Source organism: Mixophyes fleayi, chromosome 4 (genome assembly GCF_038048845.1).
Source record: "Mixophyes fleayi isolate aMixFle1 chromosome 4, aMixFle1.hap1, whole genome shotgun sequence".
Lineage (NCBI taxonomy): Eukaryota > Metazoa > Chordata > Amphibia > Anura > Limnodynastidae > Mixophyes > Mixophyes fleayi.
In genome coordinates, this window is record NC_134405.1 from 36,221,781 (window position 1) to 36,342,782 (window position 121,002).

Genomic DNA, 121,002 nt, shown 5'->3' on the forward strand with positions numbered 1-121,002 from the left:
TGGGGCTGAGCCGTGCACTGCTTCTCCCCTCTGCTCTGGTCGGCCACTTTGGCTGTGAAGCACAAGGCTATTGTCGGACGCATACTGCCAAAAATTAAAACACGCAATTATGTTTAAGTCACAATTTTTTTTTTGTGAACTTTTTTTTAAATTTGCTTTAAACTTTCCTGCTTGCGCTCGCTTCATTTTGCTGCGCTACCGTTCGCTTTGCATGCTATCCTGCTACATGCTCCCTTGAAGTTGCCACAGTTTTAAACAGTCATCATTTTCAATTCTCACTTTTGTTGATTTAATCAACCGTACCTTATCTCTAATATTATTAAACACCTCTGAATCAAAACTACCGATCTTTGGAAAAGGTCTCAAACAATCCTTGGTCATCTTGACCCATTTGTCGCAAAACGCCGTTGTGTATTGTTATGCACGTTTTGTCGCTATCCAATAACGATTGTCGAATCTCGATTTGTGTTTCCAACGCACAAATATTTATTCTCAAAAAGTAGCAGAATAATTCAGGCGAAATAATAATAAGCACAGCCGTTACTTAACGCAGGCGCTCTGGATCCAGTGAACAGTCATTCAGGTCTGAAGTCTGTGGTCAATGTGACTGAACACTAGATGAGAGCTACTGCTTATATGCAAACAGAAATACAGTGAAACAATGCAGATGTCACTCACCGGACTGTGAGTGCTGCTTCTCGTGTGTTTAGGAACCATGGCCGTCCGCCATCCTGAGGGTCTGCGCATGTGCAGCCCTTTCAAGCCTTCAGTACCTGTTCCTTTTCATTAATTGGCTGATCAGGCAACACTCCCTATTTAAAGCACCTGAGGTCAATACCTCGTTGCCTGATCTTGGAGTCTCATTCCTATGAGCCTCTGAAGGTGTTCCTGTGTTTCCTCGTGTATTCAGCTTCAGCTGATTCCTGTTATTCTTTTGTGGTTTCCAGACCACTTCAACTCTCCTGTGTTCCTCGTGTCTGCAGCAGCTGATTCCTATCCACTGCCTCCGTTGTGTCTACAGAGTTTCCAGACTCACTACAACTCTCCTGTGTTCATCGTATCTGCACCAGCTGATTCCTATCCGCTGCCTCCGTTGTGTCTACAGAGTTTCCAGACTCACTACAACTCCCCGGTGTTCATCGTGTCTGCAGCCAGCTGATTCCTATCCGCTGCCTCCATTGCCTCTACAGAGTTCCAGTTCATCTCAACTCTCCTGTGTTCATCGGGTCAGCGCTCCGCTGTTACCATCTCTGCTACTGGAGTTCAGACTGGGGATCAAGTCCTGTGTGCCCGTGTATACTCTGCATAGCATTCATCTCCTCGTGCTCTCCTCACATATATATTTCAGTGGTACAACTTGCTAGATGCAGACCATTGATTCCTGTTCCCTGTGACACCAGTTTCCAGTATCCTCTCACATAGCAGTGGTACAACTTGCTATCCGCAGACCACTGACTTCCCTGTTATCTACCTCCACCTGGATTCTATTCCTTCACCTAGACAGCGGTACAACTTGCTATACGCAGACCGCTGACTCTCACTGCCTCCTCGTTACCTCTGGACATTCCTCCTCACTATAGCAGTGGTACAACTTGCTATACGCAGACCACTGACTACCCTCACGTTTCCTTGTCCATCTGGTTCCTCGTGTACAGTTATATACTCATTACCAGTGCTGCTAGTCATAGACTTTTCCTGAGCATTCTCTCACCATCTGCTGTTCTTCCTGTTCCGTTGTCACCCTGCTACCAGAGTACCTATTACCACCTATATTACTCTGGTAAGCCACCATCTGGTGATTTCCTGGGTAAAGACTCCTAGTGCCCGTGACAGCAGATGGTATGGCTTGCTTCTATTGATCCAGGCTTCAGGAAGGTCCATGGGGTTGCAGATCATAGGTTAGTTTAAACTAAAGAATCCAAAAGGGGGGTTATCTCTCCAGGGGATGTGCTCCTTTCTTCCCGCCCAGACTCCAATTACAACTAGTCTATTAGCATTTTATAGTCAGCATCATATTAAAGGTTTATTCCCTAACATCAATAACTAGAGTATGCAATGTGCGATCTCTTCGCCGAATGCACCAGACAGCTGTTGATGTCTGGTCATGGGGATTAATATGATATCAGACATGACACATTTCCTTTAACCTGAACCATATGTATCACTAATATGCATAAAACTCATAATATTACACATAAATACTACTATATTTCGACATAAATAACTATGTGTTGCATCTACGATTAATGTGTACTATTTACAAATGTGTGTGTTTGTGCGAATGTATACAAAAGGTGTAAAAGCTGTTATTGCCACGTGTTGCGGCTGGATACGCCCTTGCACGCCGTAGCGTGCTCTACGCATAATTTCAGACAATGACAATCAAGTTTGCTCGATATTAATTGAAATGACTTTATCCAATTTGCTGACTTTGACAGTATGCACCATACTTCTTAAACATAAGAAACCTCGCCGAACCAATCGGTCCTTCTTTAGGCAGCACACCATCAACCATCTCTAGCATTTGCTTAGCACCCATTGTGAAAATAACCTATTTCTCAACGCTACGCAACACAGGCCTCATTAACTGTTCTCCTTTCAAACAGAGCCTACTAGAGACTTTACCCGTAAACGACTTCACAGGCTACGTCCACTCACCTCCTAACACAGAAATATCAACGTGAACCACAGGAATATCAGCTCCTCGATACCCTGCCTCTTCAACAAATCTGCTGAGTATATTACTGAACTGGTAGCATCAGCGTTTACCCGCCTTGCCAGCGTAATTCCTCCCACAGCTCCACCCAAGTCACAATCACGGTTACACAATAAACCATGCGGTCCGATCACACCGCTTAGAGATACTAGCTATCGCTAAGCTTTGCGATTACTATTGGGGAGTGTGTCTCAAAAGCCTCTTTAACTGTTCTCCTTTCAAACAGAGCTCTTGCTGCCACTATACCTGCCGGCAGCAACCATTATCCCTGTCTTTTTCAACAGTAAATCAACTTTCACTTCAGAATCATACAGTTTACAAACACATAGACCTTAGTTTTCTGCGCAGAAAATACATTTCCCAAACAATAGTAATATCTTTTCAGAAGCTTTACCAAGTGATTATACTATGCATATATAACAGACTATGAACACAACTGTTTAAACACGTGGCATCAATACTGGAAGTACACATACACAATGCAGGAAGTACATATGCGCTATGCAATGCAATACATACTAATGCTGTGTACAGCAATCACATTAGGACTATTTAAACCAATATTACCGCTGTCCCTTTAGGTACACTCAGGCACCACCGATAGACTCTCAAATCAGGAATTTGGTTTATCAATATTAGATTTAATAAAAGTATAGAAAGATATGTTCCTACCTTATCCACTCTCTGTGGATAAATCGAATTCCCCAGGTCCCCACAGTAGGGCGGTTAAAAATAAATTTCACTCAACCATATAGATCAAACCCCAGTGGAGCTGTTAGAGTGCCCCTATACACCACAGAAGGTTAATACAACATTCTTAACTCCCAATTTAATTATAAGCCAAAGGTTCTGTCATTATCAAACATTTATAATTATTTAATATTTTTATAAGCAGGTTCATTCTAAAATATATCCGGAACTTACTCAAGGGAAAGGAAAGAGAACAGATGAAGAAAACTAAAAATAAACATAATTTGGACATTTTCTGTGATATTCAATTGGTTTGCACCATCTTACTATACCTGTTTTTTTCATAAAATAGCAATATATATATATATATATATATATTGATAAAATACTAATTGAACATATATATATATATATATATTCAATTAGTATTTTCCTTTTAATCATTAACACACTCATATGCTTTGTTCAGATAATAGTTCTATCAATATATCTCTAAAATCACACTAGTATACTGCATTCATACATCTCATATATTTATATGTATCAGGCATATCACAAACACTGTATCTCTGCACAATTTGTAATTTCTTAAATCTGTGTGCTCAAACCTTAAAATTAACTAAGTGATAGTCCTTAAATCCTGTTGGTGTATCCTAAATGAAGTGAGAGAAAAAACATTAATAAAATATAATCAGTATATTATAACAATTTGAACTATATGTTTCAAACTAGTATCTAAATTACTTGTTTTAAAACCAAATAAATCAACAGCTTGTCTCCTGTAAAAAAAATAAACATTTGGCATTGGATCCCACCCTGTTTGGCTCTCTTGGGAACAAAGAATGAATAGGTTAATGTTTATTAAGTTAGCAAACAAAAACAAAAGATACCTTGTAACTTAATCTATATGCACAGCCTTTTGTTGAATCCACAAACATATGTTAAATACTTTGGTGTGGAAGGAAATTTTCCCATGAGAAAATACACTTGATTAACATTGAAATAGACAGTAGACTAAAATCTTAATAATAAGATAAGTTTTAAGTAAAACAATTTAAAATCTTGGAAAATGCTTTTATCAGATATGTTAGTAAAAGCTTGTTAATTTAAGACTAAACATGACTTTATAATATTATTCTCTCACTGTATGTCTATATCTATAATTTCACACTTGCACACACGTGACTATTTGTTCATTTGTTGGATATAATCTACCAAAAACATTATATAATTGTTCATTAATATTTTAGTATCATTCTAAACGCATTTATATTTATAGTCACTAGTATGCTTGCAAAATCATAGTTATATAACTTACAACACGAACCTATGACCATATGTACTGTAACTACTTAAAGTGTATTTAATAAACTAATTCATAGCTGGAATCCTTGGCCTCTGTAACAACAAAAGAATACATTTTTAGTTATACAAGAGTATTTCTAATCAGATGTTAAACACATACAGTATTCAAGATATCTGTTCACTCATAAACAGTCCATTGTGAATTTCTGAAACTATTGGTCTGCCGGGTGGTCTACTCTCATTTTTATGTACTTTCGGAAGTACATAAAACGTACCGCTGCTTCTCACACTAATGCAGCTGTATTTATAGTTCTCTGGAAGCAGTGAGGTGATATTACTGAGCAGATCGGACACTTGCACAGGTTCCGTCAAAATTCGCTGAACAAAGCTGTAACTATTCTATTTTGCCCTCAGTTCCTTTTCCTTGGGAGCCTCCAATTTTATTACTTACCCCCTTTGTCATCCACCTTAAAAACTTACTTTGAATCTCTAAAACCCTCCACTTCCTTATAAGTCCAGGACCCAACCAACCTCAGTGTATCCACCAGTATGATCTTACCCTGCTACTTTCTTGATCTTCATACTAATGTATACAAAGCGGAGGAAAGTGCTGTTTATTATATGTAGAGGCCCACTCTTATACTGGGAAATATAAAAATATAAAACTTATATAATTCTTTTGGTAATATTAAAATGTTCAATCCCCCCACTGAACATTAATTAGTCTAAAAGCAGCAACATAATTTACAATTGATAGTCAAGAAGGTGTATCAGAAAGAAGAATAGTGAACCATATAAAAATGCCAAAGGGAAGAATTGATTTGATCTGATTTCATATTTTTTGTGTCTATTGAATATATAATACTTAGGACTATTTCCCTATATCATATAATCAATTCCTGAATCTCTTCTTCAATATTCACATGTTTCTAAATCATTCAGATTGTTATAACCTATTTTTATAGGTTATTCGTTCAAACAATATATGGCCATATTTATTTTAACGTATTTCGCCATTGTCTTAAACATAAATGCATGTATGATTCTTTGTTTATTCAGTTCAGCTAGTACAGGGTTATTGTATGAAATATATAGAATATGATTGCTACTTCTTCACATCTTGGCAGCACTCGTTCCGAATGTTCAGAGACTAGATACTGACACTGGTCTCCTCTAACCAATAAATTGGCTGCTGTCTCCGGGAGGTAAACACCTGAGTGACTTATTAATAAATGTATGTCCTATATCCTAATTACCAAGTATTCTTATATATTAATATATTTCACAATAATATTACTTCTTATGTTTCTTAAACATTATTGTTTCCATGAGATGTATTTCTCATTTGTGCGGAGTCAGTAATCACCTCAAACTAGCTAAATCTGAACAAAAGAAAAGATTGTGGCTCTCTCTGCCTAGACAATAGGAGAATCTTAAACAAAAGGTCCATTTGCTGACATAACAGGATGTCAGAGACTGCTGTGATCTAATTAGAAAGCAAAATGTTACACCTGCCAAGGTTTAATTACAGTTTTCCTTTGTAGTAAGTGACCATAGCAATGTTTATACCTCATTTACAAGTCAAGGAGGTATACACCAGAAACTGAAGCTGCTCTGATCAAATAATTTAATTTTATGAGAGACTGATTTAAATTTCACCTGAAGACAATTGGTGTAAGAATAAGTTTTGGTCAGCCCGGGAACTATTGAAGAGAGATGGGGAGGAATGACTATAAATAGGCTGTATCAGGCTTGTATTAGTTAATTGGTGGCTGAAGAGCTAGAAGGATGGAACAGTAAGAATGAGCATGAGGAAAAGAGAGTGAAGGAGAAATCTACGGAATAAGGTAACTATATTATGCATTAGAATGTACTGATCCATACACAAGTGATTGCAGATTTTTTAATTTATAATTGTTTGTATTCTTGTCTTAGTAATATGAATATAGCTAGTATTGAAATCTAACAATCATACATGTAATTATAAGAGTACACTACTGTGAATTATTCTTCTATCATTATTATGGTGTCATGTGTGCAAGTTTTCTCTATCAGTGCTGTGGTATCAAAAGTATAATATATATTGATATATTCACTATTTGTACTATGGATTATAGAGGATATCGTCACGAACACTTTGGTAAACTAATTCAGCACTAAAACTTTTATGTTCATTTAAATATCAAAGAGGGGAACAATGATTCATTGAGTGAATGTTCAGCTATTAATACAAATATTATCTCATTTTAACTGTTTTATTCCCCATTTCATCTTTTATAAATCAGATACACAGGATTTGTTTTTTCCATTGTTTGTGTATCACTTCTATCTTATGATTACAGTTATCCAGAACATATTACACTATTTGTATTCCTTTTCTATTTGAATGTATAACTTTTGGTCTGGAGTCCACCTTAGGAAGGAGCTTTGGAATCTCTCCAGAGATAATCAGATAATCCTGATTCATGTTATGCACATTGGTGTGAGGCTGATTCACATTGTGTTGTTGAAAATATTTTGGGATGTTGTCAGTTTTGATTTGGAAATTACTACACTAATGGGCGCCTTTTTGTTTTGATCTTTCCTTTTTACTATATATATGTCTGAAATCAGAATGTACTCCAAGCTAAAATAATCACAATTTCTTAATTATGTACAATCCATTGTTAACAGCTTACAAACAAGGGGAAAATGTTACATTCATATAATTTTTGTATAAAATATATATATATTTTTTTTAACAGGTGGATTAATGAGCAGGATTCCCTCTAGCAGCAGAAGAGGACACCCATAGATCAACATTCTATACTGAATATCTGGGTCACTCACAAGTCATATCGACTACAGGAGTCAACTCTTATAAAACTTGAGGATTCACACAAGTTATTTTCATTTTCTGAATAGAAGCAGCCTTCTATAGCTTGTTACTCATTAAACACACAATGAGTCTCACAGGGGAGAGAACATATCAATGCTCTGAGTGTGATAAAATGTTTAGATGGAAGTCACAGCTGATCATACACCTGCGGATTCACACAGGCGAGAAGCCATTTTCATGTTCTGAATGTAGTAAATGTTTTAATACCAATTCAACATTAATCCTACACCAGAGAAGTCACACAGGAGAAAAAATGTTTAGTTGTTCTGAATGTAACAAGTGTTTTACTTCCAAGTCACTTCTTGTTGAACATCAGAGGATCCACACAGGAGAAAACCCATTTCCATGTTCTGAATGTAGTAAATGTTTTAAACGGAAGTCACACCTTATTAGACACCAGAGGATTCACACTGGAGAAAAACCATATTCATGCACTGAGTGTAAGAAATGTTTTAAAGAGAAGTCATACCTTATTAGTCACCAGAGGATTCACACTGGAGAAAAACCATATTCATGCTCTGAGTGTAACAAATGTTTTAAAGAGAAGTCATTACTTGTTAGTCACCAGAGGATTCACACTGGAGAGAAGTCATTTTCATGCTCCGAATGTAGTAAACGTTTTGGGTCCAATTCAAACTTAATCCTACATCAGATGTTTCATACAGGAGAAAAACCATATTCATGCTCTGAATGTAACAAACATTTTCGTACCAATTCACATTTAATCATGCGCCAGAGGATTCACACAGGAGAAAAACCATTTTCATGCTCTGAATGTAACAAATGTTTTAACCAGAAGTCAAGCCTTGTTAGACACCACGTGATTCACACCAAAGAGAAGCCCTTTTCATGTTCTAAATGTAGCAAGTGTTTTAAGACTGATTCACACCTTGTTAGGCATCAGAGAACCCACACAGGTAAGAACCCATTTATGTGCTCTGAATGTAACAAATGTTTTAAACAAGAGATAACACTTCTTACTCACCAGAGAAGTCACACAAGGAAGTCACTTGTTTCCGAATAGAGCATGTATTTCATAGACAAGTTAACTTGTTTAATCATTATAATATTCACAAAGGAGAGAATCAATTTTAATTTACTGGATGTGGCAAATGTATGTAAAATCAAATATTTTTTAGACTGGAACGTCTAACATTGAGACTTAGGAGTTTTTCCCCTGGGATGGTCTCCCTGTAATTGAGAGCAACTGTATACCAACCATCAATAACAAAGAAGTCCCAAGGTGTCATGTGGTTTATTAAGATACTAATGAAGTTGAATGTTTTTTGTTATGTTCTTATTTTAAACCAGTAGCACATTTAAAGTTTCCATGTCACTTACAAACAGTGGAGGTAATTTACAAAGTGCATTCAATTCACTCTGCAAACCGATTAAATAATCATGAGAGGGACTGGTAATAGGGGCTACAACCATTTCTCTATCTTCGTTTACTCCCATTCCCTTTCTTGATCCTCTTCAATCTGGTTTTTATCCCCTCCACTCCAATGAAGCCACCCTCACTAAGGTCACATCTAAGTGTTTTTTCATCCTGCTTATCTTTCTAGACCTCTGCACAACTAGACACCATTGACCACCCTCTCCTCCAGCAAACTCTCCTCTTCATCAGCTTCCGTGAAAACTGCCCTTATATGGTTCAACTGCTACTTCACCAACCACTAATTTTGGGTCTCTATTTCTGTCTCTATTTTCCCTCCTCTGCCACTACCTATCACCATCCCCCATGGATCTGTTCTCGTCCCCTGCTCTTCTACCCTCTACACTTCTTCCCTCTGTGATAGTATCAGCTCCTTTGGCCTCCATTACCATCTCTATGCTGCTGACACCCACGTAAGGCCCTCCTTCCAAGTATTTTCTTTATGTTATATTACAGGGTATAATTGTGTAAGCTTGCTGCCTGTACGTATACAATTTTATTGCTCACGTACATATAATTTTATTTTGTTGGTTGTCAAACTTGTTCTGGTGCCTTAGAAATAAAGGATTTTTTGAATATTCCATGTGACGATTATTTGTCTGTCAACCTTTTTATTACATTATTTGGCGTTCAATATGGAGGTTTTAAATGTATCCAATTTAATGTATAGGATGAGACGTAATCTCTTCCAGCTCTGAGCTGGTGCAAAACTCAGGTCCTTATGCAGACTGGAAATGGTCGTGCACCTTCCACACAGCAAACAACAGCGAGAGTGTGCCGATGGCCATCTTGAACCGCAAAATGAAATTTCGTCTCTGCAAAACAATGTGCACTGTATGCTTACTCTGTACTGTGTACAGAACACCCTCACTCCTCCCAGGTCCTCTCCTTGCCATGTACAATCTTCAACAAAGTTGAAAGGAAATAAATAGGTGCACATTGGTTCTCAATATTAAAGGATATTAACTTTTAAAACTTAACTTTTATTGTTTAGATTAAATCAGCGATATAAAAAAGTATATCTTCAATAAAATCACTGTGTGTAATTAAAAGTGACTGGGTGCGCCAGGCAACGTGTCTTAATATAATGGGGAGTATAATATATAATAGAGGTAGAGTAATACCCGCTTTTCATATCTCCAAATACATTGGCTGTGAATAATCTCATTAAATGCATATATGATAATGACACCAGTGTTACTCACTATTCTCTTGATCAGCTTTAGTAATACACGAAGATGATTTGCTATCTACCTAGAGAGGCTCTACACTAACTAGGATTTGTTGAAGCAAGTCATAGTTTCTATATTACACATCTGATGTGGATGGTCTCGTGATTATATATAGCAGTAACATTAATATTACTCGCTAGTCTCTCAATTAGCTCCCATTCTTCTTAGATCCATATACCCCATCAGGTAAAAGATAGTCTCATTTGTTAGATATGTTGTGGTAGTGCCAGTATTGTTTGTTATACTCTCAATCAGTTTCCAGTTATGTAGTGGTAGTGGCGCCAGTATTATAAATTATACTCTCAAACAGCTTTCAAGTATACAGCGGCGGCTAACTATCTGCCTACAAAAAGCTCCAGAATATCTCTGGTTTTGCTGGAGCAATTTCTCATTTCTTATTTCCCCTTTAGTCAAGTATAATCTAGTGCATCCAGCGATACGCTGACGCGCGTTTCGCTGTGTGCTTATTCAAGGCAAGCCGAGAGACTGTTCTGACGGTTATTAAATACTGTCAGTGTGGGGCTTAACCTCATGACGTGATATACAGCCAATCTCTGATGGTTATAATACGAACTCCTCCCATTCGGATTTCTATTGGTCCAAATGCATTGCATTGCCGATAATAAGGAAGGGAACTATAAATATACTTAATAATACGGCTTAATAAAATGGGATTTACTATAGTTGCTACTAGGTCTAGCAGATTTTAATCATATGTGATCAAGTTAACCATAATTAATCAAGATCACTAAAGATCTATATGTTGTTTACGGTGATATAGAATTCAGATATGTACCATAATGAAATTCTGAATCAAATTAAAACAAAAAAGAAAATAAAGTGATAATAATGTATAAATAAAGTGCTTGATGCCAAAAAGTGTTGAAGATAAGGGATTAAAGTATCCAAATTAAACTATAATAAGGGATTGTTATATCCAAAGTGAGGTAAGTGATGGTGTGACTAATATTAATAGTTTGTTATTTTGTTATAACATATTCATTAAATTTTGCAATAATTGTTAATATTTTTGACTATTTTTTATTTTTAATTTTTTAAAATTGTTAATTATTTTTATTTTTTTTTAATATTAATTAATATTTATTTTATATTTTGTATTTGTATTTCATTTTTTATTTTTTAAATATTTAGTTTTAATTTATATTATTTATTGTATTACTTTTCATTTTTGTGTTCTTTATGTTAGTTTTATGTGATTCTAAGTGACAAAAACTATATTATAATAATAATGAAATTTTTATTTTTTTAAACAACTGCATTAGTTCAAATTAAGTATACTCTTATATATATCTCCCTATAAGACACTAACAATTGTAGATTATATATAATTGTAACTAAATCATTAAGATTTTATTGAATCTTAATATATATAACCCATTATGTAACTATAGTTCCACCCCAATATATTAATATTGGCAGTTAAAGTCAAATAAAAATTCTCTATAATGGTCCCTTGCATAATTTATTATGGCTGTGGTTCCACCCAAATGTATCAGTATTAGCAAATGAAATACAGTGAGGGTCCATATGATAATCCCTTTGGATCTTATTGTATCACTCCATCAATCAGAGAAAAGCTGTATAATTATTGTTATCATTTAATCCCTTAGGATAAATTGTCCCCTTTAAGAAGATTATTTTCACTTCATGTTTCAACAACGTCTGTTTAATATCGCCACCTCTAGTTCCAAGATTTATTTTTTCCATTCCATAAGCTACTAAGTATTTGGCGTTGTTGTTATGTGCCTTTAAGAAATGTCTGGCTAATGAAGTTAAAGTTTTAATTATCTTGGCATCTTGTTCGGCATTCAGAATGTTGCCTACATGTTCTAGCAGTCAATGTTTAAAAGGTCTGCTAGTCATCCCAATATAGCTTAACGCACAAGGACAGGTGAGACAATATATGACACCTTGTGTGTCACAATTAAAAAGCTTTCAATGGTGTGGCGATTAGCAAATTTGTCCACAAATTGGTGGGTCTTCTTTGTATATTTGCAGACTTTACATTTCCCACAAGGGTAAAATCCAGTTATTGTTTTTCTAATTATCATCTGTTTTGAATTGTCCTGAAAATGACTATGTACAAATAAGTCATGTAGATTCTTCGATCTCCTCCAGCTGGTAAGTATTCTGTTTCTCATTATCTCTTGAAGATCTGGATCTAATTTCAAGATGTGATTATGTTTTTGTAGGATAGATTGAATTTGCTGCCACTGATTGTTGAAGGTACTAACAAATCTAATGATTGTATTTTCTGATTTATGTTGTCTTTGTGGAAAGACTAAAGAATCTTTTTTAATAGTTCTAGTTTCTCTATATGCTTTTTTGATCTAATTATGGCTATACCCTCTTTTCAGGAGTCTTTCACGTAACTCCTTAGCTCTTTTCTCAATAGTAGCTAAATCACCACAGTTTCTTCTCATACAGAGAGATTCTCCTTTAGGGATACAACGAATTGTAGAAGGGAGATCAGAGCTAGATGTGTGGAGAATACTGTTTGTTGCTGTTTTCTTTTTTTATCAGGACAAATTCTAATAGGTTTAGAACAAAGCTATTAAGTTCATTTCTCACTTTGGTCTCTAAAAATTGTCTGGCAGCTTCTAAACCTTTTTGATGCTCAATACTAGTGTGTAGAGCCTCCACATCACATGTACATAACCAAGTGTTCTCATGTACCGTGATATGTTGTATTTTACTAAGGACATATAAGGTGTCTTGTACATATAAAGGCAAGAAGAATTCAAATTCTCTCAAATAGGTGTAAACATATATACTAGCTTTCTCCGTTAGGTTGTCTAGACCTGAAACTATTGGTCTGCCGGGTGGTCTTCTCTCATTTATAGCTACTTTCGGAAGTACATAAAACGTACCGCTGCTTCTCACACTAATGCAGCTGTATTTATAGTTCTCTGGAAGCAGTGAGGTGATATTACTGAGCAGATCGGACACTTGCACAGGCTCCGTCAAAATTCGCTGAACAAAGCTGTAACTATCCTATTTTGCCCTCAGTTCCTTTTCCTTGGGAACCTCCTATTTTATTACTTACCCCCTTTGTCATCCACCTTAAAAACTTACTTTGAATCCCTAAAACCCTCCACTTCCTTATAAGTCCAGGACCCAACCAACCTCAGTGTATCCTCCAGTATGATCTTACCCTGCTACTTTCTTGATCTTCATACTAATGTATACAAAGCAGAGGAAAGTGGTGTTTATTATATGTAGAGGTCCACTCTTATACTGGGAAATATAAAAATATAAAACGTATATAATTCTTTTGGTAATGTTAAAATGTTCAATCCCCCCACTGAACACTAATTAGTCTAAAAGCAGTAACATAATTTACAATTGATAGTCAAGAAGGTGTATCAGAAAGAAGAATAGTGAACCATATAAAAATGCCAAAGGGAAGAATTGATTTTGATCTGATTTAATATTTTTTTGTGTCTATTGAAAATATAATAATTAGGACTATTTCCCTATATCATATAATCAATTCCTGAAGCTCTTCTTCGATATTCACATGTTTCTAAATCATTCAAATTGTTATAACCTATTGTTATAGATTATTCGTTCAAACAATATATGGCCATATTTATTTTAACGTATTCCGCCATTGTCTTAAACATAAATGCATGTATGATTCTTTGTTTATTCTGTTCAGCTAGTACAGGGTAAATGTATGAAATATGTAGAATATGATTGATACTTCTTCAAATCCTGGCAGCACTCATTCCAAATGTTCAGAGATTAGATACTGACACTGGTCTCCTCTAACCAATAAATTGGCTACTGTCACAAGTTTTTCTGAGAGGTAAACACCTGAGTGACTTATTAGTAAATTTATGTCCTGTATCCTAATTTCACAGTATTCTTATATATTATTATACTTCACAATAATATTAGTTCTTATGTTTCTAAAACATTATAGACTACATGAGATGAGTCAGTAATCACCTCAAACTAGCTAAAACTGAACAAAAGAGAAGATTGTGGCTCTCTCTGCCTAGACAATAGGAGAATCTTAAACAAAAGTTCCATTTGTTGACATAACAGGATGTCAGAGACTGCAGTGATCTAATTAGAAAGCAAGATGTTACCACCTGCCAAGATCTAATTATAATTCTCCTTTGTAGTAAGTGACCTTAGGAATGTGTATACCTCATTTACATGTCAAGGAGGTTTACACCAGAAACTGAAGCTTCGCTGATTAAATAATTTAATTTTATGAGAGTTTAATTTAAATTTCACCAGAAAACAAATAGTGTGAGAATAAGCTTTGGTCATCCCGGGAACTATTGAAGAGAGATGGGGAGAAATGCATATAAATAGGCTGTATCAGGCTGGTGTTAGTTAGTTGGTGGCTGGAGAGCTGGAAGGATGGAACAGTAAGAATGAGCATGAGGAAAAGAGAATGAAGGAGAAATCTACAGAGTAAGGTAACTATGCTATGCATTAGAATGTATTGATCCTTAGACAAGTGATTGCTGATTTTGTGATTTATAATTGTTTGTATTCTTGTGTTAGTAATATTTATATAGCTATGATTGCAATCTAACAATCATAAATATAATATTAAGAGTACACTACTGTGAATTATTTTTCTATCAGTACTGTGGTGTCATGTGTGCAAGTTTTCTATATCAGTGCTGTGGTATCAAATGTATAATATATATTGATATATTCAATATTAGTACTATGGGATTATAGAGGATATTTTCACGGGCACTTTGGTAAACTAATTCAGCACTAACACTTTAATGTTCATTTAAATATCAAAGAGGGGAACAATGATTCATTGAGTGAATGTTCAGTTATTTATACAAATACAATCTAATTTTTACTGTTTGATTACCCATATAATCTTTTATAAATTAGATACACAGGATTTGTTTTTTCTATTGTATATGTATTACTTAAAACTTATGATTACATTAATCCAGAACATATTACACTATTTGTATTCCTTTTCTTTTTGAATGTATAAAATTTTGATCTGGAGTCTACCTTAGCAAAGAGCTTTGGAATCTCTCCAGAGATAATCAGATAAACCTGGTTCATGTTATGCACATTGGTATGAGGCTAATTCACATTTTGAGCATATTTTGGGACGTTGTCAGTTATGATTTGGAAATTACTGCACTACTAGGCGCCTTTTTGTTCTGATATTTCCTTTTTACTATATATGTGTCTGAAATCAGAATGTACTCCAAGATGAGATAATCAAAATTTCTTAATTATGTACAATCCATTGTCAACAGCTTACAAACAACGTGTAAAATGTACATTCATATAATTTTGGTATAAAATATATTTATTTTTTCAACAAGTGGATTAATGAGCAGGACTCCCTCTAGCAACAGAACAGGACACCCATAGATCAACATTCTATACTGAATATCTGAGTAACCCATAAGTTAGATCGACTACAGAAGTCAGCGCTTATAAAACTTGCGGATTCAGAGAAGCTATTTTCATTTTCTGAATAGAAGCAGCCTTCTATAGCTTGTAACTTAATAAACACACAATGAGTCTCACAGGACAGAGGCTATATCAATGCTCTGAGTGTGATAAAATGTTTAGATGGAAGTCAAACCTGATCATACACCAGAGGATTCACACAGGCGAGAAGCCATTTTCATGTTCTGAATGTAGTAAATGTTTTAGTGCCAATTCAAAATTAATCCTCCACCAGAGGAGTCACACAGGAGAAAAAATGTTTAGTTGCTCTGAATGTAACAAGTGTTTTTCTCATAAGTCAGATCTTGTTACACATCAGAGGATCCACACAGGAGAAAACCCATTTTCATGTTCTGAATGTAGTAAATGTTTTAAACAGAAATCACACCTTATTAGTCACCAGAGGATTCACACTGGAGAGAAATCATTTTCATGCTCCGAATGTAGTAAATGTTTTAAACAGAAATCACACCTTATTAGTCACCAGAGGAGTCACACTGGAGAGAAGTCATTTTCATGCTCCGAATGTAGTAAATGTTTTGGGAGCAATTCACACCTAATCCTGCACCAGAGGTTTTACACAGGAGAAAAACCATATTCATGCTCTGAATGTAACAAACATTTTCGTACCAATTCAAAATTAATCATGCACCAGAGGATTCACACTGGAGAAAAACCATTTTCATGCTCTGAATGTAACAAATGTTTTAAGACTGATTCACACCTTGTTAGTCATCAGAGAAGCCACACAGGAGAGAAACCATTTATATGCTCTGAATGTAACAAATGTTTTAAACAAAAGATAACACTTCTTACGCACCAGAGAAGTCACACAAGGATGTCACTTGTTTCCGAATAGAGCATGTATTTCATAGACAAGTTAACTTGTTTAATCATTATAATATTCACAAAGGAGAGAATCAATTTTTATTTACTGGATGTGGCAATTGTTGTATGTAAAATCAAATATTTTTTGGAGTGGAACGTCTAACATTGAGACTTAGGAATTCTTCCCCTGGGATGGTCTCCCTGTAATTGAGAGCAACTGTATACCAACCATCAATGACAAAGAAGTCCCAAGGTATCATGTGGTTAATTAAGATACTAATGAAGTTGAATGTTTTTTATTATGTTCTTATTTTAAACCAGTAGCACATTTAAAGTGTCCATGTCACTTACACACAGTGGAGGTAATTTCCAAAGTGCATTCGATTCACTCTGCAAACCAATTAAATAATCATGAGAGGGACTGGTAATAGGGGCTACAACCATATCTCTATCTTCGTTTCCTCCCACTCCCCTTTTTGATCCTCTTCAATCTGTTTTTTATCCCCTCAACTCCAATGAAGCCACCCTCACTAAGGTCCCATCTAAGTGTTTTTTCATCCTGCTTATCTTTCTAGACCTCTGCACAACTAGACACCATTGACCACCCTCTCCTCCAGCAATCCCTTCTCTTCATTAGCTTCTGTGAAACTGCCCTTATATGGTTCAACTGCTACTCACCATCTACTCCTTATGGGTCTCTAGTTCTGTCTCTATTTTCCCTCCTCTGCCACTACCTGTCACCATCCCCCAGTAATCTGTTCTCGTCCCCCTGCTCCTCTCCCTCTATAATTCTTCCCTCTGTGATGGTATCAGCTCCTTTGGCCTCCATTACCATCTCTATGCTGCTGTCACCCACGCAAGTCCCTCTTTCCAAGTGTTTTCTTTATGTTATTTTACAGGGTATAATAGTGTAAGCTTGCTGCTTGTACGTATACAATTTTATTGCTCACATACATCTTATTTTATTTTGCTGGTTGTCAAACTCGTTCTAGTGCCTTAGAAATAAAGGATTTTTTGAAAATTCCATGTGACGATTATTTGTCTGTCAACCTTTTTATTACATTGTTTGGAGTTCAATATGGAGGTTTTAAATGAATCCAATTTAAAGTATAGGATGAGACGTAATCTCTTCCAGCTCTGAGCTGGGGCAAAACTCAGGTCCTTATGTAGTCTGGAAATGATTGTGCACCTTCCACACAGCAAACAAGAGCGAGAGTGTGCCGATGGCCATCTTGAACCGCAAAATGAAATTTCGTCTCTGCAAAACAATGTGCACTGTATGCTTACTCTGTACTGTGTGCGGAACACCCTCACTCATCCCAGGTCCTCTCCTTGCCATGTATAATCTTCAACGAAGTTAAAAGAAAATAAATAGGTGCACATTGGTTCTCAATATTAAAGGATATTAACTTTTAAAACGTAACTTTTATTGTTTAGATTAAATCAGTGATATATAATAGTATATCTTCAATAAAATCACTGTGTGTAATTAAAAGTGCCTGGGTGCACCAGGTAACTTGTCTTAATATAATGGGGAGTATAATATATAATAGAGTTAGAGTAATACCCACATATCATATCTCCAAATACATTAGCTGTGAATAATCTCATTAAATGCATATATGATAATGACACCAGTGTTATTCACTATTCTCTTGATCAGCTTTAGTAATACACGGAGATGATTTGCTATCTACCTAGAGACGCTCCACACTAACTAGGATTTGTTGGAGCGAGTCATAGTTTCTATATTACACATCTGATGTGGATGGTCTCGTGATTATATATAGCAGTAACATTAATATAACTCACTAATCTCTCAATTAGCTCCCATTCATCTTAGATCCATATACCACATCAGGTTAAAGACAGTCTCATTTGTTAGATATGTAGTGGTAGTGCCAGTATTGTTTGTTATACTCTCAATCAGCTTCCAGTTATGTAGTGGTAGTGGCGCCAGTATTATTAATTATACTCTCAAACAGCTTTCAATTATACAGCGGCGGCTAACTATCTGCCTACAAAAAGCTCCAGAATATCTCTGGTTTTGCTGGAGCAATTCCTCGTTTCTTTATTTCCCCTAAGGTCAAGTATAATCTAGTGCACCCAGCGATACAACGACGCGCGTTTCACTGTGTGCTTATTCAAGGCAAGCCGAGAGACTATTCTGACAGTTTATAAATACTGTCAGTGTGGGGCTAACCTCATGACGTGAGGGTGTCTCCACCTATAAGAAAGAATGTTTATCAAAGTGATTGGCATAATATACAGCCAATCTCTGATGGTTACAATCCAAAATCCTCCCATTCGGATTTCTTTTGGTCCAAATGCATTGCATTGCCGATAATAAGGAAGGGAATAATAAATAAACTTAATAATACGGCTTAATAATACGGGATTTACTATAGTTGCTACCAAGTCTAGCAGATCTTAATCATACATGATCAAGTAAGCCATAATTAATCACGATCACTAAAGATCGGTGAGTTAGATCTATATATTGTTTTTGGTGATATAGAATTCAGATATGTACCATAATGAAATTATGAATCAAGTTAAAACAAAAAAGAAAATAAAGTGCTATGATGCCAAAAAAGTGTTGAAGATAAGGGATTAAAGTATCCAAATTAAATTATAATAAGGGATTGTTATATCCAAAGTGAGGTAAGTGAATATTAATAGTGTGTTATTTTGTTATAACATATTCATTAATTTCTACAATAATTGTTAATATTTTTGACTATTTTTTATATTTAATTTTTTTAAATGGTTAATTATTCATTTTTTTTTATTTTTATTATTAATTAATATTTATTTTATATATTATTATTTTATTTTTTATTTTTTTTTAAATTTTTAGTTTTTATTTATATTATTTAATTTATTACTTTTCTTTTTTTTGTTCTTTATGTTAGTTTTATGTGATATTAAGTGACAAAAACTATATTATAATAATAATGACATTTTTCTTATTTTAACAATTACATAAATTCAAATTAAGTATACTCTTATATATGTCTCCCTATAAGACACTAAAAAGTGTAGATTATATATAATTGTAACTAAATCAGTAAGAGTTTATTGTATCTTAATAGATATAACTCATTATGTAACTATAGTTCCACCCAGATATATTAATATTGGCAGTTAAAGTCAAATAAAAATTCTGTATAATGGTCCCTTGCATAATTTATTATGGCTGTGGTTCCACCCAAATGTATCAGTATTAGCAAATGAAATACAGTGAGGGTCCATATGATAATCCCTTTGGATCTTATTGTATAACTCCATCAATCAGAGAAAAGCTGTATAATTATTGTTATCATTTAATCCCTTAGGATAAATTGTCCCCATTAAGATTATTTTCGCTTCATGTTTCAACAATGTTTGTTTAATATCGCCACCTCTAGTTCCAAGATTTATTTTTTCCATTCCATAAGCTACTAAGTATTTGGGGTTGTTGTTATGTGCCTTTAAGAAATGTCTGGCTAATGAAGTTAAAGTTTTAATTATCTTGGCATCTTGTTCGGCATTCAGAATGTTGCCTACATGTTCTAGCAGTCGATGTTTAAAAGGTCTGCTAGTCATCCCGATATAGCTTAACTCACAAGGACAGGTGAGACAATATATGACACCTTGTTTGTCACAATTAAAAAGCTTTCAATGGTGTGGCGATTAGCAAATTTTTCCACAAATTGGTGGGTCTTCTTTGTATACTTGCAGACTTTACATTTCCCACAAGGGTAAAATCCAGTTATTGTTTTTCTAATTATCATCTGTTTTGAATTGTCCTGAAAATGACTATGTACAAATAAGTCATGTAGATTCTTCGATCTCCTCCAGCTGGTAAGTATTCTGTTTCCCATTATCTCTTGAAGATCTGGATCTAATTTCAAGATGTGATTATGTTTTTGTAGGATAGATTGAATTTGCTGCCACTGATTGTTGAAGGTACTAACAAATCTAATGATTGTATTTTCTGATTTATGTTGTCTTTGTGGAAAGACTAAAGAATCTCTTTTAATAGTTCTAGTTTCTCTATATGCTTTTTTGATCGAATTATGGCTATACCCTATTTTCAGGAGTCTTTCACGTAACTCCTTAGCTCTTTTGTCAATAGTAGCTAAATCACCACAGTTTCTTCTCATACAGAGAGATTCTCCTTTAGGGATACAACGAATTGTAGAAGGGAGATGAGAGCTAGATGCATGGAGAATACTGTTTGTTGCTGTTTTCTTCCTAAAAATGTCACTAGAAAGTTCTTTCTGACCTGTAACAAATATCGTAAGGTCTAGAAAGGTTATCTTGTCAGAATTGATATCAAAAGTGAGTTTAAGATTCATTTGATTGACATTCAGATGGTTAATAAATCTTATGAGAATCTCCTTATCTCCTTCCCAAATGAGTAATATGTCATCTATGAACCCCATGTAGAGATTTGCATAGGTTGGGGCACAAGTTGTCCCCATCACCGTGCCCCTCACCTGTAAGAAGAACTTGTCATCAAATGTAAAAAAGTTTTTTGTCAGGACAAATTCTAATAGGTTTAGAACAAAGCTATTAAGTTCATTTCTCACTTTGGTCTCTAAAAATTGTCTGGCAGCTTCTAAACCTTTTTGATGCTCAATACTAGTGTATTGAGCCTCCACATCACATGTACATAACCAAGTGTTCTCATGTACCGTGATATGTTGTATTTTACTAAGGACATATAAGGTGTCTTGTACATATGAAGGCAAGGAGAATTTAAATTCTCTCAAATAGGTGTAAACATATATACTAGCTTTCTCCGTTAGGTTGTCTAGACCTGAAACTTTTGGTCTGCCGGGTGGTCTTCTCTCATTTATAGCTACTTTCGGAAGTACATAAAATGTACCTCTGCTTCTCACACTAATGCAGCTGTATTTATAGTTCTCTGGATGCAGTGCGGTGATATTCCTGAGCCTATCGGACACTTTCACAGGTTCCTTCAAAATTCGCTGAGCAAAGCTGTAACTGTCCTGGGGGTAAATGTATCAATCTGCGCATTCTGTAAATCGCCGATATTTGGCGACTTTGCAGGGCAGATTTAAAATGGCAATATCAGTACAGGAAAAACTTGCCTTTAAAGACATTGCCATTTTAAATCCTGCCGCAAAGTCGTAGAATATTGCTGATTTGCAGAATGCACAGATTGAAACATTTACCCCTTGGAGTGGATCTGCAAGCATTCAGATTCTCTGATAATTAGTTCATCTGTCTCTCTTCCACCCAACATCGACTATTTTGCCCTCCTGTGCTCAGTTCCTTCTCCTTGGGAACCTCTAATTTTATTACTTACCCCCTTTGTCATTCACCTTTAAAACGTGCTTTGAATTAATAAAATCCTCCACTTCACTATAGGTCCAGGACCCAACCAACCTCAGTGTATCCTTGATAAAGACCCTCGTTTTAAGGGTTGAAACGCGTTGGTACAGTGATGATATCCGGAGGATCATCCAAGGTGACATATGGTGTGGTTTTGCTACATGTATCCTGTATAAAGAACTTGCTATGTGATTATCAAGGATGATTCAGTACGAGTTTTATCTTAAAGTACAACTCCTCTCAAGGGGATTAGTACTTTTTCATTATTGTTGTTGCAATAAATTTTTAAATGGTATCACACAAGGTTTTCTCCTTGGTTTTACTTTTTCATATATGTGCTGAGAGGAACATTCAGTTTGTCTGATATCCGTGGCAAAAGACCCCTGACACAAGAATTATTATTATAAGGCGCATGATATACTATGTTCTCGTAAGCACATACCCTAAGGGGGTTTTTTCCTTGAAGAAATATCACGGTTGTGGATTCCCATTAGGACATTTGTGACACTATTCTGTAATACATATATGTATCAGTGGTGGTGGAATATCCCTGTTGTTATTTAAACAAATTACACTATGTTGCATTTATTATTTTGTTTCATGGTACACAAGTAACATTGGAGATTGAATGTACAAAGCAAGAAAATTTCTTTTCCATCTGAAACCTTTCAGATGAATACCCTATGAGTAGGAAAAGTGAGCGCAAATGTATGTAACCTCTGTTTTTATACATATGTTTTATATGAATACCAGTGGGGTTCATTGTTACATACTTAGCTGCACATCTTAGTGGAGTGCTTAGGCAATTTTATAACCCATTTGCATCAACCTTGGTGTATCCACCAGTAGGATCTCACCCTGCTACTTTCTTGATCTTCATACTAATGTATACAAAGCAGGGGAAAGTTATGTTTATTATATGTAGGGGCCCACTCTTATACAGGCAAATATAAAAATATAAACTTATATAACTTTTTTGGTAATGTTAAAATGTTCAATCCCCCAACTGAATATTAATTAGTCTAAAAACTGCAAAATATTTTACAATTGATATTCAAGAAGGTGTATCATAAAGAAGAATAGTGAATCATATAAAAATGCCGAAGGGAAGAATTGATTTGATATGATTTATTATTTTTTGTGTCTATTGAAGATATAATAATTAGGACTATTTCCCTATATCATATAATCAATTCCTGAAACTCTTCTACAATATTCACATGTTTCTAAATCATTCAGATTATAACCTATTATAACCTATTGTTATAGGTTATTCGTTCAACCAAAATATGGCCATATTTATTTTAACGTATTCCGTCATTGTCAAATACATAAATGCAAGTATGATTCTTTGTTTATTCAGTTCAGCCAGTACAGGATTAATGTATGAAATATATAGAACATGATTGATACATCTTCCAATCTTGGCAGCACTCGTTGCGAATGTTCAGAGATTAGATACTGACACTGGTCTCCCTCTAACCAATAAATTGGCTGCTGTCACAAGTATTTCAGGGTGGTAAACACCTGAGTGACTTTTTAGTAAATTTCTGTCCTATATCCTAATTCCCCAGTATTCTTATATATTAATATACTTTGCAATAATATTACTTCTTATGTTTCTAAAACATTATTGACTCCATGAGATGTGTTTCTCATTTGTGTGGAGTCAGTAATCACCTCAAAATAGCTAAATCTGAACAAAAGAGAATATTGTGGCTCTCTCTGCCTCGACAATAGGAGAATCTTAAACAAAAGTTCCATTTGTTGACATAACAGGATGTCAGAGACTGCTGTGATCTAATTAGAAAGGAAGATGTTACCACCTGCCAAAATCTAATTACAATTCTCGTTTGTTGTAAGTGACCTTAAGAATGTTTATACCTCATTTACATATCAAGGAGGTTTACATGAGAAACTGAAGCTGCTCTGGTGAAATAATTTAATTTTATGAGAGACTAATTTAAATGTCAACTGAAGACAATTAGTGTGAGAATAAGTTTTGGTCATCCCGGGAACTATTGAAGAGAGATGGGAAGTAATGACTATAAATAGGCTGTATCAGGCTGGTGTTAGTTAGTTGGTGGCTGGAGAGCTGGAAGGATGGAACAGTAAGAATGAGCATGAGGAAAAGAGACTGAAGGATAAATATACAGAATAAGGTAACTATATTATGCATTAGAATGTATTGATCCATACACAAGTGATTGCTGATTTTGTGATTTATTACTGTTTGTATTCTTGTCTTAGTAATACTTATATAGCTAATATTGCAATCTAACAATCATAAATATAATATTAAGAGCACACTATCGTGAATTCTTTTTCTATCAGTACTGTGGTGTCATGTGTGCAAGTTTTCTCTATCAGTGCTGTGGTATCAAATGTATAATATATATTGATATATTCACTATTAGTACTATGGGATTATAGAGGATATTTTCACGAGCACTTTGGTAAAGTAATTCAGCACTAAAACTTTCATGTTCATTTAAATATCAAAGAGGGGAACAATGATTCATTGAGTGATTCCACATTTAATCTTTTATAAATCTGATACACAGGATTTGTTTTTTCCATTGTGTGTGTATCACTTCTATCTCATGATTACAGTTATCCAGAACATATTACACTATTTGTATTCCTTTTCTATTTGAATGTATAACTTTTGATCTGGAGTCCACACCAGGAAGGAGCTTTGGAATCTCTCCAGAGATAATCAGATAAACCTGATTCATGTTATGCACATTGGTGTGAGGCTGATTCACATTGTGTTTTTTGCATACTTTGGGATGTTGTCAGTTTTGATTTGGAAATTACTGCACTACTAGGCGCCTTTTTGTTTTGATCTTTCCTTTTTACTATATATATGTCTGAAATAAGAATGTACTCCAAGATAAAAAAAAATCAAAATTTCTTAATTATGTACAATCCATTCTCAACACCTTATAAACAAGAGGGAAATATTACATTCGTATGATTTTGGTATAAAATATATATATTTTTTGTAACAGGTGGATTGATGAGCAGGATTCCCTCTAGCAACAGAAGAGGACACCCATAGATCAACATTCTATACTAAATATCTGAGTCACCCACAAGTCATATCGACTACAGGAGTCAACTCTTATAAAACTTGAGGATTCCCACAAGCTATTTTCATTTTCTGAATAGAAGCAGCCTTCTATAGCTTGTTACTCATTAAACACACAATGAGTCTCACAGGAGAGAGACCATATCAATGCTCTGAGTGTGATAAAATGTTTAGATGGAAGTCACAGCTGATTATACACCTGCGGATTCACACAGGCGAGCAGCCATTTTCATGTTCTGAATATAGTAAATGTTTTAGTACCAATTTAAAATTAATCATACACCAGAGGAGTCACACAGGAGAAAAAATGTTTAGTTGTTCTGAATGTAACAAGTGTTTTACTTCCAAGTCACTTCTTGTTGAACATCAGAGGATCCACACAGGAGAAACCCCATTTTCATGTTCTGAATGTAGTAAATGTTTTAAACGGAAGTCACACCTTTTTAGACACCAGAGGATTCACACTGGAGAAAAACCATATTCATGCTCCGAATTTAGTAAATGTTTTGGGTCCAATTCAAACTTAATCCTACATCAGAGGTTTCATACAGGAGAAAAACCATATTCATGCTCTGAATGTAACAAACATTTTCGTACCAATTCACATTTAATCATGCACCAGAGGATTCACACAGGAGAAAAACCATTTTCATGCTCTGAATGTAACAAATGTTTTAACCAGAAGTCAAACCTTGTTAGACACCACATGATTCACACTGGAGAGAAGCCCTTTTCATGTTCTAAATGTAGCAAGTGTTTTAAGACTGATTCACACCTTGTTAGTCATCAGAGAACCCACACAGGATAGAAACCATTTATGTGCTCTGAATGTAACAAATGTTTTAAACAAGAGATAACACTTCTTACTCACCAGAGAAGTCACACAAGAAAGTCACTTGTTTCCGAATAGAGCATGTATTTCATAGACAAGTTAACTTGTTTAATGATTATAATATTCACAAAGGAGAGAATCAATTTTCATTTACTGGATGTGGCAAATGTATGTAAAATCAAATATTTTTTAGACTGGAACGACTAACATTGAGACTTAGGAATTTTTCCACTGGGATGGTCTCCCTGTAATCAAGAGCAACTGTATACCAATCATGAATGACAAAGAAGTCCCAAGGTGTCATGTGGTTTATTAAGATACTAATGAAGTTGAATGTTTTTTTATTATGTTCTTATTTTAAACCAGTAGCACATTTAAAGTGTCCATGTCACTTACATACAGTGGAGGTAATTTACAAAGTGCATTCAATTCACTCTGCAAACCGATTAAATAATCATGAGAGGGACTGGTAATAGGGGCTACAACCATTTCTCTATCTTCGTTTCCTCCCACTCCCTTTCTTGATCCTCTTCAATCTGGTTTTTATCTCATCCACTCCAATAAAGCCACCATCACTAAGGTCACATCTAAGTGTTTTTTCATCCTGCTTATCTTTCTAGACCTCTGCACAACTAGACACCATTGACCACCCTCTCCTCTAGCAAACTCTCCTCTTCATCATCTTCCGTGAAAACTGCCCTTATATGGTTTAACTGCTACTTCACCAACCACTAATTTTGGGTCTCTATTTCTGTCTATATTTTCCCTCCTCTGCCACTACCTGTCACCATCCCCCATGGATCTGTTCTCGTCCCCCTCCTCTCCCTCTATAATTCTTTCCTCTGTAATGGTATCAGCTCCTTTGGCCTCCATTACCATCTCTATGCTGCTGACACCCACGTAAGGCCCTCCTTCCAAGTGTTTTCTTTATGTTATATTACAGGGTATAATAGTGTAAGCTTGCTGCCTGTACGTATACAATTTTATTGTTCACGTACATATAATTTTATTTTTTTGGTTGTCAAACTTGTTCTGGTGCCTTAGAAATAAAGAATTTTTTGAATATTCCATGTGACGATTATTTGTCTGTCAACCTTTTTATTACATTGTTTGGAGTTCAATATGGAGGTTATAAATGTATCCAATTTAAAGTATAGGATGAGACGTAATCTCTTCCAGCTCTGAGCTGGTGCAAAACTCAGGTCCTTATGCAGACTGGAAATAATCGTGCACCTTCCACACAGCAAACAACAGCGAGAGTGTGCCGATGGCCATCTTGAACTACAAAATGAAATTTCGTCTCTGCAAAACAATGTGCACTGTATGCTTACTCTGTACTGTGTGCGGAACACCCTCACTCCTCCCAGGTCCTCTCCTTGCCATGTACAATCTTCAACAAAGTTGAAAGGAAAAAATAGGTGCACATTGGTTCTCAATATTAAAGGATATTAACTTTTAAAACGTAACTTTTATTGTTTAGATTAAATCAGAGATATATAAAACTATATCTTCAATAAAATCACTGTGTGTAATCAAAAGTGACTGGGTGCACCAGGTAACTTGCCTTAATATAATGGGGAGTATAATATATAATAGAGGTAGAGCAATACCCACATTTCATATCTCCAAATACATTGGCTGTGAATAATCTCATTAAATGCATATATGATAATGACACCAGTGTTACTCACTATTCTCTTGATCAGCTTTAGTAATACACGGAGATGATTTGCTATTTACCTAGAGACGTTCTACACTAACTAGGATTTGTTGGAGCGAGTCACAGTTTTTTATATTACACATCTGATGTGGATGGTCTCGTGATTATATATAGCAGTAACATTATTATTACTCGCTAGTCTCTCAATTAGCTCCCATTCATCTTAGATCCATATACCACATCAGGTAAAAGATAGTCTCATTTGTTAGATATGTAGTGGTAGTGCCAGTATTGTTTGTTATATCAGCTTCCAGTTATGTAGTGGTAGTGGCGCCAGTATTATTAATTATACTCTCAAACAGCTTTCAATTATACAGCGGCGGCTAACTATCTGCCTAAAAAAAGCTCCAGAATATCTCTTGTTTTGTTGGAGCAATTCCTCGTTTCTTCTTTCCCCTAAGGTCAGGTATAATCTAGTGCACCCAGCGATACAACGACACGCGTTTCGCTGTGTGCTTATTCAAGGCAAGCCGAGAAACTGTTCTGACAGTTAATAAATACTGTCAGTGTGGGGCTAACCTCATGACGTGAGGGTGTCTCCGCCTATCAGAAAGAGTGTTTATCAAAGTGATTGCCAAAATGATAGCCAATATCTGATGGTTACATTCTAAACTCCTCCCATTCGGATTTCTATTGGTCCAAATGCATTGCATTGCCGATAATAAGGAAGGGAATAATAAATAAACTTAATAATATGGTTTAATAATACGGGATTTACTATAGTTGCTACCAGGTCTAGCAGATCTTAATCATACATAATCAAGTAAGCCATAATTAATCACGATCACTAAAGATCGGTGAGTTAGATCTATATATTGTTTTTGGTGATATAGAATTCAGATATGTACCATAATGAATTTATGAATCAAATTAAAATAAAAAAGAAAATAAAGTGCTATGATGCTAAAACGTGTTGAAGATTAGGGATTAAAGTATCTAAATTAAACTATAATAAGGGATTGTTATATCCAAAGTGAGGTAAGTGATGATGTGACTAATATTAATAGTGTGTTATTTTGTTATAACATATTCATTAATTTGTGCAATAATTGTTAATATTTTTGAATATTTTTTATATTTAATTTTTTTAAATTTTTAATTATTCATTTTTTTTTTATTAATTAATATTTATTTTATATATTATTATTTTATTTTATTTATATTATTTAATTTATTACTTTTCATTTTTTTGTTCTTTATATTAGTTTTTTGTGATATTAAGTGACAAAAACTATATTATAATAATAATGAAATTTTTCTTATTTTAACAATTACATAAATCTAAATTAAGTATACTCTTATATATGCCTCCCTATAAGACACTAAAAAGTGTAGATTATATATAATTGTAACTAAATCAGTAAGAGTTTATTGTATCTTAATATATATAACTCATTATGTAACTATAGTTCCACCCCAATATATTAATATTAGCAGTTAAAGTCAAATAAAAATCCTGTATAATAATCCCTTGCATAATTTATTATGGCTGTGGTTTCACCTAAATGTATCAGTATTAGCAAATGAAATACAATGAGGGTCAGTATGATAATCCCATTAGATCTAATTATATCACTCCATCAATCAGAGTAAAGCTGTATAATTATTGTTGTCATTTAATCCCTTAGGATAAATTGTCCCCATTAAGAAGATCATTTTCGCTTCATGCTTCAACGTCTGTTTAATATCGCCACCTCTAGTTCCAAGATTTAATTTTTCCATTCCATAAGCTACTAAGTATTTTGGGTTGTTGTTATGTGCCTTTAAAAAATGTCTGGCTACAGAAGTTCAAGTTTTCATTCTCTTGGCATCTTGTTCGTCATTACAAATGTTGCCTTCATGTTCTAGCAGTCGATGTTTAAATGGTCTGCTAGTCATCCCGATATAGCTTAACTCACAAGGACAGGTGAAACATTATATGACACCTTTTGTGTCACAATTAATAAAGCTTTTAATGGTGTGGCGATTAGTAAATTTGTCCACAAATTGGTGGGTCTTCTTCGTATACTTGCAGGCTTTACATTTCCCACAAGGGTAAAATCCAGTTATTGTTTTTCTAATTGTCATCTGTTTTGAATTGTGATGAAAATGACTATGTAGAAATAAGTCAAGTAGATTCTTCGATCTCCTCCAGCTGGTAAGTATTCTGTTTCCCATTATCTCTTGCAGATCTGGATCTAATTTCAAGATGTGACTATGTTTTTGTAGGATAGATTGAATTTGCTGCCACTGATTGTTGAAGGTACTAACAAATCTAATGATTGTATTTTCTAATTTATGTTGTTTTTGTGGAAAGACTAAAGAATCTCTTTTAATAGTTCTAGTTTCTCTATATGCTTTTTTGATCGAATTATGGCTGTACCCTATTTTCAGGAGTCTTTCACGTAACTCCATTGCTCTTTTGTCAATAGTAGCTAAATCACCACAGTTTCTTCTCATACGGAGAGATTCTCCTTTAGGGATACTACGAATTGTAGAAGGGAGATCAGAGCTAGATGCGTGGAGAATACCGTTTGTTGCTCTTTTCTTCCTAAAAATGTCACAAGAAAGTTCTTTCTGATCTGTAACAAAAATCGTAAGGTCTAGAAAGATTATCTTCTCAGAATTTAGATCAAAAGTGAGTTTAAGATTAATTTGATTGACATTCAGATGGTGAATAATTTTATGAGAATCTCCTTATCTCCTTCCCAAATGAGGAATATGTCATCTATGAATCTTAGCCATAAAAAAACATAGCATGTGTAGATCTCATTTTCGGTGGTGAACACTATCTCTCTTTCCCACCACACAATGTAGAGATTGGCATAGCTTGGGGCACAAGTCATCCTCATCGCCGTGCCCCTCACCTGTAAGAAGAACTTGTCATCAAATGTAACAAAAGTTCTTTGTCAGGACAAATTCTAATAGGTTTAGAACAAAGCTATTACGTTCATTTCTCACTTTGGTCTCAAAAAATTGTCTGGCAGCTTCTAAATATTTTTGATGCTCAATACTAGTGTATAGCGCCTCCACATCACATGTACATAACCAAGTGTTCTCATGTACCGTGATATGTTGTATTTTACCAAGGATATCTAAGGTGTCTCGTACATATGAAGGCAAGGAGAATACAAATTCTCTCAAATAGATGTCAACATTTATACTAGCTTTCTCCGTTAGGTTGTCTAGACCTGAAACTATTAGTCTGCCGGGTGGTCTTCTCTCATTTTTATGTACTTTCGGAAGCAAAAAAAATGTACCGCTGCTTCTCACACTAATGCAGCTGTATTTAAAGTTCTCTGTAAGCAGTGAGGTGATATTACTGAGCAGATTGGACACTTGCACAGGTTCTGTCAACATTCACTGAGCAAAGCGGTAACTATCCTGGGGGTAAATGTATCAATCTGCGCATTCTGTAAATCGCCAATATTCGGCGATTTTGCAGGGCTGAATTAAAATGGCAATGTCATTACAGTCAAAACTTGCCTTTAAAGACATTGTCATTTTACATTCCACTGGAAAGTTGCCGAATATCGCTGATTTGCAGAATGCACAGATTGATACATTTACCCCTTGGCCGTGGATCTGCAAGCATTCAGCTTCTCTGGTAATTAGTTCATCTGTCTCTCTTCCTCCCACCATCAACTCTTTTGCCCACTTGTGCTCAGTTTCTTCTCCTTGGGAACCTCCAATTTAATTACTTACCCCTTTCACATCCACCTTAAAAAACTGACTTTGAATCTCTAAAACCCTCCATTTCCTTATAAGTCCAGGACCCAACCAACCTCAGTGTATCCTCCAGTACGATCTTACCCTGCTACTTTCTTGATCTTCATACTAATGTATACAAAGCAGAGGAAAGTGGTGTTTATTATATGTAGAGGTCCACTCAGATACTGGGAAATATAAATATATAATACGTATATAAGTTTATTGGTAGTGTTAAGATGTTCAATCCCCCCACTGAACATTAATTAGTCTAAAAACTGCAACATATTTTACAATTGATAGTCAAGAAGGTGTATTAGAAAGAAGAATAGTGCCATATATAAATATGGCAAAAGGAAGAATTGATTTGATATGATTTAATATTTTTGTGTCTATTGAAGATTTAAGAATTAGGACTATTTCCCTATATCATATAATCAATTCCTGAACCTCTTCTTCAATATTCACATGTTTCTAAATCATTCAAATTGTTATAACCTATTTTTATAGGTTATTCATTCAAACAATATATATCCATATTTATTTTAACGTATTCCGCCATTGTCTTAAACATAAATGCATGTATGATTCTTTGTTTATTCAGTTTAACTAGCACAAGGTAAATGTATGAAATATATAGAACATGATTGATACTTCTTCAAATCTTGGCAGCACTCGTTGCGAATGTTCATAGATTAGATACTGACACTGGTCTCCCTCTAATCAATAAATTGGCTGCTGTCCCAAGTATTTCCGGGGTGTAAACACCTGAGTGACTTAATAGTAAATTTATGTCCTATATGCTAATTCCCCAGTAACCCTATATATTAATATACTTCACAATAATATTACTTCCTATGTTTCTAAAACATTAATGACTCCATGAGATGTGTTTCTCATTTGTGCAGTCTGTAATCACCTTAAACTAGCTAAATCTGAACAAAAGAGAAGATTGTGGCTCTCTCTGCCTCGACAATAGGAGAATCTTAAACAAAAGGTCCATTTGTTGACATAACAGGATGTCAGAGACTGCTGTGATCTAATTAGAAAGGAAGATGTTATCAACAGCCGAGATCTAATTACAATTCTCTTTTGTTGTAAGTGACCTTAGGAATGTTTATACCTCATTTACATGTCAAGGAGGTTTACACCAGAAACTGAAGCTGCTCTGATGAAATAATTTGATTTTATGAGAGACTAACTTAAATTTCACCTGATGACAAATAGTTTGAGAATAAGTTTTGGTCATCCCGGGAACTATTGAAGAGAGATGGGGAGGAATGACTATAAATAGGCTGTATCAGGCTGGTGTTAGTTAGTTAAGTGGCTGGAGAGCTGGAAGGATGGAACAGTAAGAATGAGCATGAGGAAAACAGACTGAAGGAGAAACCTACAGAGTAAGGTAACTATATTATGCATTAGAATGTATTGATCCATACACAAGTGATTGCAGATTTTGTGATTTATTACTGTTTGTATTCTTGTCTTAGTAATATTTATATAGCTAGTATTGTAATCTAACAATCATACATATAATTATAGGAGTACACTACTGTGAATTATTTTTCTATCAGTACTGTGGTGTCATGTGTGCAATTTATCTCTATCAGTACTGTGGTATCAAATGAAAAATATATATTGGTATATTGACTAATAGTACTATGGGATTATTTAGGATATTTTCATGAGCACTTTGGTAAACTAATTCAGCACTAAAACTTTCATGTTCATTTAAATATCAAAGAGGGGAACAATGATTCATTGAGTGAATGTTCAGTTATTTGTACAAATATGATCTCATTGTCACTGTTTGATTCCCCATTTAATCTTTTGTAAATCAGATACACAGGATTTGTTTTATCCATTATATATGTATTACAACTTATGATTACATTTATCCAGAACATATTACACTATTTGTATTCCTTTCCTTTTGGAATATATGTCTTTGTATCTGGAGACCACAACAGGAAGGCGCTTTGGAATATCTCTAGAGGTAATCAGATAAACCTGATTCATGTTGTGCACATTGGTATGAGGCCGATTCACATTGTGTTCATGAGCATATTTTGGGACGTTGTCAGTTTTGATTTGGAAATTACTGCACTACTAGGCGCCTTTATGTTCTGATCTTTCCTTTTTATTATATATAAGTCTGAAATCAGAATGTATTCCAAGATGATTTAATCAAAATATCTTAATTATGTACAATCCATTCCCAACAGCTTGCAAAGTAGGTGTACAATTTACATTCATATAACTTTGGTATCAAATATATATATATATATTTTTTAACAGGTGGATTAATGAGCAGGATTCCCTCTAGCAGCAGAAGAGGACACCCATAGAACGACATTCTATACTGAATATCTGAGTCACCCACAAGTCATATCAACTACAGAAGTCAGCTCTTATAAAACTTGAGGATTCACAAAAGCTATTTTAATTTTCTGAATAGAAGCAGCCTTCTATAGCTTGTTACTCATTAAACACACAATGAGTCTCACAGGACAGAGGCTATATCAATGCTCTGAGTGTGATAAAATGTTTACATGTAAGTCAAAGCTGATCATACACCTGAGGGTTCACACCGGCGAGAAGCCATTTTCATGTTCTGAATGTAGTAAATGTTTTAGTACCAATTCAAACTTAATCCTACACCAGAGGAGTCACACAGGAGAAAAAATGTTTAGTTGCTCTGAATGTAACAAGTGTTTTACTCATAAGTCAGATCTTGTTAGACATCAGAGGATCCACACAGGAGAAACCCCATTTTCATGTTCTGAATGTAGTAAATGTTTTAAACAGAAATCACAACTTATTTGTCACCAGAGGATTCACACTGGAGAAAAACCATATTCATGTTCTGAATGTAACAAATGTTTTAAACAGAAGTCATTACTTGTTAGTCACCAGAGAACTCACACGGGAGAGAAATCATTTTCATGCTCCGAATGTAGTAAATGTTTTAAACAGAAATCACACCTTATTAGTCACCAGAGGACTCACACTAGAGAGAAATCATTTCTAGCTCCGAATGTAGTAAATGTTTTGGGTCCAATTCACAGTTAATCCTGCACCAGAGGTTTCACACAGGAGAAAAAACATTTTCATGCTCTGAATGTAACAAATGTTTTAAACAGAAGTCACACCTTGTTACACACCACATGATTCACACCGGGGAGAAGCCCTATTCATGTTCTAAATGTAGCAAGTGTTTTAACACTAATTCACACCTTGTTAGGCATCAGAGTAGCCACACAGGAGAAAAACCATTTATGTGCTCTGAATGTAACAAATGTTTTAAACAAGAGATAACACTTCTTATGCACCAGAGAAGTCACACAAGGAAGTAATTTGTTTCCGAATAGAGCATGTATTTCATAGACAAGTTAACTTGTTTAATCATTATAATATTCACAAAGGAGAGAATCAATTTTAATTAACTGGATGTGGCAAATGTTGTAAAATCAAATCTTTTTTAGACTTGAATGACTAACATTGAGACTTAGGAAATTTTCCCTTGGGATGGTCTCCCTGTAATCGAGAGCAACTGTATATCAACCAACAAAGAAGTCCCAAGGTGTCTTGTGGTTTATTAAGATACTTATGAAGTTGAATGTTTATTATTATGTTCTTATTTTAAACCAGTGGCACATTTAAAGTGTCCATGTCACTTACACACAGTGGAGGTCATTTACAAAGTACATTCGATTCACTCTGCAAACCGATTAAATAATCATAAGAGGGACTGGTAATAGGGGCTACAACCATATCACTATCTTCCTTTCCTCCCACTCCCTTTCTTGATCCGCTTCAATCTGTTTTTTATTCCCTCCACTCCAATGAAGCCACCCTCACTAAGGTCACATCTAAGTGTTTTTTCATCCTGCTTATCTTTCGAGACCTCTGCACAACTAGACACCATTGACCACCCTCTCCTCCAGAAAACTCTCCTCTTCATCAGCTTCCGTGAAACAGCGCTTATCTGGTTCAACTTCTCCTTCACCAACCACTAATTTTGGGTCTCTATTTCTGTCTCTATTTTCCCACCTCTCCCACTACCTATCAGAATCCCCCATGGATCTGTTCTTGCCCCCCTGCTCTTCTCCCTCTACACTTCTTCCCTCTGTGATGGTATCAGCTCCTTTGGCTTCCATTACCATCTCTATGCTGCTGACACCCACACAAGGCCCTCTTTCCAAGTGTTTTCTTTATGTTATTTTACAGGGTATAATTATGTAAGTTTGCTGCCTGTACGTATACAATTTAATTGCTCACATACATATTATTTTATTTTGCTGGTTGTCAAACTTGTTCTGGTGCCTTAGAAATAAAGGATTTTTTGAAAATTCCATGTGATGATTATTTGTCTGTCAACCTTTTTATTACATTGTTTGGAGTTCAATATGGAGGTATTAAATGGATCCAATTTAATGTATATGATGAGACGTAATCTCTTCCAGTTCTGAGCTGGTGCAAAACTCATGTCCTTATGCAGACTGGAAATAATCGTGCACCTTCCACACATCAAACAACAGCGAGAGTGTGCCGATGGCCATCTTGAACCGCAAAATGAAATATCGTCTCTGCAAAACAATGTGCACTGTATGCTTACTCTGTACTGTGTGCGGAACACCCTCACTCCTCCCAGGTCCTCTCCTTGCCATGTACAATCTTCAACAAAGTTGAAAGGAAATAAATAGGTGCACATTGGTTCTCAATATTAAAGGATATTAACTTTTAAAACTTAACTTTTATTGTTTAGATTAAATCAGCGATATATATAAAAGTATATCTTCAATAAAATCAATGTGTGTAATTAAAAGTGCACCAGGTAACTTGCCTTAATATAATGGGGAGCATAATATATAATAGAGGTAGAGTAATACCCACATTTCATAACTCCAAATACATTGGCTGTGAATAATCTCATTAAATGCATATATGATAATGACACCAGTGTTACTCACTATTCTCTTGATCAGCTTTAGTAATACACGGAGATGATTTGCTATCTACCTAGAGACGCTCTACACTAACTAGGATTTGTTGGAGCGAGTCATAGTTTCTATATTACACATCTGATGTGGATGGTCTCGTGATTATATAGCAGTAACATTAATATTACTCGCTAGTCTCTCAATTAGCTCCCATTCATCTTAGATCCATATACCTCATCAGGTAAAAGATAGTCTCATTTGTTAGATATGTAGTGGTAGTGCCAGTATTGTTTGTTATACTCTCAATCAGCTTCCAGTTATGTAGTGGTAGTGACGCCAGTAATATTAATTATACTCTCAAACAGCTTTCAATTATACAACAGCGGCTTACTATCTGCCTACAAAAAGCTCCAGAATATCTCTGGTTTTGCTGGAGCAATTCCTCGTTTCTTCTTTCCCCTAAGGTCAAGTATAATCTAGTGCACCCAGCGATACAATGACGCGCGTTTCGCTGTGTGCTTATTCAAGGCAAGCCGAGAGACTGTTCTGATGGTTAATAAATACTGTCAGTGTGGGGCTAACCTCATGACATGAGGGTGTCTCCACCTATCAGAAAGAGTGTTTATCAAAGTGATTGGCATAATATACAGCCAATTTCTGATGGTTACAATCCAAACTCCTCCCATTCGGATTTCTATTGGTCCAAATGCATTGTATTGCCGATAATAAGGAACGGAATAATAAATAAACTTAATAATATGGCTTAATAATACGGGATTTACTATAGTTGCTACTAGGTCTAGCAGATCTTAATCATAGATGATCAAGTAAGCCATAATTAATCACGATCACTAAAGATCGGTGAGTTAGATCTATATATTGTTTTTGGTGATATAGAATTCAGATATGTACCATAATAAAATTATGAATCAAATTAAAACAAAAAAGAAAATAAAGTGAAAATAAAGTATAAATAAAGTGCTATGATGCCAAAAAGTGTTGAAGATAAGGGATTAAAGTATCCAAATTAAACTATAATAAGGGATTGTTATATCCAAAGTGAGGTAAGTGATGATGTGACTAATATTAATAGTGTGTTATTTTGTTATAACATATTCATTATTTGTGCACTAATTGTTAATACTTTTGACTATTTTTATATTTAATTTTTTAAAATTAATTATTCATTGTTTTTTATTTTTATTATTAATTAATATTTATTTTATATATTATTATTTTACATTTTGTACATTTTTAGTTTTTATTTATATTATTTAATTTATTACTTTTCATTTTTTTGTTCTTTATATTAGTTTTATGTGATATTAAGTGACAAAAACTATATTATAATAATAATGACATTTTTCTTATTTTAACAATTACATAAATTCAAATTAAGTATACTCTTATATATGTCTCCCTACAAGACACTAAATAGTGTAGATTATATATAATTGTAACTAAATCATTAAGAGTTTATTGAATTTTTATATATATAACTCATTATGTAACTATAGTTCCACCCAGATATATTAATATTGGCAGTTAAAGTCAAATAAAAATTCTGTATAATGGTCCCTTGCATAATTTATTATGGCTGTGGTTCCAACCAAATGTATCAGTATTAGCAAATGAAATACAGTGAGGGTCCATATGCTAATCCATTTAGATCTAATTATATCACTCCATCAATCAGAGAAAAGCTGTATAATTATTGTTGTCATTTAATCCCTTAGGATAAATTGTCCCCATTAGGAAGATCATTTTCGCGTCATATTTCAACAACGTCTGTTTAATATTGCCACCTCTAGTTCCAAGATATATTTTTCCATTCCATAAGCTACTAAGTATTTTGGGTTGTTGTTATGTGCCTTTAAGAAATGTCTGGCTAATGAAGTAAAAGTTTTAATTATCTTGGCATCTTGTTCGGCATTCAGAATGTTGCCTACATGTTCTAGCAGTCGATGTTTAAAAGGTCTGCTAGTCATCCCGATATAGCTTAACTCACAAGGACAGGTGAGACAATATATGACACCTTGTGTGTCACAATTAATAAATCTTTTAATGGTGTGGCGATTAGCAAATTTTTCCACAAATTGGTGGGTATTCTTTGTATACTTGCAGAATTTACATTTCCCACAAGGGTAAAATCCAGTTATTGTTTTTCTAATTGTCATCTGTTTTGAATTGTCCTGAAAATGACTATGTATAAATAAGTCATGTAGATTCTTCGATCTCCTCCAGCTGGTAAGTATTCTGTTTCCCATTATCTCTTGAAGATCTGGATTTAATTTCAAGATGTGATTATGTTTTTGTAGGATAGATTGAATTTGCTGCCACTGATTGTTGAAGGTACTAACAAATCTAATGATTGTATTTTCTGATTTATGTGGTCTTTGTGGAAGGATTAAATAATCTCTTTTAATAGTTCTAGTTTCTCTATATGCTTTTTTGATTGAATTATGGCTATACCCTCTTTTCAGGAGTCTTTCACGTAACTCCTTAGCTCTTTTGTCAATAGTAGCTAAATCACCACAGTTTCTTCTCATACAGAGAGATTCTCCTTTAGGGATACTACGAATTGTAGAAGGGAGATCAGAGCTAGATGCGTGGAGAATACTGTTGCTCTTTTCTTACTAAAAATGTCACTAGAAAGTTCTTTCTGACCTGTAACAAAAATTGTAAGGTCTAAAAAGGTTATCTTGTCAGAATTGATATCAAAAGTGAGTTTAAGATTAATTTGATTGACATTCAGATGGTTAATAAATTTTATGAGAATCTCCTCATCTCCTTTTTATGAATCTTAAAAATAAAACAACATGCCGTGTGTACATCTCATTTTTGGTGGTGAACACTATCTCTTTTTCCCACCACACAATGAAGAGATTGGCATCGCTTGGGGCACAAGTTGTACCCATCGCCGTGCCCCTCACCTGTAAGAAGAACTTGTCATCAAATGTAAAAAAGTTCTTTGTCCGCACAAATTCTAATAGTTTTAGAACAAAGCTATTATGTTCATTTCTCACTTTGGTCTCAAAAAATTGTCTGGCAGATTCTAAATCTTTTTGATGCTCAATACTAGTGTATAGAGCCTCCACATCACATGTACATAACCAAGTGTTCTCATTTACCGTGATATGTTGTATTTTACCAAGGATATCTAAGGTGTCTCATACATATGAAGGCAAGTAGAATATAAATTCTCTCAAATAAGTGTCAACATATATACCAGCTTTCTTCGTTAGGTTGTCTAGACCTGAAACTATTGGTCTGCCGTGTGGTCTTCTCTCATTTTTATGTACTTTCGGAAGCACATAAAACGTACCGCTGCTTCTCACACTAATGCAGCTGTATTTATAGTTCTCTGTAAGCAGTGAGGTGATATTACTGAGCAGATCGAACACTTGCACAGGTTCCGTCAAAATTCGCTGAGCAAAGCTGTAACTATCCTGGGGGTAAATGTATTAATATTATGCGCATTCTGTAAATCACCAATATTTGGCGATTTTGCAGGGCTGAATTAAAATGGCAATGTCATTACAGGCAAAACTTGCCTTTAAAGACATTGTCATTTTACATTCCACCGAAAAGTTGCTGAATATCGCTGATTTGCAGAATGCACAGATTGATACATTTACCCCTTGGCCGTGGATCTGCAAGCATTCAGCTTCTCTGGTAATTAGTTCATCTGTCTCTCTTCCTCCCAGCATCAACTATTTTGCCCACTTGTGCTCAGTTCCTTCTCCTTGGGAACCTCTAATTTAATTACTTACCCCCTTTCTCATTCACCTTAAAAAAACTTACTTTGAATCTCTAAAACCCTCCACTTCTGTTACGGTGCTGGTAGTTACAAGGTCTGATAGTCAGAGCAGGCCTGTACACGACCAGATGCTGAGTCTACTAGGTTCAGAATAAGGAGGCAAGACACGAAGTAGTTCTTCAAAACTTCAATGAAAAACATATATATACAGGTATTCCTCACTTAACAACCTACCCATTTAATGACCACTCGGAGTTACGACCAGGTTCTCCCTGGGTCCTCATTGTTATAATTGCTGCTGTTTGTAGAGCTTTACTGTACACATGTTTATTTTCTGTTATGCAGTGTTATGTAATGTAAAGCAAACTAACAAAATACAGTTTTCTTTAGTTTATTTCTTCATTCAGAATCAATAAAAATGATTACAATACATGTAGGTGCATATAACAGTACTGTACTCACTTAGCGACCAATTCGCTTAACGACCTAGTCATAGGAACAGAACTCAGTCGTTAAGTGAGGAGTACCTGTATATAAATATGCAGATGATGATATGCAGATGTCAATTAGCCACGGCGGAGCGTGACAAGGTGGTAAACACAATAGCAGTCTATTCACAGCACAGATGATAATATGCAGGTGTCCAATAGCCACGGCGGAGCGTGACAAGGATAAACACAATAACAGTCTTGTTATATGCACATGAACAGACTTGCAGCAGGCTGTGAATCAATAGAGGCACAATAGAGAGAAAACAAAGTCTTGGTAATAAGCACAAGATGATACTTGCAGCAGGGAAATCCCAGTAGAAGTGCTCCAGCACTAGGTAGATAACTGAAACTCATACACAGGAAGGCACAGGATACACAGGAGTCCAAGGAATCAGGCTAGCAACAAGTTGCACTGACAGTGAGCAGATGTCAGTGCTGAGTTTAAATAGAGCAGGTAAAGTGACCACGCCCTGAGTGTGAGTCATGTGATGCACAGAAAAACAGAGCAGACAGGGAAAGTAACAAAACTTGGTCAGGATTGTTACAGTACCCCCCTCCCTAGGGGTGGACTCCGGACACCTACGATATTTTTTTAGGGAATCTTTTCCGAAACTGTTTGAGTAAACGAGGAGCATGAATGTCTGAAGCTTTAACCCAAGAACGTTCCTCAGGTCCATAGCCTTTCCAATCGACCAGGAATTGCAGTGATCCTCTGGATCTACGAGAGTCCAATAGTTGTTTAATATCATATTCAGTTTGATCTTGAGAAGTAGCCGGAGGCGGAGAAGCTGTGACTCTTGAAAATTGATTTTGTACCACAGGTTTTAACAGAGAGACATGAAACACATTGGGAATCCGTAGTGAGGATGGAAGTTCCAATCTGAAAGCTGCTGGATTAATTATCTCAGAGATTCGGTAGGGACCGATAAACTTGGGTGCTAGTTTCATACTAGGAACTTTTAAACAGATATTTTTTGTGGATAACCAGACTTTATCCCCTGGTAGAAGTGGAGGTGCAGGACACCTTTTTCTATTGAAAATTTTTTTGGCCCGTGCAGCAGAATTCTCCAGATTACTTTTGGTTTGAGTCCAAATGAGAGAAAACTTGCGTAGCAGGGAATTTACTGCAGGAACTGAGGAGATAGGAGTTTGAGAAAAGGTAGGTGGTCTGGGATGACATCCATACATGACAAAAAAGGGTGAATTACCAACAGCTTCATGGAAATGATTGTAATTCAGCCCATGGGAGGAGTTCCAGCCAATCCGCTTGGTGAGCAGACACATACATTCGTAGGAATTTTTCGAGCTCTTGGTTAGTCCGTTCGGTCAGGCCATTAGACTGAGGATAAACACAATAACAGTCTTGTTATATGCACATGAACAGACTTGCAGCAGGCTGTGAATCAGTAGAGGCACAATAGAGAGAAAACAAAGTCTTGGTAATATGCACAAGATGATACTTGCAGCAGGGAAATCCCAGTAGAAGTGCTCCAGCACTAGGTAGAGAACTGAAACTCATACACAGGAAGGCACAGGATACACAGGAGTCCAACGAATCAGGCTAGCAACAAGTTGCACTGACAGTGAGCAGATGTCAGTGCTGAGTTTAAATAGAGCAGGTAAAGTGACCACGCCCTGAGGGTGTGTCATGTAATGCACAGAAAAACAGAGCAGACAGGGAAAGTAACAAAACCTGATCAGGATTGTTACAACTTCCTTATAAGTCCAGGACCCAACCAACCTCAGTGTATCCTCCAGTACGATCTTACCCTGCTACTTTTTTTTATCTTCATACTAATGTATACAAAGCAGTGGAAAGTGGTGTTTATTATATGTAGAGGTCCACTCATATACTGGGAAATATAAAAATATAAAATGTATATAAGTTTATTGGTAGTGTTAAGATGTTCAATCCCCGCACTGAACATTAATTAGTCTAAAAACTGCAACATATTTTACAATTGATAGTCAAGAAGGTATATTATAAAGAAGAATTGTGCCATATATAAAAATGGCAAAAGGAAGAATTGATTTGATCTGATTTAATATTTTTGTGTCTATTGAAGATATAATAATTAGGACTATTTCCCTATATCATATAATCAATTCCTGAACCTCTTCTTCAATATTCACATGTTTCTAAATCATTCAAATTGTTATAACCTATTTTTTTTAACTCAAAATTTTTATTGTATAAAAAAGTATGAATGACATAGACTTTAGACAACAAGCATATTGATTGGAATAATCATAAAGCATAGTAGATATCCAGCAATGTCACTCATAAAACAGTAAAGTATATTGCAATATAACAGAATGGTAATGGGTGAGGGGCGGGAGGGAGAGGGAATGGGCATTGGAGGAGGAGGAGGAGGTGTAGGGTAGGTAAGGGGGGGGGGTAGATGGTCAAATCATAGGATATACTTGAGAAGAGCATGTTCACCTTCAGAAGGGGGTGCTGTCATATCTGCATGGGAGTGTTTTAAAGGAGTAAAGGGGTCAATGTTATCTGGAGTTGTGAAGGGAGAAACTATTTGGAGGAAGAGAAAGCTACGGGGATCTTAGGCATAAAGCCAGGGGGCCCAGATTTGATGAAATTTGTCTTCTTTGTCTCGCAGCAGCGACGTGATTTTTTCCATGTTGGCAATAAACCATATATAAGATTTAAGAGAAGAGATGCGGGGGGGGGGTTCGCCTGCTTCCAGAACTTAGCAATCAGACATCTGGCGGCTGCCAGAACATGCGAGGCAAGTTTTGCGGAGTGGGTGTCTAGGTCTTGTATAGGATAACAGAGGAGGAAGGACCATGGATCCTTTCTGATAGGGCATTGGAGGAGGGAGGAAAGAAGTCTCGATACCCTGTCCCAGAAGGAGGAGATAACCGGGCATGACCACCAAATATGCACGAAGGTGCCTCGATGGCCACAATTTCTCCAGCAATCGGGAGAGGCTGACTGGTACATTTTTGCGAGCCTGTCAGGTGTGAGATACCACCTGTAGTAGACTTTGTACGCATTTTCCTTAATTAATGTGGAGATGGAACTAGAAGCCACATTCAGCCTGATGGTCTCCCAGCAGTCCTCCTCCGGGGGAGGGCCCAGATCCCTCTCCCACTCCCTCTCATGTGCGTTCCCGGAGGGAATCAGTTTTCCTAGTAGTAGACTATACAAGGACGAGATCATACCCCTTCGCAGAGGGGAAGAGAGGCAGAGAGATTCAAATTGGGAGGGGGAGTGAGGTGAATTGTCCGACAGGAGTGACAGGAGGAAGTGCCGAACCTGCAGGTATTGGTAGAACGGCGGGTGAAAGTTAGGGACTCTGGAGCAGAGGGCGTCATAGGATATGGGCCTTCCTCGCTCAAGAAGGCTCCCGGCAAAACGGAAACCTGCCCTAGTCCATAGCCGAGAGAAAGATCGGGACTTTCCCGGAGGGAAGGTGGGGTTATGCCACAGGGGTATAATGTGCAGAGGGTTAGGAAAGATAGCGAGATGACCCTTGCAGGTCTCCCAGATCCGAGCTGCAAATTCCAGAGTTGGAAAACGTTTGGTTAGGACCTTCCGAATATCAGAAGGGACTCCCCAAAGGCCTGACAAGTCGGGTATGGAAAGGTAGGCAGCCTCCAGGTCTGCCCATGCATGAGATGCCGGTGGAGCAAATGAGGAAGCTATTGAACTAAGCTGAGCTGCCCAGTAGTAGGCCTTGAGGTCGGGGAAGCCCCTGCCTCCACAGCCCTTAGGTTTTTTAAGTAGTGCCAATCGGAGCCTGGGAGACCTGCCTCGCCAAACAAATTTAGAAAGGTGTTGTTGCATAGAGTAAATTTCAGTTAAGGGTATTCTCACAGGCAGTGTCTGGAAAAGGTAAAGAAGTTGAGGGAGAACAGTCATTTTAACCGCAATGATACTGCCCAGCCACGAGATGATTAGGGTTCGCCAGGAGAAAATGTCTGATTTGAGTTTGTGGAAGAGGGCTGGATAGTTCTCCTGATACAGGAATTCATATGAGGTGGTTATATATACTCCCAGGTATTTTAATTTTTTCTTCTGCCATCTAAAGTGAAAATGGGAGGTGAGATCATAGCAGTCCTGTGAGGGCACATTAAGAAATAGGGCTTCGGATTTTGTTATGTTGATTTTATACCCGGACAGGTCGCCATATCTCGAGAGGAGGCAGAACAGGTTGGGCAGAGATATTCTTGGTTGCTGGAGCGTGAGGAGTATATCGTCAGCAAATAGTGAGAGCTTACTCTCCAGGGACCCTGTCTCCACTCCTCTGATATCTGGGGAGGCTCGGATAGTGGCTGCCAGAGGCTCAATGACCAGGGCAAAAATTAAAGGGGAGAGTGGGCATCCTTGGCGGGTGCCATTACTTATTGGGACAGGATCAGAAGGAGAACCATTGACCATAACCTTAGCAGAGGGGTGAGAATACAAGGCCTGGACCCCCGACAAGAAATCCCCAGACAGACCGAAATGCTTGAGGTTATGAGTCATGAACTGCCAGGAGATCCTGTCGAAGGCCTTTTCGGCATCCAAGGATAAAATGATGGAGGGAGTTTTCCTAGTGTTAATTATATGAATGAGGTCGATAGTTCTCCTTGTGTTATCCCTGGCCTGCCTACCAGGGACAAACCCCACCTGATCATAGTGAACTAGCCCGGGGAGTACAGTGTTTAGGCGATTGGCCAGGATCTTAGCGTAAAGTTTCAAGTCATTATTAAGGAGGGATATTGGGCGATAACTAGCACAATTATGGACTTCTTTGCCTTCCTTGTGGATCAGGGTTATCCGAGCCTCCAGAGATTCTTTAGGCCAGGGTTTGCCCTTTAGGATAGAGTTAAAAAGAGTGGAGAGTTGAGGGGCCAGAAGAGCAGCGAATTTCTTATAGTAGGCTGCTGAAAACCCATCAGGACCAGGTGCCTTTCCTGTTTTCTGAGCCTTAATAACCTGCACTACCTCCTCCAAGGAGATGGGTTCACTAAGGCGGTCTGCAGCCTGGGGAGTAAGCTTCGGAAGGCGAGCGTCCTCCAGGAACTTATCTATACGCTCTGACTGTTCCCGGTGGGCCGAAGTGTTGGGGGGTTGAGGGAGGTTGTACAATTTTAAATAGTAATTCTGGAATTCTGAGCGGATTAATTTTGGGTCATAGACCAGAGTTCCGGAGGGATCCCTAATAGCCATTAGATTACGGGCCGAGACTTTGGTCCGCAGCCGAGTGGCCAAGAGCTTGTCCGCCTTATCACCTTTTTCGTAAAAGCGCTGGTTCAGCCATTTCAGCTTGTTGGCCACTCGGTGGGAGAGAAGTAGGTTAAGTTCACCCCTCACAGAGGCCATTTGTTCAAATAAAGCAGAGTCAGGGTTAGATTTATGTTGTTCCTCCAACTGGTGGAGGGTCGTGGAGAGACGCATGGTCTCGGCCACCCTAGCCCTCTTAGCATTTGCTGCCAAAGCCATTAGATGGCCTCTAATGACCGCCTTATGAGCATTCCAGAGAGTAGAGGGGGAGATATCAGGAGATTCATTTGTTTCAAAATATTCGGATATTAGGGATTTAATATGAGCTACTGTATTTTTGTCGTGGAGAAGGGACTCGTTGAGTCTCCAGGGGAAAGTGGAGGAGCGAGATACTAGGGAGGAGAGGTCCGCCGAAATTGGGGCATGGTCAGACCATGTAATTGAATGGATAGTGGAATTAGTGAGTTTGAGGGTCAGGTCGTGGCTGAGCAGGATCATATCGATTCGGGAATAGGTGTTATGGACTGAGGAGTAGAAAGAATAATCCCGGGCCAAGGGGTCAGAGATTCTCCAAGTATCGTACAGATTGTGCAGTTTCATGAAATCTTGCAAGGCCCTAGAGTTCCTCCTGTCCCTCCCGTCGGAAGGAGCAGTTGAAGGGGCAGACCTATCCAAATGGGGGGTGAGGACCGCGTTAAAGTCTCCTCCCACTATCAATTCTCCCTTGCGAACCTGAGAGAGTGTAGCTCCCAGGCGCCTAAAGAATTTGTGCTGGTCTTGGTTTGGGGCATAGATATTCACTAGTGTGCACGGGAGGTTGTTCAATTTACCTACTAGGATAATGTATCTACCTTCTTTATCTCTGTGTGAGTCTGCGAGATCAAAGACAAGATTACGTGAGAAGAGGATTGCCACCCCGCATCTCTTCTTGGCAGAGTCACAAGCATGATAAGAAAGGGGGAATCTCTTGGATTTAAGTTCCGGGTGCAAGTGTTTGATAAAATGGGTCTCCTGTAGGAATACTAGGTCGCCCTTAAGGGCCTGTAAAGAAGCGTAGAGTTTGCCTCTTTTTTGGGGAGAGTTAACATTGAAAGAAATCAGACGGAGTGTCATGAGAAAGTCAAAGTGGGAGAGTCAAGAGGTGAAAATATATGTAGTGAATTGTAGTTTTGACTTGCTGAAGGGATAGATGCCAGAGACGACCATGGTTGGGGAGACATTGTAGGTGTGGTGGGAGAGTGGGGAAAGGAGGACGGAAGTGGTGCAGGGAACCCGTCCAGGATGCTGGTGGGGCAGAAGGAACGGTACTCTAGGTACCCGGGGACCAGCTGAGAGCAGCCAAGCTCTATGGGGGAGGTGGCTAGGGCTTACCAATCGGGAGGGCGAAAGGTAGATGGCTGACAGGGGTGGGGGGGGAGGCGGGAGGTGGGTATCTGCTACCCAGTGGGCCCATGTGTGTGGGTGTGGGGGAGGAGGGGATGACAGAGAGGGCTGTATCAGTAAGGTGGGGCCACATCATGTAAACATATAAACATATGGATTAACTATGTAACATTGTCGAACCAGAGGGTACAGAGATAACAAACGAATGCTTACAAATGCCAATTTGAACCACTGTGAGCGTATAGAGAATTTCAACAATTAAACAAAAAACAATTACATAACGAGTCCAAATGGGCCCCAAAAAACAGATAAACATGCCTGCCGATGGTCATGGGGGAGATGCAGCCTTTCCGAGGGGGGTCCATAGCGGCATTCCGCTGTAACTCCTAGAAGGCCATGGGTATGGAAATCCACCTGTATACGGAGAAAGCAAAAAACAAGGCAGGGCAAACAGAAACCCCAGACCTCAGGCATGTGAACAATATATTGAGAAATTAGGTAACATATGGACATTTCGGAGGGCTCGTCTCCGGGTAAGTATAGTTCCTCAAATGTCCTTCGGTAGAAATGGCCATTAGGCGGTCAGGAACGGCTTACAATAGCCCTGGATCGGATCAGATTGACCTTCCCTGGGTGGGGAGTTTCTGATCCCTAAAAGACAGTCAGGGATATAAATTACTAGGTCTTGCGAGGAGTGGAGGACTTTTGTACTGTAGACCATTCACCTCGCGGATCTCTTTGGGGCCGCGGGTTTATATCCTGGTTGCTCGAGGTAGATGAATGAGAGGCGCCCGTAGGGGGCTCAGGAGCAAGGCCTAAGCGGTGTAGGAGGGCCTGAGCCTCCGGTAGTGTGCAGGCGGAAATCTGTCTCTCCTGGTGCCAGAGGAACAGGCGGAAGGGGAAGCCCCAGCGATAACGGACATTATGATCTCGTAGAACTTGCGTTACCGGGGCAAGCTCCCGACGTCTGGCCAGAGTGGTTGGTGACAAGTCCTGGAAGATCTGTATGTTGTGACCCTCGAATGTTAAGGTATGTAATTTTCTGGCTCCGCGCAAGACCATCTCTTTGGTAGTATAGAAGTGAAGTCGTAAGATGACATCTCTAGGCTGGTTCTGGTCGGTAGATCTGGGCTTTAGGGCCCTATGGGCTCTGTCCAGTAATAAGTGGTCCTCCGGGACCTCAGGGGCCAATTGGGAGAAAAGCTTCTTCAAGTATTGGTCCAGATGCGCAGGTTCGACCGTTTCTGGAATGCCTTTTAGGCGCAGATTGTTCCGCCTCGCCCGATTGTCCATATCCTCTTGATGTTCCTGGACAGATGTCAAGTCCCTTCGTAGGCGTACAATGTCTTCCTCCATGCCTGTCTGAGAGGACACCACCGTTTCTAATCTTTGTTCAACTTGGTCAGTGCGGGTTCCTATTGAAGCCACCTCTGTCCGCAGTGAGTGGAGGGCAGCTTGTACTTCTGAGTGCACGGAAGATTTCATTTCTTTCATTTCTTTAATTAACGTTAGGAAGTCCCGTCTGGTTATCGGGGACGTATCATCTTCCTCTGAGTCAGATTCAGCAGAAGTGTGACGGGAACCCGTCCTCGACCGGTGCGGGGTTGAGGTTGATTGCTTCGAGAAATATTGAGGGAGGCTTTTGGGGTGGGATTTCTTACTGCCCTAAGGGCATTGTGGAGGATCCTCAAAGGCAGGGCTGTCAGGCAGTAAGAGGGGCTGTGTGAGCAAACCGGATAGTAGAGTAAATTACAATGGGAGGGCCCACATAGGGAAGAGAATTCACATGGGTCTGAGTGTAAATAGCATGGAAAAGACTTCCCGCCCCTGTCAGCACTTTAGGGGGTTACAGGGTCATTGCGCACCCCTGGAACTCTGGGGTCGGCTCCAATAATAGGTAAAATACAATATGGGTTAGAACTATAGTGATTCAGGAGGTGTGAAGCCTGGAGTCTTAGAAGAATCTCAGAATACTTGAAGGAGGCAAGCAGAATGGGCAGAGGTAGTGTAGTTGCCCCGTGTGTAGCAGGTTTTTTTTCACACTAACCTGGCTCCTGTGGTTGGGCGCTGGCAGTGGGTGGTTTCTCCAGTCTCCTCGCCAGTCCGGGTGTTTTTTCTTCGGGGATCTTCAGCTGCAAGCTTGACCCGTGTCCTCTGGTCCAGCACCGCTGGGGGATATACCTGCGCCTCTGATTGTCAGGCCGGAAGTGCGCCTGGTGGTTAGCTGCTGGCAGACCCCTGATGGTAGGAACCTCCGAGCTCTAGCCCAGTCATAAGCTCTAAGCTAAGCTGAAGGCCCAGCGCAGGAAGCCCTGGGACGAATCGCCCGACCGGAAGTCCCCGCGGTAGAACCGGAAGTGGAGATGTCAGCCGGGTAGGTCTGAAATTGAGCCCCAGGCCTTCTCCGGAAGTAGGCCTCCGGGTCCCGCTCACCCAATCCTGTCAGATGGCGGCGTCTGTGGCTCCGAGTGCCGTGGGGGCTCGATGGGAAGCGGAGCTCCGCTTAAAGAAGCCCCAGGGAGTTGTCCTTTGTATGGGCGGTCAGGAGCTGAGAGGCCCAGCGCGGCGGGAACCAGTTGCGGTACCGTCAGGAGGGGGAGGTGAGTGACCAGCTGCAGCTGGGATATCCAGGGTAGTGCCCCAATCCTCTGGTGCCAGATTCAGGGAGAATGAACCGAGAATTTACAGGTAATTCCCCAAATACCTGATTTAAGTGCAGGAGCTGATGTGGAAAGCGACCACCTGAAATGGCTGCCTAGCCACCCCCCCCCCCCGTTATAACCTATTTTTATAGGTTATTCATTTAAACAATATATGGCCATATTTATTTTAACGTATTCCGCCATTGTCAAATACATAAATGCATGTATGATTCTTTGTTTATTCAGTTCAGCTAGTACAGGGTAAATGTATGAAATATATAGAACATGATTGATACTTCTTCCAATCTTGGCAGCACTCGTTGTGAATGTTCAGAAATTTGATACTGACACTGGTCTCCTTCTAACCAATAAATTGGCTGCTGTCACAAGTATTTCCGGGAGGTAAACACCTGAGTGACTTATTAGTAAATTTATGTCCTATATCCTAATTCCCCAGTAACCCTATATATTAATATACTTTGCAATAATATTACTTCTTATGTTTCTAAAACATTAATGACTCCATGAGATGTGTTTCTCATTTGTGCAGAGGCAGTAATCACCTTAAACTAGCTAAATCTGAACAAAAAAGAAGATTATGGCTCTCTCTGCCTAGACAATAGGAGAATCTTAAACAAAAGGTCCATTTGTTGACATAACAGGATGTCAGTGACTGCTGTGATCTAATTAGAAAGGAAGATGTTACCAACAGCCGAGATCTAATTACAATTCTCTTTTGTTGTATGTGACCTTAGGAATGTTTATACCTCATTTACATATCAAGGAGGTTTACACCAGAAACTGAAGCTGCTCTGATGAAATAATTTGATTTTATGAGAGGCTAATTTAAATTTCACCTGAAGACAAATAGTGTGAGAATAAGCTTTGGTCATCCCGGGAACTATTGAAGAGAGATGGGGAGGAATGACTATAAATAGGCTGTATCAGGCTGGTGTTAGTCAGTTGGTTGCTGGAGAGCTGGAAGGATGGAACAGTAAGAATGAGCATGAGGAAAAGAGACTGAAGGAGAAATCTACAAAGTAAGGTAACTATATTATGCATTAGAATGTACTGATCCATACACAAGTGATTGCAGATTTTGTGATTTATAATTGTTTGTATTCTTGTCTTAGTAATACTTATATCGCTAATATTGCAATCTAACAATCATAAATATAATAAGAGTACACTACTGTGAATTCTTTTTCTATCAGTACTGTGGTGTCATGTGTGCAAGTTTTCTCTATCAGTGCTGTGGTATCAAATGTATAATCTATATTGATATATTCACTATTAGTACTATGGGATTATAGAGGATATTTTCACAAGCACTTTAGTAAACTAATTCAGCACTAAAACTTTCATGTTCATTTAAATATTAAAGAGGGGAACAATGATTCATTGAGTGATTCCCCATTTAATCTTTTATAAATCAGATACACAGGATTTGTTTTTTCCATTGTGTGTGTATCACTTCTATCTTATGATTACAGTTATCCAGAACATATTACACTATTTGTATTCCTTTTCTATTTGAATGTATAACATTTGATCTGGAGTCCACACCAGGAAAGAGCTTTTTAATCTCTCCAGAGATAATCAGATAAACCTGATTCATGTTGTGCACATTGGTATGAGGCTGATTCACATTGTGTTTTTTAGCATACTTTGGGATGTTGTCAGTTTTGATTTGGAAATTACTGCACTACTAGGCGCCTTTTTGTTTGATCTTTCCTTTTTACTATATATGTCTGAAATTAGAATGTACTCCATGATGAAAAAATCAAAATTTCTTAATTATGTACAATCCATTCTCAACAGCTTATAAACGAGAGGGACATATTACATTCGTATGATTTTGGTATAAAATATATATATTTTTTTTAACAGGTGGATTAATGAGCAAGATTCCCTCTAGCAACAGAAGAGGACACCCATAGATCAACATTCTATACTGAATATCTGGGTCACCCACAAGTCATATCGACTACAGAAGTCAGCTCTTATAAAGCTTGCGGATTCACACAAGCTATTTTCATTTTCTGAATAGAAGCAGCCTACTATAGCTTGTTACTCATTAAACACACAATGAGTCTCACAGGAGAGAGACCATATCAATGCTCTGAGTGTGATAACATGTTTAGATGGAAGTCACAGCTGATTATACACCTGTGGATTCACACAGGCGAGAAGCCATTTTCATGTTCTGAATGTAGTAAATGTTTTAGCACCAATTTAAAATTAATCATTCACCAGAGGAGTCACACAGGAGAAAAAATGTTTTGTTGTTCTGAATGTAACAAGTGTTTTACTTCCAAGTCACTTCTTGTTGAACATCAGAGGATCCACACAGGAGAAAACCCATTTTCATGTTCTGAATGTAGTAAATGTTTTAAACTGAAGTCACACCTTATTAGACACCAGAGGATTCACACTGGAGAAAAACCATATTCATGCTCTGAGTGTAACAAATGTTTTAAAGAGAAATCATACCTTATTAGTCACCAGAGGCTTCACACTGGAGAGAAGTCATTTTCATGCTCCGAATGTAGTAAATGTTTTGGGTCCAATTCAAACTTAATCCTACATCAGAGGTTTCATACAGGAGAAAAACCATATTCATGCTCTGTATGTAACAAACATTTTCGTACCAATTCACATTTAATCATGCACCAGAGGATTCACACAGGAGAAAAACCATTTTCATGCTCTGAATGTAACAAATGTTTTAACCAGAAGTCAAACCTTGTTAGACACCACATGATTCACACCGGAGAGAAGCCCTTTTCATGTTCTAAATGTAGCAAGTGTTTTAAGACTGATTCACACCTTGTTAGGCATCAGAGAAGCCACACAGGTAAGAACCCATTTATGTGCTCTGAATGTAACAAATGTTTTAAACAAGAGATAACACTTCTTACTCACCAGAGAAGTCACACAAGAAAGTCACTTGTTTCCGAATAGAGCATGTATTTCATAGACAAGTTAACTTGTTTAATCATTATAATATTCACAAAGGAGAGAATCAATTTTCATTAACTGGATGTGGCAAATGTATGGAAAATCAAATATTTTTTAGACTGGAACGACTAACATTGAGACTTGAGGATTTTTTCCCCTGGGATGGTCTCCCTGTAATCGAGAGCAACTGTATACCAACCAACAATGACATAGAAGTCCCAAGGTGTCATGTGGTTAATTAAGATACTAATGAAGTTAAATGTTTTTTATTATGTTCTTATTTTAAACCAGTAGCATATTTAAAGTGTCCATGTCACTTACACACAGTGGAGGTAATTTACAAAGTGCATTCGATTCACTCTGCAAACCGATTAAATAATCATGTGAGGGACTGGTAATAGGGGCTACAACCATATCTCTATCTTCGTTTCCTCCCACTCCCCTTTTTGATCCTCTTCAATCTGGTTTTTATCCCCTCCACTCCAATGAAGCCACCCTCACTAAGGTCCCATCTAAGTGTTTTTTTATCCTGCTTATCTTTCTAGACCTCTGCACAACTAGACACCATTGACCATCCTCTCCTCCAGTAAACTCTCCTCTTCATCAGCTTCTGTGAAACTGCCCTTATATGGTTCAAGTGCTACTCACCATCCACTCCTTATGGGTCTCTAGTTCTGTCTCTATTTTCCCCTTCTCTGCCACTACCTGTCACCGTCCCCCAATAATCTGTTCTCGTCCCCCTCCTCTCCCTCTATAATTCTTCCCTCTGTGATGGTATCAGCTCCTTTGGCCTCCATTACCATCTCTATGCTGCTGACACCCACGCAAGTCCCTCTTTCCAAGTGTTTTCTTTATGTTATTTTACAGGGTATAATAGTGTAAGCTTGCTGCCTGTACATATACAATTTTATTGCTCATGTACATATTATTTTATTTTGCTGGTTGTCCAATCTGTTCTGGTGCCTTAGAAATAAAGGATTTTTTTTTAATATTTCAAGTGACGAGTTTTTGTCAATCAACCTTATTATTACATTGTTTAAGTTCAATATGGAGGTTTAAAATGTATCCAATTTAAAGTACAGCATGAGACGTAATCTCTTCCAGCTCTCAGCTGGTGCAAAACTCAGGTCTTTATTTAGACTGTAAATGGTCGTGCACCTTCCACACATAAAACAACAGCGAGAGTGTGCCGATGGCCATCTTGAACTGAAAGATGAAATATCCTCTCTGCAAAACATGTACAACAGCTGCCTCCATAACACTTGATGATGCATAAAGATTGAGATGTGGATGAATGTGCAGATTATTTTTTATTTTTGGAATTAATATATTTTTTCATTGTTAGTAAATATTTTACATTCTTATGCATTTTAGAAGCTGGAAACAGAGTTGATATTTGATGCAGGGCTGACAATCTGGCACCCAACAACAAAAATACCCACAAACACCAGTTATCCATATTAATATACAGCAAATGTATTAACTATGAATTGTTCAATCTGTACTGAAATGTAAACATTTGGCATTATTATTATTATTTATTTTTATTTATAAGGCGCCACAAGGTGTCCGTAGCGTCAAACAGGGACAAACAAATTACAATACAATGGGAGACAGCACAGTACAGTTAAGAGTAAGCACAGTAACTCAATAAGCTCAATGCACAGCTAGAGAGGTCGGGGAAGGGGGAAGCAGGATCCGCCCAAGAAGAGGGCCCAAGAAGGAGGGCTCAGAAGACAGGGAGACCCCCAGGGGGAGGAGGGAGGGAGAGTGGACATGGGGTGGAGGACCCTCAAGGAGGAGGGGAACTAAGTAGCTGGATACCAGAGTTAGAAGTGGTGGAAACAAGAGGAGAGAAGGCCCTGCTCAGAGGAGCGTACAATCTAAGTGGAGGGGTGGACAGACAGAGATGCAGGGGAGAGAGGGAGAGTAGGGGGACAAAGGCAGAAGATAAGGTAGGAAGTTAAGTGAGAGACAGAAAGGCTTTAAGAAAAAGATGAGTTTTTAGGGCCCGTTTGAAACTGGACAGATTAGGGGAAATTCTGATGGAGGGAGGGAGCTTGTTCCAGTGGAGGGGGGCAGCGCGGGCGAAGTCTTGGATACGCGCCTGGGAGGAGGTTATAAGGGGGGAAGAGAGGCGACGGTCAGAGGCAGAATGGAGAGGGCGGGATGGAGCATGAATAGAGAGGAGGGTGGAGATGTATGGCGCAGTGGAGTTGGTGAGGGCCTTGTAGGTGAGTGTGAGGAGCTTAAAGAGGATTCTGAAGGGGAATGGGAGCCAGTGAAGGGCTAGGTAGAGGGGGGAGACAGAAGAGGAGCAGCGAGAAAGGAAAATAAGCCTAGCGGCAGCGTTAAGAACTAATCGAAGGGGATCGAGATGAGAGTGGGGGAGGCCATTGAGGAGGAGGTTGCAGTAGTCCAGGCGGGAGATGATCAGTGAGTGGATAAGGCATTTGGTGGCATCTTGGGAGAGGAAGGGCAGGATGCGAGCGATGTTACACAGCTGGAAGCGGCAGGATTTAGCAAGAGAGAGGATGTGGGGGCCAAAGGAGAGAGAGGAGTCGAGGATGACACCAAGGCAGCGAAGTTGGGGGACAGGGGAGATAGAGGTGTTGTCGACAGTGATGGAGAGGTCAGAAGGGGATGAGGTATCAGAGGGAGGAATAACTATGAGCTCAGTTTTGGCAAGGTTAAGTTTGAGGAATCGAGAGGACATCCAGGAGGAGATGGCAGAGAGGCAGGCGGACATCCTAGAGAGGAGGGAGGGAGAGAGATCAGGAGAGGAGAGGTATAGTTGAGTGTCATCAGCGTAAAGGTGGTAGCTGAAGCCAAAGGAGCTGATGAGTTCACCCAGGGAGGAGGTGTATATAGAGAAGAGTAAGGGTCCTGAGGGACCCCAACTGGAAGGGTGGACTGGGGGGAGAGAGACCCAGAGGTGGTGACAGAGAAGGATCGGTGAGTAAGGTAAGAGGTGAACCAGGACAGGACTGGGCCGGAGAGGCCGAAAGACTGGAGAGTGTGAAGGAGGAGGGGGTGGTCAACGGTGTCAAAGGCTGCAGAGAGGTCAAGGAGGATGAGAAGGGAGAAGTGGCCTCTGGCTTTAGCAGAGAGGAGGTCATTGGTGACTTTAGCCAGGGCAGTTTCAGTGGGGGCGGAAACCAGACTGGAGATGATTAAGGAGGGAGTGTTCAGAAAGGTAGGAGGTGAGACGGCTGAAGACGAGCCTCTCGAGAATTTTGGAGGCAAAGGGGAGAAGAGATATGGGGCGATAGTTCGAGAGAGAAGTGGGGTCAAGATTAGGTTTCTTAAGAATGGGGGATACAAGAGCATGTTTGAAAGAGGAGGGGAAGATGCCAGTGGAGAGGGAGAGATTAAAGAGGTGAGCGAGGTGGGAGCAGGTGGTGGGGGAAAGGGACCGAAGAAGGTGGGAGGGAATGGGATTCAGGGGACAGGTAGTGGGGGGGGATGAAATAAGAGAATGAACTTCCTCGCCGATGGTGGGGCGGAAGGAGTGGAGGAAAAGGTGGTTGGGGGAGGACAGAAGAGTGGGAGGGGTGGAAGAGAGAGTGGAAGAGGAGATTTCAAGTCGGATGGCCTTGATTTTAGAGAAGAAGGAGGCGAAATCGGAGGCAGTCAGGGAGGAGGGAGGGGGGGAGGGGGCCAGGAGAGTGCTGAAGGTGGCGATGAGGTGGCGGGGGTTAGAGGACTGGGAAGAGATGCGAGATTTAAAGAAAGATTGTTTAGCGAGTGAGAGGGCAGAGCTGTAGGATGAAAGAATAAATTTAAAGTGGAGGAAGTCAGCCAGGGAGCGGGATTTTCTCCAATGACGTTCGGCGGTACGGGAGCATTTTTGGAGGAAGCGGGTAAATTTGGAGTGCCAGGGTTGGGGTTTGGAGCAGCGGGGGTGGACGGAGTGGGCAGGGGTGACCGCGTCCAGAGCGGAGGTGAGGGTGTGATTCTAGAGGGAGACCGCCTGGTTGGGGCAGGCCTGGGAGGAAAGGGGAGAAAGGAGGTTATCGAGAGAGGAGAACAGAGAGGCAGGGTCAAGAGTGTCGAGGTTGCGTTTGGACAGAGTAGGTTTGGGCAGGGGGAGGGGAGCAGGAGAAGAGGAGAGAGAGAAGGAGAGGAGATGGTGGTCGGATAGAGGAAAGAGAGAGATGGAGAAGTCGGAGAGACTACATAGGTAGGAGAAGACAAGATCAAGGGAGTGACCAAGGCAGTGGGTAGAGGTGGAGGTCCATTGGGTTAGACCAAGGGAGGAAGAGAGGGTGAGCAGTTTGCTGGAAGCAGGGTAGGTGGGGTTGTTGATGGGGATGTTAAAGTCACCGAGAATGATTGAGGGGAGATCGGAGGAGAGGTGGTGAGGAAGCCAGCTAGCAAAGTTGTCAAGGAAGAGGGAGGTGGGGCCAGGGGGGCGGTAGATGACATTGACGCGGAGGTGGATGGGGTAGAAGAGGCGGATAGAGTGAGCTTCAAAGGAGGAGAAGGAGAGGGAGGGTTCAGGGGGAATGACACGAAAAGTACAGGTGGAGGAGAGGAGGAGGCCCACTCCACCGCCTGGGCGGGCACCAGGCCTGGCGGAGTGGGTGAAGGAGAGGCCACCATAGGAGAGGGCAGCGGGGGAAGTAGTATCAGAATCGGAGAGCCAGGTTTCAGTAACGGCAAGAAGGTTAAAGGAGTTGGATCGAAAGAGGTTGTGGATAGTAGTTAGCTTGTTGCGGACGGATCTGGCATTCCAGAGGGCACAGAAGAAAGGGGGAGAAGAGAGGGGGGAAATGGGGATGAGGTTAGCAAGATGAGCAGCGCACGGGGGAGGGCGGGGAGGAACGGGAGAGGTAGGGCGGGGGGAGAGTATGGGTATGGAGTGAGAGCGGGGAGGCATAGTAGGGAGAGAGAGTAACAGAACAGTGAGATAGTGGGGACAGTGAAAAACAGGTAAGAACAATGGCAGGAAGACAATGACAAGGTGGAAGACAATAACGAATTAGGGCATGGAGGGCTTGGAACAACAGTACAGTGAGATAATAAGAACAATGAAAACAGGTAAGAATGATAGCAGAACAGTAAGATAATAAGGACAGCGGATAACAGGTAAGAATAAGCAGGGAGACAATAGCAAGATGGAGGACAACAACCAATTAGGGCGTGGAAGACAAGGAATAACAGAAGGAGAGGTAATAAGGACAATGGAAATAGGCAAGAAAAATAACAGGTAAAAGTAGTTGCTGGTAAATATAAAATCAGGAAAAACAAGATAAATGCATATAAATAGTAGAATAATAACAGGAGGGAGGGGGAGGACGGAAGAGTGGGAGGGGTGGAAGAGAGAGTGGAGGAGGAGATTTCAAGTCGGATGGCCTTGATTTTAGAGGAGAAGAAGGAGGCGAAATCGGAGGCAGTCAGGGAGGAGGGAGGGGGGGGAGGGGGCCAGGAGAGTGCTGAAGGTGGCGAAGAGGCGGCGGTAGTTAGAGGGTTAGGGGTTAGTTACATATGTTACTTTACAGACAATTGTTAATAGAAACTTTGATTTATACAGCATTAACATATTCCACAGCACTTTATATAATGATAAGTGTATCAGAGTGTATATTGAATCTAACAGATTAAAATAGAAAAAGTTATTAGTGGAACTAAATGTGTTCACAATGTAGTTTGGTTTGTGGGTCAGAGGGTTGTTAGAGAATAAATGTAAGTTTAGCCCAGAAATAGTCGGATGGACTTGATAAGTACTTGCTCCAACGGATCTTTCTGTATTGTCTTTAAGGAGAAGAGTCCCCGGAGAGTTTGTATAGCTCTGACCGACTATTTTCATTATCAGAGGAAGAATGTGTACTTGGGTCTCAGTCCAAATAAGAAAGAGCTCAAACCGAACTAGGGAGTTCCTCCCGAGACGGAGATTCTCTACTGAGTTTATGATATGTAGCACGTTGTGTCTGTAGATTAATGGTTTCACTGGGAACCCCCATCTGTAGGAAATATCATTACTTCTTAGAGCTCTAGTGACTGATTGGAAAGCTCTTCGCTTCGCCACCGTGTGTTGGGAAAAATCTGGGAACACTTGAATGTCCTGTAGGAGATCTGTGCCCTCTGCTTCCCTGGCTGCCCGCAGGATACGTTCCTGAATATGGAAGAAGTGGATGTATAATAAGGTATCTCTGGGAACGGTGTCTGGAACTCTCTTATTTTTAGGGAGCCAGTGTATGCGGTCAATGTTTAAGTCTAATATGGAAGCAGAAGGGAGAAGTTTCTGAAACAGATTTGTGGCAAAGGATGGTAAATCTGCATTTGAGATCTGCTCTGGTATTCCCCGAATTTTGAGGTTGTTGCGACGCGATCTATCCTCCATATCCTCCATCTTATCCCTCATGGTGGCAACCTCTGCCCCCAGTTGTTCATGAGATGTAATTAGCTCATTATGTGAGGAGACCACCTCTTCTGACTTGTTCTCTAGCTGGACCATCCTGGAACCTAATGCAGCCACCTCTGCTTGAATGGCTTTCATGGAGGCTCTCAGTTCCGATGATAAGTCGGCTTTCAAAGAAGGTAATAAGGATTGCATTGACTTAAGCAAAATCGGTGCCTTAGGATCGGTCATACGAATAGGGGACTCAGAAGGTGGGGTAGATGTCAAGGTAATATCCAGCTGTTCAGAGTGATCACCCCGTCCACTCCCCGCTTCCCAAAGGGGGGACATAGATCGCTGTTTGTTTTGTCTAAAGAAGGGAAGCTGCGCAGTTGTGCTAGGCGGGTTAAGCTTTTTGATCCTTCTTGGAGCCATCTGGGTACATTGTCAGGGCACTTAGTTTAATGGGAGTGTCAATCAGATATGCAGACTCAACTTTGCAGAAGCTCTGGAGGGAGGTAACCAGACGGAGCTCTATATTGTTATAGATAAGGAGGTCAGTTAATTACCGGGTGATCCTTCCACGTTACACTATTGACACAACATGAGGTTTGATCCTATGATTTAGTCGTGCTCAATCTCGTATAGTAGGACACATGCGGGCGGTGGTCAGAACATCTGGTAATTTACATGCGAATATTAGCTAAAACTGGATTCACTGTCATCTGGCAGCTGTCACCCAGTCAATACATTGCAATAAAACATATGACCACTAGATGGCGGCAACCCGCAGCAAATAGGACTGATAGTGGGTCTATAGATAAATTACAGCCTGGGTACTGAAAGTGTTGGAGCAACTGAGTAAAGCAGATGATTTTGATTTTAGCTGATCAGGATCTGCAGCAGGTAGATAATAGAGGCTGGGGTGGATAATTTTACTCTCAGCTTGGCATAAGCTACACAGGCAACACAGGCATTCAGTAAACTTTTCAACTGTGGGGATCCTTGGTATCAAGTTGAATGTAGATCCCTCTCTGAAAGCCCCAGACTGACCTGTAGCGCAGCGCTGTCAGGATGATCAGCCAATCCTGGTCACAGTTCCCACTCTGAATACGTTTCACTGAAGAGAGCAGTGAACAGCCTCGGTGGCTCCAAGGGGATGTCAGGAGCAGCGCTGGGCGATCAGCAACTCTCTTGGGGAGTATCTCAGGAGTCCTCCTCAATCCCTCACTTCACTTCTAGAGTCAAAAAGCCGTGCCCCTTTCTCTTTCGGTTATATACACTTGACAGTCATGATATTGTGTTCTATATTTATTGTAAATCCTAACTGAATATATCAGATGGTTTGACGATGTATGTTACACATTATAGACTGCATTACAACATTAAGCTCTGGTATTGATACGCCACTTTTGGTGATCTGAGTTCTACAGTGCATAAAGTCATGAAATTATGTTTTATGTTTTATATTTAATGTATATTTCTACCCAATATGTCAGATGTATTAGCGATATATATCATGCACTGTGGATTATATTGATATCAGTGAGGGCTAGTAGCGATACGTCACATCCGAATTTTGACATTTGGAGCCCTGTATGAAGTGTGAACTACATTTCCCAAGATTCCCACTGATATTGATACGCCATATCCGGTTTAGTTACGATGGATTTATTATTTTTAAGAGATGTAGATATCTGAATTGTATTTTATGTCTCATTTTATGCCCATCGGAACATATTGCATTATTTAGCACATCGAATATACAATTTCATTTATATTTAACATAGCGTGACATATTGATATCATAACTATTCCGGATTGGCTACATCCGGTTTAAGTAGCTATGGGTTTTAGGATCAGTCATATCTCCTTGACAAATACCGCAAGACGGTTGAAACACGTCGGAGCGGTATGACTGATTTATGAAGACATTTTAACAGCTTGCTAGATATTGACTGTATGGCATAAAAGTGAAGAAAAATAGCCCGGGATCAATAACATCTGATTTCTTCCCTATATGCGATAAAGACCATATCTCTGGTAGGAGTATTCACTTATTATTGTGATTTTATGTGTAGTTTTAATACATTTTGGAAAATTTAAACGATATCACGCCAGATTCTGTTTATTTCCCTTTTGTGAATTGGAACTGATGTCATCCATGTTGGAGAGGAGATGAACAGCGAGATATTTGTTATACAGGAATTCTAAGTTGGGAGAAGTCCTCTAAATACTTACAAGCTCACATTATTCTACAATCTGGTAGGAGTCCATCTTATATTATTACCACGAAGGTGATGGGGAGGTGCTTATTTCTTTGAAATAAACTACTTATGATGTGAAAAGATCATCATTAACATCTCTGCAAGATAGAGACGAATATATGAACTGTTCTACAATACTTGTTAATGAAGGGCTGAACAAGTTTGCATTGTGATTAAGGTGGAGTTTATCTGCACCTATTCTTGTGTTTCGTGAGAACCAGATAGCGCTGAATGTCTTAGCATATTACAGTTGTTACCTGAGGCCCAGGCTTCTGAACCGGAATTAGGCCCCCGCACTAACTAAGGCGACCAGCGATGTCCTGACCCCGGCGGAGGCTCGTTTGCCGGTAAGTTGTACAGCAGGAGAGGGGCTATTTACAGGGAAGATGCAACCCGGCCGGGTTCCGATGTCCACAGCGTACTATCTTTCCGTCCGACGGGTCCAGCAGTCACACTTGAGCCCAAGTGCACTCTAACGCCTCCCAGTTCCACCAGGACCCGATTTGGCCAGCCAGAATACGGGTATTTTAAGGGAAAGAGGGTTTTTCCTAGAGTGGATCGAGGAGCTCTTAGAAAATGCTGCCAGCTACTATGGCGTCCAGGCCACGCCCCTTACGGTGCATTTTCTATGAATCATCAAACAAAATTCTCTGAGCAAGGCTGTAATTGCCCTGGGGGTAAATGTATCAATCCACACATTCTGAAAATCGCCAATTCTTGCAGACTTTACAGGGCAGATTTAAAATGGCAATGTCATTACCGGCTGTCATGACTCTGAATGAATTAATAGATCCCTTGTCTCTGCCGAGATGGACCTCGCCCATTAGTGTGGAGTCTAATGGGTAGGAGGTCTTTGCCAGTGATCCCCACAAGGGAATATGGACTTCACTGCTCCTGTCCCGCAGGTCGCGGTCTCCCAAACGAGTGCTGGCAGATGGTAGTGGAGTTTTAGACACGATGGATAAACAAGAGAATTCAAATACAAGAGTTAAAAGTTCATAGCTCACTGGTAACACAGGTAGCAGTAGTACTGAGAAATAGTAGCTACAGACTAGGGGGTGCTGCCAAGTAATAGTAATGGATACTGGTATAATTGAATGATAGGATAACTTGAGATAACGGCAAAGACTGAACACACAGCAACTTGGTCAGGGTGAAGTGATGAGTCACAACACGCTACTTCATAGTTGGTAACCCTTGACAACTGCAGGGAGTGAGCAGAGCAACAGTTCAACGCTGAAGATGACGGAGGGAGAATAGCTAGATCCAATATTAATAACTCACAGCATAGAAGGCGAATCACTAATACAGAGACAGTTCGAACAGAATGATAGTTTAGAACTAGCTGATCCGTAAACGAAGATAATTCAACGTAGCAGGGGAGTTACTGGCATAGTGGTAATTCCTGTTGTAGAAAAGGCAAAAGCGTTGAACCCGTTGATTCACAGATAACAATCCCAAGCAGCAGAGATGAATACAGGGATATCAGGTATATCAAACAGTTCGTTACCTAGGAGTAGCGAAGAAGGGAATTGTAGCTGAGCAGTTCGTGGAACTACAAGTGGTAAGCAATTTGGTAGTAGTCCTGATAGTGAGGCAATAACAGTGTTAAAACAGCTGGACCGAACAAGGTGCTACAAGACGAGTTGTTCAACCGCTATTATGAGTCCAGGTGAAACAAACAGTAGCAGTGAAGAGTACAGCTGATTCCAGACGTTCAACGGATAATAGGTAAGTCAGATCTATGGAAGTCAAATCTTCATACTGAGTGGATAACACGAAGAACAGACAAAGAACAGAGAACCATGGGAGGTTTAAATAGTGCTCCAAAATACCAGAACCAATGAGAATAGGGAGGAGGCCCAAAACAAATTAACAAGGAGCACATGTGTTAAAGTCAAGTCTCAGAACAAAGAAGTAGGTTCAATCACCACTTACAAGAGGAAAGTAACATAGTGGGTACCTGTTTATGGGACTGGCGTGTGACAAAACTTGCCTTTGAAGACATTGCCATTTTAAATCCTGCCACAAAGTCACTGAATATCGTCGACTTCAATATTTCGCAGATTGATATGTTTACTCCTTTTCGTGAATCTGCAAACATTCAGCTTCTCTGGTAATTAGCCCATCTGTCTCCCTTCCACCCAACATTGACTATTTTGCCCTCCTGTGCTCAGTTCCTTCTCTTTGGGAACCTCTAATTTTATTACTTATCCCCTTTGTCATCCATATTAAAAAGCTTACTTTGAATACCTAAAATGCTCCACTTTCCTATAGGTCCAGGACCCATCCAAACTTAGTGTATCCTCCAGTACGATCTTACCCTGCTACTTTCTTGATCTTCATACTAATGTATACAAAGCAGAGGAAAGTGCTGTTTATTATATGTAGAGCCCCACTCTTATACCGGGAAATATAAAAATATAAAACTTATAGAATTCTTTTGGTAATGTTAAAATGTTCAATCCCCCACTGAACATTAATTAGTCTAAAAGCAGTAACATAATTTACAATTGATAGTCAAGAAGGTGTATCAGAAAGAAGAATAGTGAACCATATAAAAATGCCAAAGGGAAGAATTGATTTGATCTGATTTAATATTTTTTTGTGTCAATTAAAAATATAATAATTAGGACTATTTCCCTATATCATATAATCAATTCCTGAAGCTCTTCTTCAATATTCACATGTTTCTAAATCATTCAAATTGTTATAAACTATTTTTATAGATTATTCGTTCAAACAATATATGGCCATATTTATTTTAACGTATTCCGCCATTGTCTTAAACATAAATGCATGTATGATTCTTTGTTTATTCTGTTCAGCTAGTACAGGGTAAATGTATGAAATATATAGAATATGATTGATACTTCTTCAAATCCTGGCAGCACTCGTTCCAAATGTTCAGAGATTAGATACTGACACTGGTCTCCCTCTAACCAATAAATTGGCTGCTGTCACAAGTTTTTCCGAGAGGTAAACACCTGAGTATCTTATTAGTAAATTTATGTCCTGTATCCTAATTTCACAGTATTCTTATATATTATTATACTTCACAATAATATTAGTTCTTATGTTTCTAAAACATTATAGACTACATAAGATGTGTGGAGTCAGTAATCACCTCAAACTAGCTAAAACTGAACAAAAGAGAAGATTATGGCTCTCTCTGCCTAAACAATAGGAGAATCTTAAACAAAAGTTCCATTTGTTGACATAACAGGATGTCAGAGACTGCTGTGATCTAATTAGAAAGCAAGATGTTATCACCTGCCAAGATCTAATTACAATTCTCCTTTTAGTAAGTGACCTTAGGAATGTTTATATCTCATTTACATGTCAAGGAGGTATACACCAGAAACTGAAGCTGCTCTGATTAAATAATTTAATTTTATGAGAGACTAATTTAAATTTCACCAGAAGACAAATAGTGTGAGAATAAGTTTTGGTCATCCCGGGAACTATTTAAGACAGAGATGGGGAGTAATGCATATAAATAGGTTGTATCAGGCTGGTGTTAGTTAGTTGGTGGCTGAAGACCTGGAAGGATGGAACAGTAAGAATGAGCACGAGGAAAAGAGACTGAAGGAGAAATCTACAGAGTAAGGTAACTATATTATGCATTAGAATGTACTGATCCTTACACAAGTGCTTGCTGATTTTGTGATTTATAATTGTTTGTATTCTTGTCTTAGTAATATTTATATAGCTATTATTGCAATCTAACAATCATAAACATAATATTAAGAGTACACTACTGTGAATTATTTTTCTATCAGTGCTGTGGTGTCATGTGTGCAAGTTTTCTCTATCAGTGCTGTGGTATCAAATGTATAATATATATTGATATATTCACTATTAGTACTATGGGATTATATAGGATATTTTCATGAGCACTTTGGTAAACTAATTCAGCACTAAAACTTTTTATGTTCATTTAAATATCAAAGAGGGAAACAATGATTCATTGAGTGAATGTTCAGTTATTTATACAAATATGATCTCATTTTCACTGTTTGATTCCCCATATAATCTTTTATAAATTAGATACACAGGATTTGTTTTTTCCATTGTGTATGTATCACTTCTATTTTATGATTACATTAATCCAGAACATATTACACTATTTGTATTCCTTTTCTTTTTGAATGTATAACTTTTGATCTGGAGTCCACCTTAGCAAGGAGCTTTGGAATCTCTCCAGAGATAATCAGATAAACCTGGTTCATGTTATGCACATTGGTATGAGGCTAATTCACATTTTGAGCATATTTTGGGACGTTGTCAGTTATGATTTAGAAATTACTGCACTACTAGGCGCCTTTTTGTTCTGATATTTCCTTTTTACTATATATGTGTCTGAAATCAGAATGTATTCCAAGATGAAATAATCAAAATTTCTTAATTATGTACAATCCATTGTCAACAGCTTACAAACAACGTGTAAAATGTACATTCATATAATTTTGGTATAAAATATATTTATTTTTTCAACAGGTGGATTAATGAGCAGGATTCCCTCTAGCAGCAGAAGAGGACACCCATAGAACGACATTCTATACTGAATATCTGAGTCACCCACAAGTCATATCCACTACAGAAGTCAGCTCTTATAAAACTTGAGGATTCACAAAAGCTATTTTCATTTTCTGAATAGAAGCAGCCTTCTATAGCTTGTAACTTAATAAACACACAATGAGTCTCACAGGACAGAGGCCATATTAATGCTCTGAGTGTGATAAAATGTTTACACGGAAGTCAAACCTGATCATACACCAGAGGATTCACACAGACGAAAAGCCATTTTCATGTTCTGAATGTAGTAAATGTTTTAGTGCCAATTCAAAATTAATCCTACACCAGAGGAGTCACACAGGAGAAAAAATGTTTAGTTGCTCTGAATGTAACAAGTGTTTTACTCATAAGTCAGATCTTGTTACACATCAGAGGATCCACACAGGAGAAAACCCATTTTCATGTTCTGAATGTAGTAAATGTTTTAAACAGAAATCACACCTTATTAGTCACCAGAGGATTCACACTGGAGAGAAATCATTTTCATGCTCCGAGTGTAGTAAATGTTTTAAACAGAAATCACACCTTATTAGTCACCAGAGGAGTCACACTGGAGAGAAGTCATTTTCATGCTCCGAATGTAGTAAATGTTTTGGGACCAATTCACACTTAATCCTGCACCAGAGGTTTCACACAGGAGAAAAACCATATTCATGCTCTGAATGTAACAAACATTTTCGTACCAATTCAAAATTAATCATGCACCAGAGGATTCACACAGGAGAAAAACCATTTTCATGCTCTGAATGTAACAAATGTTTTAAACAGAAGTCACACCTTGTTAGACACCACATGATTCACACTGGAGAGAAGCCCTTTTCATGTTCTAAATGTAGCAAGTGTTTTAACACTGATTCACACCTTGTTAGTCATCAGAGAAGCCACACAGGAGAGAAACCATTTATATGCTCTGAATGTAACAAATGTTTTAAACAAAAGATAACACTTCTTACGCACCAGAGAAGTCACACAAGGAAGTCACTTGTTTCCGAATAGAGCATGTATTTCATAGACAAGTTAACTTGTTTAATCATTATAATATTCACAAAGGAGAGAATCAATTTTTATTTACTGGATGTGGCAAATGTATGTAAAATCAAATATTTTTTAGACTGGAACGTCTAACATTGAGACTTAGGAATTTTTCCCCTGGGATGGTCTCCCTGTAATTGAGAGCAACTGTATACCAACCATCAATGACAAAGAAGTCCCAAGGTGTCATGTGGTTTATTAAGATACTAATGAAGTTGAATGTTTTTTATTATGTTCTTATTTTAAACCAGTAGCACATTTAAAGTGTCCATGTCACTTACACACAGTGGAGGTAATTTACAAAGTGCATTCGATTCACTCTGCAAACCGATTAAATAATCATGAGAGGGACTGGTAATAGGGGCTACAACCATATCTCTATCTTCGTTTCCTCCCACTCCCCTTTTTGATCCTCTTCAATCTGGTTTTTATCCCCTCAACTCCAATGAAGCCACCCTCACTAAGGTCCCATCTAAGTGTTTTTTCATCCTGCTTATCTTTCTAGACCTCTGCACAACTAGACACCATTGACCACCCTCTCCTCCAGCAATCCCTTCTCTTCATTAGCTTCTGTGAAACTGCCCTTATATGGTTCAACTGCTACTCACCATCTACTCCTTATGGGTCTCTAGTTCTGTCTCTATTTTCCCTCCTCTGCCACTACCTGTCACCATCCCCCAGTAATCTGTTCTCGTCCCCCTGCTCCTCTCCCTCTATAATTCTTCCCTCTGTGATGGTATCAGCTCCTTTGGCCTCCATTACCATCTCTATACTGCTGTCACCCACGCAAGTCCCTCTTTCCAAGTGTTTTCTTTATGTTATTTTACAGGGTATAATAGTGTAAGCTTGCTGCTTGTACGTATACAATTTTATTGCTCACGTACATTTTATTTTATTTTGCTGGTTGTCAAACTCGTTCTAGTGCCTTAGAAATAAAGGATTTTTTGAAAATTCCATGTGACGATTATTTGTCTGTCAACCTTTTTATTACATTGTTTGGAGTTCAATATGGAGGTTTTAAATGTATCCAATTTAAAGTATAGGATGAGACGTAATCTCTTCCAGCTCTGAGCTGGTGCAAAACTCAGGTCCTTATGCAGACTGGAAATGGTCGTGCACCTTCCACACAGCAAACAACAGCGAGAGTGCGCCGATGGCCATCTTGAACCGCAAAATGAAATTTCGTCTCTGCAAAACAATGTGCACTGTATGCTTACTCTGTACTGTGTACAGAACACCCTCACTCCTCCCAGGTCCTCTCCTTGCCATGTATAATCTTCAACAAAGTTGAATGGAAATAAATAGGTGCACATTGGTTCTCAATATTAAAGGATATTAACTTTTAAAACGTTACTTTTATTGTTTAGATTAAATCAGCGATATATAAAAGTATATATTCAATAAAATCAATGTGTGTAATTAAAAGTGACTGGGTGCACCAGGTAACTTGCCTTAATATAATGGGGAGTATAATATATAATAGAGTTAGAGTAATACCCACATTTCATATCTCCAAATACATTGGCTGTGAATAATCTCATTAAATGCATATATGATAATGACACCAGTGTTATTCACTATTCTCTTGATCAGCTTTAGTAATACACGGAGATGATTTGCTATCTACCTAGAAAGGCTCTACACTAACTAGGATTTGTTGGAGCGAGTCATAGTTTCTATTTTACACATCTGATGTGGATGGTCTCGTGATTATATATAGCAGTAACATTAATATTACTCGCTAGTCTCTCAATTAGCTCCCATTCATCTTAGATACATTTACCCCATCAGGTAAAAGATAGTCTCATTTGTTAGATATGTAGTGGTAGTGCCAGTATTGTTTGTTATACTCTCAATCAGCTTCCAGTTATGTAGTGGTAGTGGCGCCAGTATTATTAATTATACTCTCAAACAGCTTTCAATTATACAGCGGCGGCTAACTATCTGCCTACAAAAAGCTCCAGAATATCTCTGGTTTTGCTGGAGCAATTTCTCGTTTCTTCTTTCCCCTAAGGTCAAGTATAATCTAGTGCATCCAGCGATAGAACGACTCGCGTTTCGCTGTGTGCTTATTCAAGGCAAGCCGAGAGACTGTTCTTACAGTTAATAAATACTGTCAGTGTGGGGCTAACCTCATGACGTGAGGGTGTCTCCACCTATCAGAAAGAGTGTTATCAAAGTGATTGGCATAATATACAGCCAATCTCTGATGGTTACAATCCCAACTCCTCCCATTCGGATTTCTATTGGTCCAAATGCATTGCATTGCCGATAATAAGGAACGGAATAATAAATAAACTTAATAATACGGCTTAATAATACGGGATTTACTATAGTTGCTACTAGGTCTAGCAGATCTTAATCATAGATGATCAAGTAAGCCATAATTAATCACGATCACTAAAGATCAGTGGGTTAGATCTATATATTGTTTTTGGTGATATAGAATTCAGATATGTACCATAATAAAATTATGAATCAAATTAAAACAAAAAAGAAAATAAAGTGAAAATAATGTGCTATGATGCCAAAAAGTGTTGAAGATAAGGTATTAAAGTATCCAAATGAAACTATAATAAGGGATTGTTAGATCCAAAGTGAGGTAAGTGATGATGTGACTAATATTAATAGTGTGTTATTTTGTTATAACATATTCATTAATTTGTGCAATAATTGTTAATATTTTTGAATATTTTTATATTTAATTTTTTTAAATTAATTATTCATTGTTTTTTATTTTTATTATTAATTAATATTTAATTTATATATTATTATTTTATTTTTTTTACATTTTTTACATTTTTAGTTTTTATTTATATTATTTAATTTATTACTTTTCATTTTTTTGTTCTTTATATTAGTTTTATGTGATATTAAGTGACAAAAACTATATTATAATAATAATGACATTTTTCTTATTTTAACAATTACATAAATTCAAATTAAGTATACTCTTATATATGTTTCCCTACAAGACACTAAATAGTGTAGATTATATATAATTGTAACTAAATCATTAAGAGTTTATTGAATTTTTATATATATAACTCATTATGTAACTATAGTTCCACCCAGATATATTAATATTGACAGTTAAAGTCAAATAAAAATTCTGTATAATGGTCCCTTGCATAATTAATTATGGCTGCGGTTCCACCCAAATGTATCAGTATTAGCAAATGAAATACAGTGAGGGTCCATATGATAATCCATTTGGATCTAATTATATCACTCCATCAATCAGAGAAAAGATGTATAATTATTGTTGTCATTTAATCCCTTAGGATTAATTGTCCGCATTAAAAAGATTATTTTCGCGTCATGTTTCAACAACATCTGTTTAATATCGCCACCTCTAGTTCCAAGATTTATTTTTTCCATTCCATAAGCTACTAAGTATTTTGCGTTGTTGTTATGTGCCTTTAAGAAATGTCTGGCTACTAAAGTTAAAGTTTTCATTCTCTTGGTATCTTGTTCGGCATTCCAAATGTTGCCTACATGTTCTAGCAGTCGATGTTTAAAAGGTCTGCTAGTCATCCCGATATAGCTTAACTCACAAGGACAGGTGAGACAATATATGACACCTTGTGTGTCACAATTAATAAAGCTTTTAATGGTGTGGCGATTAGCAAATTTGTCCACAAATTCGTAGGTCTTCTTTGTATACTTGCAGGCTTTACATTTCCCACAAGGGTAAAATGCAGTTATTGTTTTCTAATTGTCATCTGTTTTGAATTGTCCTGAAAATGACTATGTACAAATAAGTCACGTAGATTCTTCGATCTCCTCCAGCTGGTAAGTATTCTGTTTCCCATTATCTCTTGAAGATCTGGATCTAATTTCAAGATGTGATTATGTTTTTGTAGGATAGATTGAATTTGCTGCCACTGATTGTTGAAGGTACTAACAAATCTAATGATTGTATTTTCTGATTTATGTTGTCTTTGTGGAAGGATTAAAGAATCTCTTTTAATAGTTCTAGTTTCTCTATATGCTTTTTTGATCGAATTATGGCTATACCCTCTTTTCAGGAGTCTTTCACGTAACTCCTTAGCTCTTTTCTCAATAGTAGCTAAATCACCACAGTTTCTTCTCATACGGAGAGATTCTCCTTTAGGGATACTACGAATTGTAGAAGGGAAATCAGAGCTAGATGCGTGGAGAATACTGTTTGTTGCTGTTTTCTTCCTAAAAATGTCACTAGAAAGTTCTTTCTGATCTGTAACGGAAATTGTAAGGTCTAGAAAGGTTATCTTGTCAGAATTGATGTCAAAAGTGAGTTTAAGATTAATTTGATTGACATTTAGATGGTTAATAAATCTTATGAGAATCTCCTCATCTCCTTCCCAAATGAGGAATATGTCATCTATGAATCTTAACCATAAAACAACATGCTGTGTGTAGATCTCATTTTCAGTGGTGAACACTATCTCTCTTTCCCACCCTCCAATGAAGAGATTGGCATAGCTTGGGGCACAAGTCGTCCCTATTGCCGTGCCCCTCACCTGTAAGAAGAATTTGTCATCAAATGTAAAAAAAGTTCTTTGTCAGGACAAATCCTAATAGGTTTAGAACAAAGCTATTATGTTCATTTCTCACTTTGGACTTAAACAATTGTCTGGCAGCTTCTAAATCTTTTTGATGGTCAATACTAGTGTATAGAGCCTCCATATCACATGTACATAACCAAGTGTTCTCATGTACCGTGATATGTTGCATTTTACTAAGGACATCTAAGGTGTTTTGTACAGATGAAGGCAAGAAGAATTAAAATTCTCTCAAATAGGTGTAAACATATATACTAGCTTTCTCTGTTAGGTTGTCTAGACCTGAAACTATTGGTCTGCCGGGTGGTCTTCTCTTATTTTTATGTACTTTTGTAAGTACATAAAAAGTACTGCTGCTTCTCACACTAATGCAGCTGTATTTATAGTTCTGTAGAAGCAGTGAGGTGATATTACTGAGCAGATCGGACACTTGCACAGGTTCCGTCAAAATTCGCTGAACAAAGCTGTAACTATCCTATTTTGCCCTCTTGTGCTCAGTTACTTCTCCTTGGGAACCTCCAATTTTATTACTTACCTCCTTTGTCATCCACCTTAAAAAACTTACTTTGAATCTCTAAAACCTTCCACTTCCTTATTGTCACAGATCTCAAACAGAAGTACAGCTAGGAGTCACGAATTTGGTGAAAACACTCAGTGTTTATTTGCAGAGAGGTATTAACAACAGGTAATAAGGAGCAGTGATAAATACCAGGTTCCAGCTGATGCAGAAAGTAGCATGAATGTCCAGCAACAATCAGGTAAGGACAACAGGAAATTACATCAGGATTGGACAACAGGAAAGGACATCACAGGATTGGACAACAATAACCAGCCCTGTGTGCTGGGAGTGACAGGTATATAAAGGGAAAACCACACCCAGGTGCATGGGATAATTGGTGAACAAGTTAACCCCTAAGGCAAACAAGAAAGGCATAATAGCAGCACCTCTGGTAATCAGAGGTACTGCTGCAATACAATTCAATAATAGGACACAAAGGGCAGGAGCTGCCATGCAAAGCAGCATGTAATACATAAGCTGAGGGCAGATCGTGACACTTATAAGTCCAGGACCCAACCAACCTCAGTGTATCCTCCAGTACGATCTTACCCTGCTACTTTCTTGATTTTCATACTAATGTATACAAAGCAGAGGAAAGTGGTGTTTATTATATGTAGAGGTCCACTCAGATACTGGGAAATATAAATATATAATACGTATATAATTCTTTTGGTAATGTTAAAATGTTCAATCCCCCCACTGAACACTAATTAGTCTAAAAGCAGTAACATAATTTACAATTGATAGTCAAGAAGGTGTATCAGAAAGAAGAATAGTGAACCATATAAAAATGCCAAAGGGAAGAGTTGATTTGATCTGATTTCATATTTTTTTGTGTCTATTGAAAATATAATAATTAGGACTATTTCCCTATATCATATAATCAATTCCTGAAGCTCTTCTTCAATATTCACATGTTTCTAAATCATTCAAATTGATATAACCTATTGTTATAGATTATTCGTTCAAACAATATATGGCCATATTTATTTTAACGTATTCCGCCATTGTCTTAAACATAAATGCATGTATGATTCTTTGTTTATTATGTTCAGCTAGTACTGGGTAAATGTATGAAATATATAGAACATGATTGATACTTCTTCAAATCCTGGCAGCACTCATTGCGAATGTTCAGAGATTAGATACTGACACTGGTCTCCCTCTAACCAATAAATTGGCTGCTGTCACAAGTTTTTCCGAGAAGTAAACACCTGAGTATCTTATTAGTAAATGTATGACCTGTATCCTAATTTCACAGTATTCTTATATATTATCAGCGTCGGACTGGCCCAGCGGGGTCCCGGGAAAATCACCGGTAGGCCCCGCTGTTCGATGGCCCCGCCCCCTTTTGCTAGGGGGCGGGGTCAGAATTCAATCGATACGGAGGACATGTGTAAAGGGCTCTGACTTGTTTGAGGGCTTTCTGTTCCTCTACTATCCTGACAGCGACCCAAACTGCTACTATTCCTGGCGAAGTGCATTGAAACAGGTACACAGTAGTGATCTATTTTGACCCTAACAGGCATCCTTATCAGGCAACACAGTGCGTTCCACAGTGGAACGCATAGGAGAGCTATGAAATGAGAAGCCGTAACCCCGTTCGGATTGTCTGTTTTTCCTCCAGGAGGCCATTCTCCCTAGGCATCCCGCAGACTGAGTACATTTATGGCTTGATGACAGCAGGTCACGAAGATAAGAACTATATAATATGTGTGGAAGGTACAGAGCTTGTCAAAAACTTGTGATAGATTTAGCTCTCCTGCAAGTCAGAGTGTTTAACTTCTCTCATTTTCTTAAGTCTTGTCCTCCCTTATGTATGCTGAATGATTAAAGTCTCACTGCATTTAACCACAGTACATTTTATCTGTTCAATACACAAAGTCATATGTGGCACTTTTTGAGAGTAAAAGAGAAAACGCCATATAGAAACAGAAATTAATGAAATTTAAATGTATGGATTCCTGTAGAATTATAGATATAATACTTGTTTATCATGTTTATTATTATTACAAGACTTTACTGCTTATTTTTTTTTCTTTCTGTTCATTTGTTGTAAATATTATTTTCCATATCCCTTTCACACAAACTGATATAAGATCCCTCTCCTCTGGTGTGTTTCCTAATTGTGGCCATACATGTAGAAATTCCATAGATAACCCAGGGAGAACCAGGCACATTCTAGTTTTAACGGATTCTCTACCAGCATTGGAAAACTGTTTATATGTTGTAGAATGTTAACAGAAAAAATGATAAATAATCATGATCACATTTTTAAAAGAAAAGTAATGAATGAACTGGAATGTAAATAACAATTTGGCATACATAAGCAGGGATAATATGAATTAGTTAATACAGTGCACTCTCTTTACATTACTCCCCTACGCCAACCACATTAACCACTAGTTAAAGTCTCTGTAAAAAAGTATATCTAAATTTATTCGTTTCATTATATGTTCACCACTTAATAACACTGATCTCAGCATAATACCAGTTTTAAGCTGGTATTTTAATAAGTGGAGAAATAATTATATCTAGAGATTTCTTTGGAAGGGGGTTTAATCTGACCACTATCTAAGAAGTTGTGCTCCAGCCCTCTGTTCACATATTTGTTTTGTTCACTTACCAAATACTAGTGTTTGGGTAATTTGTATACATTGCATTCTCATATGCTACAATATGGCACTAGCCATGTGCTCCGTGGGCTGACCATGCCCCCTCAAGTCATACATACAGGTGGGTGGCCACGCCCCCTCTGGTGGGCCCCTACCATGATATCCCCCGGTGGGCCCTTCATGCCCCAGTCCGACACTGTATATTATTATACTTCACAATAATATTAGTTATTATGTTTCTAAAACATTATAGACTACATGAGATGTGTGGAGTCAGTAATCACCTCAAACTAGCTAAAACTGAGCAAAAGAGAAGATTGTGGCTCTCTCTGGCTAAACAATAGGAGAATCTTAAACAAAAGTTCCATATGTTGACATAACAGGATGTCAGAGACTGCTGTGATCTAATTAGAAAGCAAGATGTTACCACCAGCCAAGATCTAATTACAATTCTCCTCTGTTGTAAGTGACCTTAGGAATGTTTATACCTCATTTACAAGTCAAGGAGGTTTACACCAGAAACTGAAGCTGCTGTGATTAAATAATTTAATTTTTGGAGAGACTAATTTAAATTTCATCTGTGGACAAATAGTGTGAGAATACATTTTGGTAATCCAAGAAACTATTGAAGAGAATTGGGGAGGAATGAATATAAATAGGCTGTATCAGGCTGGTGTTAGTTAGTTGGTGGCTGGAGACCTGGAAGGATGGAACAGTAAGAATGAGCATGAGGAAAAGAGACTGAAGGAGAAATCTACAGAGTAAGGTAACTATATTATGCATTAGAATATATTGATCCATACAGAAGTGATTGCAGATTTTGTGATTTATAATTGTTTGTATTCTTGTCTTAGTAATATTTATATAGCTAGTATTGCAATCCAACAATCATACATATAATTATAAGAGTACACTACTGTGAATTATTTTTCTATCAGTACTGTGGTGTCATGTGTGCAATTTTTCTCTATCAGTGCTGTGGTATCAAATGTTTAATATATATTAATATATTCACTATTAGTACTATGGGATTATAGAGGATATTTACACGAGCACTTTGGTAAACTAATTCAGCACTAAAACTTTCATGTTCATTTAAATATCAAAGAGGGGAACAATAATTCATTGAGTGAATGTTCAGTTAATTATATAAATATGATCTCATTTTCACTGTTTGATTTGTTTTTCCCATTATATATGTATTACTACTATCTTATGATTACATTTATCCAGAACATATTACACTATTTGTATTCCTTTTCTATTTGAATGTATAACTTTTGATCACAGGAACTAAAAGTCAAGTTTATAGAAAAAGGGTACAATAGGAAAGAACTAGAACGAATGAATGAACAAGTTGAGAAGATTAATAGAGATCAATTGCTTATCCCTAAAACAAAAGATAAGAATCCCAAATATAAAGACTTGGGAATCCCATTCATCTCCCAACATTGCTCACACTCAAAGGAGTTCAAAAAAATCATAAAAGGCCATTGGCCTATCCTCATGAGAGACCCGATGCTAAATGGGGTCATTCAACAATATCCCAAGTTTATATACAGAAGAGCTCCCACCATCAAAACCCATGTAGTAAAAAGTTGTTTGAAACAAAAACAGAAAATGACCATTAAATCACAAGGTTTTTTTAGGTGTGGAATGTGCCTATCCTGTCGTACAGTTAAGGGGAATGGGAAAAAATGTGAAGAAGTAAGATCCTCTGTTGCAGATTACGTGCATAATATAAAAGATTTTATTACGTGTAATACTACAAACTGTATTTACGTGGTGGAATGCACTTGTAATAGACAGTATGTTGGGAGAACATCTAGAAAACTTAGAGAACGATGGAGCGAGCATATTAGAAACATTAAAAAAGGTTATGAACAACACTCACTATCGTTACATTTTAAGGAACATCATAATTGTGACACAAAAGGAATAAAAATTTTCTGTGGGATACAGAAGATATGGGGAGATTGGAGAAAAAAAGACTCAGCAGTACAGCTAGCACAAGCAGAAATGAGAATTATATACCATATGGATTCTCTTATCCCTAGGGGTCTTAATAAAGATTTTGAGACTAAATGGTTTTTAATGTTATTCTAATATACAGATTTTCCCCCACTATATGTGTGTTATTTAACAGATTCTGCACATTTTCTATATATTTGTTTTAATATCTGTTTTTTATTCTGTTCATTATGCCTAACATATATGGAGGCTTGGCATAATATATTGCCGTTGGTTTGCATATTTTAAATAGGGTGTGTATTCTATTGATTATATTAAGGATATGTCCATATAGATATATTGCATCATGGATTGTTATGGGTACTGATTATACACCACACCCGTGGATAAGCTCAGTTCCTTCCTTTTTAAGCTTTTGAGACCATTGGGATATGTGTATTTTATTGATTATATTAAGGATATGTCCATATAGATATATTGCATCATGGATTTTTATGGGTACTGATTATACACCACACCCGTGGATAAACTCAGTTCCTTCCTTTTTAAGCTTTTGAGACCATTGGGAATTATAGAATATGTCTTTTTATATATGATTTCATACATATGTGCTGTTTAGACTATTTAAGGTGATTGATATTATTACCTTTCCATGTAGCGTATATCGGATGAACCGCCTTAATTCACGGGCTCTACGAGAATTACTTTTATGCAGGTCATACACAACACCTGCAGATAAGATTACCCATTAGTATAAATAGTAACTAAGAACCCACCCTCCATAAGCCTTGAGAAAGATCCATACTGAATCGAAATGCGTTGGCTGGAGGTTCACTGTGCATATCCCTTACCTTATATAGCTGTTCCCGTGAGTTGCCGGTGATTCTGAGGACATATATATATTGCATATATACCATCTTATGTTGGTAAGGGTACATCGGATGAGAGGAGCATTTATTGTATTTTATGTATGTCTATTTTTTATTAAATAAACTGTTTTATATAAGAAGATAATGCACTATTAGCATTTCCTTATATCCCCCGTTTCATATCATATGCGGTGGATCTATACTATGGAGGATTCGCTATACCTGAACCGAGGCAAGTGATTGCGGGATACATACATATATTTCATCTACTGAGGTCATTCAAGGAAAAGAGTGATTTAAATACAGAGGATCGTGGATCGATGAAAGAACGGGAGACGCGACCACTCCCCCTTCTGTCCGTGCCTGATGATTGGGTTTGCAATAGAGGGCGTCATCCTGATCGCAGCTCGTGGAGGAGTTCACGGCATAAACGGAATGTCCGTAGGAGAGTGATACATGCTGATGTACTACCTATTTCTGGTGAGTACATCTCCCTGAGGGGGATTTCTTTTCATAAGGATCCGGATGAAATGTATCATCATAAAGAAGAGTCATACACTGTGAATTAAACGGCTTTCAAGAGCTGATTTTGTTTAAGACTATTTACTAACTGTTATTTCCGTGAATAGCTTGTATGTTACGATATTAGGCGCTGTTAGTTGTGACACGATATCTGACAGAATGTTTGTATGTCGGCTGATTGGAGGTTTTTTTATGCAATCATCAGGCCAGTGTGCAGCTTAAATATATGGTAATTCTTTACAGACAGAGCTAAATATACTCTTATTTTAAAGAAAACAACATTTGAATTGCATTTTCAAATAGAACAGTAAACATTTAGTGAATAATTTAATGATTACAAAAGATAGGAACAGCTTCTGTTGATTAAAGACAGAACATCAAATGGATACATATAAAGCACAGAAGATAATCTGACTTCAGAAAACATTATGCATTGTAGCGCTACGTGGGAGAAACTTAATTGTCCTTAAACATAAATCTAAAAATAGAGTAAAAGCAAGTTCTTGTGCACAAGACCACAGAGAGAAGGGGGTGAGATAAATGTATGGGTCACATTAAGAATGAACCATTGTAAACCTGTGACTTAATGGTGTGGCGGAGAGGGAGAAAAATAGTGTAGTACAGAGTATATACCAGGAAGATAGGGACATGGGGCCTGATTCAATAAGGATCTTAACTTGAGAAACTTCTTATTTCAGTCTCCTGGACAAAACCATGTTACAATGCACGTCTTCCAACTCCCTCTTTCAGGTTCCCCGTGGGCCAAAGATGCCAGCACAGGACACGTAGTGTGGTTGGTGGCTGGCCCCTTTCCCAAGACCAGACTCCTTTCTTTTTAGTGGCCGTGGTCACCTCCTTCTCCCTATGTGTGGCCACAGAGGTCACATAGCTGTCTGCCTCTGGACGGAGAGCCTTCAGGACAGATCAATAATATTTTGGTGCGACAACATGTGGGTGGTCCAGGCTATTAACAATATGCCTCATCCTCCCCGACTATTTGGTTGTTGCTTCATTTCGTGCTGCGATGTTTGCATTTTAATATTGTTTTCCGTGCTGTTTGTTTTGGGGGTTGAGAATTCTATAGCTGACTCCCTGTCCAGGTTTTAGTGGGATAGGTGTAGAGGGCTGGCGCCCCATGCCACAGTTACCAGTGTGCCATGTCCCCCTTATGTTTGGCAGATGGTCTGTCTGGCTTAGCATATCAGAAAAATCCCTGGCTCTAACCACGCACAGGATGTATGGTGCAGTTTGGAGAGACTGGTTGGCTTTCAAGGACAGCGAGGTAAAGGGCTGCAGCACTGTAGGTCTGCCATTATCTGGGACTGTTTCCAGTGGGGTATGTTTAAGGTAGCCATGTCCACAGCCTTAGTGGGAATCTCCATTTACTCTAACTTACAGGGTCAGTGTGATGTTACTAAGGGTTTCTGGTTTGGAAAACGTTAAAGGGAGGGGCTAGGGAACAGCTGGTAGCGGAGGATAGTCAGAGGCCCATTGATGAGTCCATGCTAGCTGATATGAGGGCATGTTTGGAGGGTGTCACCACTGGCTACTTTAAACTGGCACTGAGCCAAAGGAGGGGGTGAAGAGGAGGCACTGGAGGCACAGATAGGCACTGCTTTATTTATTTGTAGTGTTTTACCAGATCGGTGCTCTGTTATTTTCACGCCACCAATTATTTTCACGTTTTGGAGGGAAAAAGACCGAAAGTTAATGTAAGGAAGAACTTTTTTTTTTTTTTACCAAACGAGCGATAGATGCATGTAGTAATCTTTCAACATGGTGGCTTAGTGGTTAGCACTTCTGCCTCACAGCACTGGGATCATGAGTTCGATTCCCGACCATGGCCTTATCTGTGTGGAGTTTGTATGTTCCCCCCATGTTTGCGTGGGTTTCCTCCGGGTGCTCTGGTTTCCTCCTACACGCCAAAAACATACTAGTAGGTCAATTGGCTACTATTACATTGACCCTAGTCTGAGTGCGTGTGTGTATGTGTGTTAGGGAATTTAGACTGAAATCTCTATTTGAGCAGAGACGGATGTGAGTTCTCTGTACAGCGCTGCGGAATTAGTGGTGCTATAAAAATAGCTGATGATGATACAGTAAAATAATTTAAGAGATACAACAGATAAATAGAATGCTGTTTACCTTTTTATTAGAATATTAAATTAATAGCACAATGAGAATTATAAACGGACAGCAAATCATAACAGCTGTCTCTGATTGATTGGTATTTGGGAAAACAGCTGATTGGAAGTAAAATCTAAAATAGACATTATTAGGTGTCTACGGTTTGTGCTAATGGTATTGGGCAGTAGAACTATTTCTTAGTAATTACAGAGAAGTGTCCCCAGGTTAAAGTATGTTGAGGCCTTTGGGGGTGAGTATGCCTAGGTTGTGTGTCTAATTTCCTTTTTCTCTTGAGAACTAGGCCATGTAGTGCCCCCCCCCCCCTCCCAGATTGTATTACTTTATTTCTACCTATGAAGGATGATACAAGGTCATCATGGCTTTGATATTTTTAAGGTTAATCTTAAAATGTTGGTAAATAAAATGCAACTGCTATAAAAATGATCCACCACATTTATCTCCCTGTAATGGCGGGTCTCGTATCTCTTTGACAACTTCTTCAGACCAGGAATGTGATTAATATGTAAAACATCAATCCCTCTGGTATTGTCTGGCCCAGAGAACACAGTCTTACCTGTCATCCATACTGTTTCAATCACACGTGCAGGTTGAATTAGCACATGGGTATCCTCCATGTGAGCATTAACGCCACGCCAAGGCGTCAACCATTGTTACTGAACATTTACACACCTTTCATGTCTCCTGTCACTGACTGAGTCACACACTGCTCCCACTGCATTCTCCACTACACCCTTGTCACTCCCCCAGTTCATATACATAAACAATTTTGGGCAAAAAGCTAAGACACGACAATGGAAGTGTTCTAATCTGCTGTGTTTGTGCTTTCTTTGCTAGGTATCTGATGTGCTCTGCAGTTCTCGTCTCCAGATTATTGTTTGGCCCACGTACGAAAGGCCACATGGTCACTGTTGGAGGCATACAACTATAGTTCTGGATGTTATTTTTTCCTTAATGTTGTGTTTTTAGTGGTAGAAGTGAATTCTGTTATATATTGAGTGCTTTTGTTCTTTGCTGTTTTGCAGGCAATGCATAGTTGCCTACATCTGAGTCTGTCCTGAATCTAGTGACTATTCGTTGCTGCGTGAGCCAGCTCTGGGTACAAGTGAACCATATTGATGTTCCAGACACACATACAGATTGAATTAGCACATGGATAGCCTCCAGGTGAGCCATAACACCACGCCAAGGCTTCAACCATTGTTAGACCCGATCATAATGTATCCAGTTCTAATATATGGATGTTATTCTGTCATTGCTAATGTAGAGGTACGTGAGAAACATGTCATTGTATTTGTATAGGCTCCCATCCCTCTTCTGTATAGATGAATCATATTGTAAGCCCTAACCGGCAATATTCATCTCATTAGATTGTGATCTCCTACGAGCAGGGCTCCCTCCCCTCTTCTGTATAGATGAATGAAATTGTAAGCGTTAGTGAGTAAGATTGATCTCATCAGAATGTATGCTCTGGAAGGTGAAGAAAACCCCGGGAGACATTTCATTTTTCTCAAAGAGGGAACAATAATTCCTCACTGACTCCACGTAGAGGAATTATTTTTCCCTCTTTGAGAAAAATTAAATGTATCCGGGGGTTTTCTTCACCTGCCACTGGATCTATAGAGCAGTAATCCCAAAACAAGATCCCAGGAAGCCCCAAACATAACCAGAACAATGGCTATTATTACAGATATATTTGGAGAATTGGTTAAAATGACTGCACCTAGATATTTGTGGTTCCCTGGGTGCTAGCAGTTTTTGTTAATAAATAAAATTTTAGCAATATTTCATTTGCATCACTGCATATTGTTAAAAAATTTTTTTTTAAATAAACTTTGTCTGATTCTTGTTTAAAGTAAGCTACACACACACTTAAATACAATTATCAAATTAGGTATAGCTAGGTAACTAGTTGGTTATCAATGGGTTTCCATCAGGGGAGGTAATGATTGTGTAAGGATGCATAGGGCTCTGGCCACACCTCCGGTCCCATCAAAGCCTGATTCTGGGGAGAGTGACTGTGAAAACTAATAGTTTCTTACTGGTCTGAATGGTCACCACCATAAGCCAAGACTAAGGGGTGCCCATAAGAAGCACATGCACAGTGGCCCTGGAGTCAGGTTGGGTATGGGTTATCGGTGTTGAATATTCTGAAACCGAGGACTACTCCAATAAAAATCCAAATCTGTAAAAAAATGATTTAAAGAAAAGCAGACTTACCTGCATCTCAATGTTGAAGATGTCCGATGGGCGAAGGATGCTGACCGCAAGTGACTCCGACTACTGAGGTGTCCGTCAGGAGACTTTAACATCATTGCGACTTCTATCCCTTTTAATTTAAAGCGGCAATGTTGGTTAAATGTTTAAACACTTAAACAATGTCAAAGCGCTTTAAATTAAAAGGGATAGAAGTCGCACTGACGTTAAAGTTAATTGGAGGAGTCCTCGGTGTCGTTATGGTGGTAATCGTAAAAATGATTACCACCGCTGGAGTCCTATTAGAGGCCCTGAGTACTACGGATACAGACTGCCAGCTGATATATATACGAAGGAGGCTTGTTGCTGACCAAATCACTGGGTCAGCAGGACATGAGCTGTCCCCATGTCGCAATACACTTTGGTGCTATCTCATGTGAGGAATTCTGGGAAAGTGGTTTACTCTGCAAAAATACCAGAAGGAAATAAGAATGGAAGGAAGGATCACATGAGTACAAGTTAATAATTATGAATACAGGTACAGTTATGGGTTCTTTTACCTGGAAAACCATTAAACAGATAATAATAAAAAAAATCAGAAAGGAAGACTGTAAATAATTATTGCTATTTGGTGATAAGGTCATGCACACAGACATGATCAGAAAGTGTCTCCTTCAGTTAATGTGAGGAGCTCTGCTTGACAACTCTCATGAGAAGAGGAATGTCAGGGGTAGTAACTGGAAAGACTGGGGTCATTTCTATTTATAATATATAGTATATTTAAGGAAAAATGCTCCAAAATATAGAGAGAAACCTTCTTCAGAAAGCATAGTCCCTGTATTTTGGATAATAGATCGGTGATAAATGATTTCTCAACCACTTGGTCACAGTGAATTGACCACACTATGGGTGTGTGTGTGTTAGGGAATTTAGATTGTAAGCTTCAATGGGGCAGGGACTGATGTGAGTGAGTTCTCTGTACAGCGCTGCGGAATTAGTGGCGCTATATAAATAGCTGCTGATGATGATGATGGTGACACAAGTGTTGTTTTCTGGTGGTGCAATGCAATACATTTTTTCTATTCTTCTCCCCTGTCCCTCTCCCCTGTCTCCCTGCACATTCTTCTCCCTGTCCCTCTCACATTTCTCCTCGCACCATCTTCTCCCCTGTCCCTCTCCCCTGTCTCCCTGCACCTTCTCCCCTGTCCCTCTCCCCTGTCTCCCTGCACCTTCTTCTCCCCTGTCCCTCCCACATATCCCCCTGCACCTTCTTCTCCCATGTCTCCCTGCACCATCTACTCCCCTTTCCCTCTCACATATCCCCCTGCACCTTCTTCTTCCCTGTCCCTCTCACATGTCTTCCTGCACCATCTTCTCCCATGTCCCTCTCACATATCTCCCTGCACCTTCTTCTCCCCTGTCCCTCTCACATGTCTACCTGCACCTTTTTCTCCACTGTCCTCACATGTCTCCCTGCACCATCTACTCCCCTGTCCCTCCCATATATACCACTGCACCTTCTTCTCCCCTGCCCTCTCACATGTCTTCCTGCACCATCTTCTCCCCTGTCCCTCTCACATATCTCCCTGCACCATCTACTCCTCTGTCCCTCTCACATATCCCTCTGCACCTTCTTCTCCCCTGTCCCACTCACATGTCTCCCTGCACCTTCTTCTCCCCTGTCCCACTCACATGTCTCCCTGCACCTTCTTCTCCCCTGTCCCTCTCACATGTCTCCCTGCACCATCTACTCCCCTGTCCCTCTCACATGTCTCCCTGCACCATATTCTCCCCTGTCCCTCTCACATGTCTCAGTGCACCATCTTCTCCCTGTCTCCCTGCACCTTCTTCTCCCCTGTCCCTCTCACATGTCTCCCTGCACCTTCTTCTCCCCTGTCCCTCTCACTTGAGAACATGCCACAAAACCTGCTGCTTTGGAGATGCTCTGACTCAGTCGTATAGTCATCACAATTTGACCCTCGTCAAAGTCGCTTAGATCCTTACGCTTGCCCAATTTTCCTGCTTCCGAGACTTGAACTTCAAGAACTGGCTGTTCACTTGCTGCCTAATATATCCCACCCCTTGACAGCTGTAATTGTAGCAAGATACTCAAAGTTATTCACTTGTCAGTGGTTTTAATGTTGTGACTGATTTGTTTATGAAGCATTCAGCACTTACATGACCTGTATGGCCCGCCCCCATCAGTCAGCCAGCGACTCAAAGCTTTCAGTCTATAGCTGACCTTCTCCTCTGCATCAGAAACTTGAAATTGCTCATCATGCTAATCTGTTTAAAGTATAAGATGATGCAGCAGTAGGGATCAACCTGAAATAGAGTACCCAACACGGCCAGCCAACCAAAGATGTCTGGAGCTGCAGGAGAGACAAGCATAACATACACTATACTAGAGACTGTATATAGCAAAAAGGTTGAGATGGGATAGGGGTTATAGAGCGATTGGGTCTCATTTATAGTTGAATGCAATGTTGCAGGCCAAATGTAAAAATAGGATACACCTGCGCATTTGCCTTCCTACTTGTGTATTTTGAATTGCACATATCTTAAAATAAGATAAATTTATTTAGTTGAACATTATCTCCAGACAACACAGAGCCACAACTAGCAAAAGTTCTCAGGCATAGAATAAATGTCATATCAGCCCCACAAGATTAGTGGCACCAATCAGGCATTGAAAAAAAGCTGGTTACCCTCCTTGTACCCTTCTCTGCCAGCATATGAACCAGAGAGGGATTTAATAGATCACACTTGAAGTCCCAAGAGTGTGTTGAATTAATTTTCAGAATAAATCAATATTGTCCAGTCCAATTGTAGATTTTGCAATAAAAAGAGATTTTACTTCATTTTAGATCTTAAGTTACATAGTTACCAAAGAGAGAGTTCAATTCCCATACAGCCTGCAGACCCATGATTTCTTGGTAGAGAGTGTGTTTCCTCTGTTGGCTGCAGAACAGCTTAAAAACTTTTATAATGGTGGGTGTGTTTACAAAATGATGTCATCACAGAGGTCACATGGATGGTTTACAATGAATCAGCATTAACTTCACGGATCTACTTTCTTAAAAGAGATATTTGCACAAGATGTACTTCCTAGCTTTTTCACAGTATTTTACCAGCAATTCCTCAAAATAGTAATATGTATTATAACAATAATATATAATAATATTGCAAATCAGGTTGCTGACAATAAATGTTATTTTTATCATTTATACAACTTTAACAGTCCACTCTCTTGTAGTACCCAAAACTACAATAATTTTAAAAAGTGTATTAAAAATAATAATAAAAACATTCTTCCCTTGATTTTACCATGTAGTGCTTAACCCAATTTGTCCTAACCTAAGTATGACCCTTTCCCTGTACCAGATGTTTCTACTAGTATGTATTTCACCATTGATTATTCTATGAATTTCCGTTTTTGTCTTTTTTATATATATTACTACATATTTCAGGAACAGATCAGTTAGAACCACTAATAAAAGTTTCCCCAATGCAGACATATTTTCTTTTTGATCAATTTCTTATTTTGGTCATCTGTTCAACCAGTGAGATATGCTCAATATATCATCCCAAATCTAATCTCTAAACTAATGAATTTCATTTAAATTTGTGGACAGAACAAAAGAAATTAACTGGACTTCACTTGTTACCTTTTTAAAACCTTAACAGCATTTTCAGAATCACTATCAAAACCACTTTCTGTGTTGAAAATAGATGATGCTGGAACATATAGAAATCAATGAGGAGGAAAACAAACACGTGGTGGCCACCATGTACGGCTAATGCTTCTTCACTGATTCGCTTTTCTTGCACCAATCAATCTTTCACTTCCTGGAACACATTCTCAAGCTGTGGAAGTATTTCTCCCTCTTCTGCTTGGTCTTTTGGTGGCTTGGTGTTCTTCTTACAAATTGTAGAGTGTCTCTTTTCACAACGTTCAGTAATGTGGTAGCAGTCTTTAACACCTGGTAATATCCTTCCCATTGCTTTATTACACAACCAAAACAGAGTACATTTCTACTTGTAATAGTCAGTGGTTCACAAGTCTGGGGAGAGGATCTTCAAAATCCCTTTTTTTTCTTTCAGTTGTTTGACTTATGGTAATCAAATATTTGACAGTCACTTCATTGTTACAGTTCAAATGTCATTACATGTGGCTGCTTCCCCAAACAAAAATGTTTTAAAAAAAAAATGAAAAGTTAGATAGAGGTCTGAAAGTGATTATGATGCTGTGCAAAACCAAAAGATAACCCTCTGGCCACAGCTTGGCTCAGTCATTACTTTGCTCAATTCTAACAGCAGTACCTAATATATATAGTCAATAATTGATCATAATTCCCTTGTCCTTCATTAAACTAAGGTGCATGCTATCTTTCTTAAAACAATTAAATCAATACATTTTTCTTAAGGTATTAAAACAAAAAACTAACTTTAACCCTTCTAAACAATCTTACTTTTATCCCTCGCCTAATTTACACTGTTCACAATATATATCCAGTACTATGTTATATAAATCCGGATGTAATCACATGTAAAGACATAATGATAACCTTCTGAACTAAATTGTAATAGAACATCAAGATATGACAACCTACTTAACATTTTCTAAATCTATTATACAGCAAAACATTTTACTGATCAGGTCTACATAATGAATCCTTTACTTTATATATATATATATATATACCACTAGACTATAAAAATATACTGTACTATATACATACGTTTTCACAAATCCCACACCCTACATAAATGATGAGAAATTCTAAGGCAGTAATCTGTGCGGGCAATATCACAAGTGACAAAGATGCAATCAGATATCTACTCAATAATTTCGAATACAAATATAGATCGTCCAGAATGTGTCTGTGTGCATTTTGTTGACTATTGTTGACTCAAAGATATACATATAATACAATTTTGAATTTAGTTGTGGTAATACAGATACATTTTTACGATTCACAGTAATATTTGATTATAGAAGAAGAGACAAAATGTCTTCAAACTCATTCCACTATGCAGAGATAAAACAAACACGTCTGCCTTATTTTGCTTCTGACACCAGGCAGATTTGAACAACTCCTAATTAAGCTATATCTTATCCCTGTCAAAAACGTCTAAGAGAATATTTTCTTTCATTGTTGTGACATCATGATGTCAAACTTTGGCAAGGTAAGCTGGAGTCTTGTCATTCGTCCAAAAATCGCAGATTTTAGCATCTTCTTATTACAACTTTTCAAACCCCCCCATTTTTCTCCTAATATCTATTGGGGAGGAGAAAAACAAACAACAAAACAAGAATTTCAAATTTATATATAATAGAGAAAAAATATGAGAATTCATAATACACGTTATTCCTTTACACATTACACTAATATCATTTTCCCAGGACACGCATACTATATATGTGGATTTTCATTTAGAACATTTGATAATGACAGTTCCCCTACAATCTGTTTTATAAACAGTTTAACTTGTAAATAATCCTTACGCACTAAACACTGGCGCAACTATATTTTGTTTCGATTTCAAGATGTGGCCATATTTCTAAACAATAATTTACCTCTAATTACAACTCGCATGAGTTGATTCTACATATTTTAGCATTTACAATTTTTGTACTATTCACTATTGTAATTACTGTTAACCTCTTTACTTGTAGCCATGCTTTGTGTACTTAACTCAGATGTCCCAACTTCCTGATGGTCAACCATAGTTTTGGGGCTGAGCCGTGCACTGCTTCTCCCCTCTGCTCTGGTCGGCCACTTTGGCTGTGAAGCACAAGGCTATTGTCGGACGCATACTGCCAAAAATTAAAACACGCAATTATGTTTAAGTCACAATTTTTTTTTTGTGAACTTTTTTTTAAATTTGCTTTAAACTTTCCTGCTTGCGCTCGCTTCATTTTGCTGCGCTACCGTTCGCTTTGCATGCTATCCTGCTACATGCTCCCTTGAAGTTGCCACAGTTTTAAACAGTCATCATTTTCAATTCTCACTTTTGTTGATTTAATCAACCGTACCTTATCTCTAATATTATTAAACACCTCTGAATCAAAACTACCGATCTTTGGAAAAGGTCTCAAACAATCCTTGGTCATCTTGACCCATTTGTCGCAAAACGCCGTTGTGTATTGTTATGCACGTTTTGTCGCTATCCAATAACGATTGTCGAATCTCGATTTGTGTTTCCAACGCACAAATATTTATTCTCAAAAAGTAGCAGAATAATTCAGGCGAAATAATAATAAGCACAGCCGTTACTTAACGCAGGCGCTCTGGATCCAGTGAACAGTCATTCAGGTCTGAAGTCTGTGGTCAATGTGACTGAACACTAGATGAGAGCTACTGCTTATATGCAAACAGAAATACAGTGAAACAATGCAGATGTCACTCACCGGACTATGAGTGCTGCTTCTCGTGTGTTTAGGAACCATGGCCGTCCGCCATCCTGAGGGTCTGCGCATGTGCAGCCCTTTCAAGCCTTCAGTACCTGTTCCTTTTCATTAATTGGCTGATCAGGCAACACTCCCTATTTAAAGCACCTGAGGTCAATACCTCGTTGCCTGATCTTGGAGTCTCATTCCTATGAGCCTCTGAAGGTGTTCCTGTGTTTCCTCGTGTATTCAGCTTCAGCTGATTCCTGTTATTCTTTTGTGGTTTCCAGACCACTTCAACTCTCCTGTGTTCCTCGTGTCTGCAGCAGCTGATTCCTATCCACTGCCTCCGTTGTGTCTACAGAGTTTCCAGACTCACTACAACTCTCCTGTGTTCATCGTATCTGCACCAGCTGATTCCTATCCGCTGCCTCCGTTGTTTCTACAGAGTTTCCAGGCTCACTTCAACTCTCCTGTGTTCATCGTGTCTGCACCAGCTGATTCCTATCCGCTGCCTCCGTTGTTTCTACAGAGTTTCCAGGCTCACTTCAACTCTCCTGTGTTCATCGTGTCTGCACCAGCTGATTCCTATCCGCTGCCTCCGTTGTTTCTACAGAGTTTCCAGGCTCACTTCAACTCTCCTGTGTTCATCGTGTCTGCACCAGCTGATTCCTATCCGCTGCCTCCGTTGTTTCTACAGAGTTTCCAGGCTCACTTCAACTCTCCTGTGTTCATCGTGTCTGCACCAGCTGATTCCTATCCGCTGCCTCCGTTGTTTCTACAGAGTTTCCAGGCTCACTTCAACTCTCCTGTGTTCATCGTGTCTGCACCAGCTGATTCCCATCCGCTGCCTCCGTTGTTTCTACAGAGTTTCCAGGCTCACTTCAACTCTCCTGTGTTCATCGTGTCTGCACCAGCTGATTCCTATCCGCTGCCTCCGTTGTTTCTACAGAGTTTCCAGGCTCACTTCAACTCTCCTGTGTTCATCGTATCTGCACCAGCTGATTCCTATCCGCTGCCTTCGTTGTTTCTACAGAGTTTCCAGGCTCACTTCAACTCTCCTGTGTTCATCGTGTCTGCACCAGCTGATTCCTATCCGCTGCCTCCATTGCCTCTACGGAGTTCCAGTTCATCTCAACTCTCCTGTGTTCATCGGGTCAGCGCTCCGCTGTTACCATCTCTGCTACTGGAGTTCAGACCGCCTCAACTCTCCCGTGTTCTTCATGTTCCAGTTCCTTTTACTACTGCTTCCAGAGTATTGCCTCATTCATGCTGGTTTACTTGCCGTGCGCTGCACCAACTTGATTACCGCTCCCACCTTCCAGTGGTCTCTCCTCCTGCCGGTCTACAGCCGTTCAGGTATCCCTGCACATCTCTATGACAGCCTGCTCTCCTGAATCGCGGTATGCATACTTCTCATTGACTTTGCTTGTGATTGCATATCTAGCTGGACTGAGTTGTGTTCTCCTCCGGAGTCCTTTATCCACTGAGACTATCGCTACCATTGACTTTGTTTCCTATTTGCGTGGATTGTTATTGTGACTTTGTATACCTTAGCAGTGCTGCTCTGTTATTATTTGTATTGTGATATCATCGTGGGATCAAGTCCTGTGTGCCCATGTATACTCTGCATAGCATTCATCTCCTCGTGCTCTCCTCACATATATATTTCAGTGGTACAACTTGCTAGATGCAGACCATTGATTCCTGTTCCCTGTGACACCAGTTTCCAGTATCCTCTCACATAGCAGTGGTACAACTTGCTATCCGCAGACCACTGACTTCCCTGTTATCTACCTCCACCTGGATTCCATTCCTTCACCTAGACAGCGGTACAACTTGCTATACGCAGACCGCTGACTTCCCTGTTATCTACCTCCACCTGGATTCCATTCCTTCACCTAGACAGCGGTACAACTTGCTATACGCAGACCGCTGACTCTCACTGCCTCCTCGTTACCTCTGGACATTCCTCCTCACTATAGCAGTGGTACAACTTGCTATACGCAGACCACTGACTACCCTCACGTTTCCTTGTCCATCTGGTTCCTCGTGTACAGTTATATACTCATTACCAGTGCTGCTAGTCATAGACTTTTCCTGAGCATTCTCTCACCATCTGCTGTTCTTCCTGTTCCGTTGTCACCCTGCTACTAGAGTACCTATTACCACCTATATTACTCTGGTAAGCCACCATCTGGTGATTTCCTGGGTAAAGACTCCTAGTGTCCGTGACAGCAGATGGTATGGCTTGCTTCTATTGTTCCAGGCTTCAGGAAGGTCCATGGGGTTGCAGATCATAGGTTAGTTTAAACTAAAGAATCCAAAAGGGGGGTTATCTCTCCAGGGGATGTGCTCCTTTCTTCCCGCCCAGACTCCAATTACAACTAGTCTATTAGCATTTTATAGTCAGCATCATATTAAAGGTTTATTCCCTAACATCAATAACTAGAGTATGCAATGTGCGATCTCTTCGCCGAATGCACCAGACAGCTGTTGATGTCTGGTCATGGGGATTAATATGATATCAGACATGACACATTTCCTTTAACCTGAACCATATGTATCACTAATATGCATAAAACTCATAATATTACACATAAATACTACTATATTTCGACATAAATAACTATGTGTTGCATCTACGATTAATGTGTACTATTTACAAATGTGTGTGTTTGTGCGAATGTATACAAAAGGTGTAAAAGCTGTTATTGCCACGTGTTGCGGCTGGATACGCCCTTGCACGCCGTAGCGTGCTCTACGCATAATTTCAGACAATGACAATCAAGTTTGCTCGATATTAATTGAAATGACTTTATCCAATTTGCTGACTTTGACAGTATGCACCATACTTCTTAAACATAAGAAACCTCGCCGAACCAATCGGTCCTTCTTTAGGCAGCACACCATCAACCATCTCTAGCATTTGCTTAGCACCCATTGTGAAAATAACCCATTTCTCAACGCTACGCAACACAGGCCTCATTAACTGTTCTCCTTTCAAACAGAGCCTACTAGAGACTTTACCCGTAAACGACTTCACAGGCTACGTCCACTCACCTCCTAACACAGAAATATCAACGTGAACCACAGGAATATCAGCTCCTCGATACCCTGCCTCTTCAACAAATCTGCTGAGTATATTACTGAACTGGTAGCATCAGCGTTTACCCGCCTTGCCAGCGTAATTCCTCCCACAGCTCCACCCAAGTCACAATCACGGTTACACAATAAACCATGCGGTCCGATCACACCGCTTAGAGATACTAGCTATCGCTAAGCTTTGCGATTACTATTGGGGAGTGTGTCTCAAAAGCCTCTTTAACTGTTCTCCTTTCAAACAGAGCTCTTGCTGCCACTATACCTGCCGGCAGCAACCATTATCCCTGTCTTTTTCAACAGTAAATCAACTTTCACTTCAGAATCATACAGTTTACAAACACATAGACCTTAGTTTTCTGCGCAGAAAATACATTTCCCAAACAATAGTAATATCTTTTCAGAAGCTTTACCAAGTGATTATACTATGCATATATAACAGACTATGAACACAACTGTTTAAACACGTGGCATCAATACTGGAAGTACACATACACAATGCAGGAAGTACATATGCGCTATGCAATGCAATACATACTAATGCTGTGTACAGCAATCACATTAGGACTATTTAAACCAATATTACCGCTGTCCCTTTAGGTACACTCAGGCACCACCGATAGACTCTCAAATCAGGAATTTGGTTTATCAATATTAGATTTAATAAAAGTATAGAAAGATATGTTCCTACCTTATCCACTCTCTGTGGATAAATCGAATTCCCCAGGTCCCCACAGTAGGGCGGTTAAAAATAAATTTCACTCAACCATATAGATCAAACCCCAGTGGAGCTGTTAGAGTGCCCCTATACACCACAGAAGGTTAATACAACATTCTTAACTCCCAATTTAATTATAAGCCAAAGGTTCTGTCATTATCAAACATTTATAATTATTTAATATTTTTATAAGCAGGTTCATTCTAAAATATATCCGGAACTTACTCAAGGGAAAGGAAAGAGAACAGATGAAGAAAACTAAAAATAAACATAATTTGGACATTTTCTGTGATATTCAATTGGTTTGCACCATCTTACTATACCTGTTTTTTTCATAAAATAGCAATATATATATATATATATATATATATATATTGATAAAATACTAATTGAACATATATATATATATATATTCAATTAGTATTTTCCTTTTAATCATTAACACACTCATATGCTTTGTTCAGATAATAGTTCTATCAATATATCTCTAAAATCACACTAGTATACTGCATTCATACATCTCATATATTTATATGTATCAGGCATATCACAAACACTGTATCTCTGCACAATTTGTAATTTCTTAAATCTGTGTGCTCAAACCTTAAAATTAACTAAGTGATAGTCCTTAAATCCTGTTGGTGTATCCTAAATGAAGTGAGAGAAAAAACATTAATAAAATATAATCAGTATATTATAACAATTTGAACTATATGTTTCAAACTAGTATCTAAATTACTTGTTTTAAAACCAAATAAATCAACAGCTTGTCTCCTGTAAAAAAAATAAACATTTGGCATTGGATCCCACCCTGTTTGGCTCTCTTGGGAACAAAGAATGAATAGGTTAATGTTTATTAAGTTAGCAAACAAAAACAAAAGATACCTTGTAACTTAATCTATATGCACAGCCTTTTGTTGAATCCACAAACATATGTTAAATACTTTGGTGTGGAAGGAAATTTTCCCATGAGAAAATACACTTGATTAACATTGAAATAGACAGTAGACTAAAATCTTAATAATAAGATAAGTTTTAAGTAAAACAATTTAAAATCTTGGAAAATGCTTTTATCAGATATGTTAGTAAAAGCTTGTTAATTTAAGACTAAACATGACTTTATAATATTATTCTCTCACTGTATGTCTATATCTATAATTTCACACTTGCACACACGTGACTATTTGTTCATTTGTTGGATATAATCTACCAAAAACATTATATAATTGTTCATTAATATTTTAGTATCATTCTAAACGCATTTATATTTATAGTCACTAGTATGCTTGCAAAATCATAGTTATATAACTTACAACACGAACCTATGACCATATGTACTGTAACTACTTAAAGTGTATTTAATAAACTAATTCATAGCTGGAATCCTTGGCCTCTGTAACAACAAAAGAATACATTTTTAGTTATACAAGAGAATTTCTAATCAGATGTTAAACACATACAGTATTCAAGATATCTGTTCACTCATAAACAGTCCATTGTGAATTTCTGAAACTATTGGTCTGCCGGGTGGTCTACTCTCATTTTTATGTACTTTCGGAAGTACATAAAACGTACCGCTGCTTCTCACACTAATGCAGCTGTATTTATAGTTCTCTGGAAGCAGTGAGGTGATATTACTGAGCAGATCGGACACTTGCACAGGTTCCGTCAAAATTCGCTGAACAAAGCTGTAACTATTCTATTTTGCCCTCAGTTCCTTTTCCTTGGGAGCCTCCAATTTTATTACTTACCCCCTTTGTCATCCACCTTAAAAACTTACTTTGAATCTCTAAAACCCTCCACTTCCTTATAAGTCCAGGACCCAACCAACCTCAGTGTATCCACCAGTATGATCTTACCCTGCTACTTTCTTGATCTTCATACTAATGTATACAAAGCGGAGGAAAGTGCTGTTTATTATATGTAGAGGCCCACTCTTATACTGGGAAATATAAAAATATAAAACTTATATAATTCTTTTGGTAATATTAAAATGTTCAATCCCCCCACTGAACATTAATTAGTCTAAAAGCAGCAACATAATTTACAATTGATAGTCAAGAAGGTGTATCAGAAAGAAGAATAGTGAACCATATAAAAATGCCAAAGGGAAGAATTGATTTGATCTGATTTCATATTTTTTGTGTCTATTGAATATATAATACTTAGGACTATTTCCCTATATCATATAATCAATTCCTGAATCTCTTCTTCAATATTCACATGTTTCTAAATCATTCAGATTGTTATAACCTATTTTTATAGGTTATTCGTTCAAACAATATATGGCCATATTTATTTTAACGTATTTCGCCATTGTCTTAAACATAAATGCATGTATGATTCTTTGTTTATTCAGTTCAGCTAGTACAGGGTTATTGTATGAAATATATAGAATATGATTGCTACTTCTTCACATCTTGGCAGCACTCGTTCCGAATGTTCAGAGACTAGATACTGACACTGGTCTCCTCTAACCAATAAATTGGCTGCTGTCTCCGGGAGGTAAACACCTGAGTGACTTATTAATAAATGTATGTCCTATATCCTAATTACCAAGTATTCTTATATATTAATATATTTCACAATAATATTACTTCTTATGTTTCTTAAACATTATTGTTTCCATGAGATGTATTTCTCATTTGTGCGGAGTCAGTAATCACCTCAAACTAGCTAAATCTGAACAAAAGAAAAGATTGTGGCTCTCTCTGCCTAGACAATAGGAGAATCTTAAACAAAAGGTCCATTTGCTGACATAACAGGATGTCAGAGACTGCTGTGATCTAATTAGAAAGCAAAATGTTACACCTGCCAAGGTTTAATTACAGTTTTCCTTTGTAGTAAGTGACCATAGCAATGTTTATACCTCATTTACAAGTCAAGGAGGTATACACCAGAAACTGAAGCTGCTCTGATCAAATAATTTAATTTTATGAGAGACTGATTTAAATTTCACCTGAAGACAATTGGTGTAAGAATAAGTTTTGGTCAGCCCGGGAACTATTGAAGAGAGATGGGGAGGAATGACTATAAATAGGCTGTATCAGGCTTGTATTAGTTAATTGGTGGCTGAAGAGCTAGAAGGATGGAACAGTAAGAATGAGCATGAGGAAAAGAGAGTGAAGGAGAAATCTACGGAATAAGGTAACTATATTATGCATTAGAATGTACTGATCCATACACAAGTGATTGCAGATTTTTTAATTTATAATTGTTTGTATTCTTGTCTTAGTAATATGAATATAGCTAGTATTGAAATCTAACAATCATACATGTAATTATAAGAGTACACTACTGTGAATTATTCTTCTATCATTATTATGGTGTCATGTGTGCAAGTTTTCTCTATCAGTGCTGTGGTATCAAAAGTATAATATATATTGATATATTCACTATTTGTACTATGGATTATAGAGGATATCGTCACGAACACTTTGGTAAACTAATTCAGCACTAAAACTTTTATGTTCATTTAAATATCAAAGAGGGGAACAATGATTCATTGAGTGAATGTTCAGCTATTAATACAAATATTATCTCATTTTAACTGTTTTATTCCCCATTTCATCTTTTATAAATCAGATACACAGGATTTGTTTTTTCCATTGTTTGTGTATCACTTCTATCTTATGATTACAGTTATCCAGAACATATTACACTATTTGTATTCCTTTTCTATTTGAATGTATAACTTTTGGTCTGGAGTCCACCTTAGGAAGGAGCTTTGGAATCTCTCCAGAGATAATCAGATAATCCTGATTCATGTTATGCACATTGGTGTGAGGCTGATTCACATTGTGTTGTTGAAAATATTTTGGGATGTTGTCAGTTTTGATTTGGAAATTACTACACTAATGGGCGCCTTTTTGTTTTGATCTTTCCTTTTTACTATATATATGTCTGAAATCAGAATGTACTCCAAGCTAAAATAATCACAATTTCTTAATTATGTACAATCCATTGTTAACAGCTTACAAACAAGGGGAAAATGTTACATTCATATAATTTTTGTATAAAATATATATATATTTTTTTTAACAGGTGGATTAATGAGCAGGATTCCCTCTAGCAGCAGAAGAGGACACCCATAGATCAACATTCTATACTGAATATCTGGGTCACCCACAAGTCATATCGACTACAGGAGTCAACTCTTATAAAACTTGAGGATTCACACAAGTTATTTTCATTTTCTGAATAGAAGCAGCCTTCTATAGCTTGTTACTCATTAAACACACAATGAGTCTCACAGGGGAGAGAACATATCAATGCTCTGAGTGTGATAAAATGTTTAGATGGAAGTCACAGCTGATCATACACCTGCGGATTCACACAGGCGAGAAGCCATTTTCATGTTCTGAATGTAGTAAATGTTTTAATACCAATTCAACATTAATCCTACACCAGAGAAGTCACACAGGAGAAAAAATGTTTAGTTGTTCTGAATGTAACAAGTGTTTTACTTCCAAGTCACTTCTTGTTGAACATCAGAGGATCCACACAGGAGAAAACCCATTTCCATGTTCTGAATGTAGTAAATGTTTTAAACGGAAGTCACACCTTATTAGACACCAGAGGATTCACACTGGAGAAAAACCATATTCATGCACTGAGTGTAAGAAATGTTTTAAAGAGAAGTCATACCTTATTAGTCACCAGAGGATTCACACTGGAGAAAAACCATATTCATGCTCTGAGTGTAACAAATGTTTTAAAGAGAAGTCATTACTTGTTAGTCACCAGAGGATTCACACTGGAGAGAAGTCATTTTCATGCTCCGAATGTAGTAAACGTTTTGGGTCCAATTCAAACTTAATCCTACATCAGATGTTTCATACAGGAGAAAAACCATATTCATGCTCTGAATGTAACAAACATTTTCGTACCAATTCACATTTAATCATGCACCAGAGGATTCACACAGGAGAAAAACCATTTTCATGCTCTGAATGTAACAAATGTTTTAACCAGAAGTCAAGCCTTGTTAGACACCACGTGATTCACACCAAAGAGAAGCCCTTTTCATGTTCTAAATGTAGCAAGTGTTTTAAGACTGATTCACACCTTGTTAGGCATCAGAGAACCCACACAGGTAAGAACCCATTTATGTGCTCTGAATGTAACAAATGTTTTAAACAAGAGATAACACTTCTTACTCACCAGAGAAGTCACACAAGGAAGTCACTTGTTTCCGAATAGAGCATGTATTTCATAGACAAGTTAACTTGTTTAATCATTATAATATTCACAAAGGAGAGAATCAATTTTAATTTACTGGATGTGGCAAATGTATGTAAAATCAAATATTTTTTAGACTGGAACGTCTAACATTGAGACTTAGGAGTTTTTCCCCTGGGATGGTCTCCCTGTAATTGAGAGCAACTGTATACCAACCATCAATGACAAAGAAGTCCCAAGGTGTCATGTGGTTTATTAAGATACTAATGAAGTTGAATGTTTTTTGTTATGTTCTTATTTTAAACCAGTAGCACATTTAAAGTGTCCATGTCACTTACAAACAGTGGAGGTAATTTACAAAGTGCATTCAATTCACTCTGCAAACCGATTAAATAATCATGAGAGGGACTGGTAATAGGGGCTACAACCATTTCTCTATCTTCGTTTACTCCCACTCCCTTTCTTGATCCTCTTCAATCTGTTTTTTATCCCCTCCACTCCAATGAAGCCACCCTCACTAAGGTCACATCTAAGTGTTTTTTCATCCTGCTTATCTTTCTAGACCTCTGCACAACTAGACACCATTGACCACCCTCTCCTCCAGCAAACTCTCCTCTTCATCAGCTTCCGTGAAAACTGCCCTTATATGGTTCAACTGCTACTTCACCAACCACTAATTTTGGGTCTCTATTTCTGTCTCTATTTTCCCTCCTCTGCCACTACCTATCACCATCCCCCATGGATCTGTTCTCGTCCCCTGCTCTTCTACCCTCTACACTTCTTCCCTCTGTGATAGTATCAGCTCCTTTGGCCTCCATTACCATCTCTATGCTGCTGACACCCACGTAAGGCCCTCCTTCCAAGTATTTTCTTTATGTTATATTACAGGGTATAATTGTGTAAGCTTGCTGCCTGTACGTATACAATTTTATTGCTCACGTACATATAATTTTATTTTGTTGGTTGTCAAACTTGTTCTGGTGCCTTAGAAATAAAGGATTTTTTGAATATTCCATGTGACGATTATTTGTCTGTCAACCTTTTTATTACATTATTTGGCGTTCAATATGGAGGTTTTAAATGTATCCAATTTAATGTATAGGATGAGACGTAATCTCTTCCAGCTCTGAGCTGGTGCAAAACTCAGGTCCTTATGCAGACTGGAAATGGTCGTGCACCTTCCACACAGCAAACAACAGCGAGAGTGTGCCGATGGCCATCTTGAACCGCAAAATGAAATTTCGTCTCTGCAAAACAATGTGCACTGTATGCTTACTCTGTACTGTGTACAGAACACCCTCACTCCTCCCAGGTCCTCTCCTTGCCATGTACAATCTTCAACAAAGTTGAAAGGAAATAAATAGGTGCACATTGGTTCTCAATATTAAAGGATATTAACTTTTAAAACTTAACTTTTATTGTTTAGATTAAATCAGCGATATAAAAAAGTATATCTTCAATAAAATCACTGTGTGTAATTAAAAGTGACTGGGTGCGCCAGGCAACGTGTCTTAATATAATGGGGAGTATAATATATAATAGAGGTAGAGTAATACCCGCTTTTCATATCTCCAAATACATTGGCTGTGAATAATCTCATTAAATGCATATATGATAATGACACCAGTGTTACTCACTATTCTCTTGATCAGCTTTAGTAATACACGGAGATGATTTGCTATCTACCTAGAGAGGCTCTACACTAACTAGGATTTGTTGAAGCAAGTCATAGTTTCTATATTACACATCTGATGTGGATGGTCTCGTGATTATATATAGCAGTAACATTAATATTACTCGCTAGTCTCTCAATTAGCTCCCATTCTTCTTAGATCCATATACCCCATCAGGTAAAAGATAGTCTCATTTGTTAGATATGTTGTGGTAGTGCCAGTATTGTTTGTTATACTCTCAATCAGTTTCCAGTTATGTAGTGGTAGTGGCGCCAGTATTATAAATTATACTCTCAAACAGCTTTCAAGTATACAGCGGCGGCTAACTATCTGCCTACAAAAAGCTCCAGAATATCTCTGGTTTTGCTGGAGCAATTTCTCATTTCTTATTTCCCCTTTAGTCAAGTATAATCTAGTGCATCCAGCGATACGCTGACGCGCGTTTCGCTGTGTGCTTATTCAAGGCAAGCCGAGAGACTGTTCTGACGGTTATTAAATACTGTCAGTGTGGGGCTTAACCTCATGACGTGATATACAGCCAATCTCTGATGGTTATAATACGAACTCCTCCCATTCGGATTTCTATTGGTCCAAATGCATTGCATTGCCGATAATAAGGAAGGGAACTATAAATATACTTAATAATACGGCTTAATAAAATGGGATTTACTATAGTTGCTACTAGGTCTAGCAGATTTTAATCATATGTGATCAAGTTAACCATAATTAATCAAGATCACTAAAGATCTATATGTTGTTTACGGTGATATAGAATTCAGATATGTACCATAATGAAATTCTGAATCAAATTAAAACAAAAAAGAAAATAAAGTGATAATAATGTATAAATAAAGTGCTTGATGCCAAAAAGTGTTGAAGATAAGGGATTAAAGTATCCAAATTAAACTATAATAAGGGATTGTTATATCCAAAGTGAGGTAAGTGATGGTGTGACTAATATTAATAGTTTGTTATTTTGTTATAACATATTCATTAAATTTTGCAATAATTGTTAATATTTTTGACTATTTTTTATTTTTAATTTTTTAAAATTGTTAATTATTTTTATTTTTTTTTAATATTAATTAATATTTATTTTATATTTTGTATTTGTATTTCATTTTTTATTTTTTAAATATTTAGTTTTAATTTATATTATTTAATGTATTACTTTTCATTTTTGTGTTCTTTATGTTAGTTTTATGTGATTCTAAGTGACAAAAACTATATTATAATAATAATGAAATTTTTATTTTTTTAAACAACTGCATAAGTTCAAATTAAGTATACTCTTATATATATCTCCCTATAAGACACTAACAATTGTAGATTATATATAATTGTAACTAAATCATTAAGATTTTATTGAATCTTAATATATATAACCCATTATGTAACTATAGTTCCACCCCAATATATTAATATTGGCAGTTAAAGTCAAATAAAAATTCTCTATAATGGTCCCTTGCATAATTTATTATGGCTGTGGTTCCACCCAAATGTATCAGTATTAGCAAATGAAATACAGTGAGGGTCCATATGATAATCCCTTTGGATCTTATTGTATCACTCCATCAATCAGAGAAAAGCTGTATAATTATTGTTATCATTTAATCCCTTAGGATAAATTGTCCCCTTTAAGAAGATTATTTTCACTTCATGTTTCAACAACGTCTGTTTAATATCGCCACCTCTAGTTCCAAGATTTATTTTTTCCATTCCATAAGCTACTAAGTATTTGGCGTTGTTGTTATGTGCCTTTAAGAAATGTCTGGCTAATGAAGTTAAAGTTTTAATGATCTTGGCATCTTGTTCGGCATTCAGAATGTTGCCTACATGTTCTAGCAGTCAATGTTTAAAAGGTCTGCTAGTCATCCCAATATAGCTTAACGCACAAGGACAGGTGAGACAATATATGACACCTTGTGTGTCACAATTAAAAAGCTTTCAATGGTGTGGCGATTAGCAAATTTGTCCACAAATTGGTGGGTCTTCTTTGTATATTTGCAGACTTTACATTTCCCACAAGGGTAAAATCCAGTTATTGTTTTTCTAATTATCATCTGTTTTGAATTGTCCTGAAAATGACTATGTACAAATAAGTCATGTAGATTCTTCGATCTCCTCCAGCTGGTAAGTATTCTGTTTCTCATTATCTCTTGAAGATCTGGATCTAATTTCAAGATGTGATTATGTTTTTGTAGGATAGATTGAATTTGCTGCCACTGATTGTTGAAGGTACTAACAAATCTAATGATTGTATTTTCTGATTTATGTTGTCTTTGTGGAAAGACTAAAGAATCTTTTTTAATAGTTCTTGTTTCTCTATATGCTTTTTTGATCTAATTATGGCTATACCCTCTTTTCAGGAGTCTTTCACGTAACTCCTTAGCTCTTTTCTCAATAGTAGCTAAATCACCACAGTTTCTTCTCATACAGAGAGATTCTCCTTTAGGGATACAACGAATTGTAGAAGGGAGATCAGAGCTAGATGTGTGGAGAATACTGTTTGTTGCTGTTTTCTTTTTTTATCAGGACAAATTCTAATAGGTTTAGAACAAAGCTATTAAGTTCATTTCTCACTTTGGTCTCTAAAAATTGTCTGGCAGCTTCTAAACCTTTTTGATGCTCAATACTAGTGTGTAGAGCCTCCACATCACATGTACATAACCAAGTGTTCTCATGTACCGTGATATGTTGTATTTTACTAAGGACATATAAGGTGTCTTGTACATATAAAGGCAAGAAGAATTCAAATTCTCTCAAATAGGTGTAAACATATATACTAGCTTTCTCCGTTAGGTTGTCTAGACCTGAAACTATTGGTCTGCCGGGTGGTCTTCTCTCATTTTTATGTACTTTCGGAAGTACATAAAATGTACCGCTGCTTCTCACACTAATGCAGCTGTATTTATAGTTCTCTGGAAGCAGTGAGGTGATATTACTGAGCAGATCGGACACTTGCACAGGCTCCGTCAAAATTCGCTGAACAAAGCTGTAACTATCCTATTTTGCCCTCAGTTCCTTTTCCTTGGGAACCTCCTATTTTATTACTTACCCCCTTTGTCATCCACCTTAAAAACTTACTTTGAATCTCTAAAACCCTCCACTTCCTTATAAGTCCAGGACCCAACCAACCTCAGTGTATCCACCAGTAGGATCTTACCCTGCTACTTTCTTGATCTTCATACTAATGTATACAAAGCAGAGGAAAGTGCTATTTATTATATGTAGAGGCCCACTCTTATACTGGGAAATATAAAAATATAAAACGTATATAATTCTTTTGGTAATGTTAAAATGTTCAATCCCCCCACTGAACACTAATTAGTCTAAAAGCAGTAACATAATTTACAATTGATAGTCAAGAAGGTGTATCAGAAAGAAGAATAGTGAACCATATAAAAATGCCAAAGGGAAGAATTGATTTTGATCTGATTTAATATTTTTTTGTGTCTATTGAAAATATAATAATTAGGACTATTTCCCTATATCATATAATCAATTCCTGAAGCTCTTCTTCGATATTCACATGTTTCTAAATCATTCAAATTGTTATAACCTATTGTTATAGATTATTCGTTCAAACAATATATGGCCATATTTATTTTAACGTATTCCGCCATTGTCTTAAACATAAATGCATGTATGATTCTTTGTTTATTCTGTTCAGCTAGTACAGGGTAAATGTATGAAATATGTAGAATATGATTGATACTTCTTCAAATCCTGGCAGCACTCATTCCAAATGTTCAGAGATTAGATACTGACACTGGTCTCCTCTAACCAATAAATTGGCTACTGTCACAAGTTTTTCTGAGAGGTAAACACCTGAGTGACTTATTAGTAAATTTATGTCCTGTATCCTAATTTCACAGTATTCTTATATATTATTATACTTCACAATAATATTAGTTCTTATGTTTCTAAAACATTATAGACTACATGAGATGAGTCAGTAATCACCTCAAACTAGCTAAAACTGAACAAAAGAGAAGATTGTGGCTCTCTCTGCCTAGACAATAGGAGAATCTTAAACAAAAGTTCCATTTGTTGACATAACAGGATGTCAGAGACTGCAGTGATCTAATTAGAAAGCAAGATGTTACCACCTGCCAAGATCTAATTATAATTCTCCTTTGTAGTAAGTGACCTTATGAATGTGTATACCTCATTTACATGTCAAGGAGGTTTACACCAGAAACTGAAGCTTCGCTGATTAAATAATTTAATTTTATGAGAGTTTAATTTAAATTTCACCAGAAAACAAATAGTGTGAGAATAAGCTTTGGTCATCCCGGGAACTATTGAAGAGAGATGGGGAGAAATGCATATAAATAGGCTGTATCAGGCTGGTGTTAGTTAGTTGGTGGCTGGAGAGCTGGAAGGATGGAACAGTAAGAATGAGCATGAGGAAAAGAGAATGAAGGAGAAATCTACAGAGTAAGGTAACTATGCTATGCATTAGAATGTATTGATCCTTAGACAAGTGATTGCTGATTTTGTGATTTATAATTGTTTGTATTCTTGTGTTAGTAATATTTATATAGCTATGATTGCAATCTAACAATCATAAATATAATATTAAGAGTACACTACTGTGAATTATTTTTCTATCAGTACTGTGGTGTCATGTGTGCAAGTTTTCTCTATCAGTGCTGTGGTATCAAATGTATAATATATATTGATATATTCAATATTAGTACTATGGGATTATAGAGGATATTTTCACGGGCACTTTGGTAAACTAATTCAGCACTAACACTTTAATGTTCATTTAAATATCAAAGAGGGGAACAATGATTCATTGAGTGAATGTTCAGTTATTTATACAAATACAATCTAATTTTTACTGTTTGATTACCCATATAATCTTTTATAAATTAGATACACAGGATTTGTTTTTTCTATTGTATATGTATTACTTAAAACTTATGATTACATTAATCCAGAACATATTACACTATTTGTATTCCTTTTCTTTTTGAATGTATAAAATTTTGATCTGGAGTCTACCTTAGCAAAGAGCTTTGGAATCTCTCCAGAGATAATCAGATAAACCTGGTTCATGTTATGCACATTGGTATGAGGCTAATTCACATTTTGAGCATATTTTGGGACGTTGTCAGTTATGATTTGGAAATTACTGCACTACTAGGCGCCTTTTTGTTCTGATATTTCCTTTTTACTATATATGTGTCTGAAATCAGAATGTACTCCAAGATGAGATAATCAAAATTTCTTAATTATGTACAATCCATTGTCAACAGCTTACAAACAACGTGTAAAATGTACATTCATATAATTTTGGTATAAAATATATTTATTTTTTCAACAAGTGGATTAATGAGCAGGACTCCCTCTAGCAACAGAACAGGACACCCATAGATCAACATTCTATACTGAATATCTGAGTAACCCATAAGTTAGATCGACTACAGAAGTCAGCGCTTATAAAACTTGCGGATTCAGAGAAGCTATTTTCATTTTCTGAATAGAAGCAGCCTTCTATAGCTTGTAACTTAATAAACACACAATGAGTCTCACAGGACAGAGGCCATATCAATGCTCTGAGTGTGATAAAATGTTTACACGGAAGTCAAACCTGATCATACACCAGAGGATTCACACAGGCGAGAAGCCATTTTCATGTTCTGAATGTAGTAAATGTTTTAGTGCCAATTCAAAATTAATCCTCCACCAGAGGAGTCACACAGGAGAAAAAATGTTTAGTTGCTCTGAATGTAACAAGTGTTTTTCTCATAAGTCAGATCTTGTTACACATCAGAGGATCCACACAGGAGAAAACCCATTTTCATGTTCTGAATGTAGTAAATGTTTTAAACAGAAATCACACCTTATTAGTCACCAGAGGATTCACACTGGAGAGAAATCATTTTCATGCTCCGAATGTAGTAAATGTTTTAAACAGAAATCACACCTTATTAGTCACCAGAGGAGTCACACTGGAGAGAAGTCATTTTCATGCTCCGAATGTAGTAAATGTTTTGGGAGCAATTCACACCTAATCCTGCACCAGAGGTTTTACACAGGAGAAAAACCATATTCATGCTCTGAATGTAACAAACATTTTCGTACCAATTCAAAATTAATCATGCACCAGAGGATTCACACTGGAGAAAAACCATTTTCATGCTCTGAATGTAACAAATGTTTTAAACAGAAGTCACACCTTGTTAGACACCACATGATTCAGACTGGAGAGAAGCCCTTTTCATGTTCTAAATGTAGCAAGTGTTTTAAGACTGATTCACACCTTGTTAGTCATCAGAGAAGCCACACAGGAGAGAAACCATTTATATGCTCTGAATGTAACAAATGTTTTAAACAAAAGATAACACTTCTTACGCACCAGAGAAGTCACACAAGGAAGTCACTTGTTTCCGAATAGAGCATGTATTTCATAGACAAGTTAACTTGTTTAATCATTATAATATTCATAAAGGAGAGAATCAATTTTTATTTACTGGATGTGGCAATTGTTGTATGTAAAATCAAATATTTTTTGGAGTGGAACGTCTAACATTGAGACTTAGGAATTCTTCCCCTGGGATGGTCTCCCTGTAATTGAGAGCAACTGTATACCAACCATCAATGACAAAGAAGTCCCAAGGTATCATGTGGTTAATTAAGATACTAATGAAGTTGAATGTTTTTTATTATGTTCTTATTTTAAACCAGTAGCACATTTAAAGTGTCCATGTCACTTACACACAGTGGAGGTAATTTCCAAAGTGCATTCGATTCACTCTGTAAACCAATTAAATAATCATGAGAGGGACTGGTAATAGGGGCTACAACCATATCTCTATCTTCGTTTCCTCCCACTCCCCTTTTTGATCCTCTTCAATCTGTTTTTTATCCCCTCAACTCCAATGAAGCCACCCTCACTAAGGTCCCATCTAAGTGTTTTTTCATCCTGCTTATCTTTCTAGACCTCTGCACAACTAGACACCATTGACCACCCTCTCCTCCAGCAATCCCTTCTCTTCATTAGCTTCTGTGAAACTGCCCTTATATGGTTCAACTGCTACTCACCATCTACTCCTTATGGGTCTCTAGTTCTGTCTCTATTTTCCCTCCTCTGCCACTACCTGTCACCATCCCCCAGTAATCTGTTCTCGTCCCCCTGCTCCTCTCCCTCTATAATTCTTCCCTCTGTGATGGTATCAGCTCCTTTGGCCTACATTACCATCTCTATGCTGCTGTCACCCACGCAAGTCCCTCTTTCCAAGTGTTTTCTTTATGTTATTTTACAGGGTATAATAGTGTAAGCTTGCTGCTTGTACGTATACAATTTTATTGCTCACGTACATTTTATTTTATTTTGCTGGTTGTCAAACTCGTTCTAGTGCCTTAGAAATAAAGGATTTTTTGAAAATTCCATGTGACGATTATTTGTCTGTCAACCTTTTTATTACATTGTTTGGAGTTCAATATGGAGGTTTTAAATGAATCCAATTTAAAGTATAGGATGAGACGTAATCTCTTCCAGCTCTGAGCTGGGGCAAAACTCAGGTCCTTATGTAGTCTGGAAATGATTGTGCACCTTCCACACAGCAAACAAGAGCGAGAGTGTGCCGATGGCCATCTTGAACCGCAAAATGAAATTTCGTCTCTGCAAAACAATGTGCACTGTATGCTTACTCTGTACTGTGTGCGGAACACCCTCACTCCTCCCAGGTCCTCTCCTTGCCATGTATAATCTTCAACGAAGTTAAAAGAAAATAAATAGGTGCACATTGGTTCTCAATATTAAAGGATATTAACTTTTAAAACGTAACTTTTATTGTTTAGATTAAATCAGTGATATATAATAGTATATCTTCAATAAAATCACTGTGTGTAATTAAAAGTGCCTGGGTGCACCAGGTAACTTGTCTTAATATAATGGGGAGTATAATATATAATAGAGTTAGAGTAATACCCACATATCATATCTCCAAATACATTAGCTGTGAATAATCTCATTAAATGCATATATGATAATGACACCAGTGTTATTCACTATTCTCTTGATCAGCTTTAGTAATACACGGAGATGATTTGCTATCTACCTAGAGACGCTCCACACTAACTAGGATTTGTTGGAGCGAGTCATAGTTTTTTATATTACACATCTAATGTGGATGGTCTCGTGATTATATATAGCAGTAACATTAATATTACTCGCTAGTCTCTCAATTAGCTCCCATTCATCTTAGATCCATATACCACATCAGGTAAAAGACAGTCTCATTTGTTAGATATGTAGTGGTAGTGCCAGTATTGTTTGTTATACTCTCAATCAGCTTCCAGTTATGTAGTGGTAGTGGCGCCAGTATTATTAATTATACTCTCAAACAGCTTTCAATTATACAGCGGCGGCTAACTATCTGCCTACAAAAAGCTCCAGAATATCTCTGGTTTTGCTGGAGCAATTCCTCGTTTCTTTATTTCCCCTAAGGTCAAGTATAATCTAGTGCACCCAGCGATACAACGACGCGCGTTTCGCTGTGTGCTTATTCAAGGCAAGCCGAGAGACTATTCTGACAGTTTATAAATACTGTCAGTGTGGGGCTAACCTCATGACGTGAGGGTGTCTCCACCTATAAGAAAGAGTGTTTATCAAAGTGATTGGCATAATATACAGCCAATCTCTGATGGTTACAATCCAAAATCCTCCCATTCGGATTTCTATTGGTCCAAATGCATTGCATTGCCGATAATAAGGAAGGGAATAATAAATAAACTTAATAATACGGCTTAATAATACGGGATTTACTATAGTTGCTACCAAGTCTAGCAGATCTTAATCATACATGATCAAGTAAGCCATAATTAATCACGATCACTAAAGATCGGTGAGTTAGATCTATATATTGTTTTTGGTGATATAGAATTCAGATATGTACCATAATGAAATTATGAATCAAGTTAAAACAAAAAAGAAAATAAAGTGCTATGATGCCAAAAAAGTGTTGAAGATAAGGGATTAAAGTATCCAAATTAAATTATAATAAGGGATTGTTATATCCAAAGTGAGGTAAGTGAATATTAATAGTGTGTTATTTTGTTATAACATATTCATTAATTTCTACAATAATTGTTAATATTTTTGACTATTTTTTATATTTAATTTTTTTAAATGGTTAATTATTCATTTTTTTTAATTTTTATTATTAATTAATATTTATTTTATATATTATTATTTTATTTTTTAATTTTTTTTACATTTTTAGTTTTTATTTATATTATTTAATTTATTACTTTTCATTTTTTTGTTCTTTATGTTAGTTTTATGTGATATTAAGTGACAAAAACTATATTATAATAATAATGACATTTTTCTTATTTTAACAATTACATAAATTCAAATTAAGTATACTCTTATATATGTCTCCCTATAAGACACTAAAAAGTGTAGATTATATATAATTGTAACTAAATCAGTAAGAGTTTATTGTATCTTAATAGATATAACTCATTATGTAACTATAGTTCCACCCAGATATATTAATATTGGCAGTTAAAGTCAAATAAAAATTCTGTATAATGGTCCCTTGCATAATTTATTATGGCTGTGGTTCCACCCAAATGTATCAGTATTAGCAAATGAAATACAGTGAGGGTCCATATGATAATCCCTTTGGATCTTATTGTATAACTCCATCAATCAGAGAAAAGCTGTATAATTATTGTTATCATTTAATCCCTTAGGATAAATTGTCCCCATTAAGATTATTTTCGCTTCATGTTTCAACAATGTTTGTTTAATATCGCCACCTCTAGTTCCAAGATTTATTTTTTCCATTCCATAAGCTACTAAGTATTTGGGGTTGTTGTTATGTGCCTTTAAGAAATGTCTGGCTAATGAAGTTAAAGTTTTAATTATCTTGGCATCTTGTTCGGCATTCAGAATGTTGCCTACATGTTCTAGCAGTCGATGTTTAAAAGGTCTGCTAGTCATCCCGATATAGCTTAACTCACAAGGACAGGTGAGACAATATATGACACCTTGTTTGTCACAATTAAAAAGCTTTCAATGGTGTGGCGATTAGCAAATTTTTCCACAAATTGGTGGGTCTTCTTTGTATACTTGCAGACTTTACATTTCCCACAAGGGTAAAATCCAGTTATTGTTTTTCTAATTATCATCTGTTTTGAATTGTCCTGAAAATGACTATGTACAAATAAGTCATGTCGATTCTTCGATCTCCTCCAGCTGGTAAGTATTCTGTTTCCCATTATCTCTTGAAGATCTGGATCTAATTTCAAGGTGTGATTATGTTTTTGTAGGATAGATTGAATTTCCTGACACTGATTGTTGAAGGTACTAACAAATCTAATGATTGTATTTTCTGATTTATGTTGTCTTTGTGGAAAGATTAAAGAATCTCTTTTAATAGTTCTAGTTTCTCTATATGCTTTTTTGATCAAATTACGGCTATACCCTCTTTTCAGGAGTCTTTCACGTAACTCCTTAGCTCTTTTGTCAATAGTAGCTAAATCACCACAGTTTCTTCTCATACAGAGAGATTCTCCTTTAGGGACACAACGAATTATAGAAGGGAGATCAGAGCTAGATGCGTGGAGAATACTGTTTGTTGCTCTTTTCTTAATAAAAATGTCACTAGAAAGTTCTTTCTGATCTGTAACAGAAATCGTAAGGTCTAGAAAGGTTATCTTCTCAGAATTTATATCAAAAGTGAGTTTAAGATTCATTTGATTGACATTCAGATGGTTAATAATTTTATGAGAATCTCCTTATCTCCTTCCCAAATGAGGAATATGTCATCTATGAATCTTAGCCATAAAAAAAACATGCAAGGTGTAGATCTCATTTTAAGTGATGAACACTATCTCTCTTTCCCACCACCCCATGTAGAGATTTGCATAGGTTGGGGCACAAGTCGTCCCCATCGCCGTGCCCCTCACCTGTAAGAAGAACTTGTCATCAAATGTAAAAAAGTTTTTTGTCAGGACAAATTCTAATAGTTTTAGAACAAAACTATTATGTTTATTTCTCACTTTGGTCTCTAAAAATTGTCTGGCAGCTTCTAAACCTTTTTGATGCTCAATACTAGTGTATAGAGCCTCCACATCACATGTACATAACCAAGTATTCTCATGTACCGTGATATGTTGTATTTTACTAAGGACATATAAGGTGTCTTGTACATGTGGAGGCAAGTAGAATATAAATTCTCTCAAATAGGTGTCAACATATATACTAGCTTTCTCCGTTAGGTTGTCTAGACCTGAAACTATTGTTCTGCCGGGTGGTCTTCTCTCCTTTATAGCTACTTTTGGAAGTACATAAAATGTACCACTGCTTCTCACACTAATGCAGCTGTATTTATAGTTCTCTGGATGCAGTGCGGTGATATTCCTGAGCCTATCGGACACTTTCACAGGTTCCTTTAAAATTCGCTGAGCAAAGCTGTAACTGTCCTGGGGGTAAATATATCAATCTGCGCATTCTGTAAATCGACGATATTTGGCGACTTTGCAGGGCAGATTTAAAATGGCAATATCAGTACAGGAAAAACTTGCCTTTAAAGACATTGCCATTTTAAATCCCCCCGCAATGTCGCAGAATTTTGCTGATTTGCAGAATGCACAGATTGAAACATTTACCCCTTGGAGTGGATCTGCAAGCATTCAGATTCTCTGGTAATTAGTTCATCTGTCTCTCTTCCACCCAACATCGACTATTTTGCCCTCCTGTGCTCAGTTACTTTTCCTTGGGAACCTCTAATTTTATTACTTACCCCCTTTGTCATCCACCTTCAAAACGTGCTTTGAATTTCTAAAATCCTCCACTTCACTATAGGTCAAGGACCCAACCAACCTCAGTATATCCTTGATAAACACCCTCGTTTTAAGGGTTAAAACGCGTTGGTTCAGTGACGGTATCCAGAGGATCATCCAAGGTGACATATGGGGGTAAATATATCAAGCTGAGAGTTTTACGGCGGGTTTCAAAAAAACCAATTAGATTCTAGCTATCATTTATTTAGTACATTCTACAAAATGACAGCTAGAATCTGATTGGTAGCTATAGGCAACATCTCCACTTTTCAAACCCGCCGGAAAAATCTCACCTTGATACATTTACCCCATGGTGTGGTTTTGCTACATGTATCCTGTATAAAGAACTTGCTATGTGATTATCAAGGATGTTTTTCCGGTACGAGTTTTATCTTTAAGTACAACTCCTCTCAAGGGGATTAGTACTTTTTTATTATTGTTGTTGCAATAAATTTTTAAATGGTATCACACGAGGTTTTCTCCTTGGTTTTACTTTTTCATATATGTGCTGAGAGGAACATTCAGTTTGTCTGATATCCGTGGCAGAAGACCCCTGACACAAGAATTATTATAAGGCGCATGATATACTATGTTCTCGTAAGCACATACCCTAAGGGGATTTTTTTCCTTGAAGAAATATTACGGTTGTGGATTCCCATTAGGACATTTGTGACACTATTCTGTAATACATATATGTATCAGTGGTGGTGGAATATCCCTGTTGTTATTTAAACAAATTACACTATGTTGCATTTATTATTTTGTTTCATGGTACACAAGTAACATTGGAGATTGAATGTACAAAGCAAGAAGGTTTCTTTTCCACCTGAAACCTTTCAGATGAATACCCTATGAGTAGGAAAACAGAGCGCAAATGTTTGTAACCTCTGTTTTTATACATATTGTTTTATGTGAATACCAGTGGGGTTCATTGTTACATACTTAGCTGCACATCTTAGTGGAGTGCCTAGGCAATTTTATAACCCATTTGCATCAACCTTGGTGTATCCACCAGTAGGATCTCACCCTGCTACTTTCTTGATCTTCATACTAATGTATACAAAGCAGGGGAAAGTTATGTTTATTATATGTAGGGCCCCACTCTTATACAGGCAAATATAAAAATATAAAATTATATAACTATTTTGGTAATGTTAAAATGTTCAATCCCCCAACTGAATATTAATTAGTCAAAAAACTGCAAAATATGATACACCTTCTTGAATATCAATTGTAAAATAAAGAAGAATAGTGAATCATATAAAAATGCCAAAGGGAAGAATTGATTTGATATGATTTATTATTTTTTGTGTCTATTAAAGATATAATAATTAGGACTATTTCCCTATATATCATATAATCAATTCCTGAAACTCTTCTACAATATTCACATGTTTCTAAATCATTCAGATTATAACCTATTATAACCTATTGTTATAGGTTATTCGTTCAACCAAAATATGGTCATATTTATTTTAACGTATTCCGCCATTGTCAAATACATAAATGCATGTATGATTCTTTGTTTATTCAGTTCAGCCAGTACAGGATTAATGTATGAAATATATAGAACATGATTGATACTTCTTCAAATCTTGGCAGCACTCGTTGCGAATGTTCAGAGATTAGATACTGACACTGGTCTCCTCTAACCAATAAATTGGCTGCTGTCACAAGTATTTCGGGGAGGTAAACACCTGAGTGACCTTTTAGTAAATTTATGTCCTATATCCTAATTCTCCAGTATTCTTATATATTATTATACTTCACAATAATATTACTTCTTATGTTTCTAAAACATTATTGTTTCCATGAGATGTGTTTCTCATTTGTGTGGAGTCAGTAATCACCTCAAAATAGCGAAATCTGAACAAGAAGGAAGATTGTGGCTCTCTCTGCCTAGACAATAGGAGAATCTTAAACAAAAGGTCCATTTGTTGACATAACAGGATGTCAGAGACTGCTGTGATCTTATTAGAAAGGAAAATGTTACCACCTGCCAAGATCTAATTACAATTCTCTTTTGTTGTAAGTGACCTTAAGAATGTTTATACCTCATTTACATGTCAAGGAGGTTTACATGAGAAACTGAAGCTGCTCTGGTGAAATAATTTAATTTATGAGAGACTAATTTAAATGTCAACTGAAGACAATTAGTGTGAGAATAAGCTTTGGTCATCCCGGGAACTATTGAAGAGAGATGGGGAGGAATGACTATAAATAGGCTGTATCAGGCTGGTGTTAGTTAGTTGGTGACTGGAGAGCTGGAAGGATGGAACAGTAAGAATGAGCATGAGGAAAAGAGACTGAAGGAGAAATCTATAGAGTAAGGTAACTATATTATGCATTAGAATGTATTGATCCATACACAAGTGATTGCTGATTTTGTGATTTATTACTGTTTGTATTCTTGTCTTAGCAATATTTATATAGCTAGTATTGCAATCTAACAATCATATAATTATAGAAGTACACTACTGTGAATTATTTTTCTATCAGTACTGTGGTGTCATGTGTGCAATTTATCTCTAGCAGTGCTGTGGTATCAAATGTATAATATATATTGGTATATTGACCATTAAACCTACGGGATTATAGAGGATATTTTCAAGAGCATTTTGGTAAACTAATTCAGCACTAAAACTTTCATATTCATTTAAATATCAAAGAGGGAAACAATGATTCATTGAGTGACTGTTCAGTTATTTGTACAAATATGATCTCATTATCACTGTTTGATTCCCCATTTAATCTTTTGTAAATCAGATATACAGGATTTGTTTTATCCATTATATATGTATTGCAACTTATGATTACATTTATCCAGAACATATTACACTATTTGTATTCCTTTTCTATTGGAATATATGTCTTTGTATATGGAGACCACACCAGGAAGGAGCTTTGGAATCTCTCTAAAGGTAATCAGATAAACTTGATTCATGTTGTGCACGTTGGTATGAGGCCGATTCACATTGTGTTTATGAGCATATTTTGGGATGTTGTCAGTTTTGATTTGGAAATTACTGCACTACTAGGCGCCTTTATGTTCTGATCTTTCCTTTTTACTATATATATGTCTGAAATCAGAATGTATTCCAAGATGAGATAATCAAAATTTCTTAGTTATGTACAATCGATTCCCATCAGCTTCCAAAGTAGGTGTACAATTTACATTCATATAACTTTGGTATCAAATATATATATTTTTTTTAACAGGTGGATTAATGAGCAGGATTCCCTCTAGCAACAGAAGAGGACACCCATAGAACAACATTCTATACTGAATATCTCAGTATATCTGTAGTCATATCGACTACAGAAGTCAGCTCTTATTAAACTTGAGGACTCACACAAGCTTCTTTAATTATCTGAAAAGGAGCAGAATTCTATAGCTTGTTACTAATTAAACACACAATGAGTCTCACTGGAGAGAGGGCATATCAGTGCTCTGAGTGTGATAAAATGTTTACATGGAAGTCAAAGCTGATCAGATATCAGAGGATTCACACAGGCGAGAAGCCATTTTCATGTTCTGAATGTAGTAAATGTTTTAGTACCAATTCAAAATTAATCCTACACCAGAGGAGTCACACAGGAGAAAAAATGTTTAATTGCTCTGAATGTAACAAGTGTTTTACTCATAAGTCACTTCTTGTTGCACATCAGAGGATCCACACAGGAGAAAACCCATTTCCATTTTCTGAATGTAGTAAATGTTTTAAACGGAAGTCACACCTTATTAGACACCAGAGAATTCACACAGGAGAAACACCATATTCATGCTCTGAGTCTAACAAATGTTTTAAAGAGAAGTCATTACTTGTTAGTCACCAGAGGATTTACACTGCAGAGAAGTTATTTTCATGCTCCGAATGTAGTAAATGTTTTGGGTCCATCTCACACTTAATTCTACACCAGAGATTTCACACAGGAGAAAAACCATATTCATGCTCTGAATGTAACAAATGTTTTAAACAGAAGTCACACCTTGTTAGACACCACATGATTCACACTGGAGAGAAGCCCTTTTCATGTTCTAAATGGAGCAAGTGTTTTAACACTGATTCACACCTTGTTAGGCATCAGAGAAGCCACACAGGAGAGAAACCATTTATGTGCTCTGAATGTAACAAATGTTTTAAACAAGAGATAACACTTCTTACTCACCAAAGAAGTCACACAAGGAAGTCACTTGGCACTGAATAGAGCATAGACAATTTAACTTGTTAATGATTATAATATTCACACAGGGGAGAATCAATTTTCATTTACTGGATGTGGCAGGTTAATTTACAAAGTACATTCGATTCGCTCTGCAAACGTATTAAATAATCATGAGAGGGACTGGTAATAGGGGCTACAACCATATCACTATCTTCCTTTCCTCCCACTCCCTTTCTTGATCCTCTTTAATCTGGTTTTTATCCCCTCCACTGCAATGAAACCGCTCTCACTAAGGTCACATCTAAGTGTTTTTCATCCTGCTTATCTTTCTAGACCTCTGCACAACTAGACACCATTGACCACCCTCTCCTCCAGCAAACTCTCCTCTTCATCAGCTTCTGTGAAACTGCCCTTATATATTTCAACTGCTACTTCACCATCCAATCCTTATGGGTCTCTATTTCTTACTCTATTTTCCCTCCTCTGCCACTACCTGTCAGCATCTCCCAAGGATCTGTTCTCGTCCCCCTGCTCCTCTCCCTCTACACTTCTTCCCTCTGTGATGGTATCAGCTCCTTTGGCCTCCATTACCATCTCTATGCTGCTGACACTGACACAAGGCCCTCTTTCCAAGTGTATTCTTGATGTTATTTTACAGGGTATAATTGTGTAAGCTTGCTGCCTGTATGTATACAATTTTATTGCTCATGTAGATATTATTTTATTTTGCTGGTTGTCAAACTCGTTCTGGTGCCTTAGAAATAAAGGATTTTGTGAATATTTCATGTGGTGATTTTTTGTCTGTCAAACTTTTTATTTTATTGCTTGGAGTTCATCTCACTCAATGCATATCTTTTCATATGTATGCAGACTTCGTGCAAGTGTTTCAAGGTTTATACCTCTGTGAGAAATGTGAGCAATTGGTCTCTTTGGAAGCCCAGGTAACTGATCTAAAGCAGACCATTGCAACATTGAGAGAGATTGCCAACCTGGAGCAGAGTTTACAGCTCACCGTTGATGCTTTAGCTGAGCAGGGTGGAGCAGAGACAGAGGAGGATGCACAGGTAGACAGCTGGGTAACAGTTACTAGGAGTAGCAGAGGGAGGAAGAGCCAGGCCAGTTCTGAGCTAACCAATCCCAGCATATTTGCCAGATTGGATGAAGATGCTGTGGAAGGCAGTTCAGAATTGGTAGATTTGGATGAGACTTCCTCTAGCAACCAGGGGAATGGTCTCTCCAGCATAGAGGGGACCAGGCAGATTGTGGTGGTAGGGGATTCAATTATTAGGAGGGTAGATAGGGTAATCTGTTACCAGGACCGTGCATGCCAAACAGTGTGTTATCTCCCGGGTGCTCGGGCTCGGCATATTGTGGATCAGGTGGACAGATTGTTGGGAACTTAGACCAGGGCAGCACAGTAGATGTGGTCTACTTAGATTTTGCAAAGGCCTTTGATACAGTGCCACACAAGAGGTTGGTTTACAAAATAAGGGAACTGGGTCTAAAAATCAACATTTGTACTTGGATCGAAAACTGGTTAGAGAATAGGGAACAGAGAGTTGTGATAAATGGAACATTTTCTAATTGGTCAAATGTCTTAAGTGGAGTACCTCAAGGTTCTGTGCTGGGGCCACTCCTTTTTAATATATTTATTAATGACCTTGGTGATGGTTAGGAGAGTAAAGTTTCTATTTTTGCAGATGACACTAAATTCTGTAAGGTAATAAAATCAGAGTAAGATGTAGCTCTACAGAGGGACTTAAATAAACTGGAGGATTAGGCGGCCAAATGGAACATGCGGTTTAACTTAGATAAATGTAAGTTTATGCATTTAGGGATCAAAAACAAGAACGCAATCTATAAATTAAATGGAATTAATTTGGGAGAATCTATAATGGAAAAGGATTTGGGAGTGCTCGTAGACAGTAGACTTAGCAATACTGCTCAATGTCAAGCAGCAGCTGCAAGGGCAAACAAAGTATTGACATGCATAAAAAGGGGCATAGATGCAAGGGAAGACAGTGTAATTTTGCCACTGTATAAATCGTTGGTAAGACCTCATCTTGAATTTGCAGTACAGTTCTAGGCACCACTATATTAAAAAGATAATTTGGAACTAGAAAGGGTTCAAAGAAGGGTGACAAAATTGATAAAGGGTATGGTGTCATTAAGTTATGAGGAAAGGTTAGCCAGTTTAGAATGTTTACTTTAGAAAAGAGGCGTCTAAGGGGAGATATGATTACTATGTACAAATACATTAAGGGTCAATACAGAGAACTTTCATGGGAACTTTTTACCCCAAGGACTATACACAGGACACGCGGTCACCCCCTAAGGTTAGAGGAGAGGAAATTTCACAACCAGCAAAGGAAGGGGTTCCTTACAGTAAGAGCAGTCAAGATATGGAATTCATTGCCAGGGAAGGTTTGGCAGATTCAATAGATATGTTTAAGAAAAGTTTAGACAAATATTTAGCGGAAAAGTGTATCCAGGGATACAACCGTTAATAAAAATAAAGGATAGTAATGGATATAGGGTAAAAATAGGACTGCAATATTGAGTCTGGGGGGATTTTCACAATTGAAACAGATTGGCGGTTGCTTACTCTGGATCAATTTCAAATATAAGTGCAGGATCGCAGGAGATCCAAAATAGCTTGAACTTGATGGACTGGTGTCTTTTTTCAACCTCATCAACTATGTTACTATGTAATATGGAGGTTTAAAATATATCCAATTTAAAGTATAGGATGAGACGTAATCTCTTCCAGCTCTGAACTGGTGCAAAACTCAAGTCCATATGCAGACTGGAAATGGTTGTGCACCTTCCACACAGGAAACAACAGCGAGAGTGTGTCGCATGTCAATCTTGAACCGCAAAATGAAATTTCGTCTCTGCAAAACAATGTGCACGGTATGCTTACTGCTTACACTGTACTGTGTACAGAACACCCTCACTCCTCCCAGGTGCTCTCCTTGCCATGTACAGGCTTCTGCAGACGCTGCTTATTACTGCGTAGACCCATGCCACTTGGTGGAAACTAGGTGCACTTGTGCAAATTAAGGCAGTCGCTGAACTTAAAGCTGCTTTTCTGCTGCACAGTTGAGGTTTTGCTACTAGTTACTGACACCCCTCCTTGTTCATTTAATGATGGTGCTAATACACATGGATACATTCTATACATGTGCAGTTTTTTTCCTTTTCATGTGATACCTAACTGCTTTATAAAGAAAGCAGGATCCTAGTTATACATATATATATATATATATATATATATATATATATATATATATATATATATATATATATATTGGGATTAGAATTATTTAAAAAGGCTTTGATTTTACTGAAAGAATTGTTCATGTAAAATGTTTTTGTATTGTTCATGTATAGATGTGTGTAAATAACATACAGTAATGTTACAAAGATGTCATCGCACTGGAAGCAGTGCGGTGATATTACTGAGCCGATCGAACACCTGCACAGGTTCCTTTAAAAGTCTCGGAGTAAAGCTGCAAAAGTTGCCTATGAAGACATTGCCATTTTAAATCCTGCCGCATGTCGCCGAATATCGTCGACCTAAATAATCCGCAGATTGATACATTTACTCCTTGTCGTGGATCTGCAAGCATTCAACTTCTCTGGTGATTAGTTCATCTGTCTGCCACCCCCCCCAGCATCAACTATTTTGCCCTCTTGTGCTCAGCTCCTTCTCTTTGGGAACCTCTAATTTTATTACTTACCCCCTTTGTCATCCACCTTAAAAAACTTACTTTGAATCTCTAAAACCCTCCACTTCCTTATAGGTCCAGGACCCAACCAACCTCAGTGTATCCACCAGTATGATCTCACCCTGCTACTTTCTTGATCTTCATACTAATGTATACAAAGCAGGGGAAAGTTATGTTTATTATATGTAGGGGCCCACTCTTATACAGGCAAATATAAAAATATAAACTTATATAACTTTTTTGGTAATGTTAAAATGTTCAATCCCCCAACTGAATATTAATTAAAACTGCAAAATATTTTACAATTGATAGTCAAGAAGGTGTATCATAAAGAAGAATAGTGAATCATATAAAAATGCCGAAGGGAAGAATTGATTTGATATGATTTATTATTTTTTGTGTCTATTGAAGATATAATAATTAGGACTATTTCCCTATATCATATAATCAATTCCTGAAACTCTTATACAATATTCACATGTTTCTAAATCATTCAGATTATAACCTATTATAACCTATTGTTATAGGTTATTCGTTCAACCAAAATATGGCCATATTTATTTTAACGTATTCCGTCATTGTCAAATACATAAATGCATGTATGATTCTTTGTTTATTCAGTTCAGCCAGTACAGGATTAATGTATAAAATATATAGAACATGATTGATACTTCTTCCAATCTTGGCAGCACTCGTTGCAAATGTTCAGAGATTAGATACTGACACTGGTCTCCCTCTAACCAATAAATTGGCTGCTGTCACAAGTATTTCAGGGAGGTAAACACCTGAGTGACTTTTTAGTAAATTTCTGTCCTATATCCTTATTCCCCAGTATTCTTATATATTAATATACTTTGCAATAATATTACTTCTTATGTTTCTAAAACATTATTGACTCCACGAGATGTGTTTCTCATTTGTGTGGAGTCAGTAATCACCTCAAAATAGCTAAATCTGAACAAAAGAGAAGATTATGGCTCTCTCTGCATAGAAAATAGGAGAATCTTAAACAAAAAGTTCATTTGTTGACATAACAGGATGTCAGAGACTGCTGTGATCTAATTAGAAAGGAAGATGTTACCACCAGCCAAGATCTAATTACAATTCTCTTTTGTTGTAAGTGACCTTAAGAATGTTTATACCTCATTTACATGTCAAGGAGGTTTACATGAGAAACTGAAGCTGCTCTGGTGAAATAATTTAATTTATGAGAGACTAATTTAAATGTCAACTGAAGACAATTAGTGTGAGAATAAGCTTTGGTCATCCCGGGAACTATTGAAGAGAGATGGGGAGGAATGACTATAAATAGGCTGTATCAGGCTGGTGTTAGTTAGTTGGTGACTGGAGAGCTGGAAGGATGGAACAGTAAGAATGAGCATGAGGAAAAGAGACTGAAGGAGAAATCTATAGAATAAGGTAACTATATTATGCATTAGAATGTACTGATCCATACACAAGATATCGCTATTAGTGCTGTGGTATCAAATGTATAATATATATTGATATATTCACTATTAGTACTATGGGATTATAGAGGATATTTTCACGAGCACTTTGGTAAACTAATTCAGCACTAAAACTTTCATGTTCATTTAAATATCAAATAGGGGAAACAATGATTCATTGAGTGATTCCCCATTTAATCTTTTATAAATCTGATACACAGGATTTGTTTTTTCCATTGTGTGTGTATCACTTCTATCTCATGATTACAGTTATCCAGAACATATTACACTATTTGTATTCCTTTTCTATTTGAATGTATAATATTTGATCTGGAGTCCATACCAGGAAGGAGCTTTAGAATCTCTCCAGAGATAATCAGATAAACCTGATTCATGTTGTGCACATTGGTGTGAGGCTGATTCACATTGTGTTTTTAGCATACTTTGGGATGTTGTCAGTTTTGATTTGGAAATTACTG

At 37.6% G+C, this 121,002-nt stretch overlaps 4 protein-coding genes across 4 annotated transcripts; all 4 read left to right on the forward strand.

The window, feature by feature from the left end:
- The first annotated feature begins 7,653 nt into the window (after positions 1 to 7,653).
- On the forward strand, positions 7,654 to 8,613 carry LOC142150612 (uncharacterized). The gene has a single exon (XM_075205812.1). It carries the CDS (start codon positions 7,654 to 7,656, stop codon positions 8,611 to 8,613), a length of 960 nt encoding a protein of 319 aa, XP_075061913.1.
- A 7,188-nt stretch (positions 8,614 to 15,801) lies between these two features.
- On the forward strand, positions 15,802 to 16,593 carry LOC142150613 (uncharacterized). Its single transcript, XM_075205813.1, has one exon. It carries the CDS (start codon positions 15,802 to 15,804, stop codon positions 16,591 to 16,593), a length of 792 nt encoding a protein of 263 aa, XP_075061914.1.
- A 17,192-nt stretch (positions 16,594 to 33,785) lies between these two features.
- Positions 33,786 to 52,654, forward strand: LOC142150614 (uncharacterized). The gene is made up of 4 exons (XM_075205814.1): positions 33,786 to 34,264; positions 34,348 to 34,593; positions 38,668 to 38,678; positions 51,741 to 52,654. Exons 1-4 carry the CDS (start codon positions 33,786 to 33,788, stop codon positions 52,652 to 52,654), a joined length of 1,650 nt encoding a protein of 549 aa, XP_075061915.1.
- Positions 52,655 to 66,007: 13,353 nt separating this feature from the next.
- Positions 66,008 to 105,775, forward strand: LOC142150615 (uncharacterized). Its single transcript, XM_075205815.1, has 3 exons — positions 66,008 to 66,738; positions 96,775 to 97,507; positions 104,984 to 105,775. The coding sequence occupies exons 1-3, from the start codon at positions 66,008 to 66,010 to the stop codon at positions 105,773 to 105,775; spliced, it is 2,256 nt and encodes a 751-aa protein (XP_075061916.1).
- Positions 105,776 to 121,002: the final 15,227 nt, after the last annotated feature.

Excerpts from the sequence above, each read along its gene's own strand:
- LOC142150612 (XM_075205812.1), top strand. The coding sequence starts at position 7,654 with ATGAGTCTCACAGGGGAGAGAACATATCAATGCTCTGAGTGTGATAAA.
- LOC142150613 (XM_075205813.1), top strand. The coding sequence starts at position 15,802 with ATGAGTCTCACAGGACAGAGGCTATATCAATGCTCTGAGTGTGATAAA.
- LOC142150614 (XM_075205814.1), top strand. The coding sequence starts at position 33,786 with ATGTTTACATGTAAGTCAAAGCTGATCATACACCTGAGGGTTCACACC. Across the intron at positions 34,265-34,347 it reads ACTCACACTAGAGAGAAATC|ATTTTCATGCTCTGAATGTA; the intron begins ATTTCTAGCTCC and ends AGGAGAAAAAAC.
- LOC142150615 (XM_075205815.1), top strand. The coding sequence starts at position 66,008 with ATGTTTACACGGAAGTCAAACCTGATCATACACCAGAGGATTCACACA. Across the intron at positions 66,739-96,774 it reads AGCCACACAGGAGAGAAACC|ATATCAATGCTCTGAGTGTG; the intron begins ATTTATATGCTC and ends AGGGGAGAGAAC. Across the intron at positions 97,508-104,983 it reads CAAGCCTTGTTAGACACCAC|AGGATTCACACAGGCGAGAA; the intron begins GTGATTCACACC and ends ATCATACACCAG.